The 144,179-nt window shown below is 37.7% G+C and overlaps 2 protein-coding genes across 4 annotated transcripts; one reads left to right on the plus strand and one right to left on the minus strand.

Annotated features, from left to right (window-relative positions):
* The first annotated feature begins 9,559 nt into the window (after positions 1-9,559).
* Positions 9,560-92,468, plus strand: POU1F1 (POU class 1 homeobox 1). Of its 3 annotated transcripts, none has more exons than XM_048960988.1 (7): positions 9,560-9,694; positions 77,083-77,232; positions 78,386-78,503; positions 80,602-80,843; positions 82,947-83,111; positions 84,549-84,609; positions 87,189-92,468. In XM_048960988.1, exons 2-7 carry the CDS (start codon positions 77,142-77,144, stop codon positions 87,400-87,402), a joined length of 891 nt encoding a protein of 296 aa, XP_048816945.1. In that variant the 5' UTR covers positions 9,560-9,694; positions 77,083-77,141; the 3' UTR covers positions 87,403-92,468. The 3 variants fall into 3 exon arrangements, with proteins under 3 accessions (XP_048816945.1, XP_048816932.1, XP_048816940.1); XM_048960975.1 differs by lacking the exon at positions 9,560-9,694 and adding an exon at positions 73,341-74,966; XM_048960983.1 differs by lacking the exon at positions 9,560-9,694 and adding an exon at positions 73,341-74,966 and having other exon boundaries at positions 77,167-77,232.
* A 125-nt stretch (positions 92,469-92,593) lies between these two features.
* On the minus strand, positions 92,594-103,120 carry CHMP2B (charged multivesicular body protein 2B). Its single transcript, XM_048961001.1, has 6 exons — positions 102,962-103,120; positions 99,862-99,953; positions 97,483-97,677; positions 95,113-95,215; positions 93,966-94,072; positions 92,594-93,797 (listed from the first exon to the last, which is right to left on the minus strand). Exons 1-6 carry the CDS (start codon positions 102,993-102,995, stop codon positions 93,684-93,686), a joined length of 645 nt encoding a protein of 214 aa, XP_048816958.1. The 5' UTR covers positions 102,996-103,120; the 3' UTR covers positions 92,594-93,683.
* Between the last annotated feature and the right edge of the window lie 41,059 nt (positions 103,121-144,179).

Raw genomic sequence — 144,179 nt, forward strand, 5'->3', positions numbered from 1 at the left:
TTTTCTTCTGAAGAGATGGAAAATTACATAGAATTTGAATGGTACTCAGTGGGGAAATTCAATCAAGAAAAGTGATAAATACTAGGACTTGTCATATATTGTCTCTAATCTGTGATGATTAACAGATAATCTGATCAGATTTCTTCTGAACTTAATTTCAGCATGTACTTGTGACACGGGTTTTACTGAATAAGTGGTAAAGAACAAGTTCAGAAGGTGAGAAATTCTTCAAAATGTGCTTGAAATAGTGATGTACTTGAGAGAATTTCTTCAAGTGAATGTAAAAATACCAGTGCATTGGCTTTTCATTGTATGATTTTGGTTTTACAAAGAGAAAAAAAATTAACTATTTCTGGTTAGTGAACGTGGACATCAATTAAAACTATGAAGGATGTCATTTGACTTTATCTAATGTCTTCCTACTATGTAATGTGTCATAAAACAATGGCTTACTTGACATTCTTTCCAGTGTGCAGGACTCCAACTGTGTTACTTTCAAGACTACTGAGTGTCCTGTTTTACATTATGATTACCTTCAAATTATGGCAATAAATTATTATAATATTTTTTGCAATCATTTTGCAATAATTTTTCAAAATTCTGAAAGGGCGTATCTTAAGAATGGACGTAATAAAGAACCTGTTGTCTTAAACATGATGACACTTCCTTATGGATAAAACTGCTGAAGCCCTTACTCAAGTGAGCATCTTCCATATGAGGATAGGCTGAGAGACCCGGGTTTGTTCAGCCTGGAGAAGACTGAGCAGGAATCTCATCAGCATTTATGAATGTCTAACACGCGGGCGGCAATTGATGCTTCAGTGGTGCATGGTGGTAGAACATGGAACGTTGGACAAAAACTGGAACATAGGAAGCGCTTCACAAATATGTTGAAGAACTTTACAATGAGGGTTCCCAGAGCAGTTGTAGATTTTCCTTCTTTGGAGATATTCAAGACACATCTGGACATTTACCTGTGTGACCTGATGTGGGAATCCTGCTTTAGCGGTGGGGTTGAACTCAGTGTTCTCTAGAGGTCCCTTCCAGCCCATGAAATTCTGTGATTCTGTGCAATTCTGTGAAATGTGAGCTGAAGTGCAGCACCAGGGTTTTTCTGAAATCAGGCTGAGGTGGCTTACTGACGTATTGGAAGGATTTTAGAAATTGAACTGGGAATGGGGTTACAGCCAGTTCATGAGGTGCTATGCTCAACCTGAGTACAGCTGCTCATCCATCCATGACTAACACTGACTTTAACCTCTTCAAAAGCGTCCAAAAGGCTGTGACAAGGATTCTGTTTCTTACAGTTTCATGGCAAACAGTTAATACTCAATGAGTCTAAATCCTTTTATTTGTTTCCAGTTTTTCTGCATGTTTTTAGAATTGAAAGTATTTTTAAAGTAGATTTTTATCATCTTCCTTCTCTGAGATTTAAGACCTTCCTTCTGCCATTTTCCCATTAATTGAAAATAGTCTTTTTTGAGTGTGCAGAGACTTGAGCTTTGCCTGACACCAGTTAGAATGTTCATATTGTCTGTTATTACAAAATCGAGTTGAAAATTCATTGCAAGTGAACCTTCTTTGATTCTTGAAGCTCTGCATTAAAACACTTGTATAATTAAATGCCACAATAGAGCTACACCTTCCCATATTGTACTTAATTTGCACTGGATCCAGAAGAGTTATTCTGAGGATATGAAACAATGGTGAGAAATATTTAGCAAGTTCCATAGTATAGCATTAAGAATAAATGTTGCACAGGTTTTCTCATAATTAGATGCCCATTTTGTTAGGCCAAAGTTATCTGTCCAGATGAAAAAGAGGGAAAGAAAGATTATGCCTAAATATTAAATGTCATTGAGGTTCATGATTCATTTAAAAAGAGCTAGACTGAAAGAAGTGCTGATTCTTTATTAGCTCAAGGCAGAATTGCAGAATCATCTGGGTTGAAATAGATGTTCAAAACCAAGTCCAAACATCAGTCTGACACCACAGAATCCCATTACCAAACCGTATCTCTTACAGACACTATTGGCACTATGGCACTATTGGTATTATCACCTTAATTCTTTTTTTTTTTTTTTTTTTTTTTTTTTGAGCTGCATTGTGAATTTTTGTTTTGTTTCTAATGTAACAGTTTGTATCTTAATGGCACAACAGAAGAGTTTTGTGGTGGACCAAGCAGCACGCATCACAACTCTTGTATTTGCTCCCCAGAGAATAGCAATTGGCTGAAGTTATTGAATCAAGCAGGTATAACTCACAAGTTTCATTTTCTATGAAGCTTAAAGTAATGAAATGAAGCCTGCTGAATCTTCTCTGAAGCCTGTTTTCACTGGCAGAACAGAAGGGATTTTTTTTCTTTCCACACAGTCTTTAGAGCAAAACTATTTTAAAACTTGATCTTCTAAAATCTGAAGTGCAGAATATTCTAAAAATTCAGTAGCACTTTACTGCTTTGTACATTGGCAAGAGTGTGCTGCAAGATTTCATGAGAAGTTGCAGTTTTGCTTCTTAAGCAAGATTAGATCTCATGATTAGAATGTATCAGTCATTTCTGAGTGAGATGCTGGTGTGTGTGTTCAGTGTGCTCTTTGAGGAAGTGTAAAATAAAGACAGTCTATTCTCTGTAACTCTTTAAATCTGAAGATAGCATGAGTCATGGAATAAATGAACCACAAGAAAAAGGGGGGGAGAAAACGGTAAAACTGTGGAAACTTTGTGTGGCATTACATACCTACTATGAGCATATCATTACCTTCCAGGGCTGTTGCATAGCCCTGAGAAACAGAGCTAAGGAAAAGCTAAGTAGCTCAAGAGTTGGATTGGACTAAGTAAACCTGTGCTTTATTGCCAGTTTTAATAATCATGTTCAGAGCGTACTTTGATTATACCTTTCCTAAGCTGATGATTAATAAACATGAAAAAAATGTATGGGCCAGTATGCAGACCACAGATCCATAAAAATTACTACATGGTACTTAGGTTGTTCTATGTTTTCTGGAATTATATATGTCAGAAGGAGCAACTTTTCTAGTCTGCCCACAGTCTTTTTTTTTTTTTTTTTTTTTTTTTTTTTTTTTTTTTTAAATGTGTGGATATTTACAAGGCAGGAGACTTAAAGCAGTGAATGCTACATTTCTGAATGGTCACCAAGAAGGATCAGAATGAGAGGGGAACTGGAACTAGATGGTCCTTAGGGTCCCATATAGCTCAAACCATTCTAAGGAACAAGGAGAAGTCTGAGGATCTTCCATGTGTGGGTGACAGCTTCTGGGCCCAATGAAATGCTGGAACCTTCTGCCAAGCCTTATCAAATAGAAGTTTTCGGAAAGTGAAGAGGACTTTCTGGAAGCTGCTGATTCTGCTAACATAGGCTGGACTCTTTGCACAGACTTCCACAGCTGTTTTTGCCCTATTTCCTGGTGTCAGAAGTACTGAAATATTTTGTTATTCTCCTTTATACTGCATAGAAAGAGGAGTATTTAAAATCTTGCTTCAGTATGTCAGCTTAGAGAAGCACACAAGAACTGGCTGTTTTAAACAGATAATCTGTCTGAAGTGCTAACAAAGCACTGGTTACATTTAAATGAAGAATAAATATGCAGTATTTGAAAGCCAAAGAAAACTAAACAGGGCATTTTCAAAACTTTTTTTTGTGACAACGAGCATGGGAATTTATACCTAGCATTACTCCTTGATTTTGTTTCACATATTGTATGAAAGACTTAATGCTTCTGGTCCAAATACAGCAAAAAGGTTAATGAATTAGAGTGTCCCTGCAGCTAGCAAGTGTTTACACCAACCACTGATGGCAGAATCATAGAATTATAGAATATCCCAAGTTGGAAGGGACCCATAAGGATCACTGAGTGCAACTCTTTGGTCCTCATAGAATCACTCAAAAATCAGCCCTCTGCCCTGGGCTTTGCAAACCAGGCTTTCCTGTTTGTTTCCTGTTTGGAAAAAATTAACCAGGCCGCTCCTCTTACACCTTGCCCTCCAGACCCTGCCCCATCTTTGTAGTTCTCCTTTGGACAGTATAGGTTTTATCTCCCCATACTGGACACAGTACTCAAGTTGAGGCCTCACCAATGCAGTGTGGAGTGGGACAATCACTTCCCTTGACAGCTAGTTATGGTGTGCTTGATGCACATTTCTCCTGTGTTTCTTTGGCTTACCACTGATGTTTATGAGGGTGGGTAGTGAAAGAACAAGGGGGAATTGTTTTAAACTGAGACAAGGGAGATTTAGGGTAGTTATTAGAAGGAAGTTTTTCACTCAGAAGGTGGTGACGCACTGGAACAGGTTGCCCAAGGAGGTTGTGGATGCCCCATCCCTGGAGGCATTCGAGGCCAGGCTGGATGTGGGTCTGGGCAGACTTGTCTGGTGGTTGGCAATCCTGCCCACAGCAAGGCATTTGAACTAGATGATCTTTAAGGTCCTTTTCAACCCAGGCCATTCTATGATTCTGTGGTTCCATGACCAGATTTCTGAAAATTTATTACTGTAGAATTTCTCTTTATGCGTGGATCTCAGCACACGTGTGGGCAGGTTCCATCCATATTGGCAGATTAGAATTGCTTATTGCTAAGATCAGTTTGGCCAAATATGAGGAGAAATGTGTCCCAGAGTTCTTGGGAAAACTTCACATAGTGCTGCTGGCAATTCAGCAGACAGCTAATCTGGTTTGTGTCATTTGTAGGTGAATGAAGCGTGTTGTTTTTGTGTCTTGTGCTAATAGAAAAGCCATTTCTCAAAGGGGCTATAAAATCAATGTGTTTAATAGTTGTGATTTTTCATAGCTATCTTAGCACTGTCAACAGAAGTAAGAGCTGATTTTACACAACATCTTTGTGGTCTAAAAGGTGCTTTTTGCACGATTATGTTTCCTGCTTGGATTTAACTTTTTTTTTTTTAATTTTTTGGGTAGTAATGGTTGTAATAATGTTTATGCTGTTATGTGCACTGAAATAAGGTGACTGTCCTCTTAGTTATTAGCACTTCATTGCAAACAAAGTGTGGTTTAGAACAGAAGTTAATTTGTCTCTCTTCTCCTTCCTTATCCCACCTTCAATAAGAGAGCACCTGTAAGGCAATCACAAGGAACAAAAACTGCGCTGAAAGTAAATAATCTTGAAATAACTGAAGTTAGCGAGTCCAGGAAGAAGTTGATGTATAGCATATTTTTTGTTTCTAGTAGTTGTCCCGCCTCAAATCAATGCATGATTCTCTCACTTTGACTTTTACTCCAGTCTTGGGATTTTTCTTGATTGAAGAACTTACTGCTTTAAAAAGTTTGGAAGCTAAAACTCTGTCAATTTTCAGTCATACTCTAATTGAACAGCATCATAATTACTCTGATACCAATACAAGTGAATTGATTTATGTATTAACCCTGGAGTTATGCAAGTGTAAGAACAGTTATATACCTAGTGCTATATTTTGTTTGGTCCCACAGTGAAAAACTGCTGTGGAATGTCTGTCATTTGAAAATAATTTTATTATTTTATTTTCCAGTGTAGTATGTCATTGTCTTCGGAAACAACTTCTGATGAAATCACAATTTCTTTTTATGTAACCAGATATAGAAATTCAACAGTCAGCTTTTAAAAGGCTGTCAAGAAAGGAAAGGCCACTGAGAAGATATTCTCACTAAAAGGATGACAACACAGATGTTCATATTTCGAAGTATGAACATAAATAGCTGCTGAAGGACTGAAGTTTATTCAGATGTTACTCTTCTCAAACATTTTAAAAAATCATTGTTTCCTAGGATTTCATTTTTTAATGATACACAAAGAAGATTCCCTTTGCATTTAGCTCCCATTTGTTAGGTTGCCATTTGGACCAGTGCTCTGTGGTAATAATTACAACAAGTTAATATCATTGTGCTCAGGTTTTGGACTGCTGCTGCAGAGTAGCATAGTCTGTTTTTCTAAGTGGATTTATGAAGTTGTCATTTAGCTGGGAATTCTTAATCTGAAAACAAATTATTGCTTGTGTTCCATTGTCATTAACTTTGAAGCTACCACCTGCTTTCTATTGAATTAGTAGTGTAATTATAGATAATGTCTTTATAGGAGGGAAGGGAGGATGGCTTACTGTGTTACTGCATTGTGGCAATAATGAGAGGAACAGAGATGTGCAGTGGGAAACTGCACAGCAACAGCTAGAGTTCAGACAGCCTATGAGTATGCTGTGTTGGAAATCTGTCTCTATTATCAAGTATAGGTCTAAGCACCAGAAATGAAGAAATGTTGTAAATGAGTAATTGCAGACTGCAAAATGAGTATTTTGCTATTGGTGTGCTTTGTAGGCCATTTGATTGATCATTTTATGAAATCTGAATTATTCTTGCCACCGTTACTTGCAGAGATAAGCCTTGCAGGGTTAAAAGCTGCAGATGAAGTTGAAAAGGTGTAAATGTTTAAAGAGGGGGGTCTCATCACTGTTTATAAATATTTAAAGTGCAGGAGTTGAGTGAATGGGGCCAGATTCTTTTCAGTGGCATGCATCAACAGGACAAGTGGCAATGGGCACAAACTGGAGCACAGGAAGTTTCATACAAACATGAGGAAGAACTTTAGCGTGTGGGTGACAGAGCTTGAAACAGGCTGCTCAGTGATGTGGTAGAGTCTCCTCTGGAGATAGTCACAACGGTCTGGACACTTTTCTGTGAGACCTACTCGTAGGAACCTTTTTAGCAGGGGGCTGGATTCAATTATAACCAGAGGTCCCTTCCAACTTCTATGATTCTGTAATTCTGTAAAAGACAGTATTGATTGCACGTAGTCATTATGCTTAGAAGAACTGCCTGCAAACAGTACTTATTGAAAAATATATTTAATAATCATCTTCTTGCATTATTTGCATTTCTTTCTTTTTCTTACATTTCTTCTCTACTCCCTTTTGTGGAGTGGGGTGAGAGAATGGGGAAGGGTTGTTCTTTGGATACTCAGGCAAATAGTGCAGTGAGCCAGCTCTGTTCCTGTTTGTGCTAGATAAGCAGCATGCCAGCACAGCAGAATATATCCATGCCTCTCCACGGTGCATTTATATTTCATTGTGTTTCTGTTTCAGGACAAACTGCACTTGGGTAGCAGTGTCTCAACAGAAAGAGTGGAAGAAGGGACAGGCAACTTGGGGTTAATACAAAGAAGTTGCTGGGATATGCAGTGAGAACATTAGAAAGGTAGAAGTCCAGCTTGAAATCAAACTGACCACTGTAGTAAGAGACAAGAAGGTATTTTCTTTTACAAATACGTGAATGATAAGGGGAGGGCTAAGGAGAATCTCCATGCCTTACCGAATGTTGCGCAGAGCGTGACCACTGAGGATAAAGAAAAAGCTGAGGTTCTCAGTGCCTTCTTTACATCTATCTAATAGTCAGACCAGTTATCTTTGGGATACTGTAACCCCTGACCCAAAAATCTGGGGTGAGGAGAAGAACAAACCCCCCGTGATTCAGATGGAAACAGTTAGAGGCCTTCTACTCAATCTAGACTGTCACAAGTTCATGGGACTAGATAGGATCCACCCAAGGATGCTGAGAGAGCTGGCAGAGGTGATTGCCAAGCCACTTTCCACCATCTATCAGCATTCCTGGTCAACTGGTGAGATCCCAGAGGACTGTAGGCTTGCCAATGTGACTTCCATCTATAAGTGTCATAAGGAGAATCCAGAGAACCACAAGCTTGTCAGCCTGAGCTTGGTGCTAGGGAAGATTATGGAACAGATAATCTTGAGTGAGGTCACATGGTATGTGCAGGACAACCAGTGGATCAGACCCAGCCAGCATGTGTTCATGAAAGGCAGGTCCTGTTTGACCAACTTCATCACCTTCTGTGAATGAGTAACCAGTAAAGGCTGTTGGCCCAGTCTGTCTAGACTTTAGCAAGGCCTTTGACACAGTCCCCCACAATATTCTCCTGGGGAAGCTGGCAGCCCATGGCCTGGACAGGTAGACTCTTTGCTGGCTAAAAAACTGTCTGGACAGCTAGACCCAGAGAGTGGTGGTGAATGGAGTTAAATACAGCTGGTGTCCAGCCACCAGTGGTGATCCCTAGGGGTTGGCATTACGGCATGTCCTGTTTGATATCTTTATTGACTGTATAGGTGAGGGGATTGAGTGCAACCTTAGTATGTTTGCAGATGACACCAAGTTGGGAGGAAGTCAATCAGCCTGAGTGTCCTACAGAGGGATCTGGCCAGGCTGGACTGATGGATTGAGGCCAATGTGATGAAGTTCAACAAGATGTTGAAAGTCCTGCACTTCGGCCGCAACAACCCCAGGCAATACTGCAGGCTTGGGGCTGAGTGTCTTGAAGGCTGTGAAGAGGAAAAGGACCTGGGGGTCTTTGGCCACCTTGGGCTGAGCTTGAGCCAGCCGTGTGCCCAGGTGGCCATATACTGGGTTATATAAGAAACAGTGCCAGCAGAGGCAGGGGCTGATTATCCCCCTGTATTCAGCACTGGTGAGGCTACATTCTGAGTACTGCACTCTGTTTCGAGCCTCTTACTGCTTGAAAGACATGGAGAAGCTGTAGTTTGTCCAGAGAAAGGCAAAAAAGCTGGTCCGGATACTGCAGCACAGGCCTTATGAGGAGCAACTGGGAGAAGTGGGTTGTTCAGTCTAAAGAAGAGGAGGCTCAGGGGAGACATTATTGCTCTATACAAATGCCTGAAGGGAGGCTGTGGAGAAATGGAGGTCAGGCTTTTCTCCTGTGTAACTAGAGATAGGATTAGAGGGAATGGCTTCATGTTGCACTGGGAGAGGTTCAGGTCGGATGTTAGGGAAAACAACTTCTCCCAAAATGTGGTCAGACACTGGAACAGGCTGCCAAGGAAGGTGGTTGAGTCAAAGTCCCTGGAGGTGTTCAAGATACACATAGATGTGGTGCTAAGGAACGTGGTGGGGAAATATTTGTGATAGGTGAATAGTTAGACTGGATGATCTTAGAGGTCTTTTCCAACCTTAATGATTCTATGGCTCTATAATGCTGTGATTGTACTGCTAAGAGGGAACAAACTTTAGGGACTGGGATGGATAATATGCAATCTCATATTTATAGGGTGTTCTTTTTCTTTCTTTTTCTCCTTCTTTTGTTATGATAAGAAAATATGTAACTGTTCCCTGCCATTGCTACCTGTGTAAAATCGCATGGTATAACAAGGTCATTTGTTGTGCAGTATGTTTGATCCCATGAGCTCCCTTTGCTACAGCAGTTGAATCCCTCCTGGGACTTGAAGTTTTAAGAGGATTTGTTTCAGCTATTTCCTCAAATGTGTCTGTTTCCATAGTATATTCCTTTTTCCTTTTTTTCCAGAATTTCTCTTACATTCTAGTATGGTCAAGATTTTGATCTTATTGTTGTGGAACTTAAGGTATTGAATGCTTTTCTTTTTCCCCAAATGTTCAGCTCACCCTGTGGAAGGAAAATAAACTAAAAAAAATCGATTTCCCTGTAAGCAAGCATTGGCTCCTGCAATTTTAAGGCTTTTTTTTTTTTTTTTTTTTTTTTGGTAAACCACCATTGGTTGCTGTAAGAGTGAAAGCTTTGTATACTGAAAATTAGAAAATAGATTGCTAGCAAACAGCCCACCTGAGAATTCTCCATGAACCAAAATTTACAATAATTAGCAGCAGCTTCAAAAATTTGCACAGCTAATCGTATCAGCCACCTGGAAGAAGGTAAGTGTTCCCATAGTACTGAATTAACACTGCAGGATTTCAAAGAAAATCTACGTGTTTTTTTTTGTTTTGGTTTGGTTTTTTGAGCCACATGCATTTGTCTCACAGGCTTAATACTGTAGAAATCATGCAGTAGTTAATGTTGAAGCTGGAATCCAGGACTTGCTTTGTAAATGTGTTTGAAATCATTATGTCAGCCTCTATAAAGAATGAACTGACAATATTTTCTTGCACCTCCATTATTCCTTGATTGGTCACTTCAGAAAATACCAATTTGCAGAGTTAAATACTTCCATAAAAAGTAGATGACCATGAAGTGAAATATTATCTGCTGTCTCAGAATAAGAATTGCTATGCAAAGTCTCTATAAACATTTGTTAAATTGAGAAAAACAATATATATTTTTTTTTTGGTGAAGGATATTGGTATTTGTTAATATACTCAGAAGCTCTTCTTTTTCCTAACATATTTGCTTTTTTAATCTTAACTGTAGAATTAATCTACAGTATCTTCATTATTTGTTAAAATACCACTACACAGAATCATATCTGCTGTTTAATCCACAGTAAACTTGGAAATTTGGGAGCAGTGCCATTCTACCATATTGTCTTCTACCTGCACTTACCAGATTAATTTCATAAAACAGTGAACAAATTAAAGCTTTTATCCCATTCCCCAAAATATACGTGTTTATTGCATGCACACATCTTACTCTCTTAGAGACTGTAGGCAATTGCTAGCAAATTCCATGAAGGCCTTTGGAGCAGTGTATTTTATGACAGGAAAAACATGGGTTTCAGAAGGTGAGGGTAGCAAAGACATATTTTTAGTGGTAGTGGCTCTCTTGATTAACATAGTTCTTGCAAGTAACAGATAAAATATATTACCTTGAATTTGCAGCTTCTGTTTTCATTTAGAAAAAAAAAAAAAGTTACTTTTTATTGGAGTTTTTGAATCAAGTCTTGCAGGAAGTCTGTGAAACAGAAATGTATCCTAAAGTTTGATTTCAAGTATGAAGGGCTAGGTTACCAATCTTTGTTCACTGCTATGAATAGAGACAGACTCTATTAATAGAGAACTAAATCTGTTCCCTAAAATCTTTACTTAGTTAAATTTATTTCAGTTCTTCAGTGATAATCATGATAAAAACGTACAATCTGGATACTTTTAAATGATTTTACATATATTTCAAGTTAGCTATTAAAACCACATGTTCCACAAGATAAGGACTGTGAAAACTTTTTGCTACTTTTTCAAGCTTTCTGAATTTTTTTTAAGTGGTATCATGAAATGTTGCAAAATGGTACAGTATTTCAGGCAGGCTCTGGAAAATTATTTCTCCTCCTTCCTTTTTCACTTACTTTTGGGAGTTTTCATAATGAGAGGAAATAGTGTTTTTAGTTTTGTAGCTTCTGTAGGCATCTAACCAGTATGTGACCTCTATCACCCAATGTCTTTCCCTTGCTTGTTAGTCTCTGCTCTGCTTTGATGGATGTTTTGTCCTAACTGTGTCTTCCTTCTACTGACATCCCTCTCTGTAAAATTACCTGTTCATATATTACAAGGGGAATATGTGCACAGTGACAGACAGTCTGTTACTTAACAACTGGATACATTCAAATATGTTTCCCACAGTACATTATTGTACTCATATCACTGAGATGAAAGGTATGAGCACAAGGTTACCAAACATCCTAATGCTACAAGACAAGACAAATGAAGTAGTTAAAAATTCAGTACTCATCCACCAGTAACTTGCAGTGCATCTATATAGGTATGAATTTAGTATCTATACTCAGTTACTTACATGAGGATTCTTTTACATTCGTGCTTGTATTTTGTTAGCAAGTGTCTGCAAGATTTAAGCATGAATATGTTTTTAAAATACATTATTGCCTGCCAATAATATATATACAATTTTAGTATATATATGTGCATTTAACCTTTCAAGACGAAACACAGTAGGATGAGATGGGGACTACATACTGTATCAATGTATGTAGGTATATTTTTGTTCCAACTCTACTGACATTTCTTTGTTCTCCAACATCAAATAGGCCAACCATTTTAATTTTAAATAGTCAGTAGGCTTTAACTCATAAAAGGAAAAATGGTAAGACAAGTTGAAGTGCAGACACGTTTCAAACTAATGCTGTGCCTGCATATGTCCTGTTTCACAGAGATATATTTGAAGTCAGTGAAGTTAAATTAGGACTCAGTTTAGCTTTCTCTGTCTTCTCCAATTTATACTTACCATCCCATCCTGGCACTTTATGTTCATTATCTCATGAATTATGTTTGCATATGTTACAAATATATCTTAATCACTTATGCAATATCTGACTACCTTGTTGAATTCTAGGGCCTTGATTTGGTGGGAGTAGTAAATACAGTTAGCTCTGTTACAGTTGCAATCTTTTTCTCTTAAGGCAACTTAGTCTTGTTTTGCTGGGATGCAACTTGAATTTCTCTTGTTTAAGACAATGCTGCTGCATAAATGATACTGTGTAAACATGTAAAACTATGAAGGGGAGGAGATGAGGAATTTCATTTCATTTCTGTATATGCTATTTTGTTAAACTTTAATTTTTAGAGAACTTTTTTTTTTTTTTTTTTTTTTCAAATAGACAGTGTTTTATTTCATTTATACAAAAATATTTTTGCAATTAACTTTGATCTGTTTCATGCTGCTGCTGACCACAAATCTGTTTCTGTTTGTAAATGACAAATGGTTAACAGGACAGTTTTTATGAGTCCATGCAAGTCATGTGAATAAAAGTGCAACTGAGTGAGCATGAATATACAGGGTAGTGTGACTGAGGGCATAACTACTGTTGGAGTCATCTGTAATCAGCTGTATATTATTTGACATTATAGACTATTCCATTCCTAGGTACCTCAAACTGTGGTTCAGAAGCATCTGTTTAGTTGTGAATAGTTAATATGGCAAAGTAGAATGAACTATGTTTAATAACAAGGATTCATGCCTTCTTGAAAGCAATCAGTGTTTTCTCTATACCTGCAAACACAGTTACTCTGATTTTCTCAGTTTTCCCTTCGTCTCTCTTCCTTATATGTTCTGCAGCTTCTGGTACTGAACAGCAACCAAACACCTTTCAGTTCCCTGTGGTAGAAGTTCCTTACACTAAAAACACAGGAAGTTTCTAATTTTTAAAACACAAAAAAGGTATTTTCCTGCACTTTCCAGGTCCTGGTAACCATGCAAAAATTACTCCAAAATGCCCTTGAGCTTTCATTATAAATGTTGTGTGCATTCTATACAAAATTCTATACACATATTGAATCTTTTTACATTTCCTCAGAGAATGATCCTTTTACAGTCAAATTCAGACAGCTGTTCAAGCTCATCGCACTTTGCAGAGCTTCTGCAAGGAGATTTACCATGTTGGAAATAAGGTGTCTGACCTACACTGAGCTTGGTCACACAGAAAGATGCAAGTGAAATGGAGAGAAAAAAACAAAACAAAACACCTCAGCATGTTCAGAGATGAACAGCTTTGAACAAGTTGCAATTTTTTATACTTTTATGGAGCAAAAAAGCACAGATGAATCTTCAGAGTTAGGTTGTTGCCTGTGGTGCAATTGTTGGTTATTTTGGGATGTAATCTGTGATTACAGACGAGGGTCTGTGCCCAAACATGCTGTGTAATAAGATATAGAGGGAAGATTGCATATGGGTACATGTGATACTCTGAAACACAGACTGAGCCTTTATATCTAAAGCCTTCAACTTTTGAGGTTCTCCACTTCAGATTTTTTTTTGTTTGTTTGTTTTTGGTAGTGCAAAATTATCATGTTGGTATTCGATATGACATCTAAAACAACTTCCCTGAAACCTTACAAGGGTATCTTATATTTACTGCAATTTTGTTATTTTCTCTTGTTACTAAAATACAAAAAAGCATTCCAAACAACTTTCCACAGTGAAAGACTTCTTTAAGTCTTTCTTAAGAACTTCATAAGAAAAGTTCTTTTCAAATAATACATGCATATGATCATTATGACTTAACACCAAAACTCACAATGAACCATTTTCTATTTGCTTTCCTAAGCCAGTGGTACTCTGGGGAGGACTGACAGTGCAAGGTAGGTAGGGGCACGTTTTCTGTCTAGATGTATTTGCAGCTGGTTGTGGCTCCTTTCTGTAAAGTTAGTTGTCAGCTTAACTAATGTACTCTTAACAGTTTTAAGTAGGATCTTTAGCATCATTTTAGTGAGCCAATTTCCAATACTGAGTACTGACATTTCAAATAATTTGATTGGACTGAGATTATTTTGGCCTGTAAGTATCTGCTCATCAGAACTTGATACAAGATAGAAACAATAGACTTCAACTTTATTGAGGATATGAATAAAAAAATAAGTAAATAGGAAAAAAATAGGAAAAATAATATATAAAAAAAAAGTAATCCCACCACATACACACACAAAACCAAGCCCCAAAAGAAAATGAATTGCCCTGGGCACTTCTGTAGGGCCAGGCCAAAGCTGAGCCATGCCATAGGTCTGCAGATGGCCTGGCTTGTCAGGGTCCAGGGCTAGACCCAGAGATGCAAGGCAGTGGGAGCTGGATCTCAGGCACGGAAACCTCAGCTATAAAAGCAGCTCCACAGGGCAGGAATGGGCCTTAACCCATGGCTTCTGTAGACTCTGAGCAGACACTGAGCCTCTATGGCCAAATCCCCATGAGGAGTTCTTGTACCTGGGGAGGAAATTACGGCATTCACTAAACTAAATGCTTGGTAGTGAGAAATTGCAAAAATATTTGTGTAAATTTACATCTTGTTACAGCATAACATGCTGTTATGCAGCACTGCTGTCTTGGAATTAGACTAAATCAATGGAAATTGTGTTAACAACAAAAGTCTGTAGGATCACTGTATAAATATCCTGTACTACTACCCTCTGTTTATGTCAAACTATCACTCTAAGAGAGAAGAAAAAGAATGGATAAAATCATAACCTAGTGTTTGAAGCTAAGATTTATGAACATCACCTCATCTGGTGTATGTTGCTACATTACTTGCAGTTGTACAAGTTATACTTGTTCTGGTAGCTATGAAACAGCAGAATTTCCCACTATTGGCAAAGATGGAAGATGAACACATGAGAAAGTTTAAGAAAAATGACACTGTGTTTGTTCCTTCTTTAAAGTAGTTAAGAGTGCAAACCCACGTAGTACATCTTCAGCACCAACAGTAGCTTGGAGTCTTTCTGCTTTGGGGTCATTAAGAAATGCCCCTAAACACTTTCCTTGAAGCTAACTTTGGTCCATTTCATTTGATATACTTTACTGCTTTGAACGAGCTCCTCCTTAGCACCAAATACAGACCAGTGACATGAATCTATGAGTTGGCAGCTTGACAGTGGCAAGTTCCTGAACTCCACAGGAATTCTGAAATTTTTTTTTGAGTGGGGAAAAAAGCAAGGTGAAGTGACTTGTAATGTGGCCTGCAATGAGAAGAGGGGAGTAGAAAATGAAATAGATCAGCACATGGAGTGAAAAATTTCAAAGCTAGGCAAAAAATGGGGGATAATAACTGTGAGTGAAAAAAACCCTTGGAAATTTTTTAATGATTCATAATTGATAAGGCAGAGGTATCTGTCCTTTATTTAAGGTGGAATGAATGAAGAGCAGAACAGAAAACAAATATGTAGCAAATGCCCCTTTTGTAAAGAAGAGAATCTTTGGATTCCCATAAGTATCCCATAATGTTTTCATTTAACAGCAAGAAGAAGGGAATCTGTTTATAAGAGAAACTCTTATAAACTCCCACTCTTGTAAGAAAAAGCAACTCCTGCAACAGCTAAAAGGTTCAGAAAAATACACTGCAACAATGCCAACAGCTGGAATGAGTGAGGATCCAAACACAAGGATAGATCTCAGCAGCACTTTCCACATCTCCTGCTCCCGTACTCCAATGATGAGAGCCGGGTGCTCGCGGTGTTGAATGAGCCATAGGCTGCACGCTCTGCTGCGAGTTGCTGAGCTCCGATAGCTTCCACTCCATTGCCTTTTATTGTGCAGATTCTCTCCAAAAGCCCATATTGAGTACTTGTCATTTGTGCCAAGGTCTTACAATCACGAAGACAAAGAGAGTAACTTTTCATAACAGAGCTCAACACATTACTGGTATAGGGGGTGCCAAGCCCGAACTTAAAAACAGAAATCACTGGGCAGGCAAGAGCTGAATGCAATCTCTGAAAGATGTCAAAGTCCCCCTCCCATTCTGCTTCTTTGCGAATCGCTCGCCAAACATCATGTAGGGAGGGCACAAGGTGGGGGGGTTGCAAATCTGTAACCTTGGGCTTACTAGTCTGGGCCACTCAGGGCCACTATCCTTATCATAGTGGTTGTTTACAGTGGCCTCTGTTGGAAATATCCGAATAATTTTTGTCAGGACGGTATCTCTGATAAAAGCAGATTTTATTTGTGATTGCAATAGCGGGCGTCCACACAAGCAGGAGAGCGCATCTATGGATGCAACATGACAGCCTTTATACCCTGTTTTCTCCCCCTTGCCTCCCCCCACCTCCTCCCCTGTTCCCCCACTGGCTGGGTACTCCAGGTTCACAATCTTATCAAAAGGTTTACATTTGTTAATTACTTGTTAATTTGTTTGTTATCTGGTGGCAGTCCTGTCGTCTCCAAGATGTCTCAACGCTCTTCTTGTTCATATTAACATGGTGATTTTGTTCAGAGTCCTTGTTAAAAAGAGTATGGAGAGAAGGTGCCCAATCTTCCTCAATACCCTCTTCAGACACTCCCTGAGGCATGTAAGGAATTGTCCTTTTAATTTGCGCAGGATACTCTTGCAGTGTGTGTGGCATATATTTTCAATGATGGCTATACATAAGTTGTTACTAGCTTATAAATATGTTTTTTAATTATTTAACTTCTCCTCCTTTAATTCTCTATTGTTCAGATCCTGTCTATCCAGCACCAAAAGCTAGTAGTTTTCCAATTCAAGGGGTTTCTGATTTGTAAAGATTTGTTACATCTAGCTTGCCTTTAACTGAAGGCCCAGTTTTTCAGATGGCTGGACAGACAGGAGCTTCAGTCTTTGTGCTTATAATTTACTCCATCTACCTAATCTCTATGAATATATATATATATATATAAATATTGTTATATTATATTATATATATATTATATATATATTATATATATATTATATATATATTATATATATATTATATATATATTATATTTTTATATATATGTGTACATATTACTTTCCTTGAGTATATGTTCTTGGGGAAGGTTTATCTAGGGGATTAGCAATGAAAACTTATCAGAGAACCCCAATAAAGTAGAAGAGCCCCTGAAAAGAGCTGTTATTTCTAATAAAAGACCCAAATGGTAGCAGAGGCCATGAAATTAACAAAATTCTTATTTTGTTCTGATGCAGAAACAACACTCAATTCCCACACCCCTACCACAGGAGGAGTGGTGGGCTCTATTTAGACAGTGGATTTAGCTGCTTTTTTAGTGATTTAAAAATCAATTTCCAGGGACCCAAGAGATCTTTAGCCTCAGGTCAGAGCATGTAGCTGTGTCCCACAGCCTCACTCCTGCTTTGTCCCATGTTTCCACATTGCAGTCATAATCCTATCTACTTCTTCTACATTACTGGAGTTTAAATTGAAGCTTTCCACTTTAGTGTAGTGCTTCTGCAAAATTGTTTTCATTATTCTGCAAACCGCCTCTTGCACCTACAAAGGTGCAATATAATATACTTGTTCCTATTGTTCCCCGTTGCTCACCTGTCATGCAGAAGTGCTTCTGGCTGTGTGATGAAACCTCGTCTCAATGCTCCCTTGTGCAGGCTTCTAAGTCGAGCCTCACATTTCTCTCAACGTGCGCTCTGTGCCTTGTGTTTCTCTCAACACCGTCTCGGTAAGGCTTCTTTCAACCCTGCACTTCTCTCAGTGCTCTCTCAATAGGGCTTCTTTCAGCCCTCTCTAGACCAGTATGCTTTTCGTGTCCTTGTTCAGGCACCAATTCAAAGAATCATAGAGTGGCCTGGGTTGAAAAGAACTACAACGATCATCTAGTTTTAACCTCCCTGCTATGTGCAATCGCCAACCACTAGACCAGGCTGCCCAGAGCCACATCTAGCCTGGTCTTGAATGCCTCCAGGGATGGGGCATCCATAACCTCCTTGGGCAATCTGTTCCATTGAGTTTTGGCAAGAGAGGCATGGGCTCTTTTGCCACACCAGCAAGGGAGACCATGAGTCTCTTGCCAGAAACAAACAAACAAACAAACAAACCCTTCCCACACACACAAAAACAAAATGCTAAAGCTTCTCAAAGGTTTGATCAAGTGTGCACCCATGCTTACACTTTGCATGCAGTATCTCTGACTGAGGCTTCTTGAAATCATGCAGGCACCCAAACCTTCAATGCTCTTATTTTATATCTCTGTCTCTGGAGAACACCTCATGCTGTAGTACATAAGCACACCCATAGTAGGAACTTGATTGGGAAAGCAACAACAAACAAAAAAATCCACAAAAACAAAATAAAACACCTAATGGATCACATTACATTGTACACTGTGATTGTACATCACAGTACATGGAGAAGAGAATCAAGATGATGTGTAGAGATGGCAATGGCTGACATTGTTTCAAGCTCTCCCATGTAGGGAGGTAAACTATTTTAGGACAATAAATAATAAAGATACTAATCAAGCAGGATTTGAATACATTAGTCAGTTATGAGCAAAACCATAAGAAGGTATATATTTAGAAACAAACAAAAATAAAACCCACAATAAAGCAGAAAGAAATACTGGATATCTTTCTGGAAATCAACCAGGCTGGATAAGCTCCAAAAGTCTGTGTGGCTATTTATTTTGTAATAGAATTATGGAATCATTTAGGCTGGAAAAGACTAAGTCCAACTATCATGTAACACTGCAAGTCCATGACTAAACTGTGTCTCTAAGCACTACATTCACACATTACTCAACTATCTATGGGGGTGGCAACTCCACTGCTTCCCAGGGCAGCCTATTCCAGTAATTGAGATACTAGATCAAATATTGAGACAGTAGCTTTTTCTACTAGGGATATACCTTGTAATCCAGCACTAACGATTTAGTCAGCTGTAGAGACTGTACAATAAAGTATTCCCCAGACGGAGCAAAATTGGATGAAGTATATATTGCAGCCCACCACTGCATTTTTGAACTGAAAATTTCCCAGCACTGAAGCTATCTGTTTCTTAGAATCGAAGAGACTTTGTATCTCAGAGTGAATTAATAGGGTTGATCCTGGGAGTTAGACTTCATGACCTAATGGATTTATGGTATGTTTGGGTTTTTGGTTTGCCTTTTTTGTGTTCAAGCCCTTTCCCAAGGCTGGTTCTGCTCTGTCCCAAAAACTGTTGATGAATGTTTTAGGCAGAAACTAAGATGTGAACTTTCAATAAGAAAAAATATTGCTTTAAGTTTACACTAAAAAAGATGAAGAAGATGCTGATAATGATTTTTTGGTACAATAAGATGATCAGAACTGTTTCTCAAAGGTACATTTGAAAACTGAAACTTTACCACGGTAAATACAAATTCATTTTGTATGTCTGTGTGATATATGTACATACAACATTATTTATTTAATGTATCTTTTCATTATTAGATTAAATAGTGCACTGATCATATTAACAGTATTATTAGATCCCAAGTTCCTCATAAGTGTTCTATCAAAACCCCCTGAGAATTATGGTAACTTTATTCATGTTTCTTGAACATCCGCAGTGTCAAAATCACCTAATCAATTTCCAGCACAAGGCTTTATTTATTTGCTTTATAAGTGAAAACTCATACTTACTTGCACTGGAAAGAAATCATCATATCAAACAGTTTAACTAGGTAGGCTTTTACAGGAAACCAATTCCTACTAATCCATTTTCAAAATTACAGGTAATGCTAACAGTTCAGGTGCTTAGTTACATATGCCTTCTAATAGTCTCCATTAAATTCATAAAAATTCTTACCTTTTATTTAATCGGTAAAACAAGCAATTTTGGGGGATCAATTTTTGACATCACTTCAATTTTTTGGATCTCTCATCACTTCAACCATTTGATTAAATTGTCCATACACATAGTTGTTTTATGGATATGATGCTTAGCGTTCAAATGTTTTATTGTCTCCTTATTGTTTTCACTGCTGTAAAATGTCTTGGTGGAAGAAATGTCATTATCTGAAAAATGATGCTTGTGTGATTTTAAAGAAAAGAGTCCCTTGATGAAGCAGTTTTATTTGTTTAGTTTAGTATTTCCATGGAGATCATTGAGTTCTATCTCCTAAGTGCTTTATGAATCTTAAGTCATTCAGAGGCTAAAGTAAATCTGAGTGATTCTTCTGCAAGTCAATGATCCAGTTTCCAAGTGCATGTTTGCACAGACATGAAGATGTGAAGTGACTGCTAGTGCTTTTCTTAATGATTTTCCCAGTAGTATTTTTTTTTTTCCAGGAAAACATTGAACAAAAGGTTAAAGTGCCTACATTGTATTAAAAATATTCTCCTTAAATTCTGATAGATTATTTCAAGCTCTAACATTGGATGTACACAGAAAACTCCTATCGAGTTATCTCAGTTTTCATCAGTCAGTGTAAAAGATTTATTGGTAACCTGATACTTCATTCAATATTGAATGTCAAAGATGGGTTCATACAATAGTAAGGTAACTCAGTTTGGAAGAGCCTTTGGAGGTCTCTAGTTCAACTTTCCTCTCAAACTAAGGTTAGTGATGATGTCAGATCAGATTGCATAAGGCTTTATCCAGACTGGTCTTGAATATCTCCAAGGACTGAGTCTACACAACCTTTGTGTGAGAATTGTTCTGTTGTCTGACATTCTCGCCCTCAAAATGGTTCCCTTGGTGTTTGGTCTGAAACTCACTTTTTCCAGTTTGTTCATACCTCTTGTTTTCCTGTCATGCACTGCTGTGAAGAGGCTGACTATCTTCTCTGTGCCCACAAGCTCTAATAGGTTGCTTTTAGATTCCCCTGAAGCCATGTCTTCTCTAGGCTAAACAAGTTCTATTTCCTCAGCCCTTCCTCAGAAGACAAGTGATTCAGTTCCTGCCCATCCCCCACTGAACCCAGTGAACTTGCATCAATTTTTTTTCCTCATACTGTAGGCCCCAAAATTAGACATACTATCCTGTTGTCATCTATTTAAATGCTGAGTAGAGAAGGGATCATCCTTTTGCTCTATATACCAGCTCAGTCATCTGTTACTACAGCTGAGGGTGCTATGGAACATCTTTACAGCAAGGACACACTGCTGGCTCATGCTTAGATCCTTTCCTTAGTGTTGCTCCTAGCCTGACAGTGCACAGGAAGGGATCCTTCTTTCCAATGCTGTGTATTTCTTCTCTTCGAACTTCTTATGTTTCATGTCTAGGCCTCTGCATAGTGACCCTGACCTTCAGTATATTGACTAGTTCCTCAAGCTGGTGTCATCTGCTAACAGTGTGATGTGCTAATCGGTAAAGATGCTAAACAGGGTGGGGCACTGTATAAATGCCTGCAGTACTTAACATGTCACAGGCATCCAGCTGGAGTTCAGTGCATTAACCTTTTGGGCTTGTTCATTCAAAAAGTTGTTTTTTTTTTAAATCCATTTAGCTGTCTGCCCATCCATCCATTCAGAATCACTGAATACAGTGATATTGTGGAAGATATTTGAAAACCTACCATACAATGTAATCCAGAAAACATGACTTTCATATAAGAAGCTATCAATTTTTCTTCCATTGCAATATGACTTAAAGTAGAAACTCAGTTTTCAATGTTTCGCAACAGTCTTGTTTTTTGAGGGTATGTCATAGTGTGCTTAATAGAGGTATGAAAAATGACCTGGTTCAGAAAACCTTAATAAAGCTAACTCAGCTGAGTATGTGTTACAGAAACTAAAAGTTGTTAAGATGTACTAAATGTTGAAGAGTAGATGTTGCACTGAGTGACATGGTTAGTGGACATGGAGGTTGTGGGTGGTTGGTTGGACTAGATGACCTTAGAGATCTTTTCCAACATTAATGATTCTATAGTTAAATCTGAAAAACATGAAATCCATTAAGGTTGAAAAGGACCTCTAAGGTCATCTAGTTCAACTGTCCATCTTCCACCAGTATTGTCCACTAAAACCACAGAATCATAGAATAATAGAATGGCTGGGGTTGAAAGTCACCTCAAGGATCATCAAGTTGCAAGCCCTCTGCCACAGGCAAAAATGCCAGTTGGTAGATCAAGCACTACATCAGATTACCCAGGGCCCCATCCAATCTGGCCTTAAACACCTCAAGGGACGGAGCATCTACAGTCTCTCTGGGCAACCTGTTACAGCATCTGACCACTCTTTCAGTAAAATCTTACCCCTGGCATCTAATCTAAATCTCCATTTAATTTAAAACCATTCCCCCTTATCCTATCTCTCCCTACCCTTGTAAAAAGTTGATTTTCCTCGTGTTTATAAATTCCTCTGACAGTGACCTTACAAGCTATTTCTTATTCACCTAACAGTACACCCTTCAAATCCATATATCTCCAATTTGCAGAATGCGTGTCTCTAAGTACAAACATTTAGGGAAATCATGTCCCTAAGTATAACATCTATACAGCTCTTGAACATTTTCAGGGATGATGACTCCACCACCTCGCTAGGCAGTCTGTTCCAGTACTTCAAACTCTTTCAGCGAAGAGCTTTTTCCTATATCTATCTTGAACCTCCCCTGGTGAAACTTGAGGCATATGGTTCTATGAAATATCTGCTGAAGAAGTGGCAGCATCTAGTTCTTGCATTAAGTGCATGCACCTAACCAGCTGGTCCTGTTTATCACGCTTTCTATGGAACAGAAGAAATTATTATTTTAAAACTTCTTGCTTCTCTTAAGTAATATATCCTGGCAAAAGCTGAATTAGTATATAATTTCTCTGTAATATCAACACTTAAAGTTTTTACCTATATTTTCTATTTGATGATAGTTGGTATAATGACAGAGCTAAATGTCAAGTGCAGTTATCTGGCAAAGCACTCATCTGTATGTGCAACACAACTTACAAATATATGAGCAGTGTTTACATAAATAATTCCCAGCTGATATCAGTGAAGCTTAGTTCCAGGCTTTGGCTCAGCTAGCAGTATGTCTCACTGGGCATTGCCCAGAGCTTCCTACTGTTCTCCAGCTATTTAAAGGAAATTGAGTGAAGATGTATGGAAGAAAAGAAATAAATTATTTCATTTTTATAAGGTCCAATCCAATTTTGCATTAAGATATTACTGTGAGCTTTTCAATTTGTTCAGTGAGAAGTACAGTGAAGGACAAAACATGAGATTCCATGTAAAGCCAGTAATACTTCAAGAGTAGCCTTGGATATAGTTGGAAAAATGGCTATGGGTAGGAGATGTTTGTTTTTCTACAGAGGAGATGGTGGTCAGCATACTGGTTTGTTTCAAAATGGAGCAAGCATTTTTACACAAGCTCTCCCACATGTCGGACCCCAAAACAGGCAACATCCCTGCAGTAAATGTTTGCACAAGGGTATAACTAGATGCCAATAAGGGACTAGACTGAATAGAAAAGTTTATTTTGTTATTTAGTTTCACAAAATTGATTTCATCTCTTGAGCAACTGTGGCTGGACTAGGATCTGCCTGTTTTCTTCCATGCTGTTTGAAATTTTCCAGTGTGGCCCTGTAAATACACAATTATTTGAACATAGAGAAAAAGAGAGGTTATTATGTTGGCTTGGTAAGCAGAGCATTCTACAATTTGGTGAGAGATTCAGCTTTGTGTCTCTGCTATCTGGAATAGATCTAACCCCTAGGCAGTTGAGCTTCTTTGACAAGCTCTCAAAAATAACTCAGCCAAATTGTTTATTTTTTCTCTTTTCTCTCTTAACCCACCTACTAAATATTTTCATTTAGTTGGTGCTTTTATAGATCTAGAAACATAATTTTATCTTCCTATTTTTTCCCCCATTTCTCACCTCTCCTGGAAAATAAAGAGCACTGAAACAAATGTGGCAATGATCTCCTTTCTTCATAAAAGGGGTGTACAACAAGAAAGAGGTGGCAATATAAGGAAAATACTGTAATTAAATAGTTTGGAGTAGAAGATGAACTTCAATTTTTAAGCCTTGTGTTCAGAATATTCTCATGTTCATTTCCATTCTATACCACACATGAAGCATAAGTTTTACACTGAAGTGAATTTTTCTTCCTCTTCTTTCTGTCGCACTTGCTAATAAATACTTCAGTGGACAGCAGAATTTTAGTGCATAGAGGAATATTCTGCCTTCATTAGATTCAATGCATAATTGGCATGATCTCTTTTGTACACTTTTTATTGTAACTTCTACCTGATGTTTTATGAACAAATCATAAACGCTGAACTTACTATGAGTGTAAAAAGTGCATCCACTCCTAGATGATCAACTAGCTTCGTATCTTAGAAATAAAGACATATATTATTATATAAGCTTGAGTGGTACTAATTCAGCTTGCATCTGTACTGTTAAAATTCAACTGCAGAAAACTGATCTATGGTAGGCTGAATTGCTTTGGAATAGTTTACAGGTCTCAGGAATAAACAACAGCAAATGCACCAGAGTTGCTGTGATATACTTCTCAATGCTCAAGACATAGCTAATCACTGCTAAGGTAAGTTAAATTGTTGATCTGAAAGAAAACAAGAAAAATTTAGTTCTGGGTTACTGGTGCATGGTTTCACCAGTGTAGAATTTCTGTGTCAGCTTGAGTTTGTGCTCATTTTTGTAAAGTCCACAGAGGGAACATTACCACCTAGTGGTTGGCAACAGTGAACTTGAGAAGAGAATTGCACACTGCTACGTATGAGCAGTGGGTATTTGTGTTGAAAATTCTGCCCATGATATGCAGAGGCTTAAGCATCTGAAAGAAGAAAACCATCAGGTTTCACTTTGGTTTTGTCTGTGTGAAAAGTGACATTACAGTGTTCTCCTTATGTATCTTCAACAAGAAAACATGTTAAAAAAGGAAAGTAAACTTGTATTTATGAGCAGAAATCTATTTTCCTCGGATTAGCTACAATGGCATAACTATTTTTGTGGAGATGTAGTCCTGCTAAGTATGATTTGTATGAAAGATGGGAGAGCTGTAATGTGCACTCTGCCTAGTGAGAACTGGAGTAACACCTCTGCTGAGGGGCTGGTTTGGGACTAATAAGAGAACAGGAACTGATTTTTTTCCATTTGTACTCTACAAAAATGTTAGTTAAGGACAAATGCAAGTTTTTAACTTAGTATTAAATGAAGGAATTTTATTCCTTAAAAAGAGTCTTCGGAAATTTGATTTCTTATGCTGAATATCCAGGTTAGTTACTTGATGCTATGCAGTCTGATGAATAAATTCATTCAAAATACAAGAAATGAGGTGGGTTTTGAGTCTCTGAAATAATTGGTGTATTTGTGATTAAATTTGAATTCTCACATCTCACATTTGTATTCCTCACATCTTGGGGAAAAAAAACTGTATTAACTATTCTTTTCTTTTTTTTTCCCCATTTCATTTGAAAAATCAAATCAGTCATGTGAATGGGGAGGAAAGAAGGTAGATTTGTTCTTGGTATTCCTTATCATCTCTCCATGTTCTGATAGAATTAAAAAGAAAGCATATGAAGGAGGGAGTTTAAAAGAGGATATATATTTTTTTCACTGTTAAAATCCTTGAAAAGATTGAAATCAGTTTTTCTAAGGCAAATAAAGCATAGCATTATTAATTTAGGGAGCAAAATTATACTTTAAGGTACAAGTTAAGCTGAAATTCCTTGAAAAATGTTTTATGCTTTTTTTTTTTTTTTTTTTTTTTTTTGGTGTGCCTCTCATAATTTAATTTATGACTGAAGGCTGCTGAGTTTTAATAATAAGACTGTTGAAATGCTATAAACAGCGAATTACAATGGGTGCTGCAGTATCCATTGATGCAGTAAAAGTGCTACTGTTTTCAGTTATGTGATTGAAAGCTGCATCAATGGCATGCCTTGTTTATGTGCCCTACAGCTGATTAACACCTTCCTCAGATAATTCCATGGATTCTGTTACCCACTGCACTGTGTACCCATTGCAGAGCAAAGCAAACAGAATCTAGCTCAGAGATCTGAGGATCCACACCTTGTGCTTTGGTCAGTTTTGCTTAATTGAAACAAAGACTGAGGTAAAATTATAGCTTTTTCAATATCACTGTGTGCCTGCAGCTTTGTTAAGCCACTTTTTTGAATCTTGGTGAAACATTCTTGCATAAATAAAATACGCTATTATGAAATAAGATTATATGCAAAATTTATTTTATGAAACTCAATAAGGGGTAACAAATTGGACTAGATTACTGGTCTTATATACCTGTGCTATATACTACACAAAAAAAGTAATGTACCTGATAATATAATAATAATAACCTTGCCAGAAACAGTATGAAGAGAAAACAGTACTGCAGATAAAACAAAACTTTCTTCTGTAGACAATGTTATTGAACATTTATGGTTTTCAGAAGGACTAAAGCAGGACAAATTATTTTAACGTTTAGTCAACAAATGTCAAAGGATAGGCCCTTTAGGGTGAATTACTTGCCTAGTTATGAGCTAATTACTCATGAGTTGAAGGCTATTCTCAGATATTCTATTCCTTTTTTTGATAATTGAAAGACCACCATCTGAGTATACCTGAAATGATTTGTGTGTCATAAATCAAAATAAACTAACAGTAGAAAAGAGAAAAGAAAGTGAAAATAGAGAAACATAGAACACAGAGTTCATTATTCCTTCCATCAAATTTTAGGCCTGTTTTAGTTCCTGTGGATGGAGACTACTGTATCCATTTTAAGGGGACAGAGAAATGCTCTCTTGCACATTTAGTGTAGCCATTGAAGAAATCCACCAGTTGAAACAAATGCCACCCTCTCCTGAACACAGTTAGGGGGTTGTAGAAGCTTGCAGCTTCCATGGAAGCTCAGGGCTGGGGAAGGCAGTTAAGGTTACAGTGATGTGGGGGAACAAGTCTCATTGTGAATGAAGTCATATTTTTTAAATTCCCTGACACAGGTTAGCAGTGGTGTGTTTAAAAACAAATATGAGCAATACCTTTCAAAATTTTGCAACTGCTTCCAAAATGATCTTCTGTAGAACCTTAGACATTCCCTTAGGTCATATTCTTAAATGGGTAACTTCAACAAGTTTCTTCTTTCCCACTGTGGTGTTTTTTGTTTGTTTGTTTGTTTGTTTGTTTGTTTTATCATAGAGGGCATTGTAGGAGCAAATCCAAGTTTATAAAACTGGAATTTCCTTGTACACCACACTTGCCTGGTAACAGCCTAGCATATTGGCACCAAGACTCAATGTGCAACCATGCTAGTGAAGACAGTTTCTTTAGACTGATTTATTTTGTCTAATTAAATCAAAAGTAAATTAAATTTGTACCATAACTCTTGCTATTTGTATAAACAGTGAGAGGAGAACTGTGGAGGCCTTTGCAAAGTTTGGTTAAGAGTCTCACCATGTGGAAACATGCACTGTACACATACACACTTCAGTACAAATAGAAATGAAATTACTGTGTATATTGCATGTTTAGTCAATCATTGTAATTTTTGTAAATTTATACCAAAAATGTCTACATCCCTGGAACTCCCGGCTGCTTGTCAAACCTGATGAGTAGTAAAGGAAAAAATAAGCGTATTTTGCAGATAAAATGACTGAAGATGTCTTAATGGAAGCACAGGTCAAAGTTTCCAGGAAAGAAGTTTTTTAAACTCTGGTGAAGACTTTTTTTTTTAGTCACACATAAGAATTCTGGGAGAAATTATATTGCATGGGAGTAAACAGTATTTCACCAATGTAAAATAAATCTATAAGCCTGTGGCAGAAAAAAAATCTGTGATGAAGTACAGTCAGTAGATTTTCTTCATAATGATCTTTATAATGAGGTGCTTCTGTGATTTCTCAAGAGTACTGGCAATTAGTCAAGTTACACACAAATGTGCAAATGATCCATGTTCTAATTGCAGCTTATAAGTGAAAGAAATAGTGCAGACTTTCTCAGCAATCTATTCAATAAGTTCAACACATTAGGTAATCTGGATGAACATCAGGTACCCAAGAACAATTTGTTTTTCTATATCTATATAATTTCTATGTGCCAATTTGAACTCCATCTAAATATAAGAAGGTTAGAGAACCCTTGAAGACATGAATCTGAGTTGTGTAGAATACTGAGTTAATGGAGAATGCAGTGTACTTGGTAGACTTGTTCTGTAAGTAGAGAAGGGAGAACAGTATTTTTCTAAAAGTCATTGGTAACTTCTGTACAGTGCAATTTAGATGCCACATAGTATGATTTATGTAATCATTCATAAAAGAATGAGTGGGTCAAGTTTGGGAAACTTGATAAGAAACTCTTCTAGATAACTCTCTTTCCTCTGTAGGGGTTTTTTGTTTGTTTGTTTTGTTTGTTGGTTGTTCTTCGCTTCTTTGAAACTTAACTTGTTCATATATAACCAAAGGAGTGTTCATCTGAGTCATTCTTGGGATAGATGTTTGTGTTTGAATCCAAGTCTCAAAAGAGCATTTAGTAAGAGTAACTGTAGGAAAAAAGAGAACATCCATAGAAATTGGAGATATTCTGACTAGTAGGAATCATGAAAGATGATGGTTCTCATGAAAAGTCCATCATGGGCTTACTTAACTGACATCCATAGGAGACATCTCGTTCACAGACATTTATCTAAAGTGGCAGAAAATTCAAGGGAAGACCTTTACTACATTGTCTAATACAGCAAAGATAACTTCAAGGGGAGGTTAAATAGAATACAGATAGAGCTCTGTATTCAGCTCTATCAATTCTGAGCTCTTCTTTTAATCTTGAGTTAAACAGTCCCATGTAGTTGTACCTGTTATATAGTTATACCCATAAATGTTAAAACTTACTTCAATAAATTTCAGATAAATTTTAGAATATGATGTTGTGAGGAAATAATAAAAATCCTCCCTCATCTGATGCTTTCACTTGGATCCCAAACAAATATTTGCAAAATATATAAATTTTATATGGTTTTCATACTGTTGTTTAGATAATACATTGCTATTAGATTACCCAAGTCATGTAGGCTGTATCAAGAACATTCATAACTCAGTAGCAACATTTTAAATAATAAATGCCAGTATCAAGTACTCTGATATTGGAACACAACTAGAACATTTATGCTTCAGAAAAGTACTGAATTTTTGTTGTTGCAGTGGCAGTGAATTTTCCTTTTCAGTCACATTGATGTAAGAGTTAGGATACCATTTTTCCTGAGTAGAACCAATCAAATATAATTACTAGCACTTAAGATTTATTGCTTACTCTTGTTTTGGTTAGGCATAAACACATAGCTGAAGGTAAACTTACTGAATTATTATCACCTGCATGATTTTGTAACCCCTGGAAAGCCTAGTCCTTGCAATGTTTTTTTGTTACTTTTCCTGGTGGTGGCTAAGAGAATCAAGTACTTTTACTTCCTATAGTAATTTTAGGTGGAGTTAAATACTGAGCAGGAAAGCATGGTAGATACTTATTCTATGACAATTTCTTTTTTCAGAATTCATAAAAAGCATCTAGAGAGATACTGACGGTGAAGTCATCTGAGATTTAGGTGACGGGTAGGCAGCTACATCTTGGTCCAATTACTCAGATCTTACTGGCAATGATACCAACTTGAGTGTTCTTGATTATAAATTATTTCTGTGCGACTCTGATCCAAAGATCTGAAATATTTTTCTCTTTATACTCCTGTTCCTCTCCAGTGCTATTTGCCAACTCAGGTGCTAAGAGGTGGTTGGGAGGGCTTATAGTATACTGGGTCTATCTCCTTTTTAGTATCGGAGGGGAAAGTTCTAAAATGTTTAACATTATCTTGTTTCTATTTGTAACTTAAATATTACTTACATCACTCATCCTCTGAATAAGAAAACTTTGAGCACACCGAAATTTTTATTCCTTTTATTGGATAGTGACAGGACAAGTGGGAATAGTTTTAAACTGAAACGGGAGGTTTAGTTTAGATATTAGGAGGAAGTTTTTTACTCAGAGGCTGGTGAAGCACTGGAGCAGTTTGCCTAAGGAGGTTGTGGATGTCCCTGAAGGCATTCAAGACCAGGCTGGATGTGGCTCTGGGCAGCCTGGTCTGGTGGTTGGCGATTGCACATAGAAGGGGGGTTGAAACTAAATGATCACTGTGGTACTTTTCAACTCAGGCCATGGAATCATGATGTGATGCTAAGATTCCTTCTGTTATGCTGTACAGGTGCATCTTCTCCACCTCCTCTCTCTGAAGGTTTATGAAATTGTCTAGCCCCTGTAAGAGTTACGTATCATTGTAGGTGTAATGAGAGAGAGACTCGGGTTAATTTATTGAATATTCACTTTGTATTTTTAAACTGTTCGTACACATATCTTGGAACAAAAGACCCAGTATCAAGAACATAGAAAAAGAGGAATATTTCTATTTACCCAATGGCTGATTAAAGTCTTCTGATCTGTATCTTGTTTAGACAGCTTACTGCAGACTCTTTTAACTTGAATTGTGAGAATTGGATGAAACTTCTTTAGATAGCAAATTTATTTGAGAAGAATTCTATAGATACTGAACTTGATCATATTTTCATTGCATAGTTTAGACTCAAAAAGGAGAGTGAGAGAGAAGTGCCAAAATGTACCAAGAAGAAAGGAAAATATTTTCACATATAAGCTTCATTAATATGATTGTGTAGTACTTTTTTTTTCCCCACCGGTCTCCTGTCGCACTGTTCAAAGCAGAGAATATTTGTTTACTGGCAGCTAATGCTATCTGAAAAATAGCTCAGTGATTTATTCATCGCAGACTATTCAAACTCTGTTTTGGAAATGTCCTCTGAAATTTACTGGCCACAACCATGAGCAAAAACCTGCCCAGTTCTCTAAAGAGTGAGATAAGGAAGTAGTGCTGCTGTCATCTTACAGATAAGGGCCTGAAACAGAAGCAGATTACATCAGAAGTGCTGCTAAATTTGAGTGCCTGTTAGAAGATGCCTTTTTGTGTGATCTTGACAGTAAATAACATGTTCACAGTGCAGCTGCTATTGACTTTCAGTACTCTGAAATTAGATTTTGTATTTCAAGCAGAGCAATCAAAAAATAGAGACACTCTCAAACATGTTTGTTCTTATTGCCTTAAGTTCCCAGTTCCAGTCTTCACCTGCTAAGGAAGGATCCTAATGTTATCTCTTAGCAATTTGTCCTGTCTCCTCAAAAAGTTTAAGAAGGTTTTGTATAGATAAATGTGGGCAATTGCAATGTACACTTTTACATTTGTACTAATAGCACCTTTGTGTAGTCAACATAAAGAAATAAATGACTGATATCCCACAGATGGAATCTAAACTATAGCAGTAACCGTGCATTTTATTATGTGCCCCCGAAAAAGAGGGGTGGCTAATTCACAGATGGACACCTACGTCTGGGTGAAATTAATCCCATCTTCTTTGTCTCACCCAGCTGGCTCTTTACTCAGCCACCTGTGCTATCCTTTGTCTCCTGGGATAGCCAGTGCTGACTTTGACATCATCTCTCCAGTTCTTTTTCTCTGTTTGTATGCTTTGCTGTCCTCCCTGTCCTTTGTTAACATAAGGCATCCTCTGTTTTTCCACTCTTTGTAGTGGTTCAGAAGTGGAAGACAAGATCATAAGATGGCATTTATGTCCCTGCACCTCTTTACAAATCTCTTAAGGCTGTGGTAAAAGTCATTCCTCGCAGTTCTGCTGGATAGCAGTAAGAGTAAAAAAGAAATGTCACCGGTGGGTTGGAGCCTATCTAATGCATTTGATGTTTTCATGAATTGCTTTTCCCACTTTGTCTGATGACTATGTATGGCATCAAAGTTTTGAAAGCTGTTTAACTTAGCAAATTTGAATGGATAAAATGATGAATTTACAGTATCGGGGGTTGTACTCCTTTCTTCTGTCCATCCTTCACTAGATCTTAAAGGAGGCATATGAGTTCTTCAATTAGAGCTTAATTTTATTCTACCAAAAACTTGGAACTATTTCCTTTGGATTTCCTTTTTAAAGTAGATGATTTGTTTCTAAAAATTCTCACCCCCAAATTTCAACTTCAGGCATCATTGCAGTATGAATCGTACCAGTCTCAATGATTTGAACTGTTGGTTATGAGAGAAAGAGGGGAAGTAAACTTACATAATGTTATAAAAAATGTAAGGCAACTAATGTAGATCTCTACAGAAATTTAGTAGTGTGTTCTTATATAATAACATTGTCGTTCAAAGGAGAAACTTCTTTCAGTTAAGTTTTACCAGTAGAAAACTGTAAGCTTTACCTATTATTTTAGGTTATACTAAAGTTCAGTAGCCTCTTTTATAAGCTGATTTCAGCTACTGCTTTCCAGCTCCAAAGAAAATTCCTTACTCACTTTTTAATGAAATACTGTGGTGATTCTTTTTTGACATTACTGGTTCAAACATTTTCAGTAGCTTGCAAGTTAAATTTTTTTGCCATTCAGCATGGGTTCCAAGGATGAAAAGGAAGGTGCTACCAGCTACCATATTAGTTTTTGTTCTGTTATGTTTCAGGTAGCTGAAAAGAAAATGCTTTAAATCTGGAAATAAATTATGTTAAAAAAGAAAAAGTGGCCTATCATTTGAAGTCATGTACGGTATTAAGTAATGAAATGTGGAAAAAGCAGAAATGCATATTCTGTTAATTTTTTAGAAGTCTTAGATGACAAAAGAGTTACAAAATCGCATGCTGGAAAGTCTGTTTACTTTTTGTCTTAGGATCATGGAATCAGAGAGTGGTAGTTTGGAAAAGATCCCAAGGGTCAACAAGCTCCAATGCCCCTGTTGCAGACAGGGCCACCAACCTCCAGATCTGGTACTAAACAGGGGTTGCCCAGGCCCCCATCCCACCTGGTCTTGAACACTTCCATGGACAGAGCATCCGCATCCTCTGTGGGCATCCTGTTCCAGCGCCTCACCACTCTCGCTGTAAAGAACTTCCCCCTGATGTTCAATCTAAACCTTTCCTCCTTAAGCTTCTACCCTTGTAAAGACTTGATTCCCTTCTTTTCTATAGTCCCCTTTTAGATACTTGAAGGGTGAATGTGGTCTCCTCACAGCCTTCTCTTCTCCAGGCTGAACAAGCCCAACTTCCTCAGCCTGTCTTTGTAGAGGAGGTGCTCCAGCCCTCTAATCATCTTCGTGGCCTTCTTCCAGACCCTGTCCAACAGCTTCATGTCTTTCCTATACTGGGGGCCCCAGACCTGGACAGAGTACTTCAGATGGAGCCTCATGAGGGCAGAGTAGAGTGAGACAATCACCTCCCTGTCCCTGCTGCCACCCCTCTTCTGATGGAGTCCAGGACACTGTTGGCTTACTGAGCTGCTAGAGCAGTTCTTGAGAATACATACCTTTTTTTTGAGTCTCAAGAATATTATTTTTTTTAATGTATATAATTCTGAGTGCAGATAACTTTCTAAAAGTAAATTAAAATGTGACAAATACTTACTTCATTAATACCTATCATTGACAACAACCGTAATGAAGCCTTTTGTTACTATGATGCATTTGCAAAGCAATTATTTGTATTAGAAATTTTTATTAAATATTTTAATTCTTACTACCTCCACAAATTTCTATTCATATTAAAACTCCAGTACATAATCTGTTCAAAGAAAGCTAATCAATTCTGCCTTTTAATAAGGAGATTAAAAATAGCCCAAAGGAATCTTTTCGATTTCTCATAGCAAGTGTTTGAAGTTTTATTTCTGTGGTTTATTTGCATTAGAATAATGTTTGCTTTTGCTATGCATACAGTTTTTCACTATTGCAAACCATTAACACAAAAAAAAATTCTTTTCCAAACAATAAAATTATTTTAATTGCTTCAATAGTACTATATGTGACTGTTTGGAAACAGCATTTTCTTTCACTCATTCAGCATTTAAAGAGTAAGTGTTCCAAGACCTCTCATAATCATCTGCAAAGAACTGTCCTCTGCAAGTACATCATTAGCCTAATATAGATTTCTATATATATATATAGAATATATATATATATATATATTACTTTATTATATATATACCATATATTCAGATTTTGCATAATCTGCATAAATAATCCTGGTACATTACAATTCTAAAGAATCTTAGTGTTGGTGTGTAAAGCATCATACCTACCCTTTCACATCAGTGATCCATAGGAATAATAATAATTCCTATTCTTTTGGAATACCTTTTTTGAATTATGCACTGCTGCATTAATTTGCACTGTTATATTTTAACATGAACATACATAAACGTACATAAACAGACATTTTAACTTTATTTGTAGATAAGTGAAGACAAAGCGATGAACGATGCTTAATTAACCAAGGACTTCAAGAAAAATATTTCACATCAAAAGTATAGCATATTGGAGAATACTAGGTTTAACAGTTACTAATAGTGTTCATTCAGCAGGAAGTGGAAAGATGGATATATGGCGTAAGACAGTGAACTTTAAGGCTGGAAAGCCTCCTGCCATGGTCACATGCCTAGAAAATAGCAACTCTCTTGGTCAGGAAAGAATTTTGCCGACCTGAAATTTCTATTTAAGAAACTTGAGCTCTGTCCCTGGGCCTCAAGATCATAGAATCATAGAATGATTTGGGTTGGAAGGGACCTTCAGGATCACTTAGTCCCAACCCCTCTGCTATAGGCAGGGATACCTCCCTCTAGACCAGGTTGCTTAAAGCCCGAATTTCTAGGATCCTCTAACAAGTGCCTCAGCTTATCCTACAAATGTTGAGGTATGTATTTCTGTTTCTCTGCAATGAAACAGGAGCAGAAAGTGTAAATTTTGTTTTCTGCAATCTATAGTATCGCTAGCTTTAAGAGCACAGCATGGTACTTACAAGCCTTGATTTCTAAAAATGACTGTACTTTCACTTTATGATGGATAATACACATACTGCAGTAATTTTCTTATGATGACACTTCTTTTTGTAAAGTATAAAAATAGTATACAATAAGAATGGTTGTCTCACTGTGTTTCTTAAATTTTTACTTCAGACAATGAAATATCTGGCTGTTACTGGCCAGGAATTTCTTGTGCAAGCTTAATGGAAATTCTTTTATTTTAACAGTAGACTAACAGAAAATGAATACAGTTTCTTCCTTTTAAATGAGGGAGAAGCAGGAAGAGCACTTGGTTTTTGTATTTTTTTTTCCTTCCTAATCTGAAAATGCTGGTATAATGGAAGGAAATACATTAATTTATTGTTTTGATGAAAATTGTTTAGAAAAGTGTTACAAATCCAGAGTATAAGTGAGATACTTTCCTGTATCTCATTTATTTATCTTATATTATTTATCTCATATCCTAAAACTAACCATCAGCTAGTTTTAGTTGTAATGATTTGCACATTTCTCTAGGAAGGAGTAAGGCCATACAGTAGAGCTGTACACTCTACCAAATTCAAGTCTTATCCATACTTATAAATGTTTGTATTAAGGATTTTGTTTGTAAGGGTACTCTGTTCTGGGGAACAGCAAGAGAGGTGCTGCTCTGTGAATGGGAATGAACAGGGAGTGGAGGTGATCTCAGCACCAATAGTGGTGTCTCATTGATGGGCAGCTACCACAGTTTCTGAACGGGGCAGGCAGGACTGGGGCCCAGAAACAGCCCATGCATGGTGAGGTGATGAATCAGGGCCAGAGACCATGTGGAGAAGGGCAACAAAGTGCAAATGGAGCCAAGTCCGAGGATAGGGCTGGAGACGTAGAAGCAGCATGCATTAGGTCCATCCAAGAGGCAGCAGCCAGAGGAATAGTAGCCGTATGATATTTCTGAGGTATGGACTGATGGGTTCTGGTCGAGCTGAAATAGGTTCTTGGACCAATGGGCAAGGGATCAGAAGAGGAGAATGAAGAAGAGAGAATGACTCTGGAGCAGTATCCTCAGGATGCTGTTGCTGGACTTGTTCTCCAGTCTAACACTGCAGCAGATGCCCAGAGATTATATCAACCTCCATTCCTGGAGATACTGAAAAACTGGCTAGATGAAGCTGTGAGCAACTTGATGAGACTGTGAAGCTAGCCCTGCTTTGAGCAGGAGGTTGGTCTGGGTGATATCCAGAGACCCCTCCTACCTGAATTATCTGTGATTTTAATTTTAAAAAAGGATCACTCTTATCTCAAGTATCTGAACTGATGGCTGAGTATCTTGGTACAGGGGCAGAAGGTATAAATTGGCATGTTCTTTTCTTTCAAAGTTTAAGGGGGAAGATAGAGAAATCTTAAGAACGGTCTCATTTTGTCCTGATGGGTAGTAAATCATGGTTGAAAATAGACTTACAGACTCTGAAAATAGTTTCCTACTGTACTTTAACAGCAAATAGAACTACTGTAATCTCAACCTGCTGTCCTCTAAAAAAACCAAGCAGACTTCTACCTCACCTTTTCAGTGATTGGTGCAATTTTGTATAGCAACATGGAGGAAGAACTTGCTTAGCTCTTCACTTTTAACTCATTTTTCAATGTCACTGTTCAGCCATTACTTTCAGTACTAGTTATTGTATTTCTTCACAAATCCCTTAACAGAAAACTCAGAGAAAATAATCCTGCTTGGCATGGCTCATTGCCACCCCATCGTTATCCCCAGGATTAATAGCATTTGTGATAACTGCAATAAATTGGACCAATTCATGTTACCATGGCAGCCAAACTGAAAGTAGTAATTTTTTTTTTCCTGGGTCAGCCACAAATATTTTACAAGTAGCTGATACAAACTAATCTTGGTTTATTATTTTCCTGTATGTTATACTGAAATATCTTTTTCTAAATTGCTCATTCTTTATGGTAAGTACCTTTGATGTAGGAGCATTTTGATGGAAAAATAGCTGGAAATAGAAAAACTCAAAATTTGAGTGTTTCAGTGATTAAATTAATCTGATATTTTGTCTTAATTTCAAGTACTGCAATGAAGAACTCACGATGTATGCAATTGGCAACTGCTAAAGAAAACTGCCTTCCTTATGCTCTATCAGAAAAGAATAATTCAGGTAATAATCTAAATTAAAATAATACTGTATTATAAGCTAAAAGAACACTATTTTTTTTCTTCTGTGGACAGCAAATTTCCTCCCCAAAATTGATATACATTCTGTACTCTCTTATAGGAAGAGGCATAATCTGCATTTTATTGCTTAATGTGTAATGAAGGTTAAGATTCTGTTAGAAGATGAAGATACTGCTGGCAAAACTTAGACTGGACTAGCTGCAGATTAGTACAGTGCTAATGCTTCCTTTCTGGACAAATGGTTAAGCCAGTTGTAGTGATGTAACTTCAAAGGGCAGGAGAACTCCATTCTTCTCCGTCATTTCTCCTCTGCAAAAGGACAGTATGGAGAATTGTGGAAAAAAACCTCATGAACTGGGATAAGCACAGGGACATCACCCCCTTGTTACTGTCATGGGCAAAACAGACTCAGTATAGGGAGAAAAATATAATTTGTTGCCTACTGCTGACAGACCAGAACAATGAGAAATAAAAGTAAACTAAAGCCATCTTCCCAAACAGCCACCCTCTTCCACCTCCTCTTTCCAAGAAGAGTAATACTTCATAATGCTTCATCTCTGCTGCTCCCTCATAGTCACTCTCTGCCTCTGCTGCACCACAGAGTCCCTCCCAAAGGATGCTATCCTTATATCCATCCATTCCAATGCTTCAGTTGGAAAGATATCCCAGCATATCTCTGTGATCCCAACTTGATCAAGGCACTGCAATTGCACATAGCCCTCTAATTCTGTTTTCTCCCTGTGCAGTCTGTGTTACTGTACAGACCCTTTACCTGAGCATCCCATCATGCTGATTTCTGAAAAAATGCATAAGAAATTCCCCAGTCATGCTGTTCTTCTTTTTTTTTTTTTTCTTTTTTTTTTTCTTCTTTTTTTTTTCTTTTTCCTTATCTATTTGCATAAGCCTGTGGTGGTCTGTTTTGTTATTCTCAAGGATCTCTTGTCTGCATCACTCAGCTAACCCATTCCACTACTTCCTCACCTAACTGCAAGTTGTTCATCTCTCTTCCCCATCATTCTTAGCTTGATGCTTTCCTCACCAGGCTGGCCATACTTGTTGGCAAAGATGCTATTGTGTCCTTTGGTCACAGTTCCTAGCAGCCCTTGACTCACAGATGAACTAAGTTAAACACAACTGACTGAGTTATTTCTGATCTCATTGAATTCTGACTGGTTACACCGAAAGTTGTGGAGAAAGCAGATCACTTTGCAGAAGTGCATCAAGAGGTATGAGGTACAATTTTTTTATTTACAACAAAAATCAATTAGCCATTGCAGTAGAAGTACAAGCACAAATAACGAGAGAAATCCTGGATATAACTTACTATCTGAGTTGGTACTTATATGCCCTACAATTTATATTTTGACTGTTGATCTCTCATTATCCTGGAGTAAAATTCATCACCAGTGCTTTTTTTCTTTTTTCTTTTTTCTTTTTTTAATCTAAATTTAGCAGCATTGCACTGCCATTTTCCAAATGCTTCCTGCTATATTTTGATTATTTTTATTTCCCCTATATTCAGCACTCGTGAGGCCGCACCTCGAGTACTGTGTCCAGTTTTGGGCCCCTCACTGCAAGAAAGATATTGAGGCCCTGGAACGTGTTCAAAGAAGGGCAACAAAGCTGGTGAGGGGTCTGGAACACAGGCCATATGAGGAGAGGCTGAAGGAGCTGGGAATGTTCAGCCTGGAGAAGAGGAGGCTCAGGGGAGACCTTATTGCTCTCTATAACTTCCTGAACGGAGGTTGTAGTGAGCTGGGGGTCGGCCTCTTCTCTCGTGTCATTAGTGATAGGACCAGGGGGAATGGTTTCAAGCTACGGCAGGGGAGATTCAGGCTGGACATGAGGAAGTATTACTTTTCAGAAAGGGTGGTCAGGCAGTGGAATGGACTGCCCAGGGAGGTGGTGGAATCGCCGACCCTGGGGGTGTTCAAGGAAAGACTGGATGTTGTGTTGAGGGACATGGTTTAGTAGGAGCTATTGGGAATAGGTGAACAGTTGGACTGGGTGATCTTTTGGGTCTTTTCCAACCTTAGTGATTCTATGATTCTATGATTATGTTCCTTTTTTATATGATAGTTTCTTTTCTTCATAGGCAGCTATTACTGAAAATGAGATCAAATTTATCCTATCAGAGTTGTTTAAAAAATGTCATTGTGTTTATACTGTTTATGTACTCAGTTCAGGAAGGACTCTTGCAGTTGACTGAACAGGCAAACTGCTTACCCTTTTTTCTCTTACAGTTAGCACAGTTTGAGCCCACATAATTGGCAAGTGATGTTCAGCTCCTTCCATCAAATAGACCTGGAATCTACACGCTTTTGCTAACTTCTCTTAGCTTAATAGATCCGATACATACAGTCTTTTCTACAACTATGGACTATTATTATTATTATTATTATTTGGTTTAGACCTTCTTAAATCATAGAATCATAGAATCACAAGGTTGGAAACGACCTATAAGATCATCCAGTCCAACCGTCTCCTCATCACATTGCCACCACTAGTACTAAACCATATCACGCAGCACGTGTATTGAGAAAGCCTTTCTCAATACATTTAAACACAAGTGGCAAGTGCTGTGTCGGTTAAGATCTTGCAAGTCCTCAGAAAGCTGTCACTTTTTTTTTTGTCTCAACTGAAAAATAGAGTCCCTGGTGTAGTTTAGAATCTGCCTTGTTCTCAGTTCCTTCATTGGGTTCAGAGCATGTTTGGTCATTTGGTTGGCTCAAGTCCTTCTCAATCACAGTAAATCCCATTTCTGTTAGACATTTTCATCAATCCAAGGGTGCAGTTATCTGAGAATTTGTAGCAGCCCTATACTGGAGTTCCTCCTGAAATACAATTATTTTTTCTGAAGAGAAATCAAGAAGATTTGGTTTTTTGGGGAAGAATAAAGGATGACTGTGTTGATGGGATTGGACAAGAGGGAAGCTGGGAAACAAATGTGGAAGAGGTAGAGAGGAGATGTGTGAATTCATCATTTTCCCCTCTAACTCACTCTGTCAGATTTTTGGCTTTTCTTTCTCCCTCCTGCTATAATATTCCTTTTTCAAACACTTCTCCTTGTGTTTATATAGGGACATTTGGAAATGCTCACACAGTTTAAGACCCTCTGGGAACTTTTTAACATCAACAGCCCTCATCTTCCCAGGCGTGGCTAAAAGTCTCCATTCTCCCTTTCTGAGCTGCAGCTGTATTTTTCCCCCTGTTGTCAGGGAAAGCTCTAGTCACTAAATGTATAATCTATAGCTTGTTGTGTTGTGTATTTATTTTTCTGCCTCACTAGTAAGTATTTTTGAGAGGAGAGCTACGGTTTTTGAGGCTGCTATATCTTGATTATGTTTTTCATGAAATAGGTTTTGTGTTACATTTATTATGTCAAACAAGTGCTGCTGCAGTGGTTTTGAATGGCAAATCTTGCCTGGAAACTGTTGCTAAGTAAAACTTCTGTTGCTGTGTGATTTTGTTTGGGGTGTCTATCAGTTAAAAAACAAACAAACAAACAAACAAATAAAAAACAACAACAACACGTGAAGCAGCAGTACTATAGGGTTGTGTGAACTGCCACTTAAAATTATGCAGTGAGCTCTGGATGTATGTGTGAAAGTAAAACTTGTTGCCAGAAATATAACTCAATATATATAAAACTAGCCAGGTTCATTATTTGTTTCTCTTTGTTGTTTTTACTTTTGAGCTTTTCTGGCTACATGCAGCTTCTGCAGCAATTAACGTGGTGTTTTTGGGTGTGTGTTGTTCTATGTTATGGCATTTTGTTTTGTACTAAGCAATCCTACTACCAGCTACCTCAGTGAAGCTCAGATTTCTTTTGTTTTTCAGAGAAAGCATCCTGATAGTTAGACAGGAAAATAAAAGCTACAGGATTAGTGAATAAAAGTCCCATCTTAAAACAGTACATTATGTATAGATAATTGTCATACCATGACAGGGCAAAAAGAACAATAAATACACATGGAATAAAAGCATAATATAAAGATCCATCATCTGTAGTTTATTTGTTCAGCTAACAAGAGGAAAACAGCGTGGAATGAATGTGGAATCTTTCGTTAAAAGTCCAGCTTTGAAAAGAGACTTTATCCTACTGCCAAGGACAGAAAACCGAGCAAGTGCATTGTAGGTGACTTGCTGCAAATTGTCCTCTTTAAGGAGCTTCTGTGATGGCTGTCTTGACAGTACTTGATTCAGGAACTATCTCATCTGTAACCTTTGCTATGTGGCAAAGGAATCTAGATACATTTTCCTTTGAGTGCATGTCAACTCTGCTTGCCTATCTCCTGACTGATCCTGAAGACTGCCAGGTGATAGAGTATGTGACGGCCTTGAACTCTTTCAAGAGGCAGCAGCTCCTTGGGTGTAAAGAATTCACATGCCCAAATTCTTGGCATCTCAAGACGCCTTTCCCAAGCATTTCTTCTTCTCCTTCCCCGTACTAGCTCCATGCTGGTTTTGGCAAGTCTGGGACTACAGTAGCCACTCTCAGAATGGGAAAGAGAAGAAATCTTCAGGGTGGATTGCAAAGTTATTCTTGTCCGCTTCACTTAAGGGGTTCTGTCTTCCCACTCTCCCACAGTCAGCTCACCTATAAAAAATATATCTCTGCCTGTTTCAATTGCTGCCCATGTAGAAATAGGAACATGACACAGATGAATCATTTATGGCTAGAATCTGGGTTGATTGCTTGGTGATCATTTCAGAACTCAAGCATTTTTCCTCTTTTTCTCTCTTTTCCTTTTTTTATTTTTTAACTAGCTTGAATACACAAATAAATGCTTAGCTTGAATTTGTGCCAAAATATATTTTGCCTGTGGAGATGCCAAAATTGATTTTTATCATCAAGCATATAATTCATAATTTTCACTGTTGGTGGTTTGCAGCATAAGTAGAAGGAGTTATTAAATCCAAATAGGAGTGATCAAGATGTCATACAACTTGTGAAGGAGTCCATATGTAGAGTTCATTTTTCTACTACAGAGCAGAATTTTGAAATGTTTGTAGAAACTGGCATTTTGAAGGCTTGTATTTCCGTAACTGATTTGTTCTTACTTTTACCAAGCATTTTACAAGTATAAAATCTAGATGTGTAGTTAAGGAAAATATTAGCACACAAAATCCAGCATGTCCAATTTGCCACTTCCCTGGAACCTTTACTATTTAATAGCTAAAACATGTTCTAAAAGTAATTATCAGCATTCTTTTGATTCTACATTGCTACCTTGCATGCTTATAATTCTGTTAAGTATGTGAGGAAGATTTTTCTGATAAAAATTGTGAAAGCTTTGACTTCTCCTGTCATGCCTGTGAATTGACCCATATCAATTAATCATTTAATGAATCTTGCATTTTTATTAAAAGTGTAAAGCTGCATTCCAAGAAGACTATCTTGATTTCAGATGTTATGTTTTGACTTTCGGAGAAAAACAATGTTGATAACACACCAATGTTTTCGTTGTTGCTGAATGGGGCTGTACAGAGCCAAGGACGTTTCAGCTGGCTTCTTGAACTGTCTTGACAGCAATGGGGGTCAAGTGGGGTGCAGGGAGTTAGGAAGACATGGAACCAGAGCAGATGGCCAGAAGATTATTCCATACAAGATGGCGAAAGTTGGGTGGGTAGCTTCTGTTTGGGGACTGATTGACCATTGGTCAGCAGGTGGTGAGCAATTGCTTGTGCATCACTTGTTCTGTATATATGTACATACATATATATATATATAATTATCGTAAGTATTGTCTTTTTTCCCCCTTCCTTTTTTCTACCTTTGTAAATAGTTTTATCTCAACCCGTGAGTTCCACTTTGACCTTTTTTTGATTCATTCCCCCATCCCAATAGGGGAGAGGCAGGGAAGGGAAGGAGGAGTGAGAAGATGACTATGTGGTGCTTAGCTACCTGCCAGATTACACCACAACAAGGACTTAAACAATATCTGCCTTAGCTAAGATAGGCAAATCTTGTCTATTCACCTATGCTTTTTGTACTGCTGTACCTCCAGCTGGCTCAGTAAGTCACTCTATTTAAAAAACCTCCTTTACCAAACTTGGTGTTATAAAATTCTGACTCTTAGTTCTACCAAACAGGAAAACAAAACAAAACAAAACAAACAAAAAAAAATCCTGTAAGTTTTTTTGCTAGTGTCCATTTAGTTTTCCCAAAGAACAAGTCACTAACTATTCTTAATTCTACTCTTGTAGAATTAGACAATTTGTTGTATTGTGTTATGTAGAATTTAACGCTCAGAAGTAGAAGAGAACCATTGCATTTCAAAAATCAGTATTTCTCATAAACATTTCAAGAAATGTGAGATGAAAATTCGAGTAAAAGCGATACGCATTACCTGTAATTTACCCACCCCACAAAGTGTATAGTAAGTGGCTAATAAACGCAAAGGACTCTGATAATTTAAGGCATTATGTTGGTCCCTTGAGAAGGATTATATAAAATAAGTATCTTCCTAAAGTTCCAACCTTTGATTTAGCTAAATAGTGAACAACTGAACCATGAATGCAGGGCAAGAAGCAATAACATTGGATGACCTTGCTAATGCAGTAAACAGAATGGCTGTGAGATTGTTCCTGTCTGATGATGTTATTCACAATAACATCCAGAGAGACAGAAACTGTGATTTGCTCATTTTTTTACTGAGCGTTTTACAAACCTATAATCAAGTTACGTAGTTAAGAAAAATATCAGAACACAAAACATGTTCAGTTTGCCACCTCTCTAAAACTTTCACTATCCAAGTATAACAGATTTGGAAGACTTCGGCCAACCTCAATTACTCATCTCCATCTCCAAATTGCATTTAGTTTAATTTTTCCTCACTAATGAAATAACCTGATTACTCTAAGGACAAAGTTATCATTTTACCAGTTAAATGGGAATGTAGGTGACATCCCAGTTTGGCCTTGGTCATGACACCTGACCATGGTTCACCTGCATATTGGTGGGCTAATTAATGTTGTAATCTCCTGCTTCCTACTTTAATAAGCTTGTACTCTTTAAGTTTCTGCCAAGCTCCACTACATTTATTGAGTTGGTAGGTGGCCTCACAAACACAGAAAGATTTGAAATAATACTATTGATGGGCTACTTGGCCTACCCATCTATTTGTATCTCTCCTGGAAGGAGTTAAAAATAATGTTTCTGGTTGTCTTTGCTGACTATTTTTACTATATCCCACGAGGCTGTGACTAATAGCTATTTGCCTTAAGTGATCCAACCTTATTAAAAATGTCTTGAGGGCTAAAAAGATGGAGGTGGGATTTCTTTCTGTAGATGACTGGGCTGAGGGTAGCATGCAGTGATTTCAAGGGAGATAACAGAACAGCTTCAGTGCAAGTTCATAGAGCACAAGCAATTATAGGAAGCTGAAGGGGAAAGGTCTGTTTTGACACACCTCTAGCCTGAACATTTGTCACTAACAGGAGTTATACAATGAACAGAAGACAACATCAGCTTGTACTGATAAAAAGAACTTGATGGAAATGGAAAAACTGCAATGAGTTTTACTTCTAGAAGGTGAAATAGTGCAGAAGATGCCTGCTAAAAGAAAAAAAAAAAAAAAAAAAAAAAGAAAAAACAAAAACCAAGCTGTACAAAAGACAGTTTTCTGCACCAAATCCTGAATGTTAACAGTGGAGTCAGCAGCATATATTGCCTAATGTAATTGGTTCACTACATTTGCTGGTGTTTGGATTCCAGGTTTCAGTAGATAATGATGGTACTTTTTTTTTAATCATTGTTTGTTACATTTGGATGGGAAGCAGGAGATTTGCAAAGTGCACTTTCAAAGGACAAAGGTACATCATTTTTGTATTTGGAAAGGGTTTGGTTATACACTGATATACACTGATAGAAGGAATCAAAACTTATGGTGGGGCTTTTTAACTCCTATTTCTTACTACTGTACATCACTGAGATAAGTTTACAGTAATACAAGAGAAAAAACACTCTTTGACAAAGCATGTAGTCATCTCACTGTATTCAGCGGTACAGAACAAATTGAAATGCGGGTTTTTTAGGTTTTTTTTTTTTGCTTACTTGATTGTTCTTTGCTGTTTGTTTGTTTGTACAGAAACACTTACCTTCTTTTGCTGGCAGTAAGATACTGTAGTAAGCTAGGGTACATCACTGGTATAAATACCTGAATTTTATGCTACAAGATATAAAAACTACTTTTCTCAGGAAGTCTCGTCTTTCCTAGATGGATGCACAGTTTTTCAGCACTAACAATACTGCATATGCTTGGAATTAGATTCCTTGTCTCAGTGCAAGATGCCAACTCAAATAATTCGTGCAATAGGAATTAGAGACTTGAATGTACTGTGACATTAGCATAAAATAAAATTGTCTAGGGAAAAAAAATGTTTTGCCAAATAAGTCTCTTGAGAGGCTCAGTAACAATGTGGAAGGAAAAACAACTGCGCCTATTGCAGAGACTTCTGAAGTTTCTGGTGAAGAAATCCTTTTTACAGATTAGAAATCACGATTTGTTATGCTTCACATACTTTTGAATTCGGCATTAGTTCGTGATTCATATAGCTGACTGCAACAAAGAGTATGACATTGTTGTAAGTACCAGAAGAAAAATGTTTTCTTATGTTGCACTTGTAAACCGAAGACTGTTATTAATAGTAGTATTTTCTCTTGAGTGGCAGGTTCTTATGCAATGAAACTTAGGTTTCATTCCAAAGAACTGCAGTTGCACTTGAAGTGTGACAATTCTACCCAGCTATGGACAGGTCTAGAAAAAGGATGCTCCAAATTCAAAGGTGTCTTCACCACAATTCAAAATTGTAGAAACAAAATACAGAACATAAACAATTCCTATTTATTCACCTGAAACATTCAGCAGTGTGAAAGTGGCTTTAGCAGAGAGCTGAAGGAAAAGCCTTTATTTTCAACTACCACCACCAGTCCTCCCTCATGATCCTGTGACAACAGTGATATAGTCAATTGTACTCTCTTCACAAAAAGTTACTTTAAAATTGCCAGAGAACCATATAGATGGCCTTCAGAGGTCCCTTCAGACTCTAAGGATTCTGTGATTCTGTGATCTAGACTGCCAGAGTCACCAGTCTAATGGGAAATCTGCAAAATCATAGAATCATAGGATGGCTTGGGTTGCAAGGGACCTCAAGGATCATCAAGCTCCAACCCCACTGCCACAGGGCACACCAACTTCTGTATCTAGACCAGACTGCCCAGGACCCCAGCCAAGCTGGCCTTGAACACCTCCAGGAACGGGGCATCCACAACCTCTCTGGGCGGCCTGTTCCAGCACCTCATTACTCTCTCTGTAAAGAACTTCCCCCTGATATCCAACCTAAATATGCCCTCTCTGATCTTCAAAAGATTTCCCCTCATCCTGCCATTATCTACCCTTGTAAAGAGTTGACTCCACTCCTGTTTGTAGGTTCCACTAAGGTATTGAAAGGCTGCAATGAGGTCACCCCACAGCTTTCTCTTCTCCAGGCTGAACAAGCCCAGCTCCCTCAGCCTGTCCTCATACGGGGGTGCTCCAGTCCCCTGATCATCTTTGTGGCTCACTTCTGGACCCTCCAACAGCTCCCAAAATGGAGAAAGAGTAGGAAGAACAGAGAGCCAAGGTCTCTGGGGTGTGAGTGGGGTTTATTAATCTGTTGGGCAAAATCATTCCACCTTTTGAGAGTGGTAAGTCAGCACCAGTAATTTCCTCACAAAGAGAGCTGTGAAAGATAGCATTGTGCTCCTCCTTTAAGAGAAGGAAAAGTTGTATTTTTGTAATGTGTATTTCTAAAACTCCCAATGGAGAGGGTCACTGTATTTTTTTTTAACATTTCCTCAGGTATATACCACACAGAAGATTACAGATGCAGACCTGTTGCTGAAGTTGTTCATTATTTCAGTTGCTGGCATTAAATGGAGATTAATTCTGAAGCTGTGTAGTTTATCTTTAAGAAAAAAATACAAACACGAAAAACAAAGAAAGAGTTATGTTACTTTGCAAGCTTATTTTCTGATATCAACTGTTCCAAACTTCTCTGCAGGATTATTTCTGCTTACAGAGGATCCCTGCTAGGATATGACCTGTGTAAAAGAAGGCAACTGACACTGTGCTGCAAACGGCAGTTCACTATACCCTGATGTTCTGAGGGCAGCAAGTATGCTGAATACTGCATACTCCACTTTTAATAAAATAAAGGCAAAAAAAATATACATCTTTCAAAAAGAATTTTGAAAAATAGAGAAATATAACAGATATAAGTGGCCATCAAAAAAAAATTTTTTTACTTAACATTTTATACGCATCTTCTCCCAAATATATGTGTGCATAAAAAACAAACAAACAAACAAAAAAAATAAAAGTATATACATTCATATGCCATTCTTTTGAGAGAAAATCACTGCAATATAGAAGCTGAATATTCAGAAAAATTGATCTGCGTAATAGTGTAGGGAGTAAATTTGTATAATGCTTTGCTTTATTTCTCCATCTCTGTTCTATGGTACAGGAAGGAACATTAATCTGTAGAAAACAGAGAATGTAGAAAGACTTTTTAGACCTGCAGACTTGTAGAAAGGGAAAATTTGCCATACTGAGGTTCATAATACGGCTACTTTGAAAGGAGCTTAAGAACAAGTGAAGTGCTAGAAATGTGTTTTCATGGAAATAGTGAACAAAGAAGTCAAGGTAAATAACGTTGAAGGTTATAAGGAAAGCTGTAAAGAGAGAGAGAGAAAAAAATCATTATGTGGTAAGCAAGGATCTTACTAGAGAGACAAAATAACATGATTTTGTGTGTGTGTGTGTGTATGCATAGAAATATACAAAACATAGAAATTTAGCAGTGTCTCATCAAGTAGTGCTGATCCTCGGAGCATGATGAGATTGATAATTCAGAGATGTGCTGCTGTGTCAGAATGTCAGCTGCATAAGCATGTTGCCATAGAGGAAGGGCATTCTCAGAGTACAGTTGAAAAAACAACATAAAACCAACAACAAAAGTTTCTGTTGACTTCCAGTGGAGTGAAACTATAGCAACTTTGGAACATTATACCAGGTGTGGGTGGCATTCATCTTTTCCACGTGCTGCCTTCTTTCTGTGCAGGGGTTGAAATAAGGAAAATTGTCGCTGAGATGCTAAGAGCATAGTGAAGAGGCACTTCAATGTCCTTCTGTTCTAATAGGAAACCCGCTACTGGGCTTAGAGCTTCTTCTTCATATAGACATGGTGGGTTTTGGAACAACTTGAAGTCTAGCCTTATGCTACTCCATGTAAACTCTTCTCTAGTAGTTACAGTAGTTTTTGAAACCACCGTTTCAATCTTGATTATGTTTTTGAATATATAACCTCAAGTATACGAGGCGTGCAAATGAGTTCTATAGCTTCAGAATATGATTTGTCCTCCATTTTCAGTATTCTTTCTCCCTTCTGCTACTTGGTAAGTAACAGAAAATATATATATATATCCTTCTAACACTTGCAGTCTCCTTATCTTTTTCTGGAACAGATTTCAGTTTCCAGAGTGTAAAGAACAGATGCCTCTGTTGACTTGTGGTTTAAGTTCTGCTGGGGGAGAGAAGGAGGAGGGGTACTCTGGCATTTTCGTAAAACACTTTCTGAGTTCGTTCCATAAAGAATTTTTCCCTACACTGAGAGGTGCCATCCATGAATTTTCAGTGATTTTTCCCATGTGCTTACCATATGTTGTTTATTTATTAACAGTAAATAAACAGTGATGAAAATGACCCAGGAAAGGCAAGCATCCTACTAAAAATCCATGAATAAATTAAATTGTTTACTTATTTCTAAAAAGAATATGAACTTGCTTTGAGTAGGCTCTTTGTCTAAGGTTCTTAAAGCTCATCAAATACAAATGGAACTGAAGGACAGAGAAAATTACTCTCACTGTGTACAAGTAAAATTCCAAAAAAGCATCTCTATAGTCATTAATTCATGCGACCTTCCACAATAAGCCCAATGAATAAAGATGGTTCTTAGAAACCTTAGAGGAGTACATAGTAAACACTGATTTTTTTTTCTTCTATGTAATCCTTCACATGTTCTGGAAGGATCTCTGAGTGTCTGTGGGATGCATTGAACTCTAGTTTTACAGTTCTGGATCTCTACTGGGATTGGCACTGAGGCTGCCAGCACTAATTGTGATGGGTTTTTGTTTGTGATCTGGATACCTGCCCACTAGGAAATGAATTGGAACAACTCAGTCTTTTAGGGATTAAACTGAGGGAGAAAAACAATCTGTCAGTTTCAACCAATGCACAATTCACATTTTTGCCCATGTTGCCTTGTAAAAGAATTAATTTTCTGAAATCCAGATTCTGAATTCACTGAGAATAACATCTGTGGATATGAATGGGAGGAAAGACTGTATTTCTGAACATCACTAGCAGAGATATGTGACTGCATCAGTGCAAGGTAACAAAATAATTTAAAGGGCTGCTCCCAGAAGGCTTTCCTGTAAAGAAAACCGTTTGCCAGAGACTTGACAGACCTGAAGTACACAGGCCTAAACGATATCATTTAAGAACAGCGCTGTGTCTTATACTTGATGTTTTTTTTTTTTCTTCCTTTCATTTTTTTTTAAACCAAGAGCCTAGCTTATCTTTTGGAAAATATCTCTTTCTGCAGATTATCCACAATGCTTGCATTTAACTAAGCAAATGTTAGATGGAAGTTTGAATATTTTAGTATCTTTATTTGTCCCTGTTTTGCCTTTTTTTGTTACTGTTGTTCTCCTTTGCTCCTCTGTGTGAAAATGCATGTTTGGAAAGATGGTTATTTGAGCAGACATTTTGCACATCATCTTCTGGTGTTTTATGAGCCACCAGCAGACCATGAACTAAGAGCTGAAAAACAATGTAATATACTGGGCTGGAGCTCTCTCCATGCTTTACCAAGCAGAGCAGCAGGACAAAATTTTTGTCTTGATGTCCACAACTGGAGAGAAACAGAGGGAGAGATTTAGCTGACCTTATTTGTTAATGTGTCATGAGACCTAATTTTGTGACTAGTATGTAATGGCCAGTTTATTCCTTGCACAAGCTGAGGTGTCTGATGCATAGGCTGAGGTGTCTACTGGTAATGTCCTGTTCCATGCAACACTGTGGTCTTAAGAATCCTTGGATTCAAAAGTAGTGAGCATTGTTTTACAGTTATCATTTCACATATCTGTTTTTTTTTCTTTGAGTATTCATGTTTTTTCTTCATTCTCATCTGCCCACTACATAAATGAACAAATGAACATAAAGCTTTTCTTGTGGTATTTTGGTTTTCTATTTGTAATTTTTTTTTTTTTTTTTTTTTTTTTTTTTTTGCCATTGACCTCTAGCGAGCACCACCACTTCTATTTTGGCATTTCCCTAGTAGTGAGCACAAACTGTGCAAAAAAGACTTCTCTCAAAAAGCAAATTATTGTAGTTAAGAAAGTCACATCATAAAGGAGTGGTGGTCCAGCTCTAGCAGCCAGTGAATGCTGAAATATCTGTGAAGTATTACCTCAGAGTAGTGCTGTTTGCTACGGCTTGTTATTAGTAGCACAGATGAGATGAAAGGCTTGCAGATAAATCTAGATTTTAATTGACAGCAGCATTATTTATAAATTTAGAAAATAACCTGCCTGGTAAAGTCTGCAAATATGATGGACAAGAAAGAAAGTACTAATTTTGGTAAAGTATGGACAATTAAAGGACTATGCATGTTGGGTGAGAAGCTGTGAACTAAATTGCAATCTGACAGACTAAGCCAGTTTGAACAGTTTCACGTGGTTAACATCCTATCTTCTGGCATAAAATAACATGAAAATAATTTCAGAAGTGTGGAATGTGGGTTTACATAGCTAGTTTTCCACAAGAAAGGAGATTCTAGTAAATTTTGAGCTCACTGGCCATTTTCAGGCAAGTTTCAGTGAAGACTGTCAGTCTTATAACAAATAAAAAAACAACATAAAATGCCATAAATTTTATGAAAACAAGTCATTTGGCTGAGTAAAATGAAGCTGCAGATTGAACTCATTTGATGTCAAACATTAGAGAATCAAGGGAGGAAAAAATAATTGCTACTTTTGCAGGAAAGTCTTCACACATGAGAATAATCTGCAGGAAACCGGACTTAATTTGTTTTGTATGTGAAATTACTTATTTTTTCTGGATATACTGTAGTTTGGTGCTGCATTAAATGAACTTTTCATTTTATTTACTTGTGAATTTTTTTCAAGGGTGTATCATTTGGCGCATGAGAGGGGAAGTCATGTCAACCATGAGATATGCCTCCTGCTTCTCCTGCTTCTTTGCATTTACTCTGGGAGACTCTGCTGGGGCTGTTGCAATGGAGCAGCCCTTTCCCAAGGACACCCAGGAAGAGAGAGAAGGAGAGTGGAGTGGAGGAAGTCCTTGCCCAGCTATAAGCAGGTGGTTAGGAGGCAGTTTAACTGGCTGCTGTGCCATTCAAGTGTCTCATTCTAAAACACATCTAGGATAATGCATTTTCTTAATATCAGGAGTCATCATTTTGTATTAGGGAAAAGAACTTTGGGAAGTGTCAGCGAAAAGAATCAGAGTGGTTTTTACATCTTAGCATATATTTATATTTTTAATGCTGTATTTTTAAGAAGGGGAAAATCAGAGGTTTCAAAGAACTCAGAATTTTATTTCTAGGCTGTCCTATAACAGAAGGAGCCAACTACTACTATGGGTTTCATGGCTTGATGCCAACCCATTAAAATAGCTTTGTGGTTCTGCACAAATGATTAGCCTTCTTCATCATTTAATATGAAACATCCTTTTTCCTGGCAGTGTATTTCTAACACAAAACAGTAGGGGTTTAGATTTCTGGCTCCAGTCACTGTGATAAGAATCAAGCAGTAAAATCTCTGCTCTTTGCTTTGGAACTATTCTTTGCTTATTCTATTCTCTCAGTGTCAGATGAGTGCTCAAATATTTAGTCATCATTACCCACTTCTCCACTACAGACAGTCACACAAAGAGGATGTATCAAGAGTTGGAAAACATCTGTTAACAGTACAGAGATTTCAATTCATTTATCAAGTCCTTCTTCATTTATTGCCATAAAAGTAATGATTGTCTAAAACAGCTCTTTTTCCACATGAAAGATAACAGAACGCTTGCAATTTAACCCAGCAAACACCTGTATATGTGATGGAAGTAGCTGCAAGAAGGTCTGTGTGATCATAGGGTGGCTCAGAACCACCCTAGAAGTCACAAAGAAAATTATTGGATTCATTTTCCTCTCAAATTAGCACGTGCTAATCTTCATTCCTTTTCAGTGCAGCAGGTTTACAAAGGCAGGTAAATGGAATTGTGGAGAATTTAATCTGGTAGCAGAATCACAAAAAATACCCAGTAATCTTGGACATCAGTGCAGAGCCTTACATTAAGACATTGATGCAATGTGAATTTAGGGGTGTGGCCCTGCAGCTGCTGAAGTTTGAGATGAACAGGCACACTCTCATTCTCTCTTCTTGACTTCTGGTTGAGGATGGCTTTTTCTTTGCTTGCACTGTTTGGATGCATGATCAGTAGCATAGTGACCTTTTCTGGCCATAGTTCATCTCTGTTGTGTTCTCAAAGACCTCTTTCTGTGATGGCTATGCAGGAAAACTTAGCGCTGGCCAATACTTGTTCATGCTCATAATAGCTGTCCTACCCATTAGAAAGGGAAGATTAGTACAAAACAGCACTATCTCATTGCTCTCAGCTTTTTAGTAAAACACGTTTGAAATGACTCACTGACACTTCTAGCACTTGGGTAATTATAGTGTAATTGATTCTACTCACAAACAGAGCATTCATAGCGGTAGCACACGAAATGGTGGAAATCCAGTGTGGATCCAGAACCATTTCTGATAACAGGTGTTTGGAAAGTTTCACTCTTTATGGCTAAAAATCTTGCTAGAGTTCTGTAAAGGAGGAACTAAAAGCGTACAACTCTCAAGCAAGTGTATCTTCTACTGCTCTCTCCTGCTACCATTCTAGGCAGAAAATGTGGAAGAAATTACCATGTAACAGTTACTGTTCACCAAATGACCCGAAAAGCGAAGCTGGAGCTAGCAGAAAGTTGAGGTAGTTGACTGCTCTGTGAATGGACTCAATGAGATATCTGAAAGGAAGGCATAAGTCACACAGACAAATTGCTCTTAGGAATTTCTACCCTAAAATAACAACATTAGCACAAAGGACAAGCCTTTCAATAGCAAACTGTGAATGTCCCTGACTGTGTGAGAGCTCGAATTGACTTGAACTAAGTGTTTATAGACCATTTAGCTCATCTTAAAACATGGTTGCTACTCACTGCTGTGATTGAAATAAATACCGTACGGAAAACTCTATAGACAAAGAGTTGTAATTGAGGTACACTTAATTAAGATGGATTAAACTCTTCCCATAAGTTAATCGGTTTATGCTCAACGAGATGGCACTGAATGTAATTAGCTACATATCATCAATAAAATTACTTTTCTTCTCAGTTAGGAATATATTCTATTGAGAGCAACAATGGCTTAGCCATTCAAAAAACCATATGAATATAGCTTTGGGACCACTAATGGTGCTTTAGGTGTTGGAGGATTGGACTCCTGTTCAGAATGTCCTCAAAGGTTTAGAGATTAGACCATGAGAAAAATCTATTTTCCTAGCTTTTATTTCACTGCTTTTACCATGGACATATACATGAGATGCTTCGATCAAAGGATTAAATTAAATACTTAGAGGTTAATTCTATCATCTTTACTGAAGTAGTCAACTTGATTTATTGCTTTTGGCTTATATAGATAATAATTCTCTCTAGAGCTAATATTGTCTCAACAGGTGGTCACATAATTAAACTGGATTTTTTTATTGCAATTAAGCACTCCATATAAAGCATTAAGCTTCTCTTGTTTGCCAGGAATCATTCATATTTTAAAGCCACATTTGAGATCAGTAAATGCACTGGTGGAAGTGAAATGGATTAGGAACTGTGGAGCGAAGTTTAATTCTTTGGAGAGTATGTCCTCTGCACATGGGCATACAGATTCTCACACCAAAGTCTTAGTGTCAGTTCCCTCAACACTCCATCGTCCCTCTCCTTTTGCTGAGGTGGTGTTTCTATTGCACAAAATCTATTGGCACTACATCTTCCACTGCATTGTTATACCCTCAAAAGTAAAAGTGATGAGTGGCTGTGCACACTTGCAGTGACTGTGATGGGAAAAAAACACTGTGTTATGAACTTCGTGAGTGTGCATGGGTATCCTCTTGGTGCACTATATCAGATTTCATGGATGAGTTCTCAAGTCAAACCAAGTAGCATGGGGAAAGAAGAAGAGTCTTCATTTACAAGAGGTGCCTCTGACTGAATAATTGAAATTATGGCAAAGACTCCTGTGCCACCTTAGGTATGTTGTAACCTGAGGCAATTTACCAACAGTACACCAATACACTTTGAATAGCTTCCTTAGATGCTGTGTTCACGTGCCCTAAAAATAGCTGTGGATTCGTGCTTTATTTATTTATTTGTTTGTTTGTTTGTTTGTTTGTGGCAAAAATACGCATGGTGTTTTAATTCTGCATGTCTGGAGAAGTGAAATGAAGGTGATAAAGGATCTGAAGAAAAGCCTTATGGGCAGCAGCTGAGGGAGCTGGGATTGTTCAGTCTGGAGAAGGAGAGGCTCAGGGGGGACCTTATCTCTCTCTCCATCCGTCTGAAAGGTGGTGAGGTGAGGTGGAGATCGGCCTCTTTTCTCTCTCAGGGATCATTTCTAGGATGAGAGGTAACAGACTTAAGTTGTTTCAGGGAAGGTTCAGGTTGAATAGTAGGAAAAATTTATTCTCTGAAGGAGTGGTGAGGTATTGGAACAGACCAGGGAAGGACTGGTGTCCCTGTCCCTGAAGGATTTTCAAGAAGTGTGTGGGACTGAGGAACATGATTTAGTGGGCGTGTTGGGGATGGGTAGCTAGTTGGATGAGGTGGATCTTGGTGCTCATCCCATCCTTAATGTTTCTATGATAATAAACCTCCCTTTCCAACACTGCAGCTCTTAACATCTTACATGAAGACAGTTGTTGTTGTTTTTTTCTAGAGAGATGGAGAAATATTTTATAGGCATGTGCACGGGATGCTTCTGAACTGATGGTAATGGTGCAGAGCAGTCAGTGTCTCTGAATAGCTGCTGAGGGGGAGAGATTTCTCTGAGCAAAATGTATAGAAGCTTATTATATCTGACCTGCCTGTCCTGGACCTGCTTTATGACCAGTAAAGAGTAACAAACACTTTGTGGTGCCATTCATCTCATCTAATAATAATAATAATAATAATAATAATAATAATAATAATCTGTCTAAACTGGCAAATTTAGACAGGAAAAAGGTAATTTTAGTCAGGTAATTAGACCCTCTAGTCCTTCTTTCTCACTTGATTATAAAGTGAGTCCAAGGTGACAAGCTCAGCTGCTGGCATCCTGACTGTAAATTTCTAAAGTTAAGTGAAATCAATCCTACTCCTTCAGCCTTTGAAAAAAATGAGACATGAGTCCCCTTTTGGCCATAAACATAATTTTGTTGCTATTCTTGACCCTTTGGACATTAACAGCTAGACACCTTTACTTCTTCCTTCCACTCTGAAGTGTGCACTCATACTTAGCCAAAGTCTTAAAAGCCGAGCAAGTTCTGATAGAATTCAGCCACTGACTTCTTTGGGCACTGGACCTTTCCCATAGAATGTTAAATTTTTGTATTTGTAGGAGGCTGTGAGTGTTTTTTGTTGTTATTTTATTTTGTTTTGAATTAATGGATTATTTTATGCCCTGGAAATATTTTGGAATGAGAAGTATTTGAGGGTGCTGGTTTTGCCTCTATGATTAGCAGGTATTTATGTAACCTTAACCTGTCCTGATGGCTGGAGATCAGGGAGCATCAAATGGTTCTGGATGCAGCCAAAGCAATACGTGCTGCTGAAGTTCAGATTCATGTCTGACTTGTGAGACTGAGACCTGAATGAACCTGCCATGTTCCTGCGGATTGCCAGGTCTCTAATGGTCTGAGATCATGCTGCACCTTTTACCCTGCTGAGCTCTGTGCTCAGCTGCCTTTATTTTGTAGTCAGTCCTCAAAAGAAACACATCACGGAGAGAACTTCAGATGCACAAACAGTTGTGCATGCTCATGGATGTATAAGCCTTTTTTTTTTTTTCTTTTCACTGAGATGCCAGGCTAGTTGTTACTGTATTCTCTCTCTTTCTTTTTTATACTCGAGGAGGAATGCAGCAAAAAATGCAGAAGTACAGTAAATATAATCACAAGGGTGATGCAATGGCACAGTACTGCGCCTGCTTTTTGAAGCAGTTGCGCGTCTCTTCAGCGTTCTGCTGGCTGGCTGTTTGCGGTTGCCACCTGCTGGTAAAAGTACTACATGGCTTGTTTCTCCTCCTGGAAGAGGACAAAAGTACAGAAGTACGATTTTTTTATTACTTTTTTTTTTTTTTAATCAGATTATTTCATTTTTCTTGGACTTTTTTTTTTTAGTTATGGCTATATTAATTGTGATTTCCGAATAAAATATTGCTGTGTCTTACTGGATTTCACAGATTATGTAAATCTCCAAGTATTCCAAGAACACTTAAGTTACTATATTATGTAAATATCCACTGCCACTTCCCTCTTCTTGCAGGGTTTTTAAGAATTAAAACAAGGAGGACCCAAATTTTGCATTCCCATTAAAAGCAAAAGGTTTCTGGTTGCCTGCAATGGGTTTGGAGAACTCATCTTTTCATTTCAAAAACATTTCAAAACCTGGTAGGACAAAAAACTGTTTTTGTTCACAGAACTGAAGCCACCATGCAAAGACAGCATACACTGTGCAGTCTTTGTTTCATCCAAGGAAGATGCTGTTCTTTTTGATTTATCTAGTGGGTGGCAGCCCTGTTTGTGATTGATGGGCTGGAAATAGATGAGCTTTGAGGTCCCCTCCAACCTAACAACCAGTGAGGGGGCCTCCAGGGATCATGTTGGTTTTTAAGTGATTACTCCTAAGCCATGGCTTAGTCTTGACAGTCTTTTTCAGGAACTAATCTCTTTGTTTTACACATAACCACATAAGATGTACTTTCACACAGTGCAATAATTATCAGCTATCTCCTGGTAATCAATAATTTAAAAGCCCATGCAATGTGTGCTGTTTGCTGCTTTAGCAGAGATTTGATGGTATAGTAAGTGAGAACTGAGTAGTGGGGAGGTTTGTAACCTCAGGTGGCTACCATAGAGATGGGGGCACTGTTCACACCATTCATGGCAGGACCTGCAGGGTGGGCTGGGAAGGGACTTGCCACTGAGGGGTATTTTTATTGAAGGTTATGAAGTCTGTGATGCCTGCTCCTGCTCTGTACTGTTCCATGTGCCCCTAAAAGAGACAAAATAAATATTCAGCTGGAGCTCTATGGGCTCATAACATGGGAAATGATTTAGTCATGGGAATAGTAGATTGGGTTGATAGTTGAACTTGATAATCTGAAAAGTCTTCTTCAAGCTAGATATGAATCTGTTCTATGCTTCTCCACATGGATGAGAGGTTGGCACAGGATTCTCACTGCTCTATTTTTGGGACATCCCTTCAGTTTGTGAAAAGGCTGTTTCCCGCCTCTCTCCCCACATCCTTCATGGAAGTATGTAGGGATTGGAGGCAGGCAAGTCTCTCCTTGGCCTTCAGCAGTATTTCTTTCAACACATTACAAAAAACATCTATTCCTTTCCCTGACAAAAAATAAAAAGTAAAAAAATCACTGGAGTTTCATCCAGTGCTGCTGTTGTTAAGGCTGTCCAGCCCTTTGTCTGATAGAATGGTTCTTGCAGTTATTTACAGCTGTTAGGCTCTGACCATTGAGGATGAGATTTTTCATGCTTATTAGGAATTTCAGATGAACTGTTATGGACAGTTTTGCCTATTCCCCATTCACCCTCCTCCTTCTCCCCCCCCCCCCCCCCCCCCCCCCCTTTTATTTTTTTGAGAGAGAGAGAGAGAAGAGCAAAGAAATACACTTTGCTCATGTTTCAAACAAACAAAAAAACAAAAAATCCCTTTCTTGTATTGTTTCTATTTAGTTCCCAAGCTTAAAATTCATAATTTGGATTTTCTTCTGGCAAAGAAAGATGCATTAACATCCCTATGAAAATATGCCCATAATGGGCAAGTGAAGCAGCCTTGAAAAGGGCAAATTGCTCCATAGCAGCAAAAATTTTCTGGAGGTTAAAAGGATGCAATAATAAATATTTGTGAATCTTCCCTCTTGAGGAGAGTGAAGCAGTGATGATGAGGCAAAAGTCTGGGGACAGATATGAGGACAAACCAGTGAAGACAGGAAAAGGAAGGGATCAAACACGCAAAGAATCATCAGGACTGAAGATTGTGCATGTCTATGCTAATAATGCCTTATTCAGACTGTGCATATTTTGAAGATATTCTTTTAAAGTCTTCCTTAATTTTAGAAATCTGCCTTCCTGGGTGTTAGACTTTGCAGATAGAAGGTGTACCTAAGCTGAAATAGACAGTCACTTTGATTTGCTTGTAATAAGGATGTCTTTGTTAGAACCATAGAATGATTAAGGTTGGAAAGACCTCTAAGATTATCCATTCTAACCACCATCCCCATCACGCCACTAACCACATCCCTTAGTGCCACATCCACATGGTTCTTGAACACCTGCAGGGATGGTGACTCCTCCACTTCCCTGGGCAGCCTGTGCCACTGCCTGACTTCTCTTTCTGAGAAGGAATTTTTCATAATATCCAACCTGAACTTCCACACGCACAGCTTAAGGTCATTGGTAACAGAAAGTAATGAAATAATTTGTCAGAACAGGATTCTGTCATTTGTCCTGCTTCCCCTCTCGGGAGGAACAGCTCTCCTCAGGACTTAGATACGAACAATACAAGCAAAGATTACCACTCTGCCTGGAAAAGCAGGTGAGTGTGCATAAGGAATATCACACAGGAGGGGGTACACTACCAGCAGAGCTGTAGATCAACATAGATGCATTGTGATGTAGTAGCACATATCACATGGCTGGTACTGTGGCAGGAATCACAGTCCCCTTGTACGTCTCAGTGCTTGGCAAGTAAGAAGTGTCTGCAGCTATAAAATGCTTCAGGTCTGGCTTAGAGCATTCAGCATCTTAACTGATTTAAGAGGAGGGAAGTTAAAAGGAAGGGATAAGGATGACCTTGCAGCTGGACACAGGAGAATGCTGTGTACTCACACCTGTATTTTAAGAGACTGTGGGAAGGCATATCTCTCTCTTCTTCACTGAACGTGGATGAAATACCTTTGAAAGCAGGCTAAATAGCTACCAATTAAGGCCTAACGCTTCTGAAGACTGTATCTTAGTGTCTTCATGCATTTCACCAGTGAAGTACAGTCATCCTCAAGCTTTGGTCCCAGGCTGCTAAGCTCTGGAAATAAGCGACCCACTTTTAAAGGCAATGAATAAGGCTATTCAGAGAGTTGAAGCCCCCAGCAACCCACTCACGGCTCAAGAGTTGCCCTTGTAGCTTATTAAATCTAGTAGTGATTTCTGAGCTTTCAGAGCAAGTCATTTGCTCCAGGTGCATGTGCTGCATGTGCTCCCATCTAGATGGGTAGGAAGGAGTAAGCCCAAGTGTGTTACGTTTGCTTGAATGACAATTCATTTGAATTAAAAATCATAGCTTTTCATTCAAGGATCAGAAATAGGAACAAGAGATCATAGCTGTTTAAGATGGCAAAGCTTACTGTAGAAAGTGGGGCTGCACAAGAGTGGCAGTGCCAAGATTTATTCTTGCTCACTGCTAATGTGACCTAATGCTTGTCCCTGCTGTCAGCAGTGAGGCTCAAATTGAGAACTGCCACTGGATAAGCAGGAGAACCTGAGCTACACCATCAAGCCTCTTCGTTTGTGCCCAAAGTTTGTAACTCCTCTTTCAGACTGTGGATCTCTATGAGAGAGGAGCATTCACACTAGTATGTGTTATATTGGGATAGAAGAGTTGAGAGACACGGTTAAAACAAAAAGTCAGGAATTTGGGTGATCCAAGATACCATTTCTGACTGCCATTTTTTGGTGGATGCTGATCTAAATTCTGTAGAGAAGCTTGCAACAACTCAGGACTGCCATTTCAGCTGTGTGGAGTCAGTACATGCTGGCATGGTTAAAGGAGCTTATTATTTATATCTGAAATATTAAGCTGAAATAAAATTAAAATGAGACCAGCCTGTAATTAAATGTTACATTATCTGATTGGTTTTGAGCATTGCAAATTTGCTAATTGTTTAATCCTGTTTTTCTAAAGTGAAAATGGTAATGTTGCAAACATACAACTAAAATCTCAGTGGCTCTCTATAGAACAAAAAAGCAGACAAACAAACAAACAAAAACCACCACACAAATAAACAAACAAAATAAAGCCGGCATAGAAGAGAACATTGAATTTTCTATTAATGTGTTAATGTATGCACAGCTTTAGTTTGGCTATGGATACAAAATGCCTCCTGCAACAAAGAAACTGCTTTTGATTTTTGGTGTGCCAAAAACTCAAGCCAGTGCTATGAAAAGGGTACAATGTAGAGACTGTAATATCTGATTCATTTTTATGCTATTTTTTAATGGAAAAAATTCAGTGTGTTTGTAAAATTTGGTATTCAAGACATACCAAATGATGCCAGCTACTTCACAGTATGAAAGACAGATCTCAAGTCAGTTTTATTGCTCCTTTATTATTCAATTACTAAGAAAAAATACAGGCAATCATTTTTTTAATGCTTCAGTTTACTTCATTCAGCCCTAATTAACATGCGTTTTTGAAGGTATTTGGTGTGGAGGTTTATCTTTTGCACATGTCCACTTATGCATAACCTCTATAAAGATGGCCTTTTACTGTATCTGAGCATCTCCCCTTATTTTATTGACTGCTTTGAATAACTGGTGGTGTTTGTGGCTATTTTATTCAGAACATATATATGTATATACATGTAATCTTATAAAAATTGGAGATTTGCAGTGTTTCTGAGGGCCTAAATTTAAATACATGTGCCATTTACATTAGAAAACTGGAAATAGGAGGATGCTAAGTAAATATGGTGAGATCTGTGATCATTCAATCAGTAAGGAAATTTTGTGTTCTGCACAATTCATTCAAAGATTGCACTTGGAGACCAAACCAAGCTTTACTTTTTTCTTTTAAATATGTTTGCAGGTATTGTTTTTAAAATATTCAACAGCATTCACTGTTAGAAAACACAGAAATGGGTTGAAATATACACTAACTCACAAAGTTATCACAATGTATGTTCCAAATTTCAGGCGAGAGAAAGTTGTAGACTTATTTAGGCACTATTAATAAAAACAGGGAAATGTTTAAAAGCAGTCACACTGTTCTGCAAAAAAAACATCTGAAAAGCATTTCTTCTCAGTAGAAGTCCAGGTAGGCAGCTGAGGACAGTGGAACTAGCTGATATGTTTGAACCAGACCATTGTCCAGCTTTTACAACATTCACTTTCTTCTAATTGATCCAAGGGGGACCATTTATTCCATGTTTAAATACATGTTCCAATATTAACCTTCCCAAAGTTTCCCAAAGTGTAGGATGCTGTTTGAGGTTATGTGAAATTTGGAACAGACTGTAGAAACTCTACAATCCCACCTGCAACTTGCTAAAACGTGGCAACTTTTTGAAATGGAAGATTTTAATATTATTTTTCTCTAAAACCAGAAGTGAATGGCATTATTTCAAATTGTATTCAAGAAATACTGATTCTCAAAGAGTCTGTGTGGATACTAAGAAGCTTTTTATTTCGGTCAGTGATATAAGCATGCAATCAGCTCTTTTTTTGTAAAGCAAAGTTGAAAAACATGTCTGTATCTGTATATAATCAAATATATACTATAACATTTTGCTATTTTTGCCCCAGGATTTCCCATGCTTACTTAATGATTCCTGATCATGGAAAAATTCTTGTCTTGTGGAAGTTCCCTTCTGAAAATTCATAGGAAGAAGAAATCAGGTCCACACTCAGCACCAAGAATGTCACCATAGTTATTATGAGGTCAGTAATCTTACTTTTTAACATGTGGTTTAATGTAAGAACACAGCAAATCGTACTGAGTTGTTTATGTTCCTGAATCCAAACAAATAGCAAAATAATGTCTTACCTATTTCTAACTTATACAACAAATAGTTCCCTATGTGCACATCTCCTTTCTATTATCTTTTACTACAGTTGATTCTTTTGAAGCAAACATCACCTGACGTTATGCCGTGATGTTTTATATTATTTTTAACCACTGAGAAAATAGTGAAAATTGAATAAGCAGTCATTAGCTAAGGATGATTATTTAAAGCTAAGCTATTAATAAAATCCTTGGACAGGTGGAGGCAGTTAGTAATATCAATTAGTTCTCTCTTGAGATATGAAGTATTCATTTTATAAATTTATTTATTCTCTATATAAAGTTTATTGCCTCTTGAAAAATGGCTTGGTGTTGGGAATACATCTTGCTATTCATTTAGAAGAATGTTCTGCTGATGACATGGACGTGCTTTCAGCAGTTTGGGGAAAAAAGAACAAGTGGTTATGTTTTGCAAACATGAAGATGAGCCTGAGCATTGGATTAAGAAAAAGATTAAGAGATGGCTTTGTGGAGATCTTCTGCTCAGGTATTGTGCTTGCTGTGTGGAGATGATAGGTTATCACAGACATTAATAGCAAAGTATGTTTTTTCTGTAATGCCATATTTCTTAGTTATCTTTGTTAAAGGTTTTTGTGAACACTCAGCTAATTTGTTTCCAGGTGCTATAAAACAGTTGCTGAGAGTGATAGAATTTCACTGGAGAGGCTTAATTCATCACACAGGTTGCTTGTCTGACAGTCTCTGTGGAAGCTGTATAGCAGAACAAGTATCAGGAACTATGACTCATGCTAGGAGAGGGATGCTAAAGAATCAAACTTGTTTTTTTTTCCATTGCTTTTGGAAAGTTGTCTTGTGCTCAGTGCTCTGGGACAGAGATGAGCACTCTGATAAAGGCATCTTCCTGTGTGTGCTCAGGCAGGAGTAGTTGGATAAATCACCAGCTTTTCTAAGCAAAACCAGCTAGGCTGGAAATTGAAAACTGGTATTTATTCAGATGTAAGGAAGCCTGTGGAGAAGGTAGGGATTCGGTTGGGCTGAGACAACCCACAGGAAAGTTGTGGAAGAAATACATTTATTGCTAATAAAATCAACAGTAACTAGATTTTGTGTTGCTATAATCTGCTTCTGGTAAATGTCAACTAGCAGAGAAACTGTGGTAAAATTGGCTATCTTTTAGATATGCCAGCTCCTTATTTTATATATTTTTTTTTTGCTTAGGTAGTAGCTTTAAGTGTTACTGGACAAGAAAATGATGCTGCCCCCTGATGAAAGTGATTTTGCACAGTGTGCTTGAGTGAACTAAGAGGAGGTGGCTTAGAAAAACAAATTAGCAGTTTCAAGCTAGAGGAACCTTGGAAGACTCAAATTAAATTTAAAAAATCCACTGTGGAGATGCACAGTCTGAAAAGAAAAGGCAAACAACAAAAACAAGTCACAAGAAAACAGAAGAGATGATTTCCTCATCCATTTGGTTAACCAAAGGGTGTTGGGAAGATGGACTCAACCAGATTGCATTTTGCAGGGTAACATATTTCACATAGATTCATGGCTTGTGGTGTTGCTTGTGATGTATACTGGATTATGTTACAAAAAGGTCAGCAAAAATTGCATTTTCCATTTCTGTTCTTCATTTAATTGTTGAAGTCCACAACTGCGGCTGTGAATATAATTCATAGTGGGGATGCAGCACCATTATTAGTGTAGTCCTGAAGACCATATTAAAACTCAGACATGCTGTTTTCGTACCTCCTTTTTGTGCTTGCTTCATCTTTCCTTCTGAAAGTTTCCATTTCATAGAATCATAGGATCATTTAGTTGAAAGGAACTGTTAAAGGCCATCCAGTGCAAGTCCCCTGCAGTGAACAGTAACAAGGATAGCTCAGTCAGGTGCTCAGGTGCTATGTTACTGCAAGTCCCTAAGCTGTTTTATAGTGCAAACTATGGATGTCTTCTGACTTAAAGCATCTATAAGAAGAATGTCCTAATGGAGACTTCTTAAAAGCTGAGCTTCTGCAGCCACTGTTCAGTCCCAAGATGAAATTAGCAGGTGAAGAAAAACAGCAGCACCTGGGTGGATCCTTAAAATTCTTTTCAAGATTCTTGCAAAAGCTGTGGAATTGTAGCCTGGGGAGTGCTTGACTGTTCTGGATGGGGAGAAATCCACCTCTTTTGGCCCAAGCATGAAAGAAAGAATGGATTTCAAACATCAAACATCAAAACCTAAGCTAAGCTTAGGTTTACCTTTGCCTGGAGTTATGCTCTGTAAGGAAGCACTGTCACTTCCCCTGTCACATACAGGTTTGAGTTATGCTTGTTTATCTCTTGGTAAGTGGCTCAGTATTATGTTTAAATACCTGCTCCTTCAGGCAGCTCACTTGCCAGTACAGTGAGAAGCATCTCCACAGATGTTACATGTATCCACTGTCAGATTAAAATGCAGTACGTTGATTTAAGAGGAAATTTTCAAGCCCCGTTGTGCCAGCCTCCCAGCCCAGAAACACTGTTCTTCTTGGTAGGGATTTTAAAAGGAAATCTGGGTGCTAGTTACAAGAGCAGTGATTCTGTGATAAAGCTGTTAATATAATTCCAACCAGATGCATTAAAATGCTCACCGCGAAGAGAAGGAAATTTATTTGAACACTTTAAGACAATAAATGACTCTCATAGTCCCATGCTGTTTGTTTATTCCAATTACTTCACTACTATTGTTTGAGTTTAGTTGTGTTTATTTTGGGAAGATTTTCACTTTCCTACTTTTGCCTGAGCAATAATTAAAGAGGGGGTCTTTATATGAAGGAGATCATTTTATTCCCCACTAACAAAAAAAATGAAATTCACACTTACAAGTGAAGGCAGAATAGGTGGACAGATCTCCTCCCTGCCTACTCATGTGGAGACTGAACCAGCCCATAACTTAGATGATGGCTTCTGAATTTGGAGGCTGGACAAACGTGGTCTTTTGCCCGCGGTCTCACTGTGGAAAATGTAAATGGAATTTTTGAATACTTATATTGATTTAGGGAGCCATTTCAGACTTTCCCCTATGGCATGGAAATACGTTTAAAAGCTGTACAGTTTTATAAGTGAAGCATTGACCAAAATGTAAGTTGACAGATCTGGCTGCTGTCCCAATGTTGGCCATTGATTTTACTTAACACTTTGGCTTTCTCACCTATAAATTTCAAGCAACACCTCTGGGGACAATAGGTAAGACAATAGACTTTAGATAAGTGGAGATATTGAAGGGTGAGGTGGTGCTATACCATGATGGTTATTCCTTTACCGTGAAGGTACACCTTCCAGGTTTATCACTGTTGGATAATGATTAATCAAGTCGTACGGATTAATTTTTATTGGGGGTTATTATTTATGTTCCAGAAGAATAATAAATTTTAAACATTATTTGAGATTTCAGAATTAAAACTGTCTCATATTTCAAATAATTTCAAATGACCTTCAGACAGAGCCAGTCGGTGGTTTGAATATGCTAATGAAATCACTTTGCTTGCAGGATGTTTTGTTTGGTAATGAAACTCAAAACTACTGACCATGTTGAGCTGATGATGTTTGTCTATCTAATGCACTAATATTCATCAATGCAGTGTGTGCAGGCAAAGTTCAGATATGAATATAAATGACAAGGATTTTCTGGGAGTTCATATAATAATCTCTTTTAGGTATTGATTTTTTTTAACAACCTGATGCCCTTTATTTTATACTGATATTGAAAGAAAGCAGCATTATTTTATCACTTGGCTCTGTGAATGCAGAGATAATTGAGTTCTCATTACTAATCGTTTTAGAAAATTAGAAATTCCAATTTAGAGCAGACCTTTCTGGCTGTACTTGTACTGAGTAGTGTTTCCTGGAGTATTTTGGGAGCATTTACTGCTTAATGTGCTCAGTGAGGATATAAAAATCTGACCCTAATTTTTTCATTTATTTCAGAGTCCAGTTTTGCTTTTATGACTTACTTATATCTGTCATTTTAAAGAGACTGAGCTCAGCTGAATATATGTAATTTTTTGGGATGAAGCATGACCATTATAGCTATCTTAGTACATAAGAGAAAAATGTATTTGTGTAAACTATGAGCTAAAATGTTAGGGTTGTTTTAAAAAATAAAAGGCAGTAACCTTAGAAGATTCAAATTAAATTATAAAAATCCACAAACTTCACCTTTACTTCAATTTTATGTCTTTACTGCTGTAAGTCTTACTAAGTAACACTGGAGTCCTGTCAAGACTATCCAAATTATCACAAATTTGGATTAATCCCAAAAGTATGAATGTTTTATGTTACAGTTTGTATAGGAAACTTTCCTGCTACGTTTTATTCCATTAAATATATTATTCCATATACTGCTGATTAAAAAAATCTATAAATGTATTTTCTAATGCAGCTCCCAAAAATGTTATAAAAAAATACGATCTCAAGTATTTATAAAAGATTTTTGAAGATGCCCAGAGCATTAGATGAGGCCTTTAGTGTAATTGTTTCTGAAAATCTTGGTGATCATTAAAGCTGAAAGATCCCACATAAACATATCAATTTTGTTATGAGTAATAACTGAATTAAAGAAGTTTGTTGTTTTATTTGAAAACTGTTGCAATTGAACATGCTATCATTCTGGTTTTAGTTTTGAAATGACTTTATATGTGAAAAGTGCTTAACAGTTTGTTGGTCAGCCATTCAAATGTAATTGGATATAAGTCATAGGGCACATAGCAAGGAAGGACTGCAGAATAGGAACAGGCAGCACAGGATGGATGAGGGAAATGGGTGAACATATCAGAGGGGGATTGAAGAAGAAAAAATTGAGGTTTGAAATTGATCTTTATTCCATATATTTCCCATTACTTTAAAATTGCCTGGTGTCCAATAGCACTGAGCAACGGAAGAAATATTAATCAGACTATCAGAATGTAATTTCAGTTGTTATCTATTAAAGTCCTTTCACACTAGAGAGACATGGGCATAGGAGGCACACCTCTGGCTGTATATCATATGAAATTAATGGTAGCTTACAATAAGCGTCTAAACCACTGAAGTTTCTCTGGTATTTGGTTTAATTTCATTAACTCAGTAACTTACATTAACATGTAAGGAGTCACAGATGATGGTTAGAATAGATTATGTTATTGATCTTTCCAACATTTATGATACTATGATAAAAATCCGGGAAAGAGCATTCAAACCTTCAGGATTACTCTGATCTTTTCAGAATATTTGACTGCTAGAAAAAAAATTCTGAAATCCTATAAAGATAGTGATGCTAGTCTTCAGTTCCTTCTCTCATTATTAAAAATATTTGGTTTTTGTTTTGGAGATCTGTGAGGTGAAAAATTATTTTGAGATAAATACCTGGGGATTTGTTTGTTTTCATTATTTACAACTCAAAAACATAATATAAGACTAGTTACTGAAAAAAGTTCTCTTCAGTAGATCTGTGCACTTTGGATAGAGGAAAGCTTTGTACTGACAATTAAACCACAGCTTTTCTAATAGAGCCTGTAATATTTAAATATAAATGGACTAATTTATAGTGAAGGTGCAGAGATTAGATTAGATGACATGGTCTTGAGACTTAAGTAATGTTTGATGAGTTGCAGTACTGCGTCAGTAGATACTTGGATGATAGATATGGGGTATATAATGGTTCCAAAGCACTTTCTGGAGAGAGTTTAACTAATTCAGGGATCTGGGCTAGCAGATTTATTCTGCCAAGCTTCCTCTGTTACTTCTGACTCATTTAAAATACATAGTTTGCTCAAATGTGCTTCAACTAGCCCCTTTGCACTTGGTTGCTTTGTCTCTTCAGGGGATAAAGGGACATGTCTATAGCATTTCAAACCTAGACATGATCAATTCTTCATCATTTATTGTTCTTTTTTGGTGTATTTTTTATTTTGAGTGTGTGTTTTTTTCTTTGTTGTGCTGACTTTTTTTTTTTTTCACTTTCTGCCTTTTTTATTATTAACTTTGTATCTGGGAAGAAACTGTTTTGCTAGTGATATATAAACTAAGAATCAGGGGACATATAAATGTTTCATTTGTTCTAAAGCATTTTGGGATCTATGAGGAGACACTAAAGTACAAGTGGTTAGAATTCATTTCTATGCTGTATACCTTTTAAATGTTAGGGTTTTCCAATCATTTTACTATGCAGCAGGCACAGATGTGGGTATCTACCATATTCAATGCATGTTTGTATTCACAAAAGCTTTTGTGAAAACAATGTTTTGTATTTATTTGGATACATATAAAAGTAACATATTTATGTATAAGTATATATGTAAATTACTTACAAATCTAAAGAAGTGTCATACTTAATATATCTTATTTTACAAGGATACAATGTTTTGTAATACAAAAAACGACACTGGGAAAAGACTAATGATCTGCATACCATAGCAAAGGCCTGGTTTACATGATAAAAGCTTCCTGGTATTACAGGCATGCTTTCCAAAATAATGTAAGAAAATTAGAAAAAGGTCACTTGGAAAAGAATAACTTGAAAACCTTATCAAATTAAAAACTACTTGGAAAGATAGAATTTTGCTACTGAAGAGGAAGTTGGATGCAGTTCTGAATTAACTGAAAATGAGTCAACCATTATACATCTGAAATCTAAACTTGGCCTTTAACAAATGTTAAATTTTTACTAGTGGTAGTACATTAATTATTAGAGATGTTAACTATATCTTCTTTTGCACATACTTGGCTAAACTGATGGCTGGTATTAGTCCTCTGGCTGGGTCCAGTCCTGGCAGTTTGTAGCCTGTTGCCACACTGCTTTCACTGAAATTACAATGTAAGGGACATGGGCTGACAATCTGATTTAGTACTTGATTTAGGGGCTGGAAACCCTGCCTGTAGCAGTGGTGTTGGAACATGATGATCCCTGAGGTCCCTTCCAACCCAAGTCATTCTACGATCCTACGATTCACTGCCATGCAGCTGCAGGGTCTCTCTCTGCAGTAACCTGTGTGCAACATATGTAATATATTAGACTAACTGGGAGCACAGAGCATACCAGTAGAACTTGTGAATCTGTGTTATTTAAGTTTGCATGTCTTATCTGCCAGCCTAAATGTAGATTAGGATGCTCCATAGCAGTGTTCAGTTGTTCTCTGAGAGCCGTGGGAACACCGCCGCTCCCTGTAGGTAACAGATCATGCCTGTGCTGCACGTTCAGAGGATCTTTTCAGTGGGGACGAACTAATGTAAGGACAGGTGGCTTGGAGAAACAAATAATCTTACTTTCTTTTTGCTCTTTAGCTAGACACCTCGCTTGCTTTAAATTGGTCTTTAAGGCTATTGTTTGCTGTAATGCAATTACACATGTTTTTCACTCAGACTCCAGTGAGCCAGAATTTGGCAGCAAGACCTGATAAGCCTTCTATGTATCTTTAGAAGTGAATTGCTTTGTGCTAGTCCCTGGGAAAGTGTCTTCCATGATAATTTGTAATCCTTATTCCCCATCATCTGTGGATGAAACCATCCATGGCGTGTACACTGACAGTCAATTGACATTTTAGAAGATCTTTTTTTTCCTGTGCACAGGGTTTGTACTTAGAGATGTCTTTCTCCTTTACTGTGTAGGAAGTAAACCTTGAATCTATGGTAGCCTTCTTTCTATTTAGTATCTTATTGGCACACATATATATAGTGATTTCAGTAAAAGATCTTTCTGGATAGTAAAATTCTGGGGAAGTGCTGTGTAAACTTGCAGAACTATAGAGCAGTTGTAAACTACTGAAAGTATAAAAATCTTTCAAAAATGCTGAAGTATATGTGATTATATCACTGAAGTTTGTTTGTATTCTGATATATTAAATGCTTATAGTCTAAGGTATGCTGAAATCTATCACAGGCTTGCCTTTCTGGTGATGCTCAGTACTTCCATCTCACACTGACAGCACCTACCATTGGCATTCCTCATTCTGCAAGCAGAAAGCCCAGAGGTCAAGTGTTTACAGTTCCTGAGTGGACACAGGGATAGGAAAAGCAGCAGTGAAGGTTACTTTCCAAAGAAACGGAGTTTTTCAGGAATGCATTGTTGATATGTGTAAATGTATGCCTCTCCATAGTGTAAATGTGCATATAGGTGATTATTTTAAAGCATCATGTTTCAAGCTCAGGAGTATTGTGATTATGTTTGCAGAGACTTCCAACTCTACAAGCTCTTAGTTTAAACAAGCCTTATATCTGAAGCTTTTCTGTAGTACAGAATTTCCAACAGGCTCCCACAGGCGGATAAAGCAGGCAGGATTTACAGGTAGATTCCCCATCACGTAGAAACATCAGTTAGCATTTTCTCCTTGAAGGTATTTGTAGTTATGCATGTTCTCCGGGCAACTAAAGAGGAGTTTCCAACATGTGTATATTATTCAGTAGGAGGTCTTGGAGACCCAAGAAAACAAAAGAATGAATGATGCTGCTGAGACCCGCACTTGTCTGGTTTCCTTTGCAATGATGCAGTGCTTGGCAAAGGTGAGGAGGAAACTCCACGATGTTAATCAGCATGTGTCTGTCTCTTGGGCCCAGAGAAACTGTGCTCCTCTGAAGCAAAATGATGGGGCTTTTGCTGATAGCCAATCCTGAGAATTTACAGAAGAAAAGCTACCTCTGAGCTGAGAAAACCATGTGAAACAACCTTTCTGCAATGAAATCAAATGATGTAATGTCTGTCTAAACATAAACTTTAAAGGGCTTCTGAAAGCTCTCTTCAGTATTTTGAGATCCAGTCAGGAATAGATACAGGGGGAAAAAAGCCAGTCTTCTGTCATGAAGTAAACATTAAAGATCATTTAAGGAAATAAATGAAGGTGATTTCTGTATTATCCCATAATGGACAGGGTAAAAGATGCTTATCATTAAAATCTTTATTTTCTCTAGTGCTCCTTATAGAAATAATAGCCACTCAGAAGACTAATTTCAACTGCAGATTCAGAATAGGGCAGATGGGCTTTACTGGTATATGTACCAATGTCTTACCAAAATCCTGTTGGAGAATGAGGTCTGTGTCTCAGGGCAGAACCCTACCTTCATGTTTTTATAACACTCGTAAGTGTAACAAAGGGTGAGGAAGAGAAAAACTCTTTTGGTTGGTGGCTGCAGGTCTGAAACAGCTGAATGATAATTCTTTCATTTTTAAATCCTTGATGACAACCTGTAAATGAAAGCCTCTCTGGGTGATAATGACTTCCAGGTATATTATGTGGTCCATTTCGGATTGTCCAGTGAAGCCTTTCTTATTTATTAAGTATTATCTTATCAGAAAAGGACACATTCATTCAAGTTGCCATGATCTTCCCAAACTTGTTGCTGAGTGCTGAGATTCAGATGCTGTTTCAGATTTGCGAGGATAGTAGTAATTCATACAGTTCTATCTTCCACCTTGAGATCTGTCCAAAGAATGCAGTTTGGAGAACAGACAGATGTAAGTGATATAATGAAGTGAAATGGGGTGTTTCTGCTCTAAGACTGTAGATAGTTGTCACATCCTGATAATTCTGAGAAGAAAAGAGTGTGCTTCGGGAAGTCTTTACAGTCCTGTGAGATTAAGATTGAAAATCAAACTAAAAACCATGACTCTGCGTCTTCAATTTGTGTTCTACCAGCCTGGAAGAGCTTGGGTCTTCCATGAGTGTAGTCAGAGGGGAGAAACTGCTCTCAGTTGAATCTTGGTACTTCCCAGCCCCAAACTCTTCTTCCTTTTTGACACAGGAGAAGAGCCCTATATCACCCCTTTTGCTTATTATTAGCATGTTCAAGGAACATTTAGATGTTCTGTTGAGGGACATAGTTTAGTGAGAACTATTGGTGATAGATGGATGTTGATCTGGATGATTCTGTAGGTCTTTTCTAACCTTGGTGATTCTATGATTCTATGATTCTTCTGGCCAGAACTGAGTATCTTAGAATCACAGAGTGATTTGTGTTGGAAGAGATCCTGAAGACAATCTTTTTCTTACCTTCCTGCCATGAGCAGAAACACTTTCACTAGACCATGTTACACAGAGCATCACCCAATCTGGTCTTGGACACTTCCTGTGATAATGTCATTGGGCAAAACCCTGGCACGGTTTTCTGAAATGTCAGTGTGGCAGTCAGGAGGCCCTTTTCAGATCCGTCTGACCCCATGACCTCCTTAAACTATCAGAAGAGTATCTGTTACTGCAGATCCAGATAGGAGATGGGCTAGGATCAGCAAATGCTGGCAAAATACATCTCCTGTCAGAGAGAATTTAAAGCTGACGATGAAATTACAGAGTCATAGAGTAATTTTGTTTAAGTGAATCTGAAATCAAGCAAACAGCTGAGCATGGCTAACATGTTAGGGCTTCACCATCAAGGGATTCTTCTTGGCAGAACAAAAATAGTAACAGACTTCACAGCTACAGCAACAGAGGACTGTAGTAAAGCTTTAAGAGACGTTCTATTTTTGTAGGAAGTGACTTCTATTGCTCTGTCTGATGAATGTAAAATTTGTCAAATACCTAGTCTAGCTATTTAAGAATCTCAAAAATGCCATCAAATAACTAAAGAAAATATGGCTAACGGCACAATCTTAATGAAGAAATTAAAATAGAAATAAGCAAGTTGTTGGATGTAGCAAGAAGTTTGCAATGTGACGTGAACACATTATAGAAATCAAAGTAATTCCACATTATGGTACACAACACTGTGGTGAAATGGCAAATTTATTTGAGAAGGTGTTTGGGTTGGTGTTACAAAACAACTCTTTACTTGCTCTAATGATAAGTTCCATTTCTCAAGATTGCTGGTTGCGCGTACTTCCTTTTTCCAAGTTTCTGTGGATCAATACCCCTCGTGAAGCTACTGACACCTAACAAGCTCTGCATGTCTCTAAAGATCAAAGACTAAGTAGGTCTCCTGATCTCAAGAAGAAATGAAATCTGGCAGTGAGCTCCATCTTTCACTTGGCTACAAGCCACAGCTTCTCTGCATTTATCTGTGAGTTTCCAACAGAAATTTTGCAGTTTATAGACTTTCTGTTATGTATAGCATTTTGGTAAGTGTGCCAAGATCTACCATTGGAGCTAAGAAATTATTTACGTCATAAGAGGGAAATACTGTTTCAGAGCTATTTGTAAGGTGTTAAAAACAACGTCAGCGCTGTTGACTTTGCCTTAGTTTCCTTCTGTGCAATGCCCTGATCTGAAAATTTCATGTGTTTCAAATACATGCTCAGCTGAATGAAATGCTAGACTTTAAGGCTCAGTTCTCATTCATTAGTCAATGTGCTCATCAGCCCACAGACTTTAATATGCATAGAGCCAAGCCCAAACTAATACAAATGGCATTTCATTTGTTGGCATTATCTTCCATAATGTCATTATTATTACTTCAAAGTTTTTGTAAATTTTGAAATGTAGAAGTGCATACATGGATAGTGGTTATAAACATAGCTTCACCACTGCTAAATCACATATGTGATTTGCTATATGCTATAATTCTGAAATTTCTCAGCACTCATAAACACAGCCTTTCAAAAAATACATTAACAGATAATGTCGAGAAGTCTACCTGAAAAAAAAAAAAACACAACGAAAAACCCAATAAAATATATTTTCTCTCCTATGCAACATATGTGAAGTCTGTTCCAGCAGAATCCTAATTCAGGTATTTGAACCAGTTTGGAATACTAAAGAAGGCTTACACTCAAGGTATTGCCATCTTTATGTTCCGACTACCTGTAGTTAAAAAAAAAAAAATAAGTACAAGAAAATAATTCAAATCAATGCATTTTACCTCCTAAACAATAAAGTAAATGAAATGGACCATCTGCTTCATTTTTTTTAGCCTGTCATACACATACAGTATGTGACTCTGGGGTACTGCAGTGATTTTTCATCATTTACAGGTTAATATGAATGCTCTTTACTACTCTGAAGTCATTCCAGTCTCGTGATAGCAAATTATTGAAACAGTGATTCATTTTTTAAAAAAATATTCTGCTTTTACTCATTATCTAGAACAATAAAGGCTAGAACACTCTGGATGAGACTGTAGATGCAGTGGCAATATAAATTAACAATAGGAGTTGTAAATGAATTTTATGTATTACTATGGGCTTTTTCAAGAGTTTATGTTAGATAAATATTTAGCAGATCTTGCTTAAGTAAAGCTATCTTCTCAGCAGCTTCCTCTTGCCTCATATTGTGCATCTCCTGTTTATACTTGTATGACAAGACAAGTGATCAACGCGTAACTGCTGGGAATTAAGTTAACTTGGAGTATTTTGCTATGACTCTTGACTTCTGCAGACTTTTGATTGAGCTCTCAGCCAGGTTGTCTTCCACACAATTGTATGGATGAGATTCTGGGGGCAGGTGTTAACTGTGGAAACCTACTTAGTATTAAACGTACCTGTCTGATGGCTACCGACTTTGGAGACAAAGTTTTTATATATTTTTTTTCTGGTCATTGTTCTTTACAAAAGACCTAATTGAATATATTTGTCAAATCATGTCTCTGGTTTCCCTCTTCTTCTCCCCCGCTAATTGGACATGTATTGTGTTTGTGTGGGAAGGAAGGAGGCTCTATAGCAGGACAGCAATATTGCTGGGAAAAGAACATTAAAATGGATAAAGGGATTTTCTAGTGGTATAAATACCTGCACACGACCTCCCTGTTCTCTGGAGTCCTTCTGTATATGTATATACAAGTGCAAACACTGGAATAGAGTTGGAGCTGCCATTAATCGATCAGGACCTGATCAGTTAGAAAACGGGGAAGGGTGGCTCTTTGCCTTTCACCTGTTTGAGGGCATGACTTGCCAAGCGTTTGCTTCATCCGACAATTTTGTACCCTTGAATTCTGACTCTTCTCCCTCCCTGCCTCTGATAATGCATCACAGCGCAGCAGAGTGCCTGCCCGTTTCTAACCATGCGACCAGTGTTGTCTCCACAGGTACTTTTTAAAAATAATATTGCTCTCTGTAACGCTCATTTGTAGTGCTTTTAGATGATATGTGTGCATCAAGTTTTACGGTATTTGAAGTGTTTGATATCGGTGTTATGTGAGTCTGAAACTACTTCAGAGTGGAAGCATTTTCATAAAGCTGCATCATGTGTAAATCAGGAACACTCTAAATGTTTGCATTTCAGTCAAATTTTAGCTTTCTCCCAGCTTATTAAAATATTAGGCTAAAGTCAGCTGTCATTACAATAACTCAGAACAGGTTTAATGCTGACATTTTTTTGTGCCTACATAGTCTTCACTGATGTCATGTAAATAATTAAAAGTTTGTTTTCTGTGCAACCACAAATTTTGATGACATAAATTACTTTAGACAGAAAACACATTTAAAACAGGTGTAATATTAATTGTGAGGGCTTCCAAGAAGAGGGAAAAAAAAACCTAATTACCTCCTGAATAAAATAACATCTAATGTTCAAAACTGGTGACAGAAATTTTTGTTTGTGTGAATAATCCAAATAATTGCATTTAAACAATAAACTGTCAGAGACAGGGAGATAGTTTTTTTGCAGCCTCAGAACTTCAGAAGTGGTATTCAGCAATACAGAAGCTACTGAAAACTCTCAGGAATATAAATAGTTTTGCTTTATTTGAATCTACATAAAGGTAAGGTAAGAGCTTTACTCAAAATCCCAAAAAGAATCCGTTTGCTGAAGTGCATCGGAAATAAAATATTTTAACAATATGAAAAAGCATGTAAATAGTGAAAACTGAGCATCAGTAATACATAATGCAATCTCATTCTCCAGGCACGAAGCTCAAAATATCCTAACACAATTGTTGGATAGTGGCTGTAGTAGGGAATAACAGAATTAAATTTTTTTTTGAGGCCATAATAACTTATCTGTGTCATAGCAGTATTTTCTAGATTGTTTATTTATCCATCTTGAACTACAAAAAATATATGTGGTGACTGGTAGAGCTACAAAAAACATTCACAGGTGTGTTTTAGGTTTTCCATACTTTGTAGTTAAAACTCAGGGACCAGTGTTATCAGTAGAATTCTCTTCACAGCCTCACATCTAGCAGGTGACCATCTGAGAACAGAAGTGACTGAGGGTGCCATTTACAATGAGTAAGCTTACGGAATTTCATATGTGGATCCAGAAATTGCATTAAATAATAACATTTTGGTGGAAACAGATAAAGCAAACTTGTGCAAAAGAGTAGAAACAGGAGAATTTTGAATAATGACGTAACTTAAATGTAGAAATTCATTAAACAGCGTGTAATAATCCTGTATTCTTAAATAGAGTATACTTCTGTTCAAGAATTATACTATATCACAAACTAATATTCTGCAGTATCCTCTCTGCAGTTAAGTTGATATTATTACATTCAAATAGCATCTTCCTCCCTACCTTGTGTTAAATCTTTATTAGTCAGTTGAAAACGGCAATTTTTAAGCATAACAATTATATTGATTTTGGATTATGAAATAATAGAAAAACAAGTACCTACAAGTAAACTCCTAGATATTATTTCAAAAGAAAAGTTGCGTTGCTCAGCATGCATGGGTATTATTAATTCAATCTCTCTTTTAGATGAACTTATAGTTGTACAGGTATGACTGTTCCAGTAGCATTTGTATGCGTAAATGTGTAAATGGCATTTTACAGTTCTGATCACTGTTCTAAAAAACAGATACTAATCCCTAATTAATCATATTGATCTGAACAAGTTGAATGTGTGCTCTGAAGTTCAGGTTTTCACGTTCACAAATATGAGTTTACAATATTACTCTTTACAACAGTTGTTGCAGGGCACTGTATATTTCTGTTGCCTACTTACACAAGGAACACAACCATGTATTTTGCATTGAACAAAAAATTGTCTGATTCGTCAGGTACTGGGAGGTTACTGAGCATAGACCTGAAATACCTATCTCTTCATCTTACTGATCTATAAACTGCTGGCTTTCGCTTCCCAGAGATTGCCAGATGGTTATGTCCTAGAATTAATGTTTGCAGGAGAACTAGATACAAGGATACTGTCTACCTCTGAACTGAAAGGATGTATCTTGAATCCTCATGCGTTTTCTTACCAGTCCCGTCTGTTTTGTCTTTGATACAAACTCCTAAATGTTCCCAACTCCATTTTGCTGTGATGACTTCGGGAAACGTGCCAGCAGGACTTCACTACTCTGTGCCCTCCTGTCACTATGGAAATCAACCCTCTACCTATGGGGTGATGACAGGTAAGAGGCAGCCTCAACTGAATGAACTATTAGCATAATGAGTTTGGTCAGCTCTCCTTTAGATGAATAAGTTCAAAAGAGTTGCTTAAAGACAGGACTGGAGTTAAGGTGCTACAAAAGAGGTTAGCAAAGTAGGGTTCAGTGTCTTAAACTTAAACCTCTGTATCTCAGCACATCACTCTGTGTCTTACTTCTTTCTTTAAGACGGGGACAGCGATGCTCTTTTCACTTACCTATGTCCACTTTTCCTTTTGAGGGATTAGGAATGACTTATCTGATATATGGGGTTGTTACCAATATCTATGGTCCTGGAGCCTACTATTTCTTTTGTCTCCAAATACCAGAATCGTATGAGAAAAGGCAAAGCAATGAATCTACACAATGTTTGCTGAAGCTACTTTTAGCTGCCATATTTCTGTCATGAAGATCAAGGCAAATATTCTGTACCTAAGATGACTTAGTGTGTATAGAATCATAGTAAGTAGTACCAATGAGCACTAACCTGTATTTAATTCCAACAAAATTTAGGATCAAGGTTAGAAACAGAGAGCTACAATTGAAAGTTATTTTCTTATTCTTATAATTTTTACTAATTTAAAGACATTGGGATAGCCTTTAAAGCCAGAAACACTTTCAGTCAGTGTATGATTTTCCAAATCCTATAAGGCAGTATAAATTACATTCATACAGATGATCATGTATTTTTACATTTAAAGGTATGCTAGCGTCCCAGTCACATCCTAGGCTAAATGAAGTTACTGTGTGCAATTTTAAATAGCCTTCAGTGAAACAGTGTCTAGAGCCAAATTAACATGCAACCCAGAAGATAAATGTTACTTGAAGATAATCCAGATCAAACTCCATGTTTGATTTCACTTAAGATTGATGAAAATACTACAGTAAATCAGCATGAATGAATATATCTGCATAGGGACTTCTTAGAGACAGAGAGTAGTGCAAATATTCAGAAGTTCTCATCTCATGGATAAATTCACATCTGTTGCATTGTTCAGATCCCCAGGTAAAATCCATAGGTATTAAACAATAGATATTAAAAACAGGTATTGCTCAGAAGTTTATTTTGTTTTGTTCCAAAATAAATGCATCTTCATCTTACTCCTTTCTTTCCTTTAATATCCTTCTTTGTCTCTAGGCATCAAGCCTGCAACTCCAGAGATGCTATCAGCAAGTCTCTCCCAGAGTCGCATCTTACAAACATGCAGCATGCCACATCCCAATGTAGTAAATGGTGTCAGCACTTTGCAAAGCAAGTCTTTCTCTTTTTCTTGTATTTCCTCTTATTCCTTGGAAAAATCTCTTTCGTGGATTTCCTGTGCGAAATGTATAATGTATTCCAATGGGGTAGAACCTCTAATACTAAAGACAGCTATCAGAGCAGTAAAGAAAACAAGTAGAGGAGGAATGTGGAGGGGTTGCTAATGAAGCTCTGAGTTCTGCTGCAAATGTTTGTGTCATTTAGAAAATTGAGGATTTCCTGGGGACTTAGATGTTGCCATTCATTTCAGGTAACACTAAGGAGGGTTCATACTTCTAGTTTCTTCCTAATAAGTATGCTTCATCTCCTTCAGGTTAGAAATTCTTTCTATATAGGTGCAATACCTAGCAAAAAAAGAGCTTTCACTCTGACTGAATCTCCTTGTTAAGACTGATAAGCATGAACAAAAAGTAGCACAAGGTAGCTCTATCCTTAAGCAATATATTTTTAAGCTAGAATGGTCACTGTTTTTCTCTGGGTTTTCCTAAAAAAAAATCTTATATTAAACCTTACCTAAACCTTACCAAAACATAAGGGCTGTTCTGAAAGTAATGTCTCCTGTTTTATTATGTTGGCCCATGATGTCAGAAGCAGATGTTGATGGTATGGCAGTAGAGGCTGAACCTTCCCACCAGGTGATAGATGGCAGCAGAGGGAAAGTCTAATAAATGATGTCCAACATGGAAGTTATGAAGGAAAAGTGTGACACTGAATTTTTCCATGAGGAAAAAATGGCACACACTGACATTCATCAATGCTTGCTGAATGTTTATGAAGACCAAACAGTGGATGTGAGCACAGTGAGGCAGTGGGTGGTACATTTCAGCAGTAGGGACAGTGACATGAAAGACAAGGAATGTTCTGGATGGTCACACACAGCTATCACACCACAAAATGAAGAGAGTCTTGGTCGGCTCATCTTCATGAATTGGCAGATTATGACCAGGAAGCTGTGTATGGAGCTGAACATCAGCTTCAATGCATTGGAAATGACAGTGCCAATGTTGGAATAGAGCACAGTTTGTGACTGTTGAGTCCCGTGAATGTTCACACCGAAATAGAATGAACATCACAAGTGGATTTGTCAGGACCTATTGAACTAATACTGGGCTGAAAGTGACAGTTTCCTTGATGGCATCATTACTAATGATGAGGTGTGGTGTCACCACTACAAGCCAGTCCAAACAGTAGTCTGTGGAGTGGTAATATGAATTCGCCATTGAATAAAATGTTCAAGTTTCTGTCCTCAGAAGGCAAAGTGATGTTCACTGTCTTTTGGGATAGTAAAGGGGGGATCTTTCTGGATTTCCTGAAACGCTGATGACACTGACTAAGCTGAAGGCTTGAACTTCCAGAGCAGGCCAGAGAAGAAAACAACCTCCTCTTGCAACACAACAATGCCAAGCCCCATGCCAGTTTGAAGACTGTGGAGCACATCATCAGTCTCCTCCGAACATTTAGTCTGCATTTGGAGTCTTTTGACTTCCATCTGTTTGGGTTGATGGAAGATGGGCTGCATAGACAACATTTTCCTAGCAATGACATCATCAGAGTAGCTGTGAAATAGTGGGTCACTTCTGCTGGTGCAGATTTCTATTAGTTTGACATAGAGGCTATTGTTCATCACTGGAGAAAATGCATAGCTAATGGAGGTGAGTATGCTGAAAACTAGTATCTTGTAACTGAGAATTTGCTCTACCAAGTAGTGTTACTATGCTCTGTTACAGTGTCTGTGGAAATAAATAGGAGGCATTACATTCAGATTGACCTACATAGTATCTGGTCTGGACATTATGTCTGGATTAGTGTTTGTTGGAATCTGGACTGCCATCTAATTTGATTATGTCACAATTTGTGCATGCAATGGGATGGCTGTGGTATGAGAAAGTAGATGTTGTTCTGCTTTTGTATAAGGGGACAAGAGAAAGACTGGGTCTTGTGGAAGATCCTTATCATCTCTCTTGCAAAGCCTTTCACACATGTTACAAAAAAAAAAATGTTACAATCTTTGGCTATGAGATTACAAAGGCACATTTTTTATAGTGTTGCAGAATAACTAATATTTAGTTTTCTTTTGGGTTTTGCTCAGGTAGCCTGACTCCTTGCCTTTATAAGTTCCCTGAGCATGCCCTGAGTGCCAGCTCTTGTGCCCTGGGCCACAGCTTCACACCCATGCACCAGACCCTCCTCAGTGATGACCCCACAGCTTCAGACTTCAAGCAGGAATTCCGCAGGAAAAGCAAGTCTGTGGAAGAGCCCGTCGACATGGATTCCCCTGAAATCAGGGAACTGGAGAAATTTGCTAATGAATTCAAACTGCGGAGAATTAAACTCGGTATGTGCTTTTAGCCAGCCAACAAAAGGCTGAAAATTTCCAAGGAGATACCTATTATTTCTAAATATTTTATGGTCTGGGCCATGCACTTGTCTCATCATAACTTTAATCCTCCTGGTCTGACTAACTTTCTCCATTCCTAGAAAACTTGAGAAGAATTAATAAATGTCAGCATTTAGCATCTTAGTGTGCCAAAGGTAACTTTAAATATTCCTTCTTTATGAATTATTTGTCTTGTTCACAAGAGCAAACAAAATTTATTCTTGTTCATTAAGTTCCATTCAGTAGCAGGTATGTTATTTCATATAGTTTCAGATTTTCTGCAGCTGAGAGCAGCCCATGAGCTGATCTTTTGTACCCATTCCTTTCCCCATGAAGTGCTCCATCACACAAGGTGGTGCAGTGTCACTTCAGTATGCAAGATGGATGACATCCGTGGAAAATATTTCACACCAGAAGGAAACTTTTCTTCCTGTTTTATTTTCTGGTGCCACAGCACCAGATGCTGCCTGATAAATAGTAAGGATGATGTGAGATGAACTGCATTGGTGGGTCTCTGGTGAGCTGAATATTGGGTACTCCAAACAAAATACTACTATTTTGATGCTATTGCTTATAAAATTATATTGTATCATTACAATTTTAGGGCACCCTTCTACAAAAAATCAACTTTATAAATGTGAAAAAAATTTACATGTTTGTTACAGATACCTATGTCTTATCTCAACCGCTAGAAATCTCTTGTGTTCCACTTTGCAGTATAAAAATAAGGACTAAAGCAGAAATTTATATTTTAAAATAAAATCTGTAACCTAGGTAGTTTTGTTGTGTATCATGTATTTAGTGTCAAATGCAGCACAGGAAAGATTATCTGGACCCCACACTATTAATCACTATAATTATTACTGCATCTTGATGCAGTAATTTGTGAGGGGGCAAAAGTTGCTCTGATGTAAACAAATGGCTCAGAGGTGGTGAGGCTGAGCTTACTGTGTTAGTGGGAAAAATGTAATTTGCAGAGGAAAACTGATCTGAGGTTGAACTTTATGAGAGAAGACAGAGTTAAAATGGGCTGTGGATCTGGGACCAAGAAACACAGTTAGTGCAGTCAAACAGGAAGCAAAAAGGAGCCCTGTGAGATATTTGGCATCTAAAAAGATTGTACGCATCCTGGCTCAGATGTAGGCAGGCAGGAAGACAAGACAGATTGATTGGTGCACTGAATGGGGTCCTCAGTGACTGTTAGTAAAGTACAGCCACCAGAACAGATAACAGGAGACCAGCAGGGCTGACAAGGAGTAGCTTAATGCCACCGCATCACCTACAGAAATGTATGGGATCTGGATATTTCTGAGATCCCTAATCACAGAGATGTAAAACTTATGAAATTAGCAGAAGGCTGGGCACAGCCTAAGGTGAAATGAAAGTCAGCCCAGGACCTCTACAAAATGATCACAGAATCATAGAATCTCTAAGGCTGGAAACACCAAAATCACCCAGTCCAAGCACCAACCCATCCCCACTGTGCCCACTATGTCCCTCAGTGCCACATCCACATGATTCTTGGACTCTTCCACAGATGATGACTCCACCACCTCCCTAAGCAGCCTGTGCCATCACCTGATCTCTCTTTCTGAGAATAGATTTTCCATAACAGCCAACCTGAACCTTTCCTGGTGCAACATGAGAACGTTACCTCTTGTCCTATTGCTGTTACCTGGGAGAACAGGCTGACTCCCACCACGCCACCACCTCTTTTCAAGCAACTGTAGAGAGTGATAAGGTCTCCTCTGAGTCTCCTCTCCTCCAGACTGAACAATCCCAGTTCCCTCAGCTGCTCCCCATAAGACTTGTGCTGCAAACCCCACACCACCCCACACCAGCTTTGCTGCCCTTCTCTGGACACACTCCAGAGCCTCAAAGACTTGTAGTGAAAGGTCCAAAACTGAACACAATACTCGAGATGTGGCCTTACCAGTGCTGAGTGCATGCACCACAGGAACACCAGGTTCCTAAGAGTCCACAATGAAGGACTCAGTGGCTCAAGAACGGTCACCTTCTGTAGAAAGATCTGGAGTGACTTTTTCCTCTTAATTTTGACAGGTTATACACAAACCAACGTTGGTGAAGCACTGGCTGCTGTGCACGGCTCCGAATTCAGTCAAACTACCATTTGCCGCTTTGAGAACTTGCAGCTGAGCTTTAAGAATGCATGCAAACTGAAATCAATACTGTCCAAGTGGCTGGAAGAAGCGGAACAAGTGGGAGGTAGAATTGAAATCCTCTATGTATTTACTGCAAGTAGATCACAATCCTATAAATACTTTGAAGGACTAATATGTGCCTTCCATAAACTGAGAGTTTTGCTTTACTAGCTTTAGATATTAAGGTGTGTTGATGGCATGTATTAAATTTTGTTTTTTTTGGGTGAGCAAAAAATATTTGGAGGGGCAAAACTATAAGGCATGGAGACTACAGAACTGCAGAAACACCACTTGCTTGCTGGAAGTCATTTTCTTCAGTCTTATTGCAGTGAGCTAGTTCCATTCCTGTACTCATAGTCATTACCTCTACTTTAGGATCTGCAGGGCAGCCCATGCAGCACTGAACTGGATTTCTTCACTAGCAGAGGACTTCCTGCAAGTGCCTAGCATTTAAGATGTGGGCATGGGGTGCAGAATTCATGTTCAGCTGAGGCAGTGCTCTTTAAAGCCCTGAAGAAAAATAGTATGGCATAGAGATTATTTTTTTTTAATGTGATCTTTTTGCTGCTAGAGGATTCCCTTCCATTTGCCCAGTTAATTTCTATGAGTAGAGAGTTCTGAGGTTCCCTGGGCTAAGCTGATTGAGAACAGGTTGGCTGATATAAAGGAAACAGGTCATTTTAAGGGACAGCCTTTTCATCTGAATTCATTGAGACTGAATTGAGATGAGGGGCAGTGGCATGCCTGGAGGTGACTGAGAAAGCCAGGTCTGCCGCTGTGCAGCACTCACCCAGAACAGGAAGAAAGAGATTTAATACTGCCTTTTGGATTTGCCATTACATTCAACAGTAGGAAACATTGTTAAGCAGCTGCTTCTGCCATGCAGTTCAGTTTCCTTTGAACCAAATGAAACCAGAAACTCTCCTAATGTGGTCAGCACACTGTAAGAATTACTTGTAAGGTGTTTGCAGTGTGTAGCAGCTGCTGACTTTGTTAGCACTGGTGAAGGCGTAAGCTGCACAGTAAGGAAAAGCAACCTTGCTCTAGAAAGCAAGGGCGGGGGGGGATGAATAAATGGGATGGAAGGCAGAGCTGTATTTCTGAAGACAGTGAAATAGCTGATGGGTATGGAAATGGATCCAGGTTGCATCCTGCTGCTAATGATGAGGAAAGTATGTAAAATCAGTGGAGTGACACGTCTCCCCATGTACGTGGGCATAGAAGCAGAGCCAGTGCTATTGCAGCTTTACCACTGGCATGCTGCTTTTGCTTATAACCATTTTCAGCTGGAGTTGAAATGACCAAGACTCTTAAAGTAAAAAGTATAACTCTGTGGTGCAGAGCTATACTTATTCTCCTTATTCAGTAGTATTGCCTGTTACACTTTCTTCTGTCTTCAAACAAAGGCAAACTTTTTTTTCCAGTGATGACTGCATGCAGTTTCCCTCCCCTGTGGAAGTTAACTGCTCTTTTGTTTTTGTTTGTTTTGTTTTTAATACAGCTTTATACAATGAAAAAGTTGGCGTGAACGAGAGGAAGAGGAAGCGCAGAACCACCATAAGGTTATACATATTTATGGGGTTACATGTTAGAAATGCTTTTAGCTAAGAGGTTTCATTTTGGGGGGTTGAAATCAAAGCGTTGTTTTCTATTTGTGAATAGCTAATGAAGGATAAACTATTTTGAAACATTTCAGTGAAAAATAAGAACACACCTCCCTATGAAACCCCAATGGGCTCCAAGTACAACACATTTCCCCATTAGAGACTTCTCAAAATATGACAACATACTTCCATGTGAAAAAGCATTCCGATTCTGACCCAGTTTTACAATTTTGATACAGGAAATAAGTGCAGGCCACCCTTGTTTGTTTGTTTGTTTGTTTGTTTGTTTGTTTGTTTTTGTTTTGTTTATGGAAAGTTCTACATCATTTCAAATGAACTTGCATGATTTTCCGGGAAATTAATATCTGGGACATCTGAGGGCATATTTTACAGGTGATAGTGGATCTCCACCTCTGTTCTCTGCTGCTGGATTCCTTAATTCCTTAGAGTTCCTAAGGAAGCATTTTCTTGAGCTGTATCAAAAAAAAAAAAGAAAAAAAGAGAGAGAGAGAGAGAGTTGAGTTGCTAGGGAACTTTCTTCTCCCGTTATTTTTTTCATCTCAGGTAGCCAACACCTACCACCTGTCTAGCCTCAAATCCATACAGAAATTAAGTAGGCCGGTAATTAATCATAGAAATACAATTACCAAATAAGGAAAACAAAGAACATGACACAAGAGATGGTGAGGTACACCATTTTGTTTTCAGTATCCTAGACTCTTGTAATTGTTGGTGAAGAAGAATTCACTCCAGGGGGGGCCTCCAAGTAGCTGCAGCATTCTTCCATAGAAAGGGGATTTGGCCACTTTAGGGTACAAACTTAGCACTGCGAGGCTCTACCTCTTGCAGCAAAGTGCCTGTTCTTTGAATAGCAATCACATCCTCTGTGCAATGCCATCTCCCAGAGATATAGGCTGCTCTGTAGCCACTCAATCTGAGCCCCACAGTGACAACTCATACTTTCTTCTCTTACATATTCAACTTGAGCTTTGCTTTTTTGAATTATATTGCCTTTGATATAAGAAATAAAATGAAGATATGAATTCTTTCTTAGTCTTTCAAACTAGATCCAGAAGAGGATGCTTTTCAGCTAGGAGTGAACAGGGAATGTAAAATGCTTCATTGCTCATTTGCTAATCACAGCACCTCACTAGGGACAAAACTTTACTCATGGAAGGCCATCCTCAGCTTCTCTTCAAGTGAGAAAGGACTGTGCCAGACCCTTACCCACTATGACCTACACAGCTGTGATTTCAGAGCAACTCTGTTCAGGTGTTTCCCAAGATCTAGAGAAGCCTCCTGAAGATTTTTCCACTAACGTTATAGGATTTGCTGTTCTTGCTTTATCACAATTGCTGAGGAAATCAAGCTTATTATTATTTCTGCTTTTATATCTATCCTCATTACACTAAGGCTATTAAATATGGCAGACTGTCAAGTGCACAGACCACTGAGTGGAAGCTCAGGACTATACCCAGTATATTAAAACATATAAAATGTTTACTATTTCTTTGAAGGCATATAGGACATCAGTTTGAGGACTTGAAGGATCTGGTAATTTACAGCTGTGGAAGCTATTTAATTTTCTATTGTTATTAGAAGTTTAAAAACTTTCAGTAAAAAAATAATCGTAGAATCACAGAATGGTTTGAGTTGGAATGGACCCTTAAAGGCCATCCAGTGCAACTCCCCTGCAATGAACAGCTTGATCAGGCACTCAGAGTCCCACCCAGCTTGACCTTGAGTGTCCTTATGGATGGGGCATCCACCTTCTCATTGGGCAACCTGTTTCAGTGGCTCACAACCCTTATTATAAAACACCTTTTCCTTATGTCCAGTCTAAGTCTCTGCTCTTTTAGTTTGAAACCATTTCCCCTTGTCATATCACAACAGGCCCTGCAAAAGAGTCTGCCTCCTTCTTTCTTACAATCCTGCTTTAGATAATGAAAGGCTGCTACCAGGTCTCCCCAGAGCCCTCTCCAGGCTCTCTCATTAAGGTATCTATACATCTCTGTGCGTGTAGAACATTACGCTATTAATTAGCTAGTTTTGGCAATGTTGCTAAATATTGCAAAATGCACACACAAATGAAAGACCACCAACGTACTACATTTGAAATAGCAGGAACTCCAGCAGGTATTTCACACGTTTGCACATTATTTCCAGTATAATGCATAAAGCGCCCTCTTGTGTCCGAAGAAATTACAGCTACTGCTTAAGCCAACTTTGGTTGCGTCCTGTTGTGGCTATGTAAAAATGTTGCAGATACTTTCATTTCTGAGAACACATTAACAAAAATAGGAAGCAAATTCCATCTGACACTACGCAAAGATAATAGTCTTACCTTACCTTTTTTTTTTGGTACTGTTCAACTTTAGTCATTGCTGACTGAGAACAGGTTATAGCAGATATTTGATTTTTAGAAAACATAACTGCTAAAAACTGCTGTTGTCATCTCTGATTTCCAGAAGTACTACAGAAAAAGCCTGAATGTGTCAGAAAAGTTCCTAAAAGTGATATTTTGTCTCTTTATCCAGTATTGCTGCCAAAGAAGCCCTGGAGAGGCACTTTGGAGAACAAAGCAAACCTTCTTCTCAGGAAATCATGAGGATGGCTGAGGGGCTTAATCTTGAGAAAGAAGTTGTGAGAGTTTGGTTTTGCAACAGAAGACAAAGGGAAAAAAGAGTGAAGACAAGTCTGCATCAGAATGCCTTTAGTTCTATTATCAAGGAGCACCACGAGTGCCGGTAAAGCTTTTCCATGTGTAGCTGTGGATTTCTGTTTTGCTTTATTTTAAGTACTTTGTTGCTTAAAAAACAAAACAAAACAAAAAAAATGGTAAAACACTTGATTCCTTTACAAGCTAGACAGCTTCTGATGCAATTTGGTATAGAAGGCCTGATTTCACTGTAAAATGTTGAAGAAAAAAATGCTATTGCATATATCTGAAGTGTTGAAGGCCTAAATTCAAGGAAGCTATTAGGCATCACTCAACCAGAAATGCTTTAGAAATAGCACACATAGTTGCAGTTTCCCTGTGCTGTGCCCTCACAGTCTGCATTGTACTGAATGATTAACAGGGAATCCCCATCGTAGGTACCCTAAGCATGAGGAAACAAATCCTTTGTGTTACTCATGAAGAAAGGTTACAGTGCTTGTGTCAGCAGCTGTAGCTCATGAAAGATTTTTGCCTCAGCCTGTCTGCATACGTGCCGTACCCCCAGCCCATCTAGCTATCTAATTGAGCTAACCTTTATGAGATGATGAGCCATTAGGCACATTACATGGTCCCACCCCCAGCATTGAGCACTGAGTTCACTAAATTAAACATCAAAAAGAAGTTAGAACTTCGAGGAAGAGGAGAACATGAAGAAGTGATCCTAAGCTTGCAGTGTTGATAGCGTTGAGTATCTATTTATGGCCAAAGATGGGATCCTGGAGGACTGTCAGTGAATGTGAGTGATCCAGGAAGGCAGTAGAGGAGTGTAAGATGAGGACTGTAAAGCTGCCTTCCAAAAACTGGCTGATTTCAGGGACAAGCTCACAGATGCTGTACATCTCCAACTGAACTACTTCAAGTAGTCTTGGGTCTTTTCAAACTGAAGACATGAAAGATGTGCCATAGCTACAGTCTTTATTTATGGTAGAATAAGCTTACCAATACTGAGGTGTCAACATGGCTCCTCACATGTTCTTGGTTTCAGTGTACCACTGCCTTAAACAGGTGCTAAGTTCAAGTGACATTTTCTAATGCTAGTTATAAAAGGTATTTCCTGCCAATTCATTGCATGCCTTAAGGTTTGGTTTGGGTAGTTTTAGCTATTGCATTAAGAGTTTATGGCTTGATGGGAAAAAGTAGGGAATGATCAGTTAATTATTACTTCAGACTTTCTCTGCGTTATATTTTTTTAAGATTAAATCCTTTTGTGGACACACTTAAATGGGAGAGTGTATTAAGTGAAAAAACAAGGCTTTTTTGCTTTGAAACAAGTAGCCAAAGCATTTACTGCACTGTATATTCCCACTCTCTCTTACACCCCAACAACTGAGAATAACCCCTTGTCATCCTGTAGCCTGGAGAGAAAAAGCAGGCAAAAAGGAACAATAAAAACTTACAGAACAACCCCACGACAATAAGCTAACAAAAACCAGTGACAGTGCCAGAGCTCTACCTATCAGAAAGCCAGACACCAAGAAACTAAATTAAGGACTTCAGTACTCACCAGGGACAGATTATCAAGCCATCTCATCAACCCTGCTTGTTGTTATTAAATAGCCCATTATCATATATGTATTTTACACTTCTCCCAGGACTGGAATTAAGTGAGTACAAGCAAGCAGTAATGGCCTGATAAATTTTATTTTTCCATTAAATAGACCTGATGATTTAGAAAATGTCTAAATAATAGGCCCACAGAAAGCAAAGAGGTTTACCGTTCAAGATCACTTAGAATCAGCGTGGACAAATTGTGTTTTCACACTCTTGCATGTTAAATTGTCTCTGACACCTATTACTGTGGCCATAAGCTTATTCAGCCGTGGAAGTTTGGCCTTGGAAATATATTTTTATGGATTAATTGCACTGCTACAACCCCTTAATTTAGAAGCAGATGCTAATCTAACCATTCAAATGGGAGAAATTATGCTACATACCCTAGTGGGTTAGTTCTCAATGCTAGCATAGCTCACCCACAGCAGCACAGACCACACCTCTGCCTTTTTCAGTTGTGTGTGTGTTGACAGATCATGAGCTTTCCAACAGGATAAAAGATAAACACATTTGAGATGACTGGCACTCAACAGCATGCATTTCTGTACTTCTGATATTACGTAGTCTAGGATTGTATGTATGTTGAAACTACTGGCAAGTATGAGTTTTATTTATATTGTAAGTTATTTTATTGATTATAAAAGGCTTCCTAGTGACGCTGTAAGCCTCTATGTTCTCTTCCTCCCCAAATAAAGTAATCTTACACGTTCAGTTTTCCACATAATTGTTTGTAGTTCTCTTTCAGCAATACTTAACTTCTTTAGCTGTGAGTTGTACAGATTTGTTTATTCACTTTAGCATGCTGTAAGTTAATTCAAGAGAAATTCATGGAACTGTGATTTCTTGTCTTCCACAAAGTCTCCCAAGTGAAGGCTAATTGCAGAAGCTTAGCAAAATGAAATGAAAATTGGCACATAGTGCCATTTGTTACAGAAGAGTGACAAAAAAACTAAGTGGAAGAAGCAGTCACCACCTAAACACATCTAGCTGTCACCATGGAAATACTAACATCTCAGAGCAGAATCGGTTTAAAAAAAGGAAAGAAAAAAAAAAAAATGCCTGGATGAAATCAATTTAATGTGCTGCAGCTGCAGCTGTTAGACTTGGAGAAAGTGGCAATTCAGAGTTTTCTCTAGGAACAAATAATTCACTGGCTAATTGCCATCAATCATTCTTGATTGAGGGAAAAGGCCCTAGATCAGATGCCTGACATTTAGTTAGCTTTATAAGCCAGCAAGTAAGTTTAGGTAGCTGCTTAACAAATATGGGTTGTGCCATTTTTCTTTGAAGTTTTATGGGTTTTTTTTTTTTCTTTTACTTTGCCACTGGTAACTGTAGGAAACTTGTTAGAAGTAGAACATAGGACAAAACAAAACCTTCTGCTAATACCTATACCTGTGGTTCACCTGTCTCCTGAGTTGATGTACGCTCTTATCACCCACATCTGAAGGAGACAGTGTATCTAGAAAAGGACACAGTATCAACAAAGCTATTGATCAAAGGTAAGTGGAATAATTAAGCAAGCTAGATTTTTATCTCTGAGATGTAATGTACATTGACTGTTATAGTGATCTACTGAATTACATGCTGTACAGAAAAGATGGAGACAGGTTGTTCACCACCCTGCATAATATAAAAACTAAGTCAACATGTAAAGTTAAACATAAAACAGTGATTCTCGGTGAGGTAAGGACTAGATTGTGGAACTCCTCTACTAGAAACTGTGAGTGCCAACAATTTATTCATGTGACTAAGCCTACAGAACAGAAAGCCACTCAAACTGCCATATGCAGCAAAATTATGTACCCTATGGAAATAACTTTGATAGATGACTACTAATCTCTCTCCCAAACTTTATTTTCTTTATCTTGCTCTTTTGTTTTCTTGGGCACTGCTTACAGGCACAGTGGAGCGGGATTCTGTGTGACATGGACTGTGGTCTGCCTCAGTATAGCTGTTTTTAGGTGCATCAAGCAATTGTGCTGTTCTTTCTGGATAGAAGACTTTCAGTTCCTGTTAAGGTGTGAGCAAGGATAAAGGAGTATGAGGGACTGAGTTGGTTTCTTTGTCATTTTAGTTTACTCAAAATAATATTAAAAGAACTTGTTTCTTAGTAGGGAGATGTAATTTGGTTACAGAGTGCTACAAAATATGTAACTAACTATAATTGAAATAAATATAACTAAACCTACAAACACTTTATTCTGCTAAGATTTTCATGTTAATTAGGGCTGCAGAACTTTGGATAACTGTCTCCAGAAACACTGCATAGATCTTGATGATGACTTCAGATATGCAATCTTTCTGATGCCAAATAGTAATGCCTTCATTACTGTACTTCAAGGACCCTAAAGATACAGGAAAAAGCTCATCACTGAAGTTTTAACATCACCCAATTTTAACAACTACTGAAAGAATAAAGTACGCACTTCACTCAGAAGGGACACAAATCTTGGTCTTCAACCAAAATACCAAAATACAATCAATTACACTTTATACCTAACTTCACATTACAGTTTCTCCTTCAATGCCTAGGAGTAGAAACTCCTTTTCAAAAGGAAGGAAATGCAAACTTAGTCATAATCTGTACTTAATGTTGAGTCAAAGGCCCACAGACAGAACGTTTACGTCTTCCATAAACGCTCAATAAATGTTATGCTTCTTTATTGCTTGGGTCAAAGGTAAATTTACATTTAAGAATGGGGCTATTAAAAAAAAGAAAAAAAAAAAGTTGTATAATTTGGATAGCAGGTTACTCAAAAGCTTTGGACCTTACCTGTTGTCTTTGTGACTTTAAGCTTGGATTTTCACACTTTAAAAGGCAAGGAAAGGAGAGATACCGAGTAAGAGAACAGAGTGGCACTGCGTCAGTGGTTTTGCTTTGTAGCTGTCGAGCCCAAAGGAGCTCCCCAAACTTCCCAAAACCAACAGTAGGAATGGTATCAGAAATCGTACAGGTGCTGAAAAGTCAGTGGCAAGATAACAGATCTTACAATGCAAAGAAAAACCACCAAGAGAAGGATGTTTAGGACTAACTTCTAGAGGACAGAACCACTGTGGAATAAAAAAAACCTTTTATTAGATTTTTACAAAATAACTTGTTTTAAAAAAATCATTTTAGAGGGATAGGCAATATATAAACTTAAATGTTCACATCCACTGCCTCACAAATTAATAGCACATTCCTTACTTTCTCTAATTGTTATCAACATCCGTGTAAAAAAAAACAAAAAAAAGACATATGAAGATTCACCTATGCTTTTTTTGTCTGCTGATTTGAAATGTAAAGCAGATGGTGCAACGACAGTAGTTCCACAGAAGTTAATGTTTCCTCTTGCACTTTCTCTAACAGCAGTGTTTTCAAGAAACTTGTACCTCAAAGTTTTTCTGTTTTCAATCTTCAGAGGTATTTTACTTTCTTCTTTGTAACAACAGTGCTTTTGTTGTTTCTGTTTGCTGAACAGCCCCACTATACTAGCACAACCAGGCAAATAATCTACAGCAGAGTAAGGGCCTGAGGAACTTTATGCTATCTGGGAAGTTGCAACTGGGAACTGCATTCTCAGACTTAGTCATCTACTAAAAATGTCAAGTTTATTTCATTAGTCAAATGTATTCCACCTAAAGCCAGAATCAAACTGACACAGCTAAGAGACCATAGGAAAAAAAACCTTAATGGAAGCAGAATGCTTTTATTGTAGTGTTCTGACAAGTAATCATCATGTATCATCCAAAATTGTCCTCGTAACTGAGAATTAGATTTAGTTTATCATCAGTGTGCTCAATTATATCTCAGTAAACTCAACTATGCACAGTTACCTCCCATTAAGAAATACTGTAAAATATATACAAATGTTTCAGGCAAGTGTCCTTTTTGCAGATGCAGAAGTAGCATTTCTGAACAGGTACATTTCTAAACATCACTGAGGCTGATCAGAGCTCTTGCCATAATGTTTTGTGGAAACTGTCTTATATTTTACTCTCCTTTCAATGACTCATCCTGGAAAAAAAATAATCAAGAATACTAGATTTATATACATAAAGGCACAGGAATACTGTTAGGTTACAGTACAATAGAGTTCAATCAGTGCCTTTCATGCATTGAAGTTCACTAATATCTAAATCCCTTCCCAGTAGAATTAACTGCACGACTGTATCCTTCTCCTTTGACAAAAAGAATAATCAGCTATTTAGTCAACTAAAAGTTACTGCAGAAACTTGAAAGAAGTGCATAAACTGCTTTTTCTTTCTGCCTAAATTGCTGGACTTTCAAGGCTATTTCTCATCAAAACAAAATAATTTCAGCTAAGAGTAAAGGTGAAGTTTCGTTTCTGCCAAGATGACAGACTAATAATTCTTCTATAGGAATAGATTTATAAAAATGATATATATTATACAGGTGCTATCCTAGGAGATAACACCACCAGCTACAGAACTGCCAATTTTAAGGACAGAAAAGGAACTGAGAAGAAAACTTTGAATTCAACAGAGAATGAATTCAGACTGTGTATAAATTTATCATTAGAGCTACATCCCTACCCAGTCCACTGCTCAAGACAATGGCATGCAATGGACACAGCAAGTGTTATTCTCCCTATCAGTTGATTCAGAGTGGTCTCCTTCTCCCTTCAGAGTATCAGTTTGAAGATATCATTTCTGCAGCTTCAGAGTTTTCCTAGGCATCAGTTGCATTGACAAAGTATTTGCACTTTTTACATCTGTCTGCAGCTGAATAATTAGAAGGCAGACTATTGCCATCAAGTTAATCAACTCCCAAAGCTTTGAGCTGTCGTTCAATCTCCTCATCTGATATGGTAGCAGCTTTTGATGTTGATGCAGATGGTAAACCTCTGGAAGCAGATGGAGCTTTGGCCATCTAGGAAGAGACAGAAACTTTCTTTAATCAAATGAATACCATTTATGAGAAACTGACTACTAGAACAGGACTTTAAAATAAAGGATGTTAGAAAAAAATACTCGGGGTGGGGGTGGTGAAAATCAACAAAAGGGAAGAAATATGTGAAATAATTCATAATACCCATACCTTTCCAGAGATTTCAATTCCTATCTCATCAAGCACTTGGTTAACAATATCCTGGCTTTCCTCCTCTTCATCAGAAGCATCAAAAATATCATCTAAAGTATCATTAACTTAGAAGAAAAAAAAAAAACATTACATTATGCAAAGAGACTACAAAAATCTACTGCTGTTTTTCTACCCTCCCAAAATACCACTAAATAAGATACCAGGAAAAAGCAACAGTATATTAGAGATGGTATTCTTACTTCTGCCTTGCAAAGCCTGCAACTGTGGGGAGGTATAACATGATACAATATGACTGCTTTTGTAAAAACGTTTGGTTTCAGTGAAATAGCTCAGTTGTTCTATTACCACTCCACTATGTTTTAAAATATTTTCTTTTCAAAAACACCATCTACAGCTCCCTAAAAATCCCTTCCCTCTTCCAAATAAGTTGCAGAATTGTTACCTAATTTCTGAATTGCAACAATACAATTTTGGGCAAGTGAAGTGTTGATAACCTGCTCAACAATATTCTTTTGAGTTCATGCTATGGTATTAGGGCCAAAACAGCGACAAGGATTAGTATGGCAAGGAAAATGTGCTAGCAACACTGGGAAGTTCTGTAGTCTAGTTGGTAAAGGACAAAAACTACCAGAAACAAAAAACTTCCTTTATCTATCACCCTCCAAAAGGAAGTTTGTGGCTTAAAAATCAGTAAGGAGATAAATAAATCCCATATCAGCATGTACATAAAGCTGAGATGATCAAGTTTAACTGAGAAATTATTGAATTGCTAATAGTCCAAAACAAAAACCATATACAGAATGATCAACTACAGGAAAAGCAGTTTTTCCATGACCACCTATTAGGTTATGCCAATAAAGCCTTGCAGTGGTCTCAAACCCTTTCCCCTTCCCATATGTTCCTATTGGAAGTATGGTGAGTGTTTCACATGAAGAAGGAATGGATTAATGTGCTACTAAAGCAGTGCTACCAAAAAGCCTAAGGCAGCCTCTCTGCTCAGACATTTATAGTTTTCTTTGCTTTTCACTTGCTATCACTTTCTTTGGAGAAATAAAACCTCAAACATCTGTATTTCTATACTGGTTTAAACCTTGCAGGGAACTATGGGATGCAGCTAGCTATTTTCCCTAAATGCAGAACTTACTCATTTCTTCAGTCATTTCCATCTTCATATTTTCCTTCTGGAAATTCTGCATAGTTTGTAGTGTCTTTTGTGGATCCATTTTCTTATTAACTGCTTGCATTGTCTAATAATATGGGGGAAAAAGTCACTATTACCATACAGTTAGACAGTAATAAAGGCCAATATACGCATTAAGAAGGAATAAAACTTCTCTAATAAAATAAACAATTTAGTCAAATTTTCATGTTTTTTGGTTATTTCACATGCCAGGAGCACTGCAGACACATAGATCAATAGTACAGTCTGCATCTAGTAAGAAATACTGCTTTCTACTAAACTAATAGATAAACTCTTTTAAATATATATGCCTTTCTTGCGCCTTTATACTTGGAAAAATCTGCCTGATCTTAATGAAAAGAAGGGGAAAACATTTCCTTACTTGCAGGCTATACATTTTAGAGGTAAATGGCTGTAGGTTTTTTATTTGGTTGAAGAACACTTATTTCAACCACCACTAGGGGACAGACACTAAATTGCAATCATTTCCTTATGATACAATTTCATGGAAAAATGATTCTTTTTTTTGTGAAAAGCAAATAAGTGCTCACGTTAGCTTACAGTGAACTCTTGTATTGAGTACAGATCAACTGTTTTACTAGAAGTACACAGCTGTCTTTGCTTATAAAAAGCATGCTTCTACATCTCTCATGGGATGTCTAAACCCAAATATAGGTGTGAGCAATATAAATGAAAGAGTATATCCAAGAAGGTAACAGTTGGCTTGAGAGCATCCCTTAAATTAGCCAGTACATCCACTACTACTTCATAGAAGCACTACTTCTTTCACTTCTGATTTTGCTTGAAGTGACTACAGAATGTCTCAAGCTGGAAGGGATCTGTAAGGATCATCAAGTCCAACCTCTGACTCCACACAGGATCACCCAAAATCAGACCATATGACTGAGAATGTTGTCCAGATGCTTCTTGGACTCTGGCAAACTCGGTGCCATAACCACCACCCTGGGAAGCCTGTTCCAGTGCCTGACCACCATCTCAATTATGATAAAATAGTATGCTTCAAACATTACCTGGATTTCAAAGGTTGTGTCCCTATTCTTATTATTTTAATTGAAGAACTTGTTCTGGACTTGTAGGGTGTTAGTTGTTTAGAATTCTTCTACTCATAGATGAATATAAAAAAAATATTTGTACTACATTGATTTATGTATCTTTAGCAAACAGAGGTCAGACCCATGATTAAAAAAAACAGGTGACTATTCACTGGACTTTATCCAAAATTTGTGCCACACAAGGCTAAAAACCATATTGATGATATTTTGGAAGTTTTGCATTCATGTATTTGTTGTGCCTCTTGAGGCAACTGATTGCATATATTTTTCTACTGATGTAATAATTAATTAAAAAGCAAGATCAATTTGTTCCCATGCAAGACTCTTAGGGAATATATTCAGTAAACTGTTTAACCTGATTGGTCGTGTAGTCAGACACGCCACTTCTTTGTGGGTTAATCCTGAAAAATAAAGTTTGCTGCAGAGCTACAACTTCATCACTGGATGGGTTCGTTTCTGCCACATACTCCTCTAAATATTTTTTTCACAGCAATAATTACTTTCTGCATTAAGCTGCAAGGCACATAACTGGATTTATCTCAGACTGTGACAGAAGTACTATTTATCTGTAATTACTTGTGCATCTTCTATTCTCTATATCTCAAGTTGAACAATCCTGCTGCCAAAAGCAAGTTCCTTATTTATCAGTTCAAGGAAATGGGAAACAGTTCATAAGACTGTGATAACTGAGATTTTTCAGAGTCTTTTATGACCTAAGATTTGTGAGAAAACTTAATGCAATACTGGTTCCTTAGAGCACAGAGACTGAAAATGACAGGGAACCCCAGATTAAATTTCCTCAGAAATGTATCATCTCAAGTAATAACCTACCTTACACAAGCTCTAAAGCTCCTGTTACACACTGCCTTGATTTCCAGATGAAGCATTCCCCACTTTTTCCCCAGTAAAACCTGCTTGTGACATGACATACAAGCAAGAAATTGTAATTGCATGGTTGCCTGTCATTTTTTTGGTGGTGGTGTATTTTTGTCCACTGGAAGAGCCATTCCACTGGTCTTAAAGGTGAATTTCATCATGCAAACATTTGACAGATGTCTCGACTAAGAAGGTACTCCCAGTTAGGCTCTAACTGGCAGGACTAAGTGGACAAAGAATTCATAATACAAATCAAGTTATATTCCCCTACTGTATCCTCAGCACTGTTGATGGTAGTAAGCACTATGGTTGATTCCATTAGTTACAGCATGCAAAATGTCTCCACGTTTACATTAAAATGCAGCATATGCTTGTAACACCTTACTTTTGCTGTAGTTGACATAGCTCCAGCCATCTTCATCTGAGAGTTCATGACTTTTGTTTGAGTTGACATAGAAGTGACTTTAGAACTAACAGCATACGTTCGATTTTTCTGTTTCCGCAGTTGTACAAGCTGTTTGGCCAGAACTTTGCAGGCTTCCTTATTACCAGTCTTAGCCATTTTCTTTATTTCCAATTCCTATTAAACAAACAAACAACGAAAGCAAACATTCAAATAATATAATAAAGTCCCAAGTTCAGGAATTTTTAGTGTTAACTATTTCCTATTGCTTTTTTTTTTTTTTTTCTCCAGGATTTTAAGTTATATCAACAGTTAACTGATTTTTTACTGAGGTTATTCAAGGTTATTTCATAGAATAAATACGAAGCTGTCCTGCTTTGTATTTAAAATCCAAACTGAATCATGTAGTACAGTGGCACAGTTTCCCAAAAGGTTTCACTTCAACTTTTATATAATGTCACATTAATTTCTATGTGAATATTCAATTCTGTGTCTGGGTATGGAGTAACATTTAAAAAAAAAAAAAAAAAAGTGAAGAAATAATTATGTCCAGCCAATTATTAGTGCCATGACTCTAATCTTTTTTGATTTCTTGCATTTACTAGCACTCCTGCTGCACTGCCCATGGAAGAAACAGTGAGGCCATAGGCTCTGCTAGTTCTTCAACTCAGAGATAATCTCATAAATTTTGGGGGAATAAGTAAATAAAGATAGGAAACAAAGGTTCTATTTGCCCACATCACTTACCTGAACTCATCACATAATAAAGCACTATGGTTTATCTACATCAACATGCACTTAATGTAGACACTACTGGCTAACAAGAAACAAACTTATTTTTCAGCTCAGGGAAACTGCAGGTACAGAAGTACCAGGGAAAAGTTTGGCACAAATAATTCTGTTAGCAGGGATTTTTTCAAATTATGCCTTTTCATTTGTAGCTCACAGAGACCACAAAAACAAAATTCCACAGTAGGGCCAGAATTTTGTGTATTTCCATACCTCAAATATTGCAAATGACTGAAGAGATTAGTTTAAACTGAATTCTTTAATAGCAAACATCTGCAAATAAAGATTCTCTCAGTGAGAGTACTAAGTAGCATTTATTACTTGACTTTTTTGAAAGATAAACCAAAATCAATCACTGCTACATCACTACAAATAATCCAGATAATAAACCAAATAAAATATTTATTATTTTATTCTTAACTTAGCAGAATTTGGATAGCAAGCTGCAATACAGTATAGGCTTTTTTTCAGTGGCTTGGGGCTAGTTTATCCAACTCAGTTAGGTTCTTCTGAAAAAAATAAAATGAATATAGTCATATTGGGTTCCTGAACTGAAATAGAAGTGTCTGCATAGTATCAGGGATTCTCTTTCAGAGGAAAGAACATAATAAAATGTTCTGAGATTGACTGATAGATAAGTAGGATCTGACTCTTACAAAGCAGTGTTTGATCTCCATTAATTGTCTTAACCGAAGAGCATATTTTAACTTCTTTTGAAGACATAATTTCATTTTTATCCTCCCAAACATCAAAAAAATTTCTGATAGAATTTAATGTCACAAATAATCATGAAAATTAAGGTATTTTTAGAATTAGAATATTTCCTACTGAAAAAGCCTTATCAGTGAGTAATCTATTACAAACTACCTGTTGTAAAGCTTCAAGAAACTGTGTGACCTCATTTTAGCTCTCAAGGTCTGCTGTCATGAAACACCACCTCAGCAGCTACTGAAACATTGCCTGGATTTACATAGCTTTTCCCAGTCAGACCATGTCTTCATGCATCAAACCACACCACCTGTCACATCCATTTATCTAATTATGCTGCCACACAGCTGCAGCATCCATTCATTGAATACATGATAGCTCCCACACATGAAGTTTTAAAGAAGTTTTAATTTAGGCAAATATTTTTAACATTATTGGCTAGTTTTATGAAACTTCTAGCTGAACAAGAAGAATAATGCTATAGGGATATTCATAATACCTACAGTAAGAAAAACTGTCAGCATAAACATCATTTAGTCTTTCCATTACTATACCATTGATTGAAAGCCTAGTATGAAAAAATATCATGTTCTGAAGGATAGAGAATGCTAAAAACGGAGAGAAAAAATGTGGATGTAGTGATTAAATCCAAATGCATTGTTTCTTTCTCTATGTTAAAGACTGAGCATCAGAATCACTTTTAAATTGTTTTCCAACAAAATTTTAATAACTGAAAAGTCAAAAAGGAGGAGCCAATTTTTTCAGCGTTCAACTGTTATCCATTGAGCACTATCTTTAGCACTTTGCAAGTTGTTACATTAGGCAGCTGTTTGTTTTTAAAACGAAATTCTCTGCTCTACTTACCAGCTGTTTTTCCTGTTTTTCAAGTGCTGCTCTATCTCTGGTTATAGTCCTCTGTGTACCTCTTAGCTCTCGGTTTTGCTCCTTTATTATATCTGGAAAAAAAATATTTACAGCTAGGAAAACTTTTCAGTAGTATATAAACATCTTGTCTGCCAAGCACTCTGCACACATGTTGTATTTTGGACAGCTTTTCGTTCAAAACAAAGTCAGCTACCAGAACTATCAGCAACTCAAATACATGAAAATACAGGCAACGTACAATTTGATGTACACAGTGTAACTATAGCATAGCTTCAACAGCACAGGCCATATAACTTAGCATAACCTCTGCACCACAGCAAGATCCTTAACCACCCAGTAAGGATTAGATACAGACACTTTTCTGCAAGTTTCAGCTGTAACTCAGGATTAACATATTCAATATGAATTCAGATTTTGTCAACAAGTCAGACCTAACTGCAACAGGGAGGTCAGGTGAAGAAACCTAATACAGATGATTCCAGAGAAGTTATGGTGTTCTCAGGACCTAGTGGAAGTGTACTTCCACTAAAGCAGTGAAGATGCTTTTAAATGGAAGTCCAGGATCTGTCTTCTGACCTTATTATGGCTCAACAAAGATGATTATTTTCCTCCATAAATATAACACATCTCTACAACTCAACTTTAAGTCAGACCAAGAAGCAAGAATTCTTACACTTTTCCCAAAAGTTAATAACTGGCTAAGAGTATTTCAGTACAAAAGTGGAGGACTTTATAGCATAACACTTTCTGGTGTACTACAACTGATGTAGTAAGCAGATGCTTGAACACTATCACAAGAAATGTAACATCCTCCACAGATGTTTCATCCATTCTGCTTACTAATTGGTAATATCCACTTAGTAAAAGCAAGAATTTCTTACAATATGGGCACCACTCATGCCAGTTGCAGTTAACTTTTGTTAGAATTTACAGCAGGTGCACAGGTGTGATTCACCTGGGCGAAGGCAAGAGGCCTGCATCTGACTCAGAATCCTATGACCTTTATAAAGGAAATAAGCTGGTGCTTTCAGGAGGAGATTCATCTATTTCTAATGCATATATCTACTACTAGATAAATTTTGCATGGAAATTTAACAGGAGCACACTATCACTTAAATTTTGTGTCTAATCCACAGAAGGACTGCCACAATGGGGTTCTGCTACAGTACTGAAAAAGGCTTAGGCATGAGAAAAATCAGTGCAAATGGATAGTTATGAACAGAAATAAAGCCATAAAGGATGTAAAAGATTAATTGCTGATACACAGCCACTCTTAATTATTTTTATTTTTTTTTTAAGGCTGGCATCAGTTTTTCTAGGTACAAAGAAGCACTCAGATTCTGTTTTCTCCCATTAAGAAATACTGTAAAACATCCAGGGCTGAAAATAATTCAACCTTGAATAGGTTCTAACTAAAAAAAAAAAAAACAAAAACATCAGCAGCAGGTACATACACATTGCCCACTCCCACCAAATGTTTTCAACCAAATAAACATATATTGCAAACAAACTCTGTGAAAACAGATTCCCTTCTGCAGTGCTACCATTACTCCCAGAACTACATAAAGATCATCCTCAGGAAACGGAGTTTTCAATGGACATTAACGAAAAGCTGAAAGATGATACAGAACATAACACTACATTCTACACATGAGCAAAGCAGCAGTGAGAATTATTGTGAATACAATGCTACAGGCAAGTAACTTGAAAGGCAGACAAATGGATATTACTTGGACAGCTGCATGCGTGAAAATGAAAGAAAAGGTTTAACAGCTACATACAAGACTACCTGCTCTAACTACAGCATCTTAAATTCCTTTAGAAAAGAAAACTTGAGAAATAGAAACTTCAGGACAATAAGAAATAAAACTGTCATGAGACCATATGGGCTAGCACAATGCTTGTTTTCTTCCTCTCTGATCTCACAGCATAGCTTAAACTAAAGACAGCAACACACTGAAAACAATGCTTGCTTGCAATTACAAGCTCTTCCATTTGTTTTTGCAAATGAGGGACAAGAACTTGTATCGGCTACACAGCAAAGTGAGAAGCAAGTTCCTAGCTTTGTTCCTTTTGCTGATGGCCATCCTAGGAAGCACCTGAACTCACACACCTGTGTGGGCAAGAGGGCACACCTCTGTTCCTGCAAACCGGCTGGACCAGAGATGACTGGCAAGGCCTGACCTGGTGCCGTCATGAGAATGTAGCGTCATCTCCTCCTTCCTCCCCACAGACTGTGCACCAGAAATGGGAAGGAACGAGAGCAGATACGTATTCTTCCTGTGCGAAGTACAATTGGCTAGCACACAACGTCACTTTTGGCACGCAGCTTTCAAATGAAGACCCAAATGATCCGGCAAGGAACATCACAGAATCACAGGGGTTGAAAGGAACCTTTGGGGATCATCAAGTCCAGCTCCTTGCTAAAGCATCCGCCAAACCATGCAGCCAGCCTGGGGGCTTGTGCCCACACCTGGCATGCCCCTGCCCCGGGTGTTGGCTACACGAGGCAACGCTTTTTGCGAGAGCTGACAGCTGCACGCAGGACTTCCTTGTGAGGTAAGCAATCTTTTCTGGCTTTACTCTCGAGAAGGTCACTGCTGCGTCTGTTTGAACACTGTGCCCACAGACTGGCTGTGGAAATGACGAGACCAACTTGTCGGAAGGCCCGCACAACACAAGTGCATCAGGGAGCTCAGCGACCGCAGCCTTCTGCTGGGGAGCACAGCGATGCTCAGCCGCCCACCCCTACACCACGGACAACCCTCGTTCCCCGGACCAGCACGACTCGTCTCTCTGTTTATTCCGGCTCCACCAACTCCCCACAGCTCGTTTTGTTCCCTCGCTGACAACGAACGGCGTTTGTTCTCTTTTTCTCCGGCACCCACAGGAAGGGGATCGCCGGGGTCCGGCTTCCACCGCCACCCGTAGCCCAGCCGCCCCGTGGGGGGCACGGCGTCTTTCGCCTCCGCCCCCAGGTGCCTCCCGATGAGTCCCCCCGAGTTTCCGGGACGCCGGGCCCGGGCCACCCCGAGGGCACCGCCACCGCCCTCCCCTGGGCGCCGTCAGCCGCGCTCACCGTCCACAGTCTTCTTCTTAAAAAGCGAAGCCATGCTGGCGCCCGGTCCCGAGCCCGCCGGAGACCCCTGAGCCTCAGCGGGCTCCTTCCTCCTCCTCAGGTGACCAGGAAGCGGCCCGACAGCTCACGGCGCCCGGCTCCTCCTCCCCAAGGCAAGGGGCGGGCCAGGGCCGGGCTGCGGCGCTTCTCCGCCTCCCTCGTCTGCGGCGGCGGCGGCGGCGGCGGCGGCTCGGGTCGGCCGCTGCCTTCTGCTGCCCGAGCTGTCGGTGTTCACGATGTGCGGGAAGCAGGCATCTGCTGCCTATTCGTAGCTACCGTGGGGCACAAGAGAGAACAGTGTAAAAAGTAATAATGTTTCTGGCTTTCAGAGTCTAATTACAATCCTCAATTTTTAATAAGGTAGTCACAGCGTAGCTGTTGCTAACTGATGTCTACACCAACTAATAAGAAAATAAAATCATAGCTGAAGAACGTACATGAATATTTAATACTGGTTTAAAGTCTTTTTTTTATTATTTTTTTTTTTAGTGTGTTTTGTAAGGAAAAGCAAACAATTGTCATGTAGAAGTGTATTTTGACATCTGGACATAATGCCTTCCCAGGTTGTCTTTGTGCTTATGGTCCCTGATCAGCCCTGCTTTTATAACCTCGCATGGAAAAACAATCTCTTGGAATAGCATAGCAGCAGTGTAAAGATTTATGTGGATTTTACGACAGTGATACTTAAAATCTGTATTTCTGGAAAATCAATTCCAAGTAGCTAGTTGCTACACCGAAATCTAGGTCATGCATGATGACATCAAATACTGTGAGTTTTAACAGTTCGCTGTAAGGTGAACGATGCACATTTTGCAAGTTTATTTCTGTATGTCCGCTACTATCTGTTCCATCTGATCGCTTAGAAATGAGTTAGCCAGCACAACTGAAATTCTGGCATTAAAAATGCACAGATGAAGGGGAGGAGAGAACTTGTGATGGACATTCAGTTCCCCACTTTTCTGAGAGAAAGACTGAGCAGTTTACGCTGTTCTTCAAATGAGCTAATTAGCTGTGCAGCCAGAAAATCATTTTTCCACAAAACTTCTTCCTGAACATTGTCTTGTGATGAGGGAAACAATGATCACAGAATATCCCAAGCTGGAAGGGACTCACAGGGATCACTGAGGTCAATTCCCAACTCCACACAGGACCACCCAAAATCCAAATCCTATGGCTGGCAGCGATGTTGAAGTGCTTCCTGAACTCTGGCACTTGTGGCGGTGCCCACTGCCCTGGGCAAGCTGCTCCATGCCCACCACCCTCTGGTGCAGAGCCTGTCCCTAACCCCCAGCTGCCCTCCCCTGACACAGCTCCATGCCGTTCCCTCGAACCCTGTATCTGTCACACAGAGCAGAGCTCAGTGCTGCCCCTCCGCTCCCTATAAGGGGCTGCAGCCGTCATGAGGCCACCCCTCAGCTCCTCTGCTCTGAACCAACCAAGGGACCTCAATTGCTTTTTATGCACCTTGCCCTTCAAGGCCTGCTCTCTGTGCTGCTTTTGTTGAACTCCATGTAAGTGGCAACTGTCCAGCCCTCTGATTTGCCACCATCTCTCCACAAGGCCTTTCTGCTCTTGAAGGAGTCAACAGGTCTTCCTACTTTTGTCATCTGCATACTTCTCTAGTACACCTTCAACTCCTGTATTCAAATCATTGATGAAAACATTCAAGAGAACTGGCTGGGAGCCGACTCTCTAGTTGGTTGGGGACTGTGATATATTGCAGGTGTGAAAAATTTAATTTCTTCAGATTTGTTATTGCTTGTTTATTGGGTGTAGGTGGCAAGGTTTGGTTAGGGGGATGGCCTCTGTAGAAAGGGTCTAGATGCTGCCCTGTTCCAGGCACAGCTGATGCCAGCTGGCTTCCATTGCCCTAGCCCACTCTATCTTACAGATATGATCAACACAAGTAGTGTAAGTGCATTTATGAGGGCCAAAGTGCTCTCTTCTGCAGGGCAGGGTTTCCGAAGGATGGTGTGATTCTGTATGAACTTAAAATTGAGCACGTTCAAATGGAAGGACAAAAAATTATAACTGTGTGTGTGTGCATATATAAGCTACTCTGCCATCCATTTAAATATTCAAGCACATTTTTAATTTAAACCAGGTGACTAGGTTCAGTTTACTTAAAACTGAATGTGTTCAGGTTCTCAGACAAAATGACTGATGTGGAGATACCCTTGCAAGTCATACCTTTTTCATACTTTTGATATAAAGGCTGATGCAGAAAAATACTCCTCTGACACACCTGGAGGAAAAAAAAAAAAATAGAGGTGAATTTGAGTCTTGAGATTACTCTCAAGGTTGTGCTTCAAACCTTTGAAGCTTTCTGACTGTATCAGTTAGTCTAATGAAAATTGTTAGACTCCTTATCTTCATTTCTAGTGTGAGGGAAACTTTACAAGTGAACTTTATCTGACAAGCTAAGACAGGCTGTCTTGGGATGTTTTGTGAATAATGACCCAAATTCAGAACTCTGTTTGATCTATTCTGGGCCCTCATCTGCAGATACAAAAAAAACTAAATGGGGCCATGTGTAGTAAAGAATGAAGTGAGTAAACTGAAAATTAGAGGAACCTGACAGATAAACGATCAAAGAACTGTATAAATGTATTGTTATATGAAATGCTTAAAGCATAAAATAAGTTTGTAAAAATAAGTGTCTTTGGGGCCTCAATAACTGGGTATATGCCAAGTCCCACAGAGGCTTGCACACGCTTTATCATGGAGAAACTCCAATGAAAACAGGCACATCAGCTACACATCTAACTAGGAGTTTGTGAGATCACGCTGTAAAGGCTTATGTACCTTACGCCTTGAAATACAAAGATAGTTTGAGTTGGGAAAGGGAGTAAAAGCAAACATCAGGAAGAGAACTGTAGTGCCTGTAGAAATTTAAGTTGCACCTCAACTAAACGCTTGAATTTTTTTTTCCTGTGCAAGAATCAACTATTTCATAGACTGAAAGTTATGGTTGATTTATGTGTTTGACTCCCTTGAAGCCTGTTGGCATGTATCATGATGTTATCTCTAATTGCACTCATTAGTAACATGGAAAACAGCATCCTTTGCAGAGCAGGGAGGTGGTGGCAAGGTATTCAGTGAGAACAGGCTGTGACTAGCTAGGAAGAAGGTGATCTGGAAAAGTGCAAGGGAGGATGAGTGGCCATTGTATAAGGTGTGTATGGAGCAAAAAGCCTGCATGGAAATTTGCGAATAAGAATTTAAAAGGCAGAAACAGTAGGAGTAAATGAAGAAGGTCCTAGAGGAGAGAATGGAGAGGATTGAGAGGAGTAGTGGAAATGGTGCAGCCGTGAGATGCTCCAGGTTCTCTCTGGTATTATAGCTCTGAAATTCTTCTCTCTTCTTGGTCAAATTTAAATGATTTTTATGTATAAAAAAAAAAAAGTTTTAAATCGTGCATCTTACTCCCATCTTAAAGGTCACACAACTTTTCAATAATTTTTCTGCAAAACTCACAGGAGTTGGAAAGTACCTCATTCATTGGAAGAGAGGAGGAGTTCCATCTGGCAAATATTCAGGTATGAAAGCTTCAGAAACACTGAAATTAAATTTAAAGGTATATTTAGTAACAAAAAGTATTTAATGGCCTACAAATAAAATTACTGAATTTTGTTCAAGTAAAAAAAATGTTAGAATAAGCCAGCTTGTGATGGGAATGAAGTCAGTGAACTACAAGATTAATCAGTGGGTTATCTATTTAAAATGGTTTATATTTTAAAACATGGTTTATTTTTAAAACATTTTGACTTCACCTCCCAGGAAGATATTTTCCATAAATTTTAGAAAATTCTGTCAAAGTGAATATGAAAGATGGAAAACAAGACATTCAGTCTTGTTGTCTTTTCGCAATCTGAGTTGAGTTGGGCATGTATGTGAAACAGTGTTTTGTTAGTCTCACAAATAATTGGTTCTTCTTTTGTCTGTCTAAAATAGATCACTTTTCAAAGAACTGCTACTCGTCTGTGCCTCACAAGATGTGCAGTTTAGAGAAGGTGTACACATTTAGGTATGGAATCATAATTTGATTTATTTTGTTCTTGTGAGGACTGTGGGACATCTGTGGAGACTGAATTTGTCTGTTCATACAAAGAGTTCTGTGATGTCAATAGTTTGCCTGGTAGTTCACTAAATTTGCTTCACAGGCTTCTGACGAAATTTAAAAAAAAAGTGGGAAACTGTAGTATATTCAACATGAGATGTTATTGTATAGAATGAAGCCTTTTTTGGTCAGCTGGATCTCTGAACATTTGAAGGATGTTGTTTCCATCATAACTTTCTATTCTTGGATGTATTTGCAAATAATTTTTTGGGGGGTTAGGGAGTTAGCAAGGAGGTGAAAAAACGAATTCTTATTTTAGTAATAAATAATATTTAAGTAATAAATAATATTTAAGTAATAAATAGTAATAATACTATAATAATTCTTACTATAGTAATCAGGCAAAAAAGTTTTGCATTGTATGAAAACAGTGTATCAAAATATATAGAGATATTTACATGTGCAAGGTTATACCTTAGTTTTGTTTGGTTTTTTTTTTACTTTCAGTGTAATCTTAATACAGCATAAGTTCTTTGCACCATATAGCACGTGCATAACATTCAGGACTTTGTAAAACCCATTAAATGTCTAGTCCCTCCTTAGAGAAATCTGGTTTTAATTATTACCTTGATTGGTGATAATAAAATGCTTTTGAGTTGCAGAGTGCATCCTTTTTAACCTTCACATCTGATTGCAAGGTTCTTCCTTGGTGAAAGAAGAAACTTCATTATAAAATATGCAAGCAGATTTAGTTTTGCTTCAATAATCAAGTGCAGTAGGACATCCTTTTTCTGTAGGGCATTCTTGAAATCAAGGGTTATACTTTTAAAAGCATTTACTTGAAAATACTGTATTTTTAAATGTTTTTGCCCAAGGAGAAACGGAAACCCAAGCTATCAAAAAAACAGGTAAATACTGTTAGTATTTTATCATAAGCTTCAAACACTCCTCAAGGCATCAAGTTAAAGGGGGCAGGGGGAGGGAAGTGCGAGATTACGGAGAGGATATTTATTATTACAAAGTGTGAACTCAACAGGGATTGCTAAATGTTCTTACAGTCATAATAGCCTATCTCATGTTAATTCTAGCCTGAAGCTCTGTGGCTCTTTATGTATGGAGATAATGGGGGGGATAAAACTGTATTTTTAGTTTAGCAGCAGATTCCTCCCAACCATGGAAAATAAATTAGAGAGCTCTGCAAACTAAAAATGATTTGGGCTTTGAAAGAATTCCCAGTAATAATATACAAGACTTATTACCCTGGGTAGTTAGAGGGTCCTGTAAATTTATGGCTGAGTGTAGTCATTTTGATTCAGCATTGCTCAGTAACTTGTTTCCAAATAATCCGCCTTTAACGCAAATATGTTGGTCCTAAATAAAAGCCCTTTTTGGTAATGCTTTTCTTACCTGTATGTGCATCTTAGAAAAAATTTAGTGTACATTATTCAGGAAAATGTGCTACATTTCGGTGAGGTTGTTATATTTAAATTAGCTGTAACCAACCATACATAAAGATTTAATACATCAAGACTTAGAATCATAGAATCACCAAGGTTGGAAAAGACCTTCAAGATCACCCAGTCCAACCACCCACTGATCACTAAACCATGTCCCTCAGCACAACGTCCAAACGTTCCTTGAACACTTTCAGGGTTGGTGACTCCACCACCTCCCTGGGCAGCCCATTCCAGTGCCTGACCACTCTTTCTGAAAAGTATTTCCTAACGTCCAGCCTGAATCTCCCCTGGTGCAGCTTGAAGCCATTCCCTCTAGTTCTACCACTAGTTATAAGAGAGAAGAGGCCGACCCCCAGCTCACCACAACCTCCCTTCAGGTAGTTATAGAGAGCAATGAGGTCTCCCCTGAGCCTCCTCCTCTCCAGACTGAACAATCCCAGCTCCTTCAACCACTCCTCATAAGCCCTGTGCTCCAGATCCCTCACCAGCTTTGTTGCCCTTCCTTGAACTCGCTCCAGGGCCTCAATGTCTTTCTTGTAGTGAGGGGCCCAAAACTGGACACAGTACTTGAGGTGCTGCCTACCAGTGCTAAGTACAGAGGGACAATCACTTCTCTGTTCCTGCTGGCAACGCTATTTCTGGTGCAAGCCAGGATGCCATTGGCCTTCTTGGCCACCTGGGTGCACTGCTGGCTCATGTTCAGCTGAGCATCAATCAATACCCCCAGGTCCGTTTCCTCTACACAATCTTCCAGCAACTCTGTCCCAAGCCTGTAGTGTTGCCTGGGGTTGCTGTGGCCAAAGTGCAGGACCCAGAATTTGGCCTTGTTGAACCTCATCCCGCTGGCTTCAACCCAGCTATCCATCCTGTCCTGATTCCTCTGTAGGGCCTCCCTACCCCCAGGCAAATCAACACTTCCAGCCAACTTGGTCTAATCTGCAAATTTACTGAGGATGCACTCAATGCCCTCATCCAGGTCATCAATAAACATACTGAAGAGGACAGACCCCAGCACCATCCTGTGGGAAACACCACTTGTGACCAGTCACCAGCTGGATTCAGCTCCATTCACTACCACTCTTTGGGCCCAACCCTCCAGCCAGTCCTTTACCCAGCCAAGAGTGCTCCTGTCCAAGCCACGGGCTGCCAGCTTCTGCAGGAGAATACTGTGGGCAACAGTGTCAAAGGCTTTGCTGAAGTCTAGGTAAACCACATCAACAGCCTTTCCCTCATCCACCAGATGGGTCACTAGATCATAGAAGATCACGTTGGTCAAGCAGGACCTGCCCTTTGTGAACCAGTGCAGGCTAGGCCTGATCCCCCAGTTGTCCTGCACATGCTGTGTGATCTCCCTCAAGACAATCTGCTCCACAACCTTCCATGGCACTGAGGTTGGGCTAACGGGCCTGTAGTTCCCCGGATCCTCATTGTAGCCCTTCTTGTAGATGGCAAGCCTCCAGTCTTCATAATTCAATTAGGCCCAGATATGAGAATATGTCCGTCTGTTCAAGTGCATAATGTTTAGAACGCTACAAGTAGTTATAAAATCATGCATTGCAAACCTAGGAAATTCAGCATGATGTTACTGCCGTTCATTATTTGCATTACATTATTATCTAGGAGCAGAAGTGCTTTGGCTTAGGAGTTAAACGTGAAACATAAACACACATTCCCTTTATAATAAGAAATAATGCATGAATATCAGCAGTCTGGCCCATGCAAAAAAACAAGAAGCCTCACATACTGTCTGTGCTAAGGTGTCAAGGCAAAAAAACCCTAAGGCATTTGAAAGATCTTTTTAGCAGCATGTCTTTTCAACAGCAGTAAGAGCAAAGATAACAAATGATACATGTCAGAAGCAAACTTAAGAACACAGAATCAGGGAATCATAGAATGGCCTGGGTTGGAAGGTATCTCAAGGGTCATGAATCTCCAACCTCCCTGCCACATGCAGGGCTACCAACCTCCCCATTTAATACTAGACCAGGCTGCCCAGGGCCCCACCCAATCTGGCCTTGGACACCTCCAGGGATGGGGCATCCACAACCTTTCTAAGCAGCCTGTTCCAGCACCTCACCCCTCTCTGTAAAGAACTTCCCCTGATATCCAAACTAAATCTTCCCTCCCTCAACTTAAAACCATTTCCCCTTGTCCTGCCATTATTTACCCTTGTAAAGAGTTGACTCCTCTCCTTTGCAGGTTCCCTTTAGGTACTGAAAAGCTGCAATGAGGTCACCCTGCAGCCTTCTTTTCTCCAGACTGAATAAGCCAAGCTCCCTCAGCCTGTCCTGGCAGGGGAGGTGCTCCAGTCCCCTGATCATCTTTTGGCTCTCCTCTGGACCCTCTCCAACAGCTCTCTGTCTTTCTTGTACTGGGGGCTCCAGACCTGGACACAGTACTCCAGATGAGGCTGCACAAGAGCAGAGCAGAGGGAGACAACCACCTCCCTATCCCTGCTGGCCACCCCTCTTCTGATGGAGCCCAGGCTTTCCAAGCTGAAAAAGCCTATAAAAATAACCGGTTGTAGAAAGCCTAGCATTCATGAGAACTGAAGGAAGGAGGCAGTGTGAGTAGTGTGTGAGGTGGTATGGAGATTGACACAGGACAGGGAAGGCCCTGAATGGAGACACATCATCTGTGGTAAATAAACAAAGGAACTATTTTGAAAAAGGCAACAAAAATGGTGGTGCAACCAAAGAAATGAATTGAGAATACTGTCTCCTGCAAAGAATTAAGAAGGAGCCAGGTTGGATTCATTAGAGACATGAAGATGTTGCACTCATCTGTCATCATAATGATGAGCATCTGGACCAAAGCTTCAGCTTTGTGACTAGATAGGAAAGGCTGGCTTAGTAAGGCTGTTCTGCAGGAGTGAATGGTGAGATCTGCATGTAGCTGAAACTGAGAATCTGGAGATAATGTTCAGCTGAAAACAATGGAGGTGAAACTGGCAGTGTTAATATTGATTGGGAAAGGAAAAGGTTGGAAGCGCTGATGTTTCATTTAAAATGAAGAAGTATGAATTAGAGAAACAGATGCATAAGTTATAGAAGTGTAATATTAGAGATTTTGTATGAAGACGTTAAGGAGATGAAAGGGTGCATCCTTAATAGTTGTGGTTCAATAAATTTAGCATTTTTATAATTATTTTTTGAAAAGTAGATGAAGTAGAAATACTTTTAATATTTCTTTTATTCTAAGTTCATAATATTTTTCATGCCTTAAGGAAGTAATTCTTTTTTCTTGTGATGATTCTGTTGTACTATAAAATATTTAATATTTTATCTCTTGATAGCTACGAGAAGAAGAAAGCATATTTAGTAAAGTTATGTTTGTCTTTTTATGGATGAAAGAATGCCAAGTAATATTTTAAAAACATTAATGTTTCTTTTAAGTATGTGAAAAGTACTGAAAATGTCAAATAAAGGATTTCTTATCCTGGTCTTTTTGTCAGTGATTTATATTTTCACTGAGGTTCAGAATGCTTGTTACTTATGCTGTCCTTTGAGAATAGCTCTAGCTACCTAATGGTCCAATCTGACAAAAAATATGTTCAGATTCTGTATCACAAAAGCCTATATAAAACTCAAATTCAGTAGAATCTACTCCCAAACCATATACTACTGGAAAGCCAGATATATTTTCTATTGCACTGGGCTCTGAAGTGTTATAAAAAATAGCATATTCGTGGGTTTTTTTTCATGACTTTATGACCAGCAAGACAGCATTAAGCAGTTTATTGCAGACGCTGTTTATGCCTTCCGAGAGTGCTGCCTAGTGGGCCCATGTGCATGCTTTGTTTTCAGCACCAACTCTGGAAGCGATTTTGAATCTCATTTCATTTTATTTGAATCTATGTTCTCTTTGTTGTTTGTCTGTGAATCAGTATTGGAAAAAAATAAATCTGGACCGATGCTTTTTTTCACTGTTTGAAAAGACACTGGATTTATTTTAGATTATTTTAAGCGTGATGTAAAAATGCAGTTTGACACTTTATTTCTTAACCCTTTGATGCTGTTAAGGTAATAGTGTCATTTATAGGAAAGGGAGGAAGAAAACGCAGCCATATGCAAATGAAGATGTTTTTCTGCAAAGCCAGCAAATGCATTTGGCCATATTAACTTCAGTGAGAATTCATATAAATAGTCCCTTTCTATGTTAACTGAGGTGTTTGACTGGTAAATGAGGTCAGTAGGATGAACATGTAACTATCTCTATCAGTGTGGGAGATTCAGATGCTACTAACAGGAGCCGTGTTGGTTGAGCTGCCTCTCCTTTCTTCCTCTGCCTGTACAACTTCCAGTCTCTTGAGCTGAGCCTTTTGATCTAATTAGATCCCTATTTTAGGGGCTTGTCTGGCTTAACCTTTAAATTATATATGGAAAAATGTGTTCTTCTTTTCTTAACTTTTATCAAGTTGGTGGAAGGGACTAGCTTGCCAGCTGCTAGCTTATAGAACAGCATCACTAGGTGTACTCCTTGATTTTGATATGGCTATATTTGGCAAAAGCCTCTGTGTGGTGATCTGTGTATGATTTAACTTCTTTTCTACAATGACAGTTTCTGATTGTACCTGTTTCTGGGAATTACTGAGGTTTGCTTTTTAAGAACAGTTCTTGAACAAGCAGGTGTTTTATGTGATGCTGATGGAATTCTGAAACTGTTCTCTTCAAAGGTCTGCTATCTTCATTGTTAAATAAGTTAGATAAGTTATCAACTGCCTTATTGGAACTACAGAAATCTAATGTTAGCCAAATCCATCATTGTGTTATTTTGCTTTCACTGCAATATCAATTAGAGCAGCTTCATGTATTCAGTGCTGTTGCAATTCATGTTCATGGAGTGCTTTAATAAGGGGAATAAAATGAAAAGTTTACCATGCGTTTTCCTGTTGTACAGAAATAGATGACACAAGTACACCAGTTTTGTCACACTTATAAATAGCTTCTGGAAATAGTGTCCTGAGAGGGAATAGGACTGATTGACTCATTCATTGTGAATAATTTATCCTGAAAAATTTGCATTTTTATACATGTATTATCCGTGGATAAATGAATTTACATTCATCTATTTGCTATTCATAATCCTTCATTTAACAGTTTATCAATTGCTGTCTGCATTTTTTTGTGAAGTGCTCAATTCAGAGTTTTGTTACATGTGATATGTGGTGATCATCAAAGTAATCTTGACAATTTCTGGGTCCTCACTGAAAGACTGATGCTTTGAAATAGAGATCTCTTATTGCTGTTTGTGATTCTTTGTAGCCACATGAGAATATGGTTCCCTCTCCATAAAACGGGCTCGCATGCCGTCATTTGCTAGGAAATTAACATGGTCAAGTAGGGGCAGCTGTTTAGACTTGCAGTGAATGTGAGTGCACTTCAGTGTTTGTAAATCAGTACTTGTGAAAGACAGTGTAATGTGGCTTTCTTGTCTGTGCACACTTCTTTTTCTTTTGTAAGGAGGCAGCATAGTATGTGATCAGTATAGGACTAGGAAATGGGATGTCTACAGCTTCCAAACACAAAACAGTGCACATAGAGATGGTGAAGATTCACTTAGCAAAGTAGTGCACGTGACAGAAAGAGTGTGCAGGCCTTATTATGGTATCCCACCCATCAAGATACGTATACGTCAGGCTTGTATTTCAGGAGTTTCTATGATATTTTTGATATCTCTACTGAATTGTTTTTTTATGTTTGTGTATTTATGTTTATGTTTATGCCTGTATGTCCACTGTATAATACAGATGATATATATGCACCTCAGTTTCACTCCTATCCATTTCTTCTGTGTGAGCAAATGGCTTTGCTCGGACCTGTTTCCTTTCTCATCTGCAAATAGGAATAAGAAACACTTCCCATTTCCTTCTCAGGAAATTTTATTACCAGTATTTTTGAGGTGCTGTGAGTGTGTTGACAGTTTGCATGGGAAACCCAATAGTTCTGGATTTTTTGGGTCCATTAATAATTGCTGGGAAGAATTAATAGCACAATCACACCAGCAAATATACAGAATCCCCAAATGCTAGTTTTATGCATGGTTACAATCGATGTCAAAATCATAGGATGTTGTATAATTAAATAATTTATTAGGCACAGCTGGTTAACTGCTTACAGCAAAGCAACCTGTAGCTTAATTGTTCCTTCTAAATCGCTGGTTTTATGCATGCTGTTCTGGCCCCAGTGCCCAAAGTAGAAAACTCTGCCTTGGGCTTCCTGAGGGTTGTGCAGGAAACAGTGGATCATAACTCATCCATGTCAAATTAGTGTTGCTGTCATGGGACATCAGTGATACAATGAAGGGAGAATAAGGGCATTAAGGAGAGTTAGTCCTTTGGTAGGACTTCCCATCTGATTTTGCTGAAATGCTAAATGGAATCTTATCTTTTTTTTTTCTTTTTTTTCCTAGGGAATCATGAAAATGTCTTAAAGTAATTTCCCTGAGGAAGAAATATGAACCTTGTTGTTTGTGAATATTAATAAGTTGTTTCGATTAAATATATTAAACAAACCATTTTTAGGGATGCAATAAGGATATTTGTCACATGACATCAATGCTAACACGTCTTTGGTAGTTTTTAGCTCGTTCTAGTTTTTCACTCTGTAAAGTATGAAGTTAAATGTCCTGCTCCACCCCATATTCTAAAATGGCAATTCACTATTTTGATTTTGTTTTCAAGATGCCCACTTCCATAGCCAAGTAGTGCAGCATATTGATTCTCAATTGTTCATATATGTAGAAATCAATTTAAACAAAATCAGAGAGGTTCTGTGGGTTGTTGATTGTAAGCAAGATAAGCACTGTCTGATAAGTACTTCCTCATTTAAGCACTGAAGTCTTTTACCTGATACGCTGAATTTTCAAAATAAGCTTGATTTAGGGGCATTAACCTGTTGGAGGTGTGATGTTCAGTCATATGAGACTTGTTTGTGTTAAAGTTGTTCATTTATCAGCATAGCTGTTCAGTCCTATGGAGTAATGACAGATGTCTATCTGTTTTGAAGGGAAATCGGATGCTTTTTACAGCTTTATGTCCATATTAAAAGACTGTAGAATTTAACTATAACTTTCACTGTTAAATGCATTCAATTTTGTTAGCAGTTATTGTGCTAGATGCTGTTGAAAATGTATTCATATGCCTTCTTACTTTGTCATCTTGTTTAGAACCACCGATTTATTTGACTAAATGAATACAAGAGATTAAAAATAAAGCTTAACAAAATGGAGTTACTGGCATGAGTTAGTGTATCAGATAAACACACCATACTTTTCATAACTGTTTGGCTTTTTCCTTATGCACTGCTCAATCCAAGGGATCCATGATAATTCAGTGGAATTGTGAGGTCTTAATTAATTACAAAGAAAGAAACATCAATGTCTTCTTCTGCTCAACATTGCAATTGGACATCAGCAGGATTGCACTTTTCTTGAGTATTTTGTATTGCCTATTCTTCCTTATGGGTCTGTGGACAGCATTTAATACAGAAACATATACTCTCTGTGGATCATTTAGCACATTATTCCATGTTCCTCAGCTAGCATGTGTCATGGCAGGGACCCAGTTTCATTTTTAAATTATAAATCACCATCTGCTTTTTTTCTGTAGCTCAAGAGGTGAGAAGCTGTAAACTCTGTCTCAGCACTTGTGCCGACAAAACTAGAATTCTATTTCATGCTGATTGCTTTGAAATAAATGTTTGCCTTGGTAGAGTTTAGCTCTCCTTGAACATTTACTGAATTTTTAGTTTTAACCTGTGCATTTGAATGGGAGGAAGAATGATACGAAACTTGAGCTTTTCGTTTGTGTTTTTGACCATCTTGTTTAAATTGTGGAATGGACTGATACCGTTTGTCATGTATTTCTTTCTACTAAGGCAAGTAACCGGTTCTTTTATTCCTGGCAGTTTTATTTACGTACTTAAAAAAAAAACTAATAAAAGAAATTAAAAATATATATATATATATATATATTTCTTGGGTCTTGGAAAGCTGGATAAAAATCTTTTCTTTTTTTGCTTATTTGCATGGTAAGCTGTCACTGCAGTGATCTTGTAAGAGAAATTTGGGTACTCAGTGTAAAAGTTTCCAACTTATTCTGATGTCTTTCAATGTAAGGTCTGTCTCAACACATCCATGAAAAGTCAAGCAGTCATCAAAATATTAGTTGGGTGTTGTTGCACACATATAAGTCATACGTATAACATTTATCTACATATTTTTAATTTAACTTAATGGCACACTCAAACCAGTTTCCTCCATGTTGGTGTTTCTTTAACTTTGAGCCTTCCTTCCTTTGAAGCTGTATGTGTTCTATATGTTTGTATAAGGTCTAAGTAAAATTTTAATAAAATGTAACTCTTTAAGGTGCTCCACAGTCTTCTGTGATTGCTAGTATCTGATGCTTTACCCCAGTTCTTGAAATTCATAGATAGTTTTTGTCTTCAATTGGACATGATCTCATTCAAAGAACATTGGATATGAAATTCTGGATTATAACTGGATTGAGATGTTTTCTTTGTTCATTTTATGACTTTTTTCAGATACAGTGATATTGCAGAAGATTCTGCTTTTCTCTGAAAGGATAAAATTAGTTACTAATTGCTGCAGATCCTTGATCAGCTTTCTCAGGTGTTAGGTTATTCTTATTCCATTCCTGATTGAAATACACGTTGTGATTTCTCTTCCATTTCCATCCACCCTCCCGTCATCCCTTCCTCTTTTCCTTTTCCATGATGATCTTCAAGAACTTGATGTTCTTGGAGGATTTTTATATTTCCCCAGTGATGTCAGTTCTAATTATTTTGTGTTATTTCATTGTCAGTGTTTTCATTTTCATTACTTCTGTGTGTATTTATTACTCAGACTAGATTTGCTTCTCTGGGGAAAAAAACAAACAAACAAAAAAAATTCCAAACAATAGATGGTTAGAGCATTTCTTGCCACATGAAGAAAACTGATATCTATTAGTGCTGATACTTATTAGAAATATATCTTATAATGCTTGAAATTTTCTCAGCTTGAAGTTGCTCTTTTGTTTTGTATTGGTTGGTCTTTCACAAACTGTGCTGTTCACGCTTTCAGGTGTTTTACTTTTCTTGAGATATCTTATAAATGAATAATACTGCAAATAATCACAAGCTATGAAAAACCTTTTTTATAGGAGAGGTACTCTAGCCCTTTGACCATCTTCATGGCCTTCTCTGGACCTCCTCCAGCAACTCCAGATCCTCCTTCTGCTGTGGGCCCCAGGCTTGATGCAGTACTCCGGATACAACCTCACAAGGGTAGAGCAGAAGGGGAAACCTCTTCCCTCTCCCCGCTGGCTACCCCTCTTCTGATGAAGCGCAGGGTACAGTTGACCTTCCAGGCTGCAAGCGCACTGCTGGCTCATGTCCAGCTTTTCATTCACCAGGACCCCCAAGTCCTTCTTTGTTTTTTATTCTTAAGGAATTCTTTCAGTCTGTATGTATATCAGATTGCCCCGACCCAAGTCCAACACTTTGCACCTTAGTTTTTTTTTTGTTTGTTTGTTTGTTTCTCATGTCACATTCTCCACTTCGTTTTGTACAGATATTGGGGCTTAAATATTGAAGTATTTTTTTTGAAAAATATAGGAACATGTGATACTCTGAAATTTTACATGCCTACATTCTTGTGAGGTGGTTCATCTTCACTGGGCATCTTCACTACATCCCTCAACCTGCTATATGCTGGTGAGGAGGGACGTGGCTAACAAATACTATAATGAGTCCTGAACAACAATCTCTGTGCTTAGTGACAGTTTAAAACTAGATGACAAAAAAGACTAGAAAGTAAATGAGCTGAAGGCTCAATGAGCAATCTGCTGCTGCTAGGGAGGTGGAACTGCATGATTTTTTCGCTCCCTCCTATGAATGAGTGTAGAAACAGTGCCATATATTCAGTGCACTAACATTTGCATTACAATTGCCTGTACTAGATTTAGAAAAGAGCTAACAGATTGTCATTGCCTAGAGCACTGGCATTACAATGATTGCTCCAATACAACATGGCCATTAAACTTTCTTAACCCTTGTGCTACCTTAACTCAGCTTGAAAGTTACTCACCTAGAGTTAGCCTTCCTAGATATAACCATTTTAATACCTATGGTGAGATGGACAAGAGTTAGCTTTTTGAATAACTTCTATCTGAGGTATTGTATGTGTCAAGATACATGGATTTTCTGAAGTGCTAAAGTAACTGATAATGTACAGTTTACCCACCAGAGCACTGCTGAAATTAAACACTTGGCTGATGGGGAAAATGAAGAATTATACATTGTTGGTTTTTTTTTTCATATTTTCTACAGTTTCATGAAAACTTTGAGCAGCAAAATTAACACCCTTTAGACATTTATGCAATCATTATAATGCTGTCATTAAGTTCAGTGGTTGTAGTTTAGGTCAGTGGAAGATGGAAGAAAGTCTTGTCTGGTTACATAGCAAATCTTCTATGAATAAGTAGATCTAGAAAGTGGTGAGGGCTTGTCTTGTGAACAATTTATTAAAAAAGTAAAAAAGTGTTAATTAGGAACATCCTAAGTTTTCCCTGTTTTTCCATCTCACTAAGGAAAAGCAGATCTGTCTACATGTCAGTGAGATCCAAGTGTGTTCATAAAAGTTATTCATCATCTCAGGAAAGCATAGCTGGCAAATGCCAAGATGTTCCTATCAGTGCAAAAATGTCCAAAAACATACTCTTGCTGAAGTTTTAAATATATGAATATTCAATATAAGCATTAAGAAATACCCTTCTCTCTCAGTAATAGTGTGTCAATGGGGAAAGGTGCCGATCTTAATTAAATCCTGCAAAAGTATTTAACCTTGGTTGCTTGAAAATAACTCCTCAGAGTCTAGTAGGGAAACAAGAAAACAATTGGCATTAATACATTTGCATTCAAATTCAATTCTACTGTTTTTTGCCTTGTAGCAAGGTCAGTTCACATCTACCTCTCAGGAAAACTGCCTGAACAATCTGGGGTTAGTGTTTTAAATTTTAACAAAAATTTAATTTGTTTAAAATAAATAAAAATCACTGATAATTTTGTCTTACAATAGTCTCTGTATTATTATCCAGTAGAATGGATAATAATGAAATTTCTCTGTTAACTGAATGTATATTCTTCTGTTTCTAAGGTTTAACAGGAGACAGAAGACCATTTCTGTTCTGTTTAAAGGCTACTGACATAATTTCTTTGGCTTAAAGTTGTCATAGGATGGTTTTATCGATGACTGCAGCTCAAAGGCATGTAAACAGTTTGCAACTCTTCAACTTTCCAGTCACATGTATTTTGGCAAGAAAGATGTAAAAACATCTTTAATCTTTAATAGTTTAAAATACCTTTGTCATTAACAAAAATATATCATTAATGTTGACGTCTTATGTTTTATATAAGAACTGGAAATCACAGAATCAAAGAATTGTAGCGGTTGGAAGGGATCTCCAGAGATCGAGTCCAACCCCCCTGCCAAAGCAGGTTCCCTACATCAGGTTGCACAAGTAGGTGTCCAGCCGGGTCTTGAACATCTCCAGAGAAGGAGACTCCACCACCTCCCTGGGCAGCCTTAAACTACTCACTTTCTTAAACTACCATGTGAAATGAAAGTATATCACTTAGCATTTAGTGGGCAACAACGATGTATACTTTGAAGCAGAGATATAAAAAAAGCCAGGAGGGTCATGAAAGTATTAGTGTTATATGAAGGATCTGCACGGCCTTTGATGAATGAGAACTTAAGAAAATATACAAAATAAAATAATTTTCATGCAGATATATGAAACTGAAGTGACGCTTCTTGCTATAAATGAAGGCATATTTTCTAGTTTTATGACCAGCGAAGATTTCAAATTTATGCTTTTTTATTACTATTCAAATAGCTTGAACTGGATGGTTCTTTTGGGTCCCTTCCAGCCTAAGATATTCTATGATTCTCCGAAGCACATCATCACCTTGAGGAAACTTGGTGGATAAAATCGTATGTCGATATTCTAAGTGATTTCTTTGGCATAAAAATATTGTCTCTGATAGGCTGATGCCCGGTGTTCTCCAGTTCTTGGAGAATATAGTATTTTCTGTGGACTGCTTTTTGGCTACTGGTGTTACAAACTACTGCTATTAATTCATGTATAACCTGCAGTTTAAATGTTCTATGTAAATCACAGAAATGTTCAAAACATGCATGTGGTTTGAAACTGTTAAAGAGGTTACAACAGTCAAAAACCCAGAGATTCTAGAGCTGCATTCCAAAATTTATGTAAATGTCTTCAGAAATAAGAATTTGTGGTTGTGGAATGCTTGACATATCTTTATTTTACAATATGGGAGAAAAAAGAGCTGTTTATGCAATGATCTTTTCTGCAATCATTCTTATAGGTTGATTAGATAGTTTTGTCTGAATTTTGAGAACAGTTTTTGGCTGAACAAAAGTAGCAGACTTGTTATTATCAAAATTATAAAGAGACATAATATTTTATTAGCAGTTTTGGCAACTGCACTCATGTACTCTAGCGCAACTGACAGTATTTGCTACAGTAAAACCTAATTAAAATTTAGGCTAATGGCATTGGAATGGGGAAGGAAGATCACATCCTATGGGTCTCTTTTCTTCCTTTTTTTAATTTTCCTCTCATACATGTGCATTTGCCATTTGGTTCACTCACAGCCAAGTAGCCCCTTCCTATGCTCAGAATGTGTTAGAATCTGCTTTTGTTCTGCGTGCCACTGTCAGAAAGCAAACTCATAGCCTGATACTTGCTATAGTTTTGTGTGTTCTTTGTTAACTTCTCTGCCCAGATGTTTTCAGCTATCAAGAGCACTGTTTTGATATGCAGTTTTACTCAGTGTCTTTATAATGAAGATTTAGATGAACAAACTCGGTTTTACATGAGTTTAGATAACAATTAAGTAAAAATAATTAACCACTCATTTTAGTGATTTTACTTTGGTGACAACAGCAAATCTTGTTTTTGTTGTTTTGCTAGTTTTTTTTGTATGGAGAACGACAGCTCAGCACTACTGATTGTAGTAACACAGACTTCTGTGGTTTTTTTTTTGTTTATTTTGTTTTTTCCTTGTGTGTACCAAAGGCTTGAGGCAGGATTACAGAAGCTGAATAAAGAATCTGATGTATCATGGCTTGTATTTATGGATTAATATGGCTTGGGATAGCTATCAACAGGGCTTGGAGAAAGCTGCCTTTTACATTGGGACTGTACCACATACCTCGTGAGTGAGCTGCTTGCTCTCCTGAAAATAAACTTATTTTAAGAAAAGAATGCACTTCTGTATTATTGGATCCAGCTCCTCCTCTTGCAACTGGTTGTGATCAGCAAATTTCCCTTGTGTTTTTTTTTTCTTTTTTTCTTTTTTCTTTTTTCTTTTTTTTTTTTTTTTTTTTTGTTTTCTAGTGTTTGTTGTGGAAAGCATACCGGTAATGGTAGAAAGTGTGTTCTTTGTAATGTTTATTCCTCCTCTTTGGTACTCAGCAATGGGAGACTAATCCAAACGTGTCAGTTGGTGAATTTCAAGTATTACAAATAAACGGAGGGAAAAAAAAATCTATAAAAGATCAATTGCTCAAATATTTTAGGTAGATGCATAAGAGAAAAAGCTCTTAAGCTTTCAGGATTCATAGCACGAAATGCTGCAGTAAGATCTGTAACATCATTTGATTCAGTAGCTCAGATTTCAGTACATGCAGAGGTGTGGAAAAAGATAGGATGTTTCTGTAGTTGATAGCAAAGTTTTTTCAATCTCTACTACTTTATGTTTGAACTTACTGAGTTCCCATGTCTCAAATGGTTATAATCTGCTAGGACAGCATCTGAGCTTGTTCCTCTTTGCCTTTCCTCTCAAGACCTAATCTTCCTGAAGAGGTAGCCTCATTTTGACTCTTGGAATGTTGGAAAAGTGAATACTAAAGAAAGAGTTGAAGATTTCATGTTGTAGATCTGAGAGAAAATTTGTACAGAAAAAAGTAATGGAAGCATCTCTTATTACTGTTTTGTTGTTTTTTTTTTCAGAGCTATCCTTGTTTGTCTCCATCTCAGAAAAGTTTTCACACTATAAAATACTTAAAATGCTTTCATTCAGAGGGATTCTGTGTTTGATGTATAATATTTTCCTCTTTAATGAACGGTTCAGTCTGTAATGATTTGCTGAATATCGAATAATTGAATGAAGGAATTAATGAAATTATGGTGTAATCTGAAATGTATTTTCAAGTAAAATTTCTTCTCAAATATAATGAAGCTCTCTCTTGCTGTCCTTCAGGAGCATTTCTCTCTCTGTAAGTGTGAGGCCTGCTCTGAAGGTAATGCCTCCAATTTTATTATGTTGGCCCATGATACTAGAGGTAGGTGTTGGTGGTATGGCAGTAGAGGTTAAACCTTCCCACAAACATTCCAATACACGTTGTTGCTGTGCAACAGATGGCTCCAGCAGGGCAATCTGACAAAATGGTGTCTGACATGGGAAGTGCATATGGAGCCAAGGTGGGTCATTGGATTCCTCCATGTGGAGACAATTGCCTGTTGATATTCATCAATGTTTGCTGAATGTTCATGGAGAACAAACAGTGGATGTGAGCACAATGAGGCAGTGGGTTCTGTGTTTAAGCACTAGTGGCAGCAATAGTGGATCACCTTTGCTGGTGTAGAATTTGATGAGCATGGCATGCAGGCTCTTGTTCATTGCTGGTGAAAATGTGTAGCTAGTGGTGGTGACTATGCTGAAAAATATTGTTTTATAGCTGAGAATTTGCTCTACCTAGTAGTGTCATTGTGTTCTTTGTATCTGTTTTAATTTCCATGGAAATAAATTGGAGACATTACTTTCAGAGGTACGTATGTACGAGATTTTTACATCTGTTATGGCGATTGACACTATTTTCGATACATTTTCCACTTATCTCTGCAAACACTTTTGAAAATCCAATTGCCCGGAACTCTTTCTCTCTTTTTATCTCTTTCTCAAGTTATGACATTAATCATGTAAGTTAAATGAAATAAATATTTATTTACAGAGCATACCTTTGCTGTGTCAAATGTCAAAAGTTGTATCCTTTTTCAGAATGAATGGGATTCAGTGAAACTATGCGAATAAAAGTGCAGTCATTTATGTCCTTAGATCTGATCAAATGCAATTACAGAGTGTAATATGTTTCTGTACTCTGCACTGTTTGAAATTAATACTTTGTCACAATAGAGTGCACTAAAAATTTTGTGCAAGATCTCATATATATGGAGTATATGAACTTGAGATATGATAGTAGCTTTAATTCTCTATTCAAAATATTTGCGATGAAGGGAAACATTTACAGTGTTTCCTCTCTGCTCTTGCAAGGACTTCATTATAAATGGACAAGCCAAGACAATAGTCACTGAAACATCATTGTTCTTGGAATTTGAAGATGTACAGTCAGGATTAGGCACTGAGGAGTTAAAGCTACTTTTTTTGTGGGTGGATATAAAATTCATAATCTGCTGATGTCTGGTTCATTCCCCTCCTGCTGCATCTTCCTTGGTTGATGGCTTAAAAAAAAAAAAAAAAAGGGCAGTGAATGTACTCTCTTTTTCCATCTATACTTGTAAATTGTAAATGTGTTTCAAAAGTGATATCCTTGATGTTAAGTATTTAAGAGACCCTCATTCTGTCTTCATATCATGCTGTTTTCCAGCATCCTGTCTAAGCTTGTTACTGCTCCTACTTGCTTCAAGCATATTCATTAGTTACCAATCTTTAATTCCTGTGTGAGGATTCATAGAGAAAACGAGTTTAATTTCTGTTCTCTCTTGTGTCCTTTCTTCTATCCCTGCATATTTACGAATGGCATAATGATGTCTACCATTCAACCTGCTTCTGATACTGAATCTTGCCTTTAGACAGAAAAATTAATATGTTGTTTGGTGAAATTATTCTTTCTTCTAAAGACTTTGGAAGACTGACAGTTTGGGAGACCTTGTAAACAGCCTCCTCTATGTCCTCATTTGGAAGGAAGCTGTGGTCCTTGGCAATATGTTCAGTCCTGGGGGACCATGTAATCCTTAGGATGCAGGGAAAATCTAGCAAAGATACAAGAGCACAGTCAAGGCCTGCTCCTGTGAACTGGCACCAGAGCTGGAGCATCATCAGAAGCAATGTAAAACTGTCTTCCTGTATTTGAAAGACAGGTCCTAAGGGGTATTGTGAGCCACCCCTTCTAGTAGTCTCTTGCTACACCAGTTTGTGATTGGCAATTGTATTATACGAAAGTCCTGATCAATGGCTCTATAGTTATCCACAAGTCCTCTTGTGTTTAGATAGTATGAGGGAAATGCTGAAATGATTTTTCTGGCCTTTTTTTCCTGTGGTATTCATGGAGTTGTGAAGGACATTCTGAAATTATCCACAATTCTTTTTGATGGTTAGCCCAGGATGACAATGATGAGGTAAGCATGGTCACTATATGAGATTTTCCTACAGTCCATGATATGCTAATAAGGCAGGGTCATGGATATCTTGGGAAGATGTAAAAACTCTTACGGCTGTGTTTTAGTCTTTGAGCAGAAAAGGGTCTCCTACACCTTGTTTCTAAATAGGGACAGGTCAATTGCACCATTTGAGTGCTTGTGTATTTGTCAGAGTTGCTGCATGCCTCATGGCCCACTGGGTTTATGAGTCTGTGCATGGTGACCTATGCCTTTATGAACAGTAAAGTTGGTTTTCTTTTATGTCACTCTGAATTGCAATCAGCTTGTAGCTGCCTGACTGTTAGACAGCATGTCTGATGACTTCAATAGCTTATGTGAATGGCTGAATATGACTGTTCCCTTACTGACCAAGCTCTTTTCACCTTTCTTCTATACAAGAGTTTAAAATACCAGTTTGGAAAGTGAATGTGCCCTGTCATTTGCATGATGGGACACCCCAAATTCCTGCTATTCATTTCAAGGAAGACACATATCTGGTAGTAAGCAATGTCAAAAAATGGTATTGGGAGAAACAACAACTAAAAATTCCTGTAAGAATCAACATGATTCATAACAAATCTGGAAATGAATAGAGATGGGGTACAGAAAGTAATGGTTTGTATGGAGAGAGGGTAATGGTATGAGAAGCAAATAGCCAAAACACAAACTTTTCTATATATGCTACCATGGCCCATCGATTTAACAGGACAGAAACATCCTCTATGCTCAAAGTTGAGTGGAGTATGAGAGAAGAGCGCAGAAGTAGCTGTTATAATGTGCTTCTGGGCTGGCCTGGGAAGACAAGGGAGACATGGCATCTGATGCTGTGTATTACCAAGAAGACTGGAGAGAGACATATCAGGGAGCTGCAAAAGAGATGAGAAGTTCAGCAAATGGAAACAGTTAAGTTACAGAATGTAAAAATGAGAGGATTTTGAGGCTTAAAAAAAAGAGCTGGGAAAAATACTGAACATAGTGGCGGTGCACAGACATCAGAGCTGGAAGCCAGCATCAACTTTAAATACCTAGATGTCACCTTGAATAACATGAGAATTACTTTCAGATATTATATGAGCTCTAGGTCAGTTGAGATCTGTCCTTTGCATATCGTGCAAGCTGGGAACATGCTGAAGGACTTTATGGTTGTACAGCTTCCTTCCCCTTTAGCCACTGGAATGTGCTTTGTACATATAGAGCAGATTGCAAACCATAATCTACTTTTTGTTCTCCCTTAACTGTCTGAACGTATATGCTGTTAGTGCATACAATCAGGAGGATTTGCTTCTGTGAACTAAAATTATAATGAAACTCCAATGTGAGCAAACTGGCTTCCAGTATATGTCAATTAAAAGAAGCCATCATTTAAAGTCACCTATCTACGTTTGTGTACATCTTAGTAGAACGAGCAGAACTCCCCACCTTGGTAGTTTGGAGTTATGTGCCCCAGTGTGCTCTCTATACATCATTGTGAATTGAGTTCAGTGTGGTTCACAATTAAGACTGCTATTGAGGTAGCTAATCGAGGTATTACCTTGATGATGTTATAGTGAGCATAGTAGATAATTACTCGTATTACAAGCCTCCAGAGAATAATGTCCATTTTGAATTGACCAACAGATGGCACCATCAGTCTCCTTTTCTCTTGTGGCTTCGCAACAAATCCTAAGCGACTGTTACTTGAATCTCTCTGCTGCTAAAATCAGTAATCTATTCCTAATTAATATTTCATTTAAACTCCTAATGTCTCATAATAACACTTAAAATCTGTGCATGCATACATGTGCAGTGAAACAAATTATACAGATACATATTCATAAATTTAACCTACAATGTTCCTTCTAGTATATTAAATGCCTCATTTTGAGGGGTTTATAACTACAGCCCGAATTTGAATAATTTAAGTAGAAAAGACATTGAATATGATCCTCCTAGAAAAAGCAAACAGTAACAGAGAGCTGAAGAGCAGCTTGAAAATTGATAGAACAAGCTAAATTGCATCTAAAAAAATACTGCAATAATGTTCATGAACTCTACCTTTCTCTTTTCTCAGACTTAAATTAATATTCAATAATACTCTGTAACATTAAGATGCTTTTTCAGGGCCTGCAGAAAATACCATCAACTGGTATAGATGGCGATTTATAGTAGCTACTATTCTCTTACGTTATCTGAATTGTTACTGAGATTTTTGGAATGAGACATGAGTGAGAAAGTTTCAGGGACAGTGCTTGCCTGTGAAGATAAAGTCACAAGGGAAGAGTGCGATGTAGAGTTTAATGGAATAGGTTTTGAAGGGGTAAACCCAATGTGATGTAGGCATCTACGATTAGCTACGATGGAAGAGAGAGACAGCTGAGGCTATACTGTGTGCCTCCACCCTTACTATAAATAAGGTGTTATCTTACATTTTAAAAAGTTATTGTAGTCCAGTGGGGGTCCAGTGTTGTTTGTCCTTTCAGCAGGCACCACTGAGATGAGTTAGGCTCCACCATGCTCCTGCACTTCTCACTTCATGAGATCCCCCTCGAGCCTTCTCTGGGTTAAAACTTCCCAGCTCTATCAACATTTTCTCACAGGAGAAATGCTTCAGTCTCTTTGTTATCTTTCTGGTCCTTTGTTTTTGAGTTTTAACATTCTAGAAGGGTTTTTGTTTGTTTGTTTTTGGGTGTTTTTGTTTGTTTGTTTGTTTGAGCCTTAAAGATGTTAGCTGCTTGTAGTGTGTTACATAGCCTACTGTATAGCACTGCTCTGTCATTCTATAGTATTGACAGAAAAATATTTGAGCCCAAATGCTTTGGACATCCCTAGGCCAACTTCTCCACAGTTGTCCTCCTTGGATGGTCTGAATTATCTTGTGCAAATCATATCTGAAAGACTGATGCTCTAAATCACTTGTTTTTCTCCATTAAGTGATTTTGCAAAAATGTATGTGACTAAAGAAAAAGTTGAAAAGTTGGTAAGGTTTGGAACCAAGTTTTATTTTTCAGTAAGAGAATAGCACTGTTATTCCAATTTCCTTGTGGTGACAGAAAACAAGTATACATTTATCTAGCAGAGCACCAAGATAAGCTCTTCTGTGAGGGTGGAAGAAGGCACAGCCTAGTAGCAAATGTAAAGTCAGCTTCCTTTATACATGAGGCTTTTACTTTTCCCCAGAGGTACTTTTATCACCACAGGTATTTCAATTATGTTTTAATTAAACTGTGTGATCATAGAGAGTCACAGAGAACATCTATCTGCATAATTAGAATGATAGTATACGAGATAATTACCGAATATAAAGATAGCTAAAAATTTAACTGTGGTGCTGTTAAATCCTGCACAGCCACTCTACTTTATTTGCCTCACTTGACTTTGTGCTTAAGTCACTGACATGCAGTCTGTGCACACTACATAGCTTTAAACTGAATTAGGGAAATGTGTAATGTGAAAACGTAGTAAAATGGAAAGGAAAAATAATCAACATGCTACCCATAGCCTCTCCTGTATCTTAATACACTGTGTTCCACAACAGACAGAGATCCTTTTTCAGCAGATGTTTAGTAAATGCATGTCCCACAATAAATTCTGTTTAGACATCCCCAAGGCCCATATTCTCACACTATTTAAGCACATGTTCAAAATAATTTCGATTTCATGAAGTACTTAGGCTCTATTCACACTGTGTTACGTACAAGAACACTGCAAAATCAAAGTGCATTAATAAATACCTACTTCATTGAGCTAGGATTTGTTACCATTAGTGCTTTGCTTAGATAGGGCTTAATTTTAGGTGTAGAATTCTTTTTCCTTTTTGATTGACTTTCAGTTGCTGGAAATCAACAGTAATGTGAGCAAATTATTGTTTGTTCTAGATCTAATTTCAAAGGAGCAATGGGAGTTAATGGACTTTCCCCACAATGTTTAGAATGAGCAGAATCAGGCCTTTGCATTCTTAAGATGCTTTTTGGAAGAAAACTTTACGTTTCACTCAGCACATGTGTATTTATTTCACAGTCTTCGAGAAAATATCTGAAGAAGTCCAAAATGAAGGAATGAATATGAACACATTTTTTTAATGCGAAATACTAAAATCCATTACCTCTTTTTGTTATCTATGGGATAAAACCCTAAGGGTTAGGGTGAAAGCTTCATAAAAGAAAACATTTCTGTAATAATAATAATAAAAAAAATAACACACTATGTAACTTCTAATTTAGTTTGCAGGTTTTTTTTCACACTATAGTTGTTTTCTTTAACCCGACTTTTTGAAAAGAGAAGATGCCAATGGATCTCTCTTATGCCTTTCTTTATTCAAGAAAACAACAGGAGAAAAAAAATGCGGCTACTCTTTTTTTCCCAAAACTAAAGGGAAATTCTTTGCTAACAACTTGGTCCACAGCCTTGAGAAGGCAGCAGTAGCTTTCTGTTTAGCTTTCCTAAGCTTTGCAAGAGGTTCTTGTTCTGTTGATTTATGGTGAGCAGGGGTAATTCAATAAGATACAAAGTACTGCGTCTTAATTTCTGTGTTGGAACCTCACAGTAAATTTATTGTCCAAGATGTTTCCCTTTCATAATTAAATTGCACTAGCTAGTTTTATTGCCATTCTCAGGGATAAATCTTTGATGTGAGAGCTTTCATGCACTATATCTCTATTGCTCATCTTTTTATTACAGGTAAGGGATTATTATTATTTTATTTTTTTTTACCGTCATCCTGGGGGTCTTGACAGAAACTTTACTTCTATAGGTCTGAGCATTCTAATTTATTTGTTGACTGGAGAAACCTTGTATTAATAAGCTTTTTATGTATTGCACATACTGATGTTCTCCTTAGTGTACATGCAGGCACATTTCAATTTCCTATGGAATTTTTTAACCTCATTGGTTTCTATTCTTTAGGACATCTATCACATCCTCAGGCAGCGTGCATAACTTCTACTACTATTAAAGGAATTTGTGTGACATGAGTAATAAACACAGAAATTCAGAAAAGCAAAGCATCAAGCTTGTATTCAGTTAGAGCAATAAAACCAGGAAAACCTTGTGGAGTTGTTGTCGAGTCCATTTGAGGTTTTCCTGGAAGACAGACAATAAATTCATAATAGCTATCTGGTATAGGGCTTTTGTAAAGAAGAGTTTGAATGGCTGAAACGTTTGTGGAAATGCAACTAATGCACTTTTCTGTCAAATCAAACCTGAAGCTCCAGGCATGAATGCTAGAGCACAAAGCAAAACTGATTCACAAGAATAATAAACAGTGTAAAATAAAATTTTACACTGTTAAACATTTAGCGCTCCTGTTGTAACATAGTAAATGTTAACCACTGGTGCATTCAGTAGAGACTAAGCTGCTGTGCTTCCCCAAAAGGATGGGTAAGTGTAGCAGTGGTTGTATTTGTTTCTTATGCACAGCTGTCCTAAGTTCTCTCATGGCAAATGGTATACTCTTTGTAGATTGATTCTCTTATTTTGGAAGCTTTTGGGGTTTTACCCAATATTTATGGTAACTGGAGGGCCAAACTCAATTGTTCTGCATTATAGCTTTTTGATACATATGCACTATTCATTGTATCTCTGTTTCTAAAAATTCTGTGAGGTGTTAGGAGTATACAAAGGTCAGAGTGAAATCTGGGTTGTATTTTGAATCCTGCAGCTCTCTGCATTAAGCTGTGTTAATGCTTGAGTGTATTTGTTTAGTCCTTGTTAACTTTCTGAAACTGTAGATGCTCCCTCTAGTGGCTTGTTTGTCGCTTTTACGTTTAAAAGCTTATCTCTGCAATTTAGTGGATAAAATACTGGCAAGCACAACTTGTTGGCTCAAATATTGTTGGAAATATAGCAATGTTTTTCAATCTACAGTGAGCAAAGAGTGATTGGTGGGTACTAATAGGGCTGCTATGTCAAGAATGGCCAAGCCTTATTACAATCTTATATGCACATCTCAATCATGAGACTTTAACTCCTGAAATATTAATTCAGCCCTCTCTTGACAGCTAACATTGCTAAAGCTTAGGAAATCTGTAAGAATTGCTAAATTCGAAGGCTCTCTTCCCCAGCCTAGCTGTTGTGTATTCATGTAAATTTAATGGTTACTTAACAATTACTGCTTTCTCTTTGCTATGTTGTGAAAGAAAGCAATAACAGATTGAATATATTTTTAATTAGAATATGATTTATTGTACCATTTTTTGTTGAGGATTGTTTTGTTAAATTATGCAAATAATTAAACAAATACACCTACGTAACAGCAATTAGTACTCTTAACATCATTTCTAGACTAGAATGTTTTGTTTGTTTGTTTGTTTGTTTGTTTGTTTTCCTAAGTAACTTCTTAAAACAGTGGGCACTTAGCTATATACAGAACATCTTTTAGAATGACAAAATCATTTTCCTTTCCCTATTCCAAAAAATTGGATTTGAGGTACATATATTATTTCTTTATGTGGTGTAACTTACAAAGCAAAAGCATAACGGCTTAGATAGATAACTCATTTACTACCAAGAATATTTTCAAGGATGTTTGAGTTACTTCGAACTTCGAAAGAAGCCTTAACTTCATATCCAAGTTCAAGTGCTTCTGAGCCAGTTTCAAGGATCAGTTCTAATAAGTGATATAACCACAGTACATGAACGCACAGCTTTTGGAATAAGTTCATTCTGCCACTTGTGACTTGATTACGATGTTGCTAAAACTTTGGTAGTGTTACCCTGCCTTCAGTCCTTCATTGTGGTAGCTTTTACGAAACCAAGGATTGAAAAATAAATAAATAAATCAGCTGTATGAATGTTCTTTTCAGTTCTGATGAAAACTTGCATAAGTTTTGTAATTTGAGTGTTTTCCCAGAAGGCTTAACTACTGGAATCAATAATGAGAGCAAGGGCTTTTGTAAGAGTTAAATACCGTAAGAAGAAGATCTATGTTCTGCCTCTGCAGAGAACTTCTTTAAAATATTGAGTGGATTGCAAGCTGTTGATACAAAAGTGAAAAGGCAAAGCTAAATAATCACAGATTTCATGATGCTGAAGCTCATTTCAAGATTTTTGGAAGCCAGACTGCTAATTTTCCTTGAATTTCAGAAAACTGAGATCTGGAACACTGAAAAACATCTGTTGAAAATAAAACTGTGTTACTGTTTTAATAATACTCAGTAATACTGAGCAAGAAAAGAACTGATCCAAGTTCAGAAACTCTTGTCAACCAAAGAATTCATTTCTTTCCTGTTTTTTATCCCATTCCATGCCTTTGCTTTCAGTTTTAATGCATATTTTTCCTTTATCAGTCACGCAATTGATAGTATTCCAAATTTAGGTTTCTCATGTGTTCCCTACTGCAAACTACAGCCATTCAAAAATGAGATCTTGCTCCTGCCCTCTCTCCTGAGAATTACCAGTCCCCTGGTCGTAATATCCAGATTTGAGGACATAAAGAAACCTCTTACTCCTTAAAAGTTTATTTTCTTTGCATTTCAGTGATGGAAACTTACTTTCTTATGAGAAATTTTTTTGATTCAAACAGTTAAGGACTTAGAAAAAAAATATTCAGTGTTGTTATATTTATTTTTAAATGCCATGCCAGTTAGCAGTGATATGCAGTTTCAGTTTGTATCAGTTGTTCTCCTCGCCCTGATAAAACGTCTGCAATCCAGATACCTGCACCTGGTCTATGTGAAAATGACTCATTTCTAGGTCAGGGCAACTTACATGTGGATATACCAGCTGAAAGTGCAGCCACAAGGTTGCTACTGTTAGCCAAACAGGGATAGCAAGAAAGTTAAAGCAGTGGGGGGGAAGAGGTGGGGTGGCAGGAAAGAGAATAGTTTGAGGTTACATAGTTCATTAGCAGACTATTGTTAGATTGAACCACAAATCTTTAGTGTCCTACCTCTTTGGTTCTGATTTACATATAGATTTAGTTGTTTTTCAAACCTTCACACACCATAATAGGAGCAAAGACTAAGAGAAAGATAAGGAAGCATCTCTAAGCACAAGCTTCCCCCTTGTGGACTATCATAAAGAGGTTCACTGTTATTATTCTTTTTTTCCATTATCTTCACATTCCCTTATGGGACAAACTCACTGACTCTTCTGTAACAAAAGAATAAATCATTTTGAAGTGGTGGCCTGTGGTATTTCAGGAAGGCCAGACAAGAAGGATGAGAGATGAGGAAGGGGGAGCTATAAAGAAGCTTAGGCCTCTACCATGTCTGAAGTTCCCTTTAACCTTACTGTGGGCAGAATAGAAAGAAAAACTTCTCCTTTCACTGAGTATTTAGACAAGAGCATAAGAGCAGTCTAATTTAATTATGCATGTCAGCACATTTATTCAGAGTAGCACTTGGTCATTTAAGCTTCTAGCTTGCTTTTTTGGCAGACCCCCAGAGCACTCCTGGAAACTGAACAGTATTGATAGTCTCATACATTTTAGGAATGCTTGACATTTTATTTTGTTTTTTAATCTTTTAGCAAAACAATAATAGGGTATCAAAAAAATAGCCTTACAAGATCTCCTTTGCTGATTTGAAAAGAAAATCGAAAAACCAAATAATTTTATTGCTTTTGTCCTGCAAAGAAATTTGGGTTTGCAGCCTACGTAGGAATTAATATGTACCTGCACTGAGTGAATATTTGTACAAAGAGTGTCTTAAGGGAAATAAAATGTTGCTTTGTTACACATTTGTTCCTTATGTTTAGGCACCCAGTATCCATTTCAGAGCATTACCAGATGTTCACAAGGAAAAAACAAGCTCAAAATAACCAACTTCAAAAAATTCAAGCCTAATAGAATATACTTCTCCAGGAGAAAGTTTTATTTTTTACTTATTTTTTTAAATAATGATTTATATTTCCTTTATATTTGGGGTACAGGAGGAAGCTGTTCTTTGGCTTGGTTTATTTAAAACTAAACAAAAATAATCGAAATTTTATCATTAATGTGAGACACTATTAAAAGAATCCTGCTGAGCCACTGATATCTGCGGCCTTTTGAATTTGGTGTTTTTGTATTTATCTTGGAAAATTTACATCTATTTTCCTGAAGGTCTCCAAGGGAATACCTATCAACTTTGCATGGAATACTTTTGTGTTTTTAACTATTTCTGATGCTGGGAGCAGCTGCCTTTGCTTCTTCTGCAAAGATCAAGACTTCTATTCTGTTGATTTGCTGTAGTAGAAATTGATCAATACATCAGATTAGGAAGGAGATGTCAGCTCTGTAGGTGCTATCAGCAATGGTGATAACAATGCATACTGAACCACTTCACTGAAGATAAAATTGTATACTTTGGGAAATGAACAAATGTCACATTCAGTTCCCCCTGTATTCTTTAATTTCTGTCAGAATCATCTGTACTGTCTTCTTCACACAGTGCTTAGGGTGTTTAGAACTTTCCTAGGGAATTCATTGTGCTCGTGGATATTTGTGTGCTGCTTTTTAAACTGTTTGTGGCTATGCATTGTTCTTAAGGCATCAATATCTGTTGTTTGTTAAATGTTTACCAAGTCTAAAAACATTTTTATTGTTGCACATCTAAGTGTTGTATGTGTCTGATTGGCAAAGCAAAGGAGACAAAGTTTTCGTGTTGTCTAGAAGTCAAATACGAGAAGAGAATTTCAAAAATTCTTTTCTACTGTTGCAGATGATTAACACATGTTCTATATTTTCTGAGATGCACTGCAGAAATGTAAGAAAACCTTGCATCCTAAAGTCACACATGCTCTGATTCAATGAATAAGTGAAATACATGGCAGAAATCAGTGAAAACCTGGCTGAAGAGGGAACATAGAAATCATACACTGGCTTGAACTGGAAGGAAACTCATAGATCATCAAGTTCCAACCTCCCTGCCACAGGGAGTGTTGACAGCTGCTAGATCAGATTGCCCAGAGCCCTCATCCAGCCTGGCCTTGAACACCTCCGGGGATGGAGCATCCACAAACTCTCTGGGCAGCAACCTGTTCCAGCACCTTACCCCTCCACAGTAAAAAACTTCACCTGGCATCTAATCTAAATCTCCCTTCCTTTGTTTAAAACCATTCCCCCTTGTCCTATTGCTATCTTTCTTAGTGAAAAGTTGATTTCTCTCATGTTTATAAACTCCCTCTAAATATTGGAAGGGAACTGTCTGTTATCGTATGAGTTCTTATTTGACTTTGGCTAATTTTGTTGACTTAAATGATAAACGATACTCAGGTTCTGCATCAGGATTAGTGTGCCTGTGCTAAGAAACTGGGATCGTTTGCCTTTCCAAGCTCTCTTAGGGTTCTCTTAGCAGGGCTAGAAGACAAAACTGTTTTCATCATGAACTTCTCAGTAACAAGGGAGGGTGTTCATAGTTTAGTTCGTAGTTACCTGAAGGATAACTTTAAGTTCAGCAAGACCTAGTGCTGGGTCCTGCACTTTGGCCACAACCCCCAGCAGCACTGACAGGCTTCGGGCACAGTGGCTGAAAACAGTGTAGAAGAAATGGGTCAGAGGCTGTTGGTCAGTGCTCAGATGAACAGGAGTCATCAGGTAGCTAAGAAGGCCAGTGGCATCCTGGCTTGTATCAGAAATAATAACAATTAGTTGCTATTAGTAACAGAAGCAGGGAAGTGATCCTTCCCCTGTACTCAGCTCTGCTGAGAACACACTTTAAGTACTGTGTTCAGTTTTGAGTCCCTCACCATAAGAAAGACATCAAGGCCCAGGAAAGTGTCCAGAGAAGGGCAATGAAGCTTGTGAGGGGTCTGTAGCACAGGTCTGACAAGAAGCAACTGAGGGAGCTGGGATTGTTTAGCTGAGAAGAGAGGAGGCTTAGGAGAGACCTTATAGTTCTCTACAACTCCCTCAAAGGAGATTGTGATGTGGTGGAGGTCAGCTTATTTTCCTGCATAACTAGCAATTGGATTAGAGAGAATGGCCTCAAGTTGTGCCAGGGAAGGTTCAGATTGGATATTAGGAAAAATCTCTTCTCTGAAAGAGTGGTCAGGTACTGGAACAATCCGCCCATAGAGGTGATTGAAACACCATCCCTGGAAGTGTTCAAGAAATGTTTAGATGTTGCACTAAGGGGTGTGGTTTAGTGGGGAAATATTGGTGGTAGGCTGATGGTTGGAGTGAATGATTTTGGAGCTCTTTTCCAATCTCAATGATTTTATGATGCCTGTAGGATTTGCCACATCTCTTGATGGAAATAATGTGAAAAATTTACTAGATAGATAGAAATAATGTGAAAAAAATTAATTCTCTTTGTATCCACCATGATCAATCTCTTTTGTTCTAGTATCATTAACAAGTCCAGTGCAATGATTATTTTGCTAACAACATGCTGTAAGTCATATCATTATTTCCAGTTTCCAGCCGTAGTTCTTAGCATGATGCTAGCTGTCTCAGACTATTCAGGTATTGCATGTAATAAAAACAATTGACTGTACTAACAGTTATTCTCTCAGAGATGAGTGGACAGCGTGCTGCTAGCTATCTAAATGAGTAAGCTGAAAGAAATCTACTCAAAATATGGGTGTTTTTTTTTGCCCTCTGCTACCGACACAAGGTGTACCTTATCATGAGGTATATCAAGCTGTCAACTGTATGAATGCAATTCGGCCGTTTTTTGCTTCTCAGAATATGATTGAATGGGTTCCACACAACCAAACATGCTTGCCTTCTAGAGTTCAGCATGACTCATTAAAGACTAGAGACAGATCACAATTTCCTCAAGTGACATCAGACACCTGTATCTTTGTTTGATGGAAAGATTGTTGTCAATCTTTCCATCAAAACCAAACAAAGAAACAATCCCTTTGCACATCAATTAAATTTAAGTCTATTGGCCTGTAAAGTTACATAGTTACCACCTATTGCTTTGCAGGTGTAATGCAATGTAGGATGGAGTATAGCCTTTTCTGACATCTTTGATCAGGTTGCAACAGTAAAGAGAAAAATAAAAAAGGATGTCTTCTTGTGAGGGTTTTCTACTTTTGTGGAGAAACTGTTACTAAAATCCTAATGCTACAGGAAAATCATGGCTCAAATGAGCTAATGAGATTTTTAAGAAGTCATTTTTTAAGAACTTGCTCTTACGTTATACTATTAATTTGCCATTACATTTTGTAACAGTCATAGCCCTTAACAAGCAAAGTCTTCCTAGGAATATTTTCCTTTTGTGTATTGTATCACTGGCTTTGTTACACATAAGTGTTCAGGATATCCACAGGCCACCAGTGAAAGCCATCTATTGCACTATGTTTACAGAGGGATCTGTACTGGGTCCTCTTTACTTTAGCTCCACAGTTCTGGCTGCAGTTTTCTTCCTGGAACTTTAGACCCTGAGGGATAAAGGGAAAGGAGTCATGCCAAAAAGTCAACCATCATTTTTATTTTCCTCCTTTATTAACCAGAAATATTCTGACAAGGTCCAACGCAAACAGAAATACCAACCCCATCTCGGTGTCTAATTCCTAATAATATTAGTTGGTCTGAACCCTCTTTGGCAGTCAGTTGGCCTCTCCAATGTCAGTAAGATTATTTTAAGCCATCCAAAATGATGCCAATTTCGTTTAGCTGCCTACACTTTGCCATGGTTACGTGAAGTAACTTGGCGACACATTGTTGGCATTTATTGCATTCATTTGTTCAGGCTCTAGGAGTCCTATCAGTGATACACATCCAAGAGAGGAGGCTTGAATTGACATCCCTCTAGCCCCCAGATTGTTAATTTTAACAATACGAGTAAACTAGACAGAATTTCCATGTTCAGTGTGTTTGGGGCGTGCCATAGAGGGGATGGTGCAGACAAGGCATGAAAAACAGCCGATGAGGGTGGTTTCATTGCTGTGGTAACCAGGCTACCCTGCAGAAAGGAGCAGACCTGGTAAGCCAGGGAAGGGGCATGAAATAAGTGCACCATTGTGTAGCTGTATTTATTTTTAGAATTGTTTGTTGCATGGAAATGTCACCAATATAGACTCTGAATTGGAGAGGACTGGGAAAACCCTTGGTTTAAAGTATGCAGCTCTGCACCTTCAATCAAGAACGAAGCTCTAAGTTAAGGAACTATGACAAAATAGTTCAGTTTTACTTGGCATATCTCTAACTGTTATTCTCATTGCTGGAGTCCATTTACTCTGAGAAGAAATAAAAAATAGATTAAAGTATGAAGTAGATTAAAACAGGAGATGGGATACATATATCCTATCCTTTTTGATAACTTTGGAAGGAATGATAAGTAGAGTACCAGAATTAAAAGGCCTGGTCACACACAGAAAACAATTTTTCATTGGGAAAGTTCTGTAAATTGAAGTTTCTCTGTGCAATGGAGGTTTTTATAATTATAGCATTTTTTTTTTTTTAAATGGTGATTAGCTAGTACAATATGCAATCTGTTGTGTATTTCCAGCATTAAATCTTTCTTTTCAGATTAACCATTTTTTTTCCTCCTACTCTATTTCTGTTACACAGTGAAGAATTTTGTATAAGGATATGTCTGATGCATATACCTTTTCTAATATAGTCAACTTCCTTGCTATAAACAGACCTTAATGATCAAATACTTTTCAGTTAGCATAGCTGCTGTTGTTAATCCATTATTCAGTAGAGCTAGCAATTAGCTGAAATATAAGAAAAATACAGTTTTATTTACTATTTACCTTGTATTCCCTTGTTTTGGTTTTGAAAAACAAATTCATCAACTAAACTATGAGAAAAACATTTAGAAATTGAATTTGTTTTTTTCTTTTTAAATAGCAATGTGTCAGTGCTGGCTTACCTTCTCACACAACTTCTGAAAACAATGAGGTTTCTGTTACCAACTAGCTATTTGACTGCCTCTTCATAGAAGACAATCCAGGAAAGTCCTCTACTTCACAACTGATATTAAACACTCCTGATATGAAACAGAATGTAATCCACCAAATGACTAAGGATTGACAAGCTTTGACAATAATAATTGGCCTTTTGTGCAACCTGATACATGTAGAGAAGCTTCAGTGAAGTTTTCTCCTTTAGCTTAACAGAGAAGTTTGCCTATGATTTTTTTTTTTAAACTGTCACTGCTTCCATTTACAAATGTAATTGTAAATATCATTTGGTAAACTGAAATAATCGTGGTTTTTACTGTCTTGGCTTTTTAAAGAAATCCCTCTTCACCAGGATAGCTGTGTGATTGAGTACAGGATTAGTTTCATTAGTATTAGTTTCATGGTTTTTGTTTATTTGTTTTCAAAAAGATGAATTCGTGGATCAAATTAAAAAGGACGAAGGAAAATGTATGCTGTAGTTATCACAGCTGCTTAAAGTCATCAAAAATTTTAATCTGCTAATGAGATGCTGAAATATTTAAAAAACAGAAAGAGGATTAATACTGCTGGGATAAGGTCAAATAAGCATAACAAGTTTTGTAGCATGAAAAATAATCTTAATTTCTAAGCAGGGCAAAACAACAAATTTATTTAAAAAGCAAGACTGAAGAATATCCTTTAAATTATTTTCAAAAAGAATTTGAATTATTGAAGATATGTATGTATATATATAGCCAAAATAGAAAAATACACAGCTGTGTGAAGTGGTGCCTGAATGTTGGAAAAAATGCACATCTAAGTATTATTTAGCAGAATATAGAATAATAGGCTCCACATACATTTGTTGACATTATCTTGTCAAATTTAACATTATGGTTTGTTACACTCTTTTGACACTGTCATTCTCACTAAGCAAATCACTCTTTTTAAAATTTCAGCTGTGTTATCTGTTTTCTTGTGCATTTATTCACACTATCATCTAAATAATCTTAAAATGTAGTCATTTTGATTAAAATCGCCGATAGAGGATAACGTTTTATTTCTGAAGAACAAGTTATCCAATTAAAGTGTTGTTTTCAACATGTATTTCCACTCGTTTTTAGTGTTTACATGAAAAATGCGATATCTGATAGTCTAAGGGTTGCTTTGCTCCAGTTGCTTGTTTCTTTCATGCAGACATAATTCATTGCTTCTGCCTTACCAGATTGTCTTTAGAGATGCATGGTAATGTTGCAAACAGTGAACACTGATGAGCAAGAAATAAGGAAGCTTTTAAGCAACACACAACCTGAATCAAATCTTAAATGCTGTTAACTAATAAGACTACTGACTTGAGCAAGTCTTCCACTTTTCTGCTACCTGAGGATTTATCTTCCCAAGTTTCCATGTAAGTTTTTTCACTATCAATCAAGAGAGGTGAAAACTGAAATTGCATCATGACAGACCTTCTCTAACTACTAAAATTTCAAAATTTCTGCTATACAGCACTCCTTTGGCTTTTGAGGTTAAATTTGTACATTTAATATAAGCATAATGACTGTATGAGATGGCCTTCAATGAGAACAACATCTGTATTGCATGAATTAACAGTAGTTGTATCAGGGATGGATAAAATCTTGATCTTAATGGAAGTGCTACTCAGCTCCACAGATGTGACTGCTTCACATGTGAGGGAAAAGTGTGTTTTTCAATAGTGCTAGTAAGGCTGAAAGGGAAAATTAAAGGATCCCTTATATCATTAATCAGTAAACAATATTTTCTACATAACTTTTTCATGGTTTGTTCTCTGTTGTAGACTTCAATTTAAGGTGGCAATCTTGTAGACTCAAACTTTCCTTCCCAAACTGAAAAAAAATAATAATAAAAAAAAAAATACAAACCAGCCAAAGATATTGCCCTCCAAATCTTTCTTTTGAATATGTTCCTTCTCTAGGAATAGAGGAATTATGTGGCTATCATTTTCCTATACAAAATATTAGGTAGTAGTAGGCAATGTTAAGCATCTGGATTTCCCAGCTCGTTTCAAATTCCATGGCACAGACCTTTTTCCTGTTTTCTGCACTGTGCTGGCACCTCTGTTCGTGGGTCAATCCTATGAACTATTTTAGAGGACTTTTTACCTTAAATAACTGGAAAATTTATGTTCTGAAATTGTCACTGTGAAATACTATCAGTGCCTCAGACTGAGTGTGCTTTGACAAATACAAAAATCTCTATTGTCAAAATAGTTCTACTAAGGACAGTTTGGGTGAGTCCAACCACCTCAAGCTCTTTTATTCTTTATCAACTTCTAATTCGTTTGTATTAGCTGCTAGATAGCTGATAGTGTTGGGAAGCCTGTATGCTAATTACCTAACTTTAAAAATAGATGCATCAGAGCCACAGGGGTTTTTCTGTTATGTTTTTAGATTATTCATAGAAATTATGGGGTTATCAACTGTGAATGTGAAATTTTCAGGCATATGTTTGGATATCATCTTCTTAAGCTATGCAATTATTCAGATTGACATCTCAGTCTTCCAGCAACCAGCAACTTCTGTTTCTAAGTAAAACATCATCAAGGTATTGGAAAGCCTTTGGCAATAGAATACAATTAAAATACGTCAAGCAGTGAAACCCATTAATATAGTAGAGGTTAAGTTCAAGAGAAATAGTTAAAGCATGTCGACATGACATAGAGAATAGCACAGAGCCCTTACTGATTAAATCACCCTGCTGAAATGCTGAAACCTGTGTTGTAATGGAGACAAAACAGCACCTGAGCTCCTGTTTTAAAGCTAGTTTGGAGACCTCTGTACTGCACTTCAGTGGCTATAGGCAGCAGTGGTCTTTCTTTCATGAGGGCAATTCATGTCAGGGCAGGAACAGTACAGATATTTATTTCACCAGCTTCAAACTCCAGTCCATTAGATTCAGTTCCTTGTTCCTACAGTTAAGCCCTCTGGTGCCATCACTGAGTCCTTCCAGCACATCTTATGGACACATCTGGATTGAGCAGTTTGGATATAAGCCACCTCTGATCAGGAAGTTAATATATTTGTGGTTATTGTGGGCTCAGCCTGCGCTAGTATGTTTTGCAGGACTAATAAAATGGAGAAAACTTTCCCCCAACTCATAATTAACTATATCCTTTGAGGTCAAGAATTCTGTCAACATCTTAAGTTATGAAAACAAATTCTGTGCTCTTCTCTTTAGCATTTATATATTGCTTTTACTAGATATCCTATGGAGGTAATAGAGCTCATCTTTCAGCATGAAAAGGATAAAATATGCTGCACTGTAGAGAAACAGCTTTACATTTAGATGCTTCACTAAGCAATCTTCATGGATGATTTCTGGAAACAATAGTTACATGTTCAAAATGTTATCCAGATACTTAAAACTCAAACACAAAAATTATGCGCTGGAAACTTTGGCTTCACTGTTACTGCATTTAATTTCTAACATTACAGAGAAAACATCTGCATTTTCTAATTGCGGAAGCTTTATTAAACATAAGCTTCAAACTGTGACTTTCTCTGCCCATAGAAACACAGAATACACAACTGGAACAGGTCTCTATGTGCTTCCTTGATGTATATGGGGCTGGATCCTCTGCCTCTATGCAGATGAAGTCTGTTTACACTTTATTCTTGGACTCTACTGAATTTGCTACCTGTGATGATTTACGGAATCCTATTTTTGGAAAAAGAACAATCTATTTCTTGTAAACTAATTTAAGCACTTTCATTTAAAGTTGGAAATAATTCTCAGTAATTACTGTCAAGACCTGACCTCAAAAAGGTCACCAGTTTTCCTCTTTTTTTGTAGTGTAACTGAATTACTCATATCAGTTAATGTAATGTGACCTAAAAAAATGGTGAGCCCAGTCTCTTGCTATCATCATGCCTCATGGGACTGCTTTCTAAGAGAGCAATATCTCTTCCCATCACTGTGGAAGAGTCAAGCTATCAGTGGTACAACATAAGTGTAAGTTTTACAGTTTTATATGGACAAATTAGAGCTGTATATCCCTGTCTAGTGAAATTATATCTTCTAACTTAGCATTTTTCCTTTTTTTTTTTGTTCCCTTTCTCTGTGGGTTTGGTTTCTCTTTTGCCCTTAAGGCCTGTCAGTTTTGGGCAAATTATTTCTCAATTAAAACTATCAATGCAGCAATAATCACTTTACCTGTAAAGTTTCACTATGCTAGAATTAGATGAAAAAAATGTTTTGTTTTTTTTTTCTAATATATGACATACTATGAATCAGTGGGCCAAGTGGTTTAATATATACATAATTTCATTATGTATATAGCATATGCTATACTTTCATTTCATAAATTGTTTTTATGATTAGATCAACTACCTAGTCTGTATTTGGCATGATTTATTAGCTGGTTAATATTCAGAACCATACTTTCCTGTAAGCACTTACAGACCTTCTTATTAATACTCATACAACTATCACAACTAATATTACATAGCCGATGACAGTTGACAAAATCATCTACCTCCCTGTAATGCAGCCTGGCATCCTGCAGGTCTCCACCCTCTCACAGACCTCTGAGAGTTGCTTTCCATCACGACTCCTGTTGCCCCTGACTGAGTGCTTTCCATCACCACTCACACAGCAAACTGCTTTTAAGCAGTCACGGAACCTGTTTTGGCTCTCTGAAATTTCTCAAGTAATTCCTACCCATCCATTTTCATTTAAGGGAAATAGAGGCTTTTTATTTGCAAAGTATAAAGGCAGACTCAATGAATAAGAAGTATTACAAATAAGTGCTTGAATTACTGTGGCAAACAATGACTTGAATGGCTCAAAAGTGACTTTATGAGCTGTACGACGCTGATGTGCGAAATGGGATCTATGGCTTCACTGAACAAGGTTTCTTATTGCTCAGAGGCTCTCACTGTTTCTCCAAAAATAAACTCAGCAGAGAAAATTCAGGGTTCCAGTATATTTCTAAGAAACCTTCATAAGTTATTTTCCCTCATCTTCTTTATCTTCTCTATCTACTTCATATAGCCCTTTTCTTGCAAGTTTCCCTTTGATAATTGGACACCAGATAATCTACAGCAATAGAAGTCCTCATTTCCCAATCCAAACAGGGAAGGTGTTGGGAGGAGGAAAAAAAATCTGTCTAGGTCACTTCTGTAAATTTTAAACTCATTAGTAAACATATTATCTTTGGATTGACTGAATTCTCATTTTGGTTGGAAGAGACTTGGAATATGGCTTCAGGGTCTTTAACTGAGGGTTTAGGTTCTTTTTGAGTTTTATAATGCAGACTTTGTAATCTGAATGAAATAAATGTGGGGAACGTGAGGTCTCCTGGCAGTGAAGCACTGCAGAGTTGACTTCTGAGCACCTTAGTCCACACAGCAATAAGCACAGCTATAGTCAGCAGATGGACCAGCTTTTTGAGTATTCCTATGAAACTTTGTGGTG

This window comes from Lagopus muta, chromosome 1 (genome assembly GCF_023343835.1).
Source record: "Lagopus muta isolate bLagMut1 chromosome 1, bLagMut1 primary, whole genome shotgun sequence".
Taxonomy (NCBI): domain Eukaryota; kingdom Metazoa; phylum Chordata; class Aves; order Galliformes; family Phasianidae; genus Lagopus; species Lagopus muta.

Bases quoted from the DNA above. Each gene is read 5' to 3' on its own strand.
- POU1F1 (XM_048960975.1), top strand. From the start codon at position 74,825: ATGACTTGCCAAGCGTTTGCTTCATCCGACAATTTTGTACCCTTGAAT. The intron at 77,233-78,385 runs GTAAGAGGCAGC...CTTTGTCTCTAG, and splicing joins TACCTATGGGGTGATGACAG to GCATCAAGCCTGCAACTCCA. The intron at 83,112-84,548 runs GTAGAATTGAAA...TTTTTAATACAG, and splicing joins AGAAGCGGAACAAGTGGGAG to CTTTATACAATGAAAAAGTT.
- CHMP2B (XM_048961001.1), bottom strand. From the start codon at position 102,995: ATGGCTTCGCTTTTTAAGAAGAAGACTGTGGACG. The intron at 99,954-102,961 runs GTGAGCGCGGCT...TTTTTTTTCCAG, and splicing joins TAAGAAGAAGACTGTGGACG to ATATAATAAAGGAGCAAAAC. The intron at 97,678-99,861 runs GTAAGTAGAGCA...TTTGTTTAATAG, and splicing joins AAAAACAGGAAAAACAGCTG to GAATTGGAAATAAAGAAAAT.